The sequence below is a fragment of the Telmatherina bonti genome (assembly GCF_933228915.1).
Source record: "Telmatherina bonti genome assembly, chromosome: 7".
Lineage (NCBI taxonomy): Eukaryota > Metazoa > Chordata > Actinopteri > Atheriniformes > Telmatherinidae > Telmatherina > Telmatherina bonti.
In genome coordinates, this window is record NC_136625.1 from 32,757,268 (window position 1) to 32,887,894 (window position 130,627).

General features: G+C 41.3%; 3 protein-coding genes across 3 annotated transcripts; all 3 read right to left on the reverse strand.

Moving 5' to 3' along the window:
- Positions 1-12,708: 12,708 nt before the first annotated feature.
- On the reverse strand, positions 12,709-72,908 carry LOC306758603 (3',5'-cyclic-AMP phosphodiesterase 4B-like). Its single transcript, XM_079243931.1, has 16 exons — positions 72,793-72,908; positions 63,681-63,928; positions 54,075-54,269; positions 53,959-53,995; positions 48,810-48,880; positions 47,439-47,488; positions 25,839-25,951; positions 18,650-18,743; positions 17,286-17,515; positions 17,101-17,199; positions 15,823-15,987; positions 15,627-15,726; positions 15,380-15,534; positions 15,159-15,281; positions 14,905-15,087; positions 12,709-14,812 (listed from the first exon to the last, which is right to left on the reverse strand). Exons 1-16 carry the CDS (start codon positions 72,832-72,834, stop codon positions 14,456-14,458), a joined length of 2,262 nt encoding a protein of 753 aa, XP_079100057.1. The 5' UTR covers positions 72,835-72,908; the 3' UTR covers positions 12,709-14,455.
- Positions 72,909-103,468: 30,560 nt separating this feature from the next.
- On the reverse strand, positions 103,469-107,584 carry leprot (leptin receptor overlapping transcript). The gene is made up of 4 exons (XM_079244352.1): positions 107,448-107,584; positions 107,027-107,102; positions 104,937-105,120; positions 103,469-104,825 (listed from the first exon to the last, which is right to left on the reverse strand). The coding sequence occupies exons 1-4, from the start codon at positions 107,461-107,463 to the stop codon at positions 104,709-104,711; spliced, it is 393 nt and encodes a 130-aa protein (XP_079100478.1). The 5' UTR covers positions 107,464-107,584; the 3' UTR covers positions 103,469-104,708.
- Positions 107,585-111,840: 4,256 nt separating this feature from the next.
- On the reverse strand, positions 111,841-128,542 carry LOC306758717 (phosphoglucomutase-1-like). The gene is made up of 11 exons (XM_079244091.1): positions 128,228-128,542; positions 125,642-125,804; positions 125,221-125,367; positions 122,149-122,274; positions 119,445-119,635; positions 119,143-119,297; positions 118,909-119,024; positions 118,670-118,805; positions 117,432-117,615; positions 117,163-117,291; positions 111,841-113,083 (listed from the first exon to the last, which is right to left on the reverse strand). The coding sequence occupies exons 1-11, from the start codon at positions 128,483-128,485 to the stop codon at positions 112,994-112,996; spliced, it is 1,695 nt and encodes a 564-aa protein (XP_079100217.1). The 5' UTR covers positions 128,486-128,542; the 3' UTR covers positions 111,841-112,993.
- Between the last annotated feature and the right edge of the window lie 2,085 nt (positions 128,543-130,627).

Genomic DNA, 130,627 nt, shown 5'->3' on the forward strand with positions numbered 1-130,627 from the left:
GGACATTTCTACATTTCTTCTCTACTTCATACGTGCATTTTTACATTTTACTTACTCAAACAAAATCTTTTCCATTCCTTTAAGTATTTTTGGATGTATAGCTTTGTGTAAGGGAAAAATGTCAACTATTATATATTACAGGCATGATTATGCCACTCATACAGGGACACAAAGGGATGTAAACATTACGCGTGCTTTACAAGAAGCTATTCAACCGTCATCACGTCCCACTTTACCACAGCCCAGTCACAACAGCAGCTCTTATCTGCATCCTCCTTCATCTCCACTCAGAGCAACATGCGGCCAGGCCCACGTTTGAGAGGCCTGATGTTGACATGGTGGTGGTGGTGGGGGGCAGCTGTCTGCCTTACTCATGGTGGAGAGGGAAATGCTGCTGCCTTATCATTCTTGTAAAACAGTGCAGCTCAGTGGGCACAGAGGAAGCCGGGTCGGTGCAGGCAGACCGTGACGTTTTCAGATCCTTACTGGAATTCACAACACAGCAACAACAGAGCTGACTAATCTCATCTCTGTTGCGATGACAAGGAAAGCAACAGCTTCAGTATGAGGAAAAAAAAAAAAACAGAAAAAAACAACAAATGTTTTCTTGGTAAGGTTGTAGGTGTTGACAGCAGACTCAGCATTTTCTAGGAAAGCAGTTTTATGGCGGACTTGTTTTGGAAAATGTCTCGCTGGTGCATCTTTGAAGTGTGGAAAACACAGCAGCAGGATTTTACTGCGAAACGACAAGATTATCTAACATCCCAGCAGAAGCTGCATGTTGTTGGACAGGTCAAGTCCTCTGAAGGAGTTAGATTACAGCTGTTTGAGACGCAGTAGACTCATTTCTGAGTTTACATGGTGCCACAGTGAGAAGGCTTTGTTTTTCACACTCCTGTGGATGTGGTGCGTTTGATACGTTCGTATTGCGTAGGATCCTCTCGGTTTTTTTTCACCCCACCACAGATTTTGTCAGTGCGACGCATGTTCTGCATGTCCTCCCACGATCTCTCTCTCACACTCTGACACACTAGAGAGCTGCAGCCTCTCTGAGTCAAATAAGGTCAACTATTGACCCAGGTGCTGAAAAAATAAAAAAGAAACGGATTAAATGGAAGATTCTGTGGAATATAATATAAACACATTTTACACAGAAAAGATTATTGCTTGCAGTGTAAGACCAACAACCACAGCAGCTGAAATGCCATAAATATATGGATACATACACACAGATGCAGGGGTGTAGTGGTCCCTCAAGATGTGGGAATACTCTTAATCTTTTTGCCTTTGTTTTCAAAATATAAAAAAATTAGTCTAGAAAAATGCTGTTTCAGAAAAAGTGACAAGACTGCTATTTAGTTTACCCCACAAAAAATCAGTATATTTACTTATTGTCACATTCTGCTCTTTGGTTTGAGTTATGAAATGACTAAACCAACACTGGCACACAGCTGAGAGACAGGCTAGATATAATTCAATTCAACTTTATTTGTATAGCGCCACTTAACAACAATGTTGTCACAGGGCACTTTACACACACAAATCAACATACTCATAATTTTAAGCCAATTTATACATATCCTATAATAGAAACCAACTGATTGCATCGAGTCATGACTTTGATCCAATCCCCCATCCTGAGCTGCACACGGCGACAGTGGGAAGGAAAAAAACTCCCCTTTAACAGGAAGAAAACCTCCGGCAGAACCCGGCTCAGGGAGGGCAGCCATCTGCCTCGACTGGTTGGGGTGGAGAGGACAGGAAAGACAGATCAACATGTACAACTGCACTTATTCAGGAAGACCTGCAGAAAAAAGGAGAAATAAGTTAGAGACGGCAATATTGGCATATATTTATACATTAATTTATTAGAGAAATAGAACGAGGTACTTCTCAGTGCATCAGGTAACATCCCCATTGCTACATAAGTAATGGATGGCTAGACTACCCATAACTATAAGAGCAATGGTATATATATATATATATATATATATATATATATATATATATATATATATATATATATATATATATATATATATATATATATATGTATATATATTTACAATTATAATGCCATCTGATGTGATATACACTACACGTGCAGCTGGATTCCCATTGGGGGTGTTGTCTTCCATGTTTTTGGCTTCTTGCTGTATAATCAGCCCGGAGGAGTAAACAAAAAGTTAGACTGTCAGACTGTTGTGTCCTTAAATGCATCATAATAAAGTGAAATTGGATGCTTTACACACAAGTTCGGTGTGTGTGTGTGTGTGTGGGGGGGGGGGGGGGGGGGGGGGGGGGGGGGCTGGGGGCTAATTCCTTCCAGGTAGACTTAACATAAACATGTTTAGTTCCGCTCATCTAGCTGCACTTTTCACTCCTGCTTCTACTTTTTGGATGTGTTTTGACATTTTTCCAGCCCATCTCTGGCCCGGGTCTATTATATAACGACTGCCATTTACATTCTAGGAAGATATCTGAGACATTTGCATGCAATGGCAAAGTCACTCTCAGGGAAACAATGGCATATCTATGGTGACTGCCACCATGTTTGATAACTTGATGATTTGTGGCGTTTTCTGGGAAGGACACATCCTGTTATTGTCCTAATCCTGGATTTCAGAATTTTAGAGTGCGTGAAACACACACACACACACACACACACACACACACACACACACACACACACACACACACACACACACACACACACACACACACACACATGCAGATGTAAAAGGCCCCGAGAGGAAGCTGCCTCATCTGATCTCTTTCAGATTCATCATATTCTTCAGAGCGGGGAAGAACTGTCTTTTTCAGCTCATTTCCTAAGCCATCTGTCTCAGCCACTCAGAGCTGATCCCTGCCATCCACACACACACACACACACACACACACACACACACACACACACACAGACTCGCACACACGCTTGCGACATTATTGAATTATCCTGGAATGCCCCATATGACGCTGTATTCCTACCGCTGGCGGCCCAGTTGACTTCAGCTTTTACTGACAACCCAACTAAAAACAAACAGCAGCTGGTGAGGAGAAACTCCAGGAAGACATTTGTTTTTATAAAGTGGATGTGGAAAGAGCAGGTTTGTTTTGCTGGAAGTTGTTCCTTTCCTCTCTGCGTTGGCCTCCGCAGCCTGGCTGGTAGAGCGGCTGTCGACTGGATCCACTGGCAGAAAGAGCGTCCGGTCCAGGCCTGGTCCCAGACGCTGCTCAGACATTGCTGTCAGGACTGGTGCACGCCACCTTCGCCCTGCTGACATCATCCACCCTAAAAGAATTCCCACATGAGTTGTGTTACAGTTTCAAACAAACTGGCTGCTCGTTGTTACAACAGGCAGGACCACCACCATGGAAAACTCTGTGTCTGAGGAGTGTTGACCGTAAACAACTTCCTCATCTTTGATGAATCTCAAGCCTTGCTTACACAACATTTCCATGCAAAATGCAAAACTTTTTCCTTTGTGTCTTTGAAAGAAAAAAAACCAAAAAAGCAACACAACAGCGAAATGAAAACAATGTCTGTATCATAGACTGTATATAAAAAGATGGATGTAGCCTCCGTGACGTCACCCATAGGTTTCTGAAGAACTGAAATGAAGCTCGGTGGGTGGTTCCTACCATCGCCATCTTGGCAGAGGCATGCGTGCCGTCTTGCCCGGAAAATACATATATGGACAAAGAGGTGGAGCTGAAAGCGCAGCTGTGAGCCTCATGGTGAGCAAACTCCTTTCTTAGCTTTCTGTAGCTAAGAGCAAACCAAGCTAACCCGGAGATAACAGGAGCTAACCGGCTAATGGAAGTAAGCAGGCTAAAGCTAAGTCACGTTGTTAACCTGCTAAAAAACGCAGTTGTTCTATATTCTTACTTGAAGCGGGAGATCGGGTACCTGTCAATCAAAAGGACACGCCCCTAAATATGCCGAACTTCGAGATTAAATTACTTTTAAACAGGAGAGTTAGAAAAAAATTCACTCCCCCCACAGTTGTCATGAAGGTAAACATGACCTATAAACTTAAATGGATTTTTGAACCAGGCTGTAAACATATTTATTTCTGCTATAAACATGTTTATTTCTGCTGTGAAGTTGGTCTTTTTAACCTGGGAGTCTATGGGGATTCGCTCTGTTTTGCAGCCCCTAGAGGATGAGGGGGGAACTGCAGTTTGTATGCACTTCCACATATGCTTTACGTTTAACCGCCGGAGGCTCCGTCCATCTTATATACATGATCTGTGGTCTGTGCACAAAAAAATAGGCCCAGAGACGATGCAGTGCACATGCCAGGCCTTTAGTAGGCAGTGAACCTTAGCAACAACCCAGCCAGGCTGCATCCAGGAAACACAACAGAAGCCTTGCATGCAAACCTCCATGCTGGCTCATCAACAACGCCATCTGAAAAGTGTCCCAGGATCCCAGTTCTTATCCAGAGGCTTCAGAAACCCTTCGCTTTAAAAAAAAAGAAAAAAGAAAAAAGAGCTTAAAAATGACTTAAAATCAAGCAAACCTATCAACATAGATAAGGTTTAGTATGTGCAGTATACTATATGTGGATTGATTTTTGTGTGTGTGTGTGTGTGTGTGTATATAGTAATTTAATATATGTTTTTATATGTCTTGTCTATAAATGTCTGAGAACTACAGATGGAAAGTAGCTTCTAGCTAAATCTGGCATATTTACACACTGTATTGTATTTGTGCAAAGTATTCATCAATGTGCATTGTCCTAAATTAAATAAACAAATAAAGAAATTGTTGTTGTACTTTTTGTGGGTTTAGCAGGGTCTAAATGTCCAAGATGATGTGAAACGTGTCATTTGTGAAGTGCTTTGTGATTTTCATCTTGAAAGGCATCATATAAATTCACCTTTACTTACTTACCGACTTATTATCACTCAAAGATTCCAGTCCCATTTTATACTGGTAGGACTTGTGTTTAAGGTTCAGCAATAGTGCACATTTTGATATCAACCTGATACTAAGTCCAGAGGAAACGTCACCAATATCATACTTTTGGCTCACATTCGCCTCCTTTGGCTTTTAGACCCCAAAGCCACCTGCAGGCAAAATGTCTCATGCTGTTATTAAACAACACAGATACTACCCTTGATATTAATATTTGTATTGATCCGTCAAGCCCTACTCACTTTAAGTTGAAATAAAATTTCACTGTAGAGGTCGTTGTCAAATCGTCATGGTTTTATCCACCCAAAACTCTGTTACCATGTCAACACGCGGCCCGAACCCAACAAAACTTCTGTATTTCACTGTCTCAGCATTGTGGTGTATTTAGGACCTAAATTAGGATGAGGATGGTTCAGGTTTCCTGTTGTCATGGAGATTTCGACCAACACCAACTCAAAGGAGGAGCATAAAACTCCTCACAGTGAATTTATTTTCTTTGCCTTTTTTTTCAAAGCTTGGGTAACCAGAGGAAAGCAATAAGATAGGAGAGAAACAGATGTGAAGACATGAGCAAAGATCAAATTACAGAAGTTTATTAACTTTAGACATTAAAACTGACAAACTTTCTCCAAACTTAGAATCATGGCAAGGTGTTTATTTAATTTTTATTTGGATCTCCATCAGCCGCAGCCACCAACTGGTTTCCCTTTGTCTATGACTCAGTCTGACACCACCTTGTGTCGTCTGTTCTCCAGCTCGCCCACAATACCAGTCCCACTAGGTCAAGTAAGACAAGGTCACCTTCCTAACAGCTCGAATGGTTATGACTGCAAATCTTGCAGCAGATAGCTGGAAAATTTACTAAATATTTACAAACTCACAGTCTGGGACTCTTTTTACCACTTCCAAGTTAAAACCAGAGGTGTAGAAAGTAGAAGTAAAAATAAAGTACAAGTCCTGCCATGTCTTTGTACCTACCTGTGCATTTAGTGTTTTCATTAACAGGCTCATCTACCTTGCAGAGGCGCTGAGCTGATTACATTCAGCGGGTTTAGTGACTGGTTGGAAAAGGACTTATACTTTGTGGCACCAGGTTATACACCTCTGGTTTAAACTACAACAGATTATAAGTGATTATTGCTGATTAATGCTCATGTATATTTACATCATTCTAAACATTTATCTTGTTGCTAACCCTATATATCTATATATCATCTCAAAATTCAGCGTAAGGCATGTCCTTTTGTTTGACAGATACCGATATTCTATTATGAGAAGGCAGAATGTAGCACAACTTTGGTTTTTAGCCGATTAACAGTGTGATTGCTGCCTGTATCTGTTAGCTGGTTAGCTCCTGTTAGCTCCTGTTAGCTCAAATACCTATTAGCTACAGGCAGTTCGAGTTTGATATGTGTCAATCACCCACCCCCACACCTATAGCCTCCCTCTCAGCTCCCCTCATTGCCAATTTTTGTTTTTTGACGGCACGTGTGATGCTGCCAAGATGGTGACGGTGGGAACCGCCCTATGAGCTTTAGTTAAGCTCTTCTAAAAACATTTACCAGATCTAATTGTTTTTTAAAACAGCTTCTTACTTGTTTTACCACTTCTAAGCCTTTCTCTTCCACCTGCGTAATATTGCAAAAATTAGGGGCATCTTGTCTCAGAAAGAGACAGAAAAATTAGTCCATGCCTTTGTTACTTCCAGACTGGATTACTGCAATTCCTTATTTATGGGTTGTCCCAAATATGCCCTAAAAAGTCTCCAGCTGATCCAAAATGCTGCAGCGAGGGTTCTGATGAGGACTAGCAGGAGAGATCATATTTCACCAGTTTTAGCCTCTCTACACTGGCTCCCTGTTAAATCCAAGATAAAGTTTAAAAGCTCTCCACGACCAAGCTCCATTGTACATAAAAGATCTTTTAGTTCCATATATTCCAAATAGAGCACTTTGTTCTCAGACTGCAGGTTTACTGGTGGTTCCCAGAGTCTCAAAGTGTACTATGGGAGGAAGGGCCTTTAGCTATCAGGCTCCTCTCTTATGGAACCAGCTCCCACTGTGGGTTCGGGAAGCAGACTCCCTCCACACCTTTAAGATTGAGCTGAAAACCTTCCTTTTCATGATTCTTATAGTTAGGATATGAACATCTCCTGAGTTGGAGTCTGCATGTACGGGACCCAACTGTCCAGGTTATGCTCATTGCTCTTATAGTTATGGGTAGTCTAGCCAACCATTACTTATGTAGCAATGGGGATGTTACCTGATGCACTGAGAAGTACCTCGCTCTATTTCTCTAATATATTAATGTATAAATATATGCCAATATTGCCATCTCTAACTTATTTCTCCTTTTTTCCGCAGGTCTTCCTGAGTAAATGCAGCAGTACATGTTGATCTGTCTTTCCTGTCCTCTCCATCCCAACCAGTCGAGGCAGATGGCTGCCCTCCCTGAGCCGGGTTCTGCCGGAGGTTTTCTTCCTGTTAAAGGGGAGTTTTTTCCTTCCCACTGTCGCCGCATGCAGCTCAGGATTGGGGATTGGATCGAAGTCATGATTCGATGCAATCAGTTGGTTTCTTTTGTAGGCTATGTATGAATTGGCTTAAAATGATGTGGATGTAAAGTGCCCTGTCACAACATTGTTGTGAAGTGGCGCTATACATATAAAGCTGAATTGAACTGAATTGAAAGCTGTTGTCATGCTAATCCTGATTTTAACACAGAAAGGTTTGTATTCCGTCTGATCTGAAATGACTTCTTCGCCACCTGGAGACGACAACCTGGAATTCACAAACTCTAACAAGCAGATCAACAACATCAGCTTCCTGATTAAAGGTTTAAAAAAGCAGATTATAGTCTAGTTTTTAGCTAGGCTTTTAAAACAATTTTAATTTATTTCATTTTATTGATTCCTTTATGTTTTGTTCTTTTTGTCACTTTTATCTGTTCTTATTGATTTTACATCCATTTTACCTTGTTTTGACTTTTTTTTTTAGCAGTGTTTTCCTTGTGGGGACTCATCACATCGGTAGCTTTGCCTTCTCGGTCTGCAGGATTGTTGCCACGGTGATTGCTTGTCGCTGGGTAGCTATGGGGGCCCCAGCCTGCCCCGATCGGGTTGGTTCCTGTGGTGGTGCTCTGTGAGCTGGATTCTGGTGTGAATGGATGCAGGAGACGATGGCGAGTTGTGTTTTTTAAAAATAGCTGTTAGAAGGCTTATCATGCAGACATTGTTTTTATTTTGTGAAACACCTGTGTTTCTTTTTGCATGAAAAATGCTTCGTAGATTAAATTTGCTTTGTTATGATGAGGCGCTGCATCAACACAGGTTTCTGTTCAATTTTCCATCCCGTGTTTTGCAAACTGAAATCTGTAAATACCATCTTTTCATGCTAATTTTACTCAACCCGGCTTCCCGTTCATCACGTAATTCTGATGTTTATCTGTTTGGGTCAGGGTGCTTGCAGCCATGGGAGAGTGAATGCCCTGAGGGTCCTGCACATAGCACCACTATCTCTCCTCTTCCTGTTTACATGGCTGGCTCAGTGTCCAGCAGCCCTGAGATCAAATCAGAGCGAAGACAACACCTAGTGACCGAAAACTGGAAAAAGTTGTTGTCCCCCGTCTGTCACTTTAATCTCCTTTTTTCCCACTTTCAGAGAAGTAAAGCCAGAACTACAGCGCAAAAACACAACGTTGATGTTTCATGAACACACAATGTATCTGGAACAGATGGTGCTGTGCTGATAGAGCCCTAATCTAAGCAAACTGGACCTTCCAGATACCAAGTGTTCTGGACAAACTGTTACCACATCAGATATTGATCTGTGTAAGACCTTTTCAAACACATTATTATTTTACTTAGTCTATTTGTAGAATTTAGTTTTTTTCTCTTTTTTTCCCAACACCATTATGAACAGCTTTGTTTTGCCAAGGGGAGCTTAATGGTGGCTAGCCTTTGTGCTCAATTATTGCTCTTTATTTTGGATTTTGCTTCAATCCATTTCCCAAGAGAACTGAGGAGACGGAAGAATTAAAGAAAGACGGGAGAAAAATGAAGAGAAAGGAAACATAGATATGGCAACTACAATAACCAAAACAGAAAAAGCAGCTGCGACATCAGTAGAGAAACTAAAAGAAAGAACAAAGCAGATGATCATTAAGAGCACCAATGAGAAAATAAACGGAGGACCAGTAGCACCAGTTAAATAATAACCAGACCAACACGGAGAACCCCGAACCCCGAAGCCCAGCAGCCACCAGCGCTTCAGGGATGACAACATGCCCTCCCAGAGGATGGCAAAGGAAGTTCCAGTGACTTCTGACCACACGGCTTTCCACTGGCTCAGAAAACGCCAGTTGTCCAGCTCCCACCATGTTTTGACATCTTCCAGTCTCCTTTAAACAAGTAAATAACATCTTTCAGTTCTGGTTGGGGCGGCTGTAGCTCAGGAGGAGGAGCAAATGTCGATCAGTTCCAGGCTTCCCCTGGCTACGTGCCGACGTGTCCTCGGGCAAGACACGGAACCCCAAGTTGCCCCCCCCGATGTGCCTGTCGGGATGTGAGTGTGTGGTGAATGTGAATGTGTAGTGTGAAGCACTGAGTGGTCGGCATGACCTGAAAAGTGCTTTATAAGTAGAAATCCTTTAACAATAACTTTTTAGTGTGTAACATAGCAGGCCAAATATTGCTTCACAAACTGGTATAATCCTTCTGCACAGAACGGAACTGGTCTGCACCTCATTTAACCCTCTGATGCATGAATGATAACAATACAGGATTTTTATTCTCCGGACACGTACAGAGACACTTTCCTTTGTCGTTAATACATTTTTAAAACTTTTTATTTAGTTTGTTTATATATTCTATTGAAATATTTCTAAAACAATATATTGTCATATTTATATAATAGAAACATTGACCTGTTATCACTCAGATAAACCTGGTAAGTATGATTGTCTATATATGAAATTTTATGCTATATTGTTTATTCTTCAGTGAGCGGCAGTGTGCTGGGTGACTCCTAATGTCTACTGAAGTGGCAAAATTGCAAATATAACATCCTCACTTATGAATATACATGAAAACATCCTTTAAGTAGGTGTCCACTGTAGTGGACATGCCCTGTGATGGACTGGCAATGTGTCCAGGTGTTCCTGCCTCTCGCCCAGTGATTGCTGGGATAGGCTCCAGTACGGTGGCCGACAGGTTCAAACACGCTTCTTATAGAAAAACAGCTGCATTTAGGAATAAAATGCTGCAAGTATAGAAGAGCACTGCAAATCCAAAAATATAATGCAAAAGAAGAAACACGCTGCAAATAAAGAAACGAACTGTAAATACAGACTGTATAAACAAAAACATAAGCAACACAAACATGTATAAGCAAAAAGAAAACGCTACATATTCAGTTGGTACATTTAGAATTTATTTCTAACTAAAAAAAGACTTTTAAAAAGAACAAATATTGGTTATAACAAACAGAAGAAGGTTCTAGAGTTCGAAAAAGGGTTTTGAAAGAAACTCAGCACTTATCTAGTCCGAAACCCCCCTTTATCAATGACTCCGTAAAAGTTTAATGGCATGAAAAATATAGAAATACACATTGTAATGGAACTTAAACAGCATACAGTTGTAATACACACAATAAACCATAGAATTCAATTTACATTGCTTTAAAAAAAATAATCCTATTTGCCTCATAACCTCATTAATTATCTCATCTTTTATCATTTGTTTCAATTTTCCTATTGATTGACATGATTTAATTTGTTTACTGCAGCTGTTCCAGAGCTGAACTCTGCTTGTAGAAACACAGTTTAGCATTTCTTCACATAGCTGTTGTTTTTTTTTTTTAAATGGATGTTCCTCTCAGGCCAAATATATTTACTCTTAGAAGCTTTTGGGTGCTGCTGGGTAATTGATCTTTTTTTACTTTGTACATAATTTGAAGTATCTTAAGTTTTAATTGGTCCTTAAATTTCAATACTTTCAATTTAATGAAAAGAGAATTAGTTGGTTCTGTGTAGATGGAATTTGTTACTATTCTTATGGCTTTTTTTTAAAGAAGAAAGGCAGAATTTAAAGTTTGGTTCCCCCAGATTTCAACACATTACGTCATGTACGGTAGTATAAAGGGAAAACACAAAACAAACAAAGATGACTGATTTATAAAATATTTAACTTTATAAAGAATATAAAATATTTTACATATTTTTGACCTAATATAGTTTATATGTTTCTTCCAACTTAGTCTTTCATCTATCAATACACCAAGGAAATTTATTTCTGAGACTCTTTCAAGTTCTATTTCAATTATCACATGTCTTATTAGTGCTGATTGGTTTATTCCCAAATATTATATATTTAGTTTTATTTAAATTTAATATTAATTTATTTACATCACACCAACTCTTCAATTTATTAAATTCAAATTCAACAGTTTCCAAAACCACCTCCAAATTGTATCCACAACAAAAAAGATTAGTATCATCTGCAAAAAGAAAACTCGATACTTCACATACATTATTAATAAACAAAATAAATAATAATGGTCCCAAAAATGCCCCTTGCGGAACTCCAAACTTTATTTTTTATCAATTTTCATTGAACTTGGTTTATTTCAACATATTGTTCTCTGTCATTCAGATAACTTAAGAGCCATCTGAGGGCCACGCCTCTAACCGTATAAATCTGAGGTTTCTGTATCAATAATTCATGATCTACTGAATCAAAAGCTTTTTTAAATCCCAAAAAATCCCAATAGCATTCTGTTTCTTTTCAGTTGCTGTAGTTACCTCTTCCACAAACTCCATGAGGGTTGATGAGGTGGTTTTGTTTTTCCTGAAAACATATTGTTGATCATGTAAAATATTGTGTTTAGTTATGAAATTGTTCTATTATAGAATATTTCTTTCTAAAATTGTAGATAACTGAGGAAGTAAAGAAACTGGCCTGTAATTACAGAGCTTATGCTTTTCACCAATTTTAAATATTGGTACAACCAACAACTTGGATGCTTTCTTGTCTTTCAAGACTGATTACACATATCAGTAAAGGGCTTCACTACACAACCAATTATACTTTTTACAAATCCCAGATTAATGTTATTACAGTCTTTAGATTGTTTGCTTTTGAAACCTTTAACTATATTCAAGATCTGTTGTTCATCAGTTTCTTTTAAACAGATTTGTGTCCATAGTTTCTTCAGTATTATTTAAATATGGTATCAATGCTGTTCTGATATAATAATAATAAATGAACCGTATCTGTTTATAAGCTACAAGGGCTGTGAGAGACCTTTCTTCCGGGACTTTAAAACACACACTCACACAAAAACACTTTTTTGCACAAGACTGTGTCATCTTTGAAACGGTCCAAGAACGGATCCCTACTGGTTTTGTCTGGTGTTGCAGAATCTCCCACTTTTTTCCCCTTCTTTCCCAATTTTATGTCCTCGTTTTCTTTTACTTTCCCCGGTTTTATTGTCATTACTGCATAACACAAGAACATGCAAACTTGGCAAAAACAGTTATAATAAAATAAAAGTCCTCTTCGAGACAGAAAAATACCAGAGATCCTTCCTGCCAGCAGACGCCCCCCCCTCTGGAAATTCTCTCCAACATGTAATTCCCCATGTTTCATTTCATTTGTCTTTATAAAAGCCCATCAGAGTGTTTTTCTTAACTGCACGCTGAAATAAAAAACCCACTTCCAGACTCAACAGACGTGTGTTATACATGCCCATTTTAATAATCAAATAGAAAACATTTGTTGAGCACAACATACACCATTTTATCAACAAACCAGGAGGAAAACAATGAAAAAATACATTTGAAACAATGCTATATACTGAAGCAAATATCCCTACAGCCGTACAATGACCTGTCACTGCACACGAGCCGCCGCAGAGACGTCTAGCCTTCACAGCGTCATCTGGAAGCAGCTCCAAACACGTCTGGCTGGAATATCAAAGCAAACGTAGTTCTCATCCGGTTGATAATAAAATACCTTTACTAAATACAGACGAACCACCAGACGAGTTCAGTCAAACTGGGATCTGACTTGTGGTAGTGCATATAAATAATAATAATAATAACAATTATACAGTGAATATTAGCAATCATTATTATCATATACAAGGAAAAAGGGTAATAAATACACGTTTACTGTCAGCACAACAAAACAGCTGGGTGTGACTAGATTGTGCGGCTGTGACCAGTTGGACACACTCATACACACTGGGAGGAGACGGACGTCGCGTCTCCGCTCATCATTCATCGCGGTACCTTTAAGGAAGCGTTGGACGGATCTGCGACCAGCTGCAGAAGCGTCCACGTGTTCAAGGTGCTGTGATTTAAAAACTACCAGATACAAATATTCTGTGGCTGACACGCTGAAAGCTGCGCACACACTCCTCCTGTCACCCGGAGCTCAGGAGTTGTCGCCGTGGAAAGCATGCTGATGGAGGACGGGATGCTCAGGAAGAGACGAGACTGGGAGTCGAATCTTTACCTCAGACGATATTAATGAGAATTTAGTCAGGTAACTGGTTCAGCAGGAAGCATTAATGGGAGGAACTTTTCACTTCGGAGGGTTGGCAGTGAAGTTCAGAAAAAGTTCTTACAGATATCAGTCCATACATCCAACTGCTGGTTCTAATTAAGGGTCAAGCTGGAGTCACCCTGGACAGGTCACCAGTCCAACACAGAGACAAACCATTCACACACACACACTCATCAGGAGAATTTGGAATAACCAGTTAACCTAACATGCACGTCTTTGGAAGTCTCATTAAGTTATTTAACTGCTTATGAAAAGAGATATTTGGATGAATTCAGATGAAATATTTGGTCTTAGGTGTCCTCTGTCAGTTCCAGATGCTTTCCACGCTCGCTTTGTGCGACAAAGTGCAAAATGTGCCGGGAAGTCGACTGATTTCTGACCTACATCCACCGATTGCTTTAGTGAGAAGAAGCTTATACTATTGCCAGAACAATAGGAAGACTGTGAGACAATTATGTCTTTTATGTAGAAACTTTACAGCTACATGAACGTGTTCAATAAATTATAAAAACATTTACAAAATGACACGGTTGTAAAAAAACAAAAAAACAAAACGAAACCAAAAACAAAAAAAAGGCACAATTTTTTTTTTTTTTTTTTTTTTTTAAAGACAAGTGTTAAAAAAAATCTACTTAGTTACGACTTGGTCACCAGCAGTTCGGTGTTTTCCAGTCTGGAGACGATACAAATGTCCTGAAGTGCAAGTATGGAAGTTTTACTTTCCCCACAGCTTCACGCCGTCTCGTCGGACTCTCCGTCCGTCCACGTCCAGCCGCGCCTCGGCGCTCCGTCGCCACAAACCTCCACATCCGTTCTCAGGGCGATTCATACACAAACTGCCACAGGGTTTCCCAGCCTCCTTTGCAGGGGTGCCCCTCCAAGCCAGGCGGCTCTCAGAAAGCCGGATTTAGCAGGATTTCTCCACTGCGATAAAAAACCAACTCATCTGAAAACAGCGGCTGCGGCTATGTTTCCGCCGGCGAGACGTCGCGAGTCGTCTCTTCCACCTCGTCGTGATCAGACTTGACGTCTCTGATCGCGTCGTCACGTTCCACGGCTGTGTCCCTGCTGTCCCTGTGTCCGTCCTGGTTGTCCAGCGCCAGGTCGAACTGAAATTTACTCTCGACGGGCGTCCCTTCTGCGTCCCCGTGCGGACCTTCTCCGTCGCTGCTGTAGAAAGGAGGAGAGGGGCTCTGAGGGATCATGCTTTGGTACCAGTTCCTGTTCTCCTCCAGCGTGTCCAGGATGTCCTGGGCGTCGGGGTGGACCAGGTCGGCCCAGGTCTCCCACAGAGGGTGGACGATGTAATCTATGAAGCCCACCTAGAAAACCACGAGCAGAAATGATGTCAGTAAAAATAAAAAGAGGAATTTTATCCTTATTTTCGGAGCTGGGTGCGTGTTTTTTGTCCCACCTGCGTCCTCTCGACTGAAGCTGTGTGTTTGTCACACATGGGGCTGATCTCCATCCCTCTCTCCCGCTCTCTGTCTCCCTGGTGGAAGAACTCGTCCATGATCCTGTCCGTCCACTGCCGGTACAGATCCAGAGGCTTGGTGGGGTTGCTCAGGTCCGCGCAGTGAACCATGTTACGCAGCACCTGCAGAAGAACCAGAACGTTAGCCGCCACTTCCGTCACACCGGGTCACGGCAAAGCACGCCGCTCTTCACCTGCATCCTGTCCGTGTAGTTGTCCAGCAGCAGGACGCCTGAGCTGGTCACCTTCTTGGTCTCCACCATGGTTTTCAGATTCGCCAGCAGGCTCATGTGTTTGGACATGTCTGTCGCCAGGACCTGCAGGACAGAAACAGATTCAGGACGGGAGACCGCGGAGCAGCCGGAGACGAGCCTGGCGGCTGAAACCGAGGACGGATCAGGAGACGGTCCCTCACCATGTCGATGACCATCCTCCGCAGCGTCTGCCTCTGCTTCTTGCTCAGGTTCTGGAAGATGTCGCAGTTGTCTTCCTGCAGCAGCTTGAAGCCCACGGCCAGGTGGTGATTCTCCAGCACCGACTCGTCGTTGTACATCAGCGCCAACTCCGAGTCTGCACACAAAGCCGGGGGGAGAAATGAGACACAGCTCCGCTTTGCTGCAGGACACTGGTCTCATTAAATGCTGTGGATGTTTTAAACTTACTGGTGTTGATGAGGAACTGGTTGGACACTCCTGGGTGGTCCACGTCATGAATGGCTGCGGCGAAAATGGCTGCCAGGATCTCCAGATCCGTGAAGACGGCCTGCGTTTAGAGAATGACATGAAGCGGTTTAACGAGACGAGTGGGGGGCGAAGTGAAACCAGTCCGCCCAGTAGATCCCAGCAGACGTAGACTTACATCCAGAGCGGGCGTGGACAGGAGGATGTGCGTGGACTGCGCCACGTCAGCGGCGTGCAGGCTGTTGTGGTAGGCCACGTCGGCGTGATAGTGGTCCTCCAGGGTCAGCATGAACGTCACGAAGGTGTCGGTTGGGATCTTGAACGTGCGCATCAGGTCTCGCTCCTGCGTGCGACACAGACGGGGAACATTAGGAAAAAAGAAACCTTCGCAGCGAGAAGCGGCGCGGCCGACGTGTCTGAAACCGCAGCGTTTGGAAGAGAAAAGAGCGAAGCTGCTTCTTCTTCTGCTGTCGGGAAGCTTCGCAGCTCTTCCAGCAGACGGAGCACACGCCGCATCGCGGCTTCCTTTCTTCCTTTTATACCACAAATATGAGACGTAGCTGCAGGAATTAGCCAAGCCGAGAAGTCTCCAGGAGGAATTCTGGCTGCTTTTAGTTCTTTATTTTGTCCAGACGATCCATCCCTACATCAGAGCTGCCTTTCAGTCCAGTACCTGGACTTCTTTTTCTCCCAGTTTCCCTTCCCTAACCCCCCGAGATCCGTGATCAGATTGTTTTTTCTCTTCACGGCTGCTGGAAAGGTGCGGTTTTTGTTGATCCAAATGTTTAAATGTGAGAAATATTGACTGTTTGCGAGTGTGCAAGCGGAAAAGCAGCAGCTAATTCGAGTTTTAGTGTGGAAAAAATGGGCAGAATCAGCTGATTTACTGTGAATTTTTTGAGTCAAACGTGTTCATAAAGCAGGTTAAAGTGGACAAAATCGACCATAAAGGGGAAATCATGTTGAAGAAAAGATACAAACACAGTTAAACATAAATGTCTGCGGTAGATTAAAGCACATTTAAAAGAGCGTGCAGACCGTTTCTGATGAGGCTCATGGATCATCTAAAGGACCTGCAGCAGCTCTATGAAGGGTTTTTATTTAGTTAAAAGGGTTCTAATCATCTATTGCAGATTTTTTAGGTCGAAAACTTCTCTGCTTCTTCTATCCTCAGATTTTTCCAAACATCCCATCGACATGCAGGGTTTTCAGCAATTCTCTATCTGGAAATGACTTCATATGAAAACACTGTTATGCCTGTAAAGAAACTGGAAGAAACGAGGCTGATTATAACAAACGGCTTTCTGCTACATGTAGCCGAGCTGCTTTTCTCTGCTTGAACGTCCAAAAATCACAAGAACGTTTGACTTGAAACAAAGAAAAAAAACCATAGGGATGCTTCAAACTTGTGTGTTTTGACGCTTTCCAGCCGATGAAGACGGAGGGCGGGACTCACCTGGAAGATGGTGTACATGATGCACGTGAGCGGTCGGTTGTGGGAATGCTCCGCCACCTTGAAGATGTTCAGTCCCCATTTGTTGATGTCCTCCAGGTCCTGTTAGGAGAAGCCAGAATTTAAGCAGCCGAACTCATCGAGACGCCGAGCTCCATCGCAGACTTTCACGTCTTTTCTTCACCGACCTTGGAGAGCAGCTCCTCCTGGTCCGTCTTGACCCCAAAGCAGTTCCCGCTGCCTGCAGAGATGCTGGAGGTATGGCTGACCTTCCTCACCCCACTGATCTGCGTCATCATCCCCGCCTTCTGCTGCGGCGGCTGCTGCTGCTGCAGCGGTGGCGGGGGCTGGCCCTGCCTCCTCTTCCTGTCCCTGGACTTTGGAACGGGACACGGAAGCTCCAACTCATTCTGCTTGTCTGTAAAAAACCAAATAAAAGACGTGATTAAACCGAGTCGCAGGGGGGTTGTTGGATCATCCCTCCAGGCCTTGTTGCCACGCCGACATCTCACACCTACCTGACAACACATTCAACTCGCTGTGACAGTTATTTTAATTAGAGCCATTCTTCACTTTCTGTCTCCGCCACTAAAACTACACCCACACCGAGCGACGTGACGTCACGTTTTCATCCAAACGTGGCGAGAATAACACAAAGAGAAGAAGAAAAAGGTCAGCTGATGAGATGTTATGACCAGCAGAGACAATGCCGGTGGTGTGTGTGTGTGTGTGTGTTCTGTGAAAGCGGCGTGACGACAGTTCTGTGAGCCGTGGCGAGACGGCTCGGTGGACGCAGGAATGTCTTCCTGCGCTGCGTGAGATTCAGTCCAGACGTTTCTCACCCGCTGCAGGGATGTGAGTGAAACTCCCACAGTCTGTAACCGCGCACAGGAATGAAAAGGTGGGGGAGAAAAGAGGCATATCAGCTGCATCCGCCACAGAGCAGAGGGGAATGACCGCCCCCCCCCCCCCCCCCCCCGCCTCACCTGACAGGTGTTTGATAAGTGCACATCAGAAAACCGCTGAGAAACGAGCCGAGCTGTGAGGAAAAAACGTCCCGTCTGTCCCCCCCCATGCATCCCTCTCCTGGGACACCAAACATAGACGTGTGTTTTGAGAACATTTCTGAGAAGCTGTCTGTCTGTCTGTATGCTGGTGGGGGGGGGGGACCGGCGGGGTTGTGTGAGTCACAAAATGCCGCGGGGCTTTTAAAGGCGAGGGAACGCTGCTGATGAATAATGCAGCTTCTATCTGGAACTGACGGCACTGTATGCACATATACCTTCTAAACCCCCCCCCCCCCCCCCCCCCCCCTCTCCCCACCTCCTTACTGCTCCCGTTCTCCCCACTGGGAAGTGTTCCCCCAGTGTGAAGCCCTCCCTCCTCCCTCCACCTATCTCTGCAGTCGGAGTGAGGGGATTCTGTCTCCTCCTCCAGACCAGATCAGACTGGATTCAGACGAGCTTTTGGTGAGCTGAAGTCTGACGCTGCCGTCGTTCTGTGTGTGTGTGTGTGTGTGTGTGTGTGGAGGGATACGAGCTGCACTGCTTACCTAAGAAGGTGTTGGAGATGTACTCTGACACTTGGTTTCCGGAGCGACTCATCTCAGACAAGTGGCTCAGCTCCCGGTTCAGCATCCTCTTGAACTGGAAGAGAAAAGATAAAATAAAATTATTTTACTGCTGTTTCTAAAAACGGAGCATTTCCTGTTGTTAACAGGATGCACGTCCCCACGAGGACACGGGCGCTGCTCGTGTCTTCACAGCTCAATCTTTGGGCATGTTTTTTTTTCCAGCTGCGGCGTTTTGGACAGAGATTTGACGCAATCCAACGTCTGCAGCCAGAATATCACCGAAACGCGCTTCAGCAACACCGGCATTAACGTAAAGCTCCATATATGCTGGATCTGGTCCGGGACACACCTTAATGTATCCCCAGGACACGGAGAACAGGTAGTTGGCCTCAGGCATGGTGCTGAGCGGTTCTGAGCCCCTGGTGCTCCCCAGCAGAAGCAGCGCTCCTCTCTGAGTGGATCCCCAAGGCTGAGCTCAGCCCTGCAGCCTGAAACGCAGCCTCTGTGGCGGAGCCCTACATCCTCAGCCCGCCGCGCCTCCTCCTCCTAACCCGCTCCATTTGCTTTCCAAGGAGTGGACGCCCGCTTGCCGGAGTGATGGAATCCCCCTAGATCCGATCAAGGTTTCCTCCCTTTAGCTCCTCTTCAAGCTTCTACACCTCCGTCTGATCCCGACAACATCCACACGTTATCCAGCGACACGCAGGGATGGAGAGACGGGAGGGGGGGGATCCAGCCTTTCCAAGTCCAGATGGAACGAGGCAGGCTAGTCGACAGAGGGAGAAAATGAAGAGAGGGATGGTAGACGACGAAGAGGAGAAGGAGGAAGGAGGAGGGGGGGGGCGAGCTGAAGCTGTAGAGTCCCGTATGGCAGACACGCTGGTGGAGTCTCTCTCACTTTGCCTCCCACCCCCTCTAAACACCGAGCCGTGCAAAGCACTGCAGAAAACCAGAGATCAGAGAATCCCCCCCCCCACACACACATCTCTCTCTCCCCACACATCTCTCTCTCCCCACCTTCCCTTTTTCACACGCTCCCCCTGCTCAGTAATGCAGAACAGATGCAGCGCACACAACTGCACAACGTGACGCTCCAGAGCATCGGCCTGTCGATGCGAACTGATCAAACCGACCAATCAGACTGCTTTTATTCCAACCCCCCCCCACACACACACACACACACACACACACACACACACACACACCGCAGCATCCATCAGGCCACGAAGCCTCCCGCTCCCAGAGAACAGCTGCTAGCTGCGTTTGAATCTGAGACAAGAACATCCCAGGGTTTCAGGTCTGCAGCATCACTGCTGCCTGAACGCCATAGCAACAGAGTCACATGCCCCCCCCCCATCATTCCCCTGGTGGTCCCCTCTCTGTAAACACCGCATCGCATCCAAGCCAGCGACAGCCGCAGAAAGCCAGAGCCGTTTGCAGCAGACTGGTTCTGGATGCGACAGATGGTTAAACTAAAAGATATTTAGAATAAATTCTGTCGTTTCCTGCAAAAGTAAGACGACTTTCACGCATTTAAAGAGTAAAAATACATAAATATGATGAGTTTAGGCTGCTATTAAAACCCAGACTCTGCTGCCTCTCCAGCTGCCGATCAGCATCAAGCAGAGAGCCGACTTCTTCTGGACTGGGAAACCTGAACACACTGAGCTGGCTGCTCTCTCACACACACACTGCCAGAAGCCGTCCACCAAGAAGAAGGACAATTCAAAGTTCATGGGACAAAAAGAAGCGAGTCAGTTCTGCTCCTTTCAGAGGAAATAGTAGCTGATTCTTTAAAGCGGAGAGAGATGGTGCTGTTTTCAGCGAACTGTGGACGATGAATTAAACACACAGCTGAATGCCGGTTGCTCCGGGTCAGGAAGTTCAGCTAAAACACACAGTCTGGGTTTGCTAAGAGCTCTGTGAGCGTGTGCAGGATTACTCAACGCGTGGGGTTAACTCATGTAACCTTAAGCGTTAGAAAAGAGCTCAACATAGGAAGTTACACCAAGCAGCGACAAAAAAAAAAAAAAAAAAAAAATGTGGTTAGTTCTCAGAAATATGAGAATAGATTGACTGTAAGGTGGCGTCACAGAAAGTCCAGTTAAACCCCCATCCGCTGAAAAATATTAATTAACCTGAATCCCAGCAGAAAGTCTCCGTGTAAAATAAGATGGAAAAACTTTATTATACAGCTCTTTTCACACAGCAGCAGTGAAACAAAGCAAAACATGGAAGCAAGTTTTCATCATTCTCACCTTTTTCCAGCTTGTAAGCATCCTCAGGTTTTTCCTCTGCTTTTCACCGCAGCATAGTCCCATTGTCACTTCCAACCAAAAAAAGCCCCACAGTGCAGAAGAAAGCCTTCAGAGGTCTGAGAGCAAACAACTGTTGAGCCTGCCAGCGACTCAGCCTGCATCCTCTGTTCTCCTCTGTGATGTGGCGTCAGACAGGAAACGTAAAGCGATAAAGCTGACTTTGACTAACTGGGTCCCAGCTCCTCCTCCCAGCACAGGCCCCAGCATGCGTCTCCACCCACTTCCCCTTCTACTTAATGGAGTAATTCACTGAGGTGGTTTCCATCCTGCCTCCCAGCATGGCCTCGGGCCTCGGTCCTACTCACATACCTTCCTGCTGCAGAAAAAAAACCCCCAGACTGGACCAGTTTAACTCCCTGCCAGGATGACTGGCTGAGCTGGAAAGCAGGAAGTTTGGGACGAGTCCAGCTGAACTTAGTTTCATTTTGAGCTCAGCGGTAGAAGAGTGATTGCACAGGAACAGTTTGGCGTTATGACGCAACGCCGCGGCAGTCCAGAGTGAGCCAACGCGGCCTGCGTCGCAGGTGTTTAGTGTTGACACATGCTGGAAGACGCCAAGCAACTTTTCACGGTGAAGCAACGCCGAACAGACGTTTCCTAGAAGGTGTTGCCTTTAAAAAGGACAAGAAGAAGAAGACATGTTGTACCATTACATCTGTCACTGGGGTTTTTTTCTCTCTGATGAAATGACAGAATCAAGACTTGGTGATGATATTAGCTGCTCCAGTCGGGACGAATCGCAGCGCCGCTACATCTGTTTCAGTCATTTTGTCATTCTTTCCTCTCTGACGATGGCGGTGCTTCAAAGTTTCAGTGACCACACGTGAGTTAGCGAGCCCCCCGGCTTTTGCTCGGGGGGCTCGCTTGCACGCAAAGCACTAAGCTCCTCTAACTGGATGCAGATGGCGGTGTTTGTCCAAGGCCGTCGCCGCATCGGTAGGGAAGTGTGGCCGGGCTAATGATAGTGAGAGGCAGGGAGGCGGCTCCCCCCCTTCGCCTTAGGTCACTGCGACCAGGCGGGCGGTCAGCAGGGTGTGTGGTCCCGCACCCCCGGATGCACCTGTAGCCTTGGACGGGGAAAATGGAGACACTTTGGGTCTGATTGTGGGTTTGAAAAGAAAGAAGCATCTGCAGAAAGCAAAGACCAACGATCCAGCTGATCTGCAACGCTGTAAACCGCCGACCTCAGCGCTTCTGTAACCAACAACAACGGCTGCAGAGCCTCGCCGTCATCTGAATCTGTTGTTATTGTCTGGTAACCAGGGAGCTGAGGAGAGGAGGGTCCGGGAAATAAAGAGACAGGAAACCAGTGTCACGGTCACAGTCACCCATCATGGTCTGACAGCATCCCTCCTGATCCCAGTCCTCCCCCAGACCACAATGTGGACTACAGACGGAAATGGACACCACCACCCCGGGTGTTTCTGATCAGACGCCGCCATGCAGTCTCCTCCGTCAGGAGGGAGGTTCGCCGATAACCTGCAGAATATTTTCATCTGTTTGAGCTTTGTGCAACTCACACACACACACACACACACACACACACACACACACACACACACACACCATCGTGTGGTAGATTTAAACAGTTCAAAGAAAAAAAATCTATTTTCCAGGATTATTTTGGCTTATGAGGCCAGACAGACAGTTACTGGATAGAAGAGGCAGAGCAGGCAAAGGGCTCCAGGTCGGGATTCGAACCTGTGACAGCAGCATGGGGGAGCCGTACGAGCCAGCTGCTCAACAACTAGCTGAACTTTCTTGTGATTCATCTCTACGTCTAAGACCACGCAGCCTCTCCTGAAAGTAGTTTTGTGAACTCGTCCTTTTTTTTAACGGATCTCCTTCTGGAGCGCCTCCAGTTGAAGCACCAACACTCCGGGGAGGGGAGGGGGATTTTGATGGACAGCTCAAGTTTTCTACTAACGCTCCTGCACGTTAATAATACTTTACCAAAATTAGAGACAATTTTTTCTTCATTTCTCAGACAATCTTTAATGTTGCTGTTGGTTGTTCAGACGTCGCTAACTTTTCGGAGACGACGCGAGTCCTTCCAGCTCAGATGACGTCACAGCAGCGGTCAGAACACGCTCAACTCTCGTCTTATTTTTCTCTGAAGACTTTTAGATCAGCAGAGAAAGAAGATTACGTCCCTTCTAATGGTTTTAAATTTTTTATCCATTTAGCCGTGCTAGCAGCAATGTTTTGCAGACAAACTGTGACTTTAATAGTTTTTAAGTCCATATTGACATTTATTAGACAGAAAGACGCCCGTCCTTATACGACAAAGTATTTCTGAAGGACAGATGCACCGTAAGTATTGATAAGACGACGTTGACAGGTTTATGCTGAGTATTATGCTCAAACATACTTATTCAGCGCTTGAGGCTGTGTTAGCGAAGCTTACAGTTAGCATTTAGCATTAAAGAAAATCAAATGCCGCAGGTTCACCAAGCGCTTAGATCACGAATAAGGCAAACAGATTCAGGTCAGCTGGGAAATTTCTTCGAGAGGTTTTGCACAGAGAAAAACTGATGTGTCGGACTTTATTATGGTCATGCAGATGTTTGCTAGTAAAAGTGATTCATCAGGTTTCAGTTATTAGCGTAGCAGTGACGTCATGTTTGTCCTCTTGTCTCTTTTACGACTATTTAAGTCACATGACCAGACACATTTTGGGGGTTTTGATTCAACGGACTGAAGTCATGAACATGGTTACGGGTTAAAATACTAATATGCAGTCTTGAACAACAGAAAATGTCATAACCAAGACCTTCTGAGACATTAGAGAAACAAAGAAAAGTGTAAAAATAGTTAAATTCGATTTAGTTTATCACACAGTGCTTTAGAGGAAAGATTAAAAGACAGCCGCTGCTCATTTGAAGCTTTCGCTACCAAACAAAATAAAAAACTAAATAAGTTTAACATATCTGCCTTACATTATACGACTGTTATGATATTGAAATGTTCTGTGCCAGATTGTTTGGAGAAGGGACACTTTCTTTTTTTTCTTTTAAACATTTCGACAGTCGTAATGCTCCATAAACCATAATTCTTTCGATGTCTTACAGTATATATATAAATATATACATATACAGTATATATATATATATATATATATATATTTATATATATGTGTGTGTGTGTGTGTGTGTGTGTGTGTGTGTGTGTGTGTGTGTGTGTAAAGCATCCAGTTTCACTTTACTATGATGCATTTAAGGACACAACAGTCTAACTTTTTGTTTACTCCTCTGGGCTGATTATACAGCAAGAAGCCAAGAACATGGAAGAGAACACCCCCAATGGGAATGCAGCTGCACGTGTAGAATGCCATCTGATGTGATTTTATATCACATCAGATGGCATTATAATTGTATATATATATATATATATATATATATATATATATATATATATATATATATATATATATATATATATATATATGTATTAATGTATAAATACATATACATATATATGTATGTATATATATATATATATATATATATATATATATATATATATATATATATATATATATTACTGTGTGTGTGTGTGTGTGTGTGTGCGTGCAACAAGTATCATTTTAAATTGTGATTAATTGCATGAAGTTTTGGTTTTACTACTATGTTATGTGCAACTTGTCCTTTTCCTTTATAAGTACTATTATCAGTACCATGTAAAGAAAATATATTCCCATTTGGTTTGCAAACAGTAAACAAATAAGCAGCTTTTAATTTTAAGATTTTCTTCACACAGTAACATTTTTATTAAATCTCATCTGAAATAATAATGTAATAAAATCAAACGTTCACGACAGAAGAATAAAAATTTCTGGATTTACTAAATAAAAGGTAACAGGTCAGCAGTGAAGCTCTTGTCCTTCTACTACACGCTAATGTGAATAAAATCTGATAAATTTTCCCTTAATTACTGGATAAACCTTGAGGCACTGCACAAGTCCTCAAACAGATGCCTGCAGGTTAAAGTCTGACATGTAGTGATGATAGAACTGGTAAATGTGCACCAGTTTACAACAACTGATCAGATACTGACACATCTGAGCACAGTTACAGTCGTGGTGTGTGTACTGGCCTTACACCATGACTTTTCTAATGAAACAGGACAATCATTTCCGGAGAACAGAAGCAACTATATCACTCAAACACAACCAAAATTGCAATCCTGCATGTAAAACGCAATTCACGCTTCCCCCTTTTTTTCTTTCATTATAAGAGATCCTTAAAAAGATTTGCCTGCTCATATGTTACCACAGAACAGCTGTTGCTTTGCAAGTGCGTCAATGCGGCAATAATCATTTACATTTCACATACACTTTGCAAATAGACAACCGCAGAGGAACATGGCAATTATACCGAAATGTGCAGGCCTGGTAATACCTCACAAGTCCCACAATCACATCTTTTAACAGCATGTTTCAGATTATCAACAGAAATAATTTAGGAAAATTTAGGATTAAATCTGTAATTTGACTAATTTTTAGTCAGTGTCAACGCTGGTTGAAAAACTGCGTGCAGTAGCGGTGGGAGGTTTTGTAGAGATCGTTGTACTTTAGTAGTGGAGTGAACACTGACACAGTTAAACACACTAAGAGCTCATAAGCATCATTTGTTAGGAGCAACCTAAACGTTTCTAAACTAACTAGTCAGACCAGAGAAGAACTCTCATCAAGTCTGTTCTCATCTTCTTAAAAACACTTAAAAATCTGATTTTTCCACATGAAAAATAAAAAGTTTTGTCGCTCGTGAGGATGTAAAAACTCCAGGGTCTCTTCACAAACACATAGTTGTCACATTTACTTTAAATATGAAAATCTTCGGGGGTCCTACCTTATTTGAGGCCATGTCGCTGACGGACCGGTAGGTCTGGATGGTCTCCAGCTGATCCAGACACCAGTCCAGCTCCTCCATGGTCTCCATAGCGAGCTTCTGGTAGGACTCATCTGCCAACAGACACATGGACACGTAATCAGGCCTGAGTGAGTCCATGTCCACGGCGGAGCCCCCAGACAGCATGAGTGGCGGCCCGAGAGTCCCAGAATGGCCTGATCGTAACGGAGACCGGCTGGCGGGACATCCGGGAGACGCAGAGGAAGAGGGGGAGGTGTGCACACAGACCTCCTTCATCTCTGACACCTCCCAAAATTTTGGGGAGTTGTATTCTCAGAAGAAAAAAAAAAAAAAAAAAAGACGGACGTCAGAGTTACTGTTTGCCGGCTGCCCCCCCCCCCCCCCCCCCCCCCCCCTCCTCTCCCCTCTCTCTTGCAAAGCCCCTCCCTCTATGTCTGACTCCCTCTCCGACACTCTCTCATTAACTTATCCCTCTCTAAGATGCGTTCTGCTGAAGGAGTAGCGTGCAGACAAGGCCGTCTGCTGTCTCCTGCTGTTGATGCGACCATGACCCCCCCACACCCCATTTAGTGACATTTACTTGAAGAGTGTCAGGTTTAAGATCCCGTTGGCACTTTTGCAACGACAAAACGCTCCGACTTCTTCCTCTCCTGATACTTCCTCTCTAAAACATGCCGACCACTTCAAGGCTGTAGCCTGCAATGCCCCACACACTGTTTCTACCCTTTCTAAACCTCTCTGAGGAGGAGGAGGAGGGGGGGGATTATATCAAACACTAAACTTTGGATTTGCACAAGCAACACGAGAGGCAAATTTTGACTCCCCTGAACTGGAGGAAGGCCAGACCAGGGCTTCGCCCTGTGCCAAAGAAACCAAGGCACTTCCTCTTTGGCCCTGAAGTCACGCAAAACATGGAGCGGAATTGCTGGAAGATGGAGCGACTGCTGGCGAAAATCCCACTTCTTGTTGGACGAACTAACTCTGCGACAGCAGGCAGATGAGGCGGTAAAAAAGCAGAACAATATATTATTCTGATGGGAGTAAACATGAGAAAAATAAAGAAGCAAGGTTGTAGTTTTACATAGAAATGAGGCGATTCAACAAATTTATGCCTGGAGGGAGGGAAAGCTGAGCGCATTTGGATCTCCCCACCTCTTTTTTTCAATGGAAAAGGCTGATCTCTACTTCATAGGGCTTCACACATGGAAGAAATTTACCCCATATGCTTAACACAACAAGACAGCCAGCGTGCTACTCCCCAATTTACGTCAATATAGTGGATCAAAGCGCTTCAAAGAGCAGGGATGGCATACAGATCTTGAATCATCGAAGTTTAACAAAGACCTGAAAGGAAACCTCAGACTTGTAAAGGAAACGTCCCACCTCTGACGGTTATCTGAACGCGACAACGGCTCCTCTTAAAGCAGAAAGTGAAATCTCACCCACAGTTTTTAGAAAATCAAACCACCAATTCTCACATTTCAACAGTGTGACTGCGAACGCCGGCCTCATTTTTCAAGTCAGACCAAATTCTTTTCTCTCTACTTCAGCTCCAGGCTGGAGACTTCAAAGGCATCGTTTGGCTTTAACGTCAAACTGGATGCCAAGTTATGTGGTCCAAACTGTTCACTGGATCGACTGGCAGCTAAGAGTCACAGACTGGGAGCGAAAAAAGTAGAAAATCAGAGGTGAGCTGCTGTTGACTTGGTCCATAGGGGCTGGAGACACTGCCAAGAAAATGTGACCACATCCTGTATCGGTCTCTCCAATGCAAGTATATAGAGACATTAGGAGTTTTAACAGGGAAGTAGGGAAACATCAAAGGCTTGGATCGTCCACATAGCATGTACCAACGGGTCTAAGGTCATTGTGAAGCTTCACAAAATCCACTGAACAAAAACCTACTGGTTTTATTTTCTGGCTTCAAACCATTTTCTTCATTAAACAATCTCTTAGATTTTTCTTTTTTTTAAAGTAAAAGAAAGAGTTGTGCTTCTATGAAGTCTTGTTGCCATCAGCAGGTGCAGGATGGGATGTTTAGGGCAAAGGATGGAGCGATTAACAGCCCACGGTAACCAAGCGGCAACCTCTGGCAGTAAAAAGTGAAGCCTATGCTGAAGTGCATAAAACTGCAGTTCCCCCTTCATCCACTAGGGGCTGCAAAACAGAGCAAATCTCTTTACACTCCTATTTTAAAAAGACCAACTTCACGGCAGAAATAAACATGTTTACAGCCTGGTACAAAAATCCATTTTCGGTTTAATAGGTCAGGTTTACCTTCATGACAACTGTGGGGGGAGTGAATTTTTTTCTAACTTGCCCGTTTAAAAGTAATTTAATCTCTGAGTTCGGCATTTTTAGGAGCGTGTCCTTTTGATTGACAGGTACCAATCTCTGGCTTCAAGTAAGAAGAACGTAGAACAACTGCGGTTTTTAGCCGGTTAACAACGTGACTTAGCTTTAGCCCGCTTACCTCCGTTAGCTGGTTAGCTCCCGTTATCTTGGGGTTAGCTCGGTTAGCTCTTAGCTACAGGCAGCTCGGAGTTTGCTTGATGTCAATCATCCGCCATGACGCTCACGGCTCCCCTCTCAGCTCCACTTCTTTGTCCATATTTGTATTTTCCGGGCGAGACGACACGCATGACGCTACCAACATGGCGACGGTAGGAACCGCCCACCGAGCTTCAATTCAGCTCTTCAGAAACCTATGGGTGACGTCACGGAGGCTACGTCCATTTTTTTATATACAGTTTATGACTGTAACTTTATCTGAGAGGCGGAGTATCAGCCGGATGGCGATGGATGCCTCAGCTACGTAATAGTGTGACAGCATCGCAGCTAAACACCTTCCTTAAAGTACAACCAAGACACATTCAAAACAAAAGAGCAGAGTGGCGGTGATCGAACAGTTTGAGCTCTTTTTCCTCGGTTGTTCACGCTTTGAAACGCCATTTTAAATTAAATTTTAATTACAAACAAACAAAAGGCCTCTAAGAAAGGAGGCATTTCTGCTTTATTTTTTATTCCATGTCACACAGGAAAGGGCTGTTTTCCAACTAATCTAAGGATTGCAGTGTGTCAAGGTCAACCCTTTTGACTTGGATCGGTTAGATTTAGAGATGTCTGATATTATCTACATACGGTTATTATCAGCCGATATCAAAATTAAAATGCAAAATCAGAAATTAGAGGTATTGGTTTTTACTTTTTTAATGACTTTTACACAACATGCAAATACACCAAACTCTGCAGCTATGTCTCCTCTAACTCATTCATTCATTCATTTTCCAACCGCTTAATCCGATGAAGGGTCGCGGGAAAGCTGGAGCCTATCCCAGCAGCCTTCAGGGGAGAGGCAGGGTACAACCTGGACAGCTCGCCAGTCCATCGAAGGGCCCTCCTCTAACTCAAAATGACAAAATATAAGATATATTTTTGTTTGTTTGGCACAACTTGCTCCAAAAATATCAGTTTTGGAAATTAAGAGTTGAACAAAATTGGTCTATTTGATACTAGTAAAAAAAAAAAGGCAATATCATAGATCCGTAGTTAGATTGAGACCTACTATGGTTCAGGTACTATAGTACCCTTCACAGTGTTCATATGGAAAACCCGACAAATGAAATGAAACTTAACTTTTAAACTGTGAGTAGGGATGTCACAATGGCTTATTTTCACTATTAGTCATGCCATTAAATTATTCTTAAAGGTTTATAAAAAAGATTACGTCTGAACCATGTGGGCAGATCACTGCAATTTACACACAGCTAAATAAAAGTTACACAACACCTACATGTCGCTGCCTGTGATGCTTTTTCACCCCAAAAGAGTCGGAAAATAGACGTGTAATAGGAAGTTATTCCCTCCAAACAAAAACGATTAAGTCATTCATGTCAGATTCTTTCGGTTTTTGATTGATCCACATCCAGATCCAAAATTGATTGATTTTGTGGTTGAGCAATCGTTCAGCATCAGCATTACTGCAGTGGTGAATCCCAATCCCCTCGTATCTGCTTACATGTGCAGCAGCGTGGATATCTGGACTGAAAGTGGTCCACAGTTACCAAAAGGGATATTTTTTCGTTCTCTTTTATTTTTTTCACAAATAATCTGACAGAAACCCTTTTAATAATGTAAAATAAACACAAGTCTTGTAATAATAAATTACCAAAAGTTGATGAAGAAATGGCTTAAAACTTGTGCATATATTGTATTTTATCAGCTCTATGACATAATTTTGTTATTTCTATTCTTTAGGCCGCAGGGCACTACTGTACGTGATCGGTTCATGTTACTGATCATATGTTTTTATTTCTTTTAGTCAGAATGTTGAACTAATAAGAGCCAATAATGTTACGTTTTACAATATCTCCAAAAGTGGAAACTTAATCTCTGTAACACCACAGCTCCTCGTCTCTTAGACCATTAACATTAACTTCAAACATAAAGGACTCAGCGTGAGCTCGCCACCTTTTTATTTTACCGTCAGCATGCAATGTAGGGCTGTGACGATATGCTTTAGCCCCGATTCAATTCTGACTTTTTTAAATTCGATATTGCAGATTTTTGTAGTTTAAAAACAAAAAAAAATTATAAAACTTTTCTTTGCAAGTAATTTTTTCTTGATTTCAGTTAGAAAAAAAACCAATACAGCTAGACCCTCATTCTGTTGCTATAAAACCCAAGAAGACAAGTAAAAAGATCAATAAAATCAATAAAAATGACAAAAATTTTATAGTAGATTAATTTTATTTAATTTAAAAAAATTGATTATTTTAAACAAAAAAACCCCCCAAAAATTCCCGATTTTTTATTCGATTTTCCCACCCCAAGTGCAATAGTCAGCAGAACAAACCATTTTTAGTCTTAGACACTGTACATGGCCGTGTTTCACCATTTTCTCTGTTCCAGTATTATTCAGGTTTCAGACAGGATGAAGAAAGATAAGAACTGGCTAAATGTTTTATTAAACCTGTCATTAAATTCTCTACTCGGGTTTAAAAATGATATTTTTATTTTCAGAAATAAGCCTCAAAAGTCCAGGTAGAGGCTTATTTCTTGTTTTCTCTGAGAGAAATCCAGACTCAACATGTAGTTTGTATTTATTTATCGTCTCCGGAGCAGACAGTTGAAATTAGACTGTTTGGTTACTTTTTGTTGCCGTCTAAAAACAGAAATGATTTAAACTTAAGGTGCGTTTACACTGGTTGTGTCTGCCACACTCAATCTCGGTCTCGGTTCAGTTGTAGGAGTGTCACGCTGCACTTCTTAAATAAATCTGACTATTTAATTCGCCACCAGCAGAAACACCGAACAAAGAATTACTTGAGAAGAAGAAAAGACTTGAAACGAGGGAAAAAAAGTTATTCATCTGTTGGTTAACGGAGAACCTCATCAGCTGTTAGCACGTGACGGCTAAACACGAAGCTCAATCAGATCCTAGCAGGTTTCAGTTGTTCAGAATTCTATCCGAACTTTTGCCAAATTCTTGCACATCTGACCGCAATCCCTTTCTCTCGTCCGGAGCCATCTATTACAACACAATGTTTACCCACAATGCCATGCCCGAAACCACAGTGCGCTTTGTTTTGTAGTCCATTTCCTGTGTTTTGTGGGGGGACTGAGTCCACTTCTTTGATTCAAATCTGAATTTAATTGTAAATTCAGGATAAACAAAGTGGACTTTCCCAGAAAATGGACTGGAATTCGAATAAAAAAAGAATGTACTCTTAAAGACGTTTAAGTCAGGGGTGTCCAAAGTCGGTCCTAAAGGCCCGCTGTCCTGCAGGTTTTCAATGTATCTGTTGGAGAAAAATCTCCCAATGAACAACAGACACTCAGATCAGTGAGAAGGTACAAAAGTTTTACTTGCAAGGAGTTCACACAACCAACAGACAAAGTGGCCAAAGCCGGTGGACTAGGTGAACTAACAATCAAATTAGGATTACACTCTTATATACCGATACTCTTTCCATCAACCCCCCTATGGGAACATCATCAACGGCTACAGTTACATGATGTTTTTTAATTCGGAATTAATAATTCCAAATTAACGTATTCTCCTACGAGTTTACACGTCCTCACTTAATTCCTCTTTATAGCGTCCAAAGTTGGGAAGGGTTCTGATTGGACAGAGGGTGCTCATGACATATGACGTATACCGGAAATAAAAAAAGTTGTTTCCCTGCTTCTCGTCTTTTCAGTAACTTGTTAAAATTACATAATAAGTACCAGTTTGCTGCTATTTTGATTATAATTTTGAAGTACCGAACACGAGAGGCAAAACAACACACGTCATCGGGACAGGACAAGGTAACGAGCATGTGCAGACAACAGGAATTAACTTAGAGCGGAATGAAGGTTTACATGACAGAGGAATTAAATAGTTCGGAATTAAAATGCGAATAAATCAGCCACTTACATCGGAATAAAATTTAATTTCAAATAGAAATCTGCATAAGGGATTAAGTGTTTACATGGTCATTTTTCATCAGTTAAAAGCGGAATTAACTTTTATTCAGGATTAAACAGGAATTAAAACTCCCACGTAAACGTAGCAATCACAATTTCTGGTGTAGGACCCCTAGAGTGAAGTTTACGACGCCAATCTCCAGCAGGGGGTTCATGTCCTTTGTAGATGCTTGCATTCCAGCGACACTTTGAAGTAGGAGATAAGAACTTCTCTACAAACATTATTCTGACCCTCTGTCCTCTACAGAGGCTCACAATATCATAATTACAAGATTTTCCCACAGTATCCCTGCTCCAACACACCTGGCATCCATTAAATAGATCAAACAGCCAATGAAGTTCTGCAATGACTGATTAGTTTAAGTCAAGTGTGTTGGAGCAGGGACACATGGAAAACCTGCTGGATTGTGGTCATTGAGGATCAGACCTGGGGACTCCTGCTTTAAAAAGTGTTCATGTGATTTCACACATTTACAGAGTTGTGAAATTAACACATAATAACGGTGATATTCATAATATTGTGATTATTTCTCTGAAGTGGAACAGAATAAATGTGTAACTGTGACACCCGGAGTTGTATGAGAGGAAGTTTCTGAAACAAATACAGCAGACGTTGAAAAGTAAAGTTTTAGTCAGTCAGTAGCCGGCATGCTGAACCCATCATCACCTCTGGTTGATCATAAATGCGGAGCTAAATGAGCTGACATTTTACAGAGTCACCAGTCTAAGGTGGCGTGACGCACAGTCAGTCTGACAAACCTGCTCCCAGACGGCGTGAGGTACTTTTCCAGCCTGAGTTTTTTTTTTTTTTCTCTCTCAGCTGAGGTCCTTTTCCTGTGAGCGTTAATGCTTTGACCATATGCTGAAAGCTGGAAAGAGGACAACAGACCCCAGTGTGCAGACGGACCCCGTCTCCCTCTTTCCCCTCTATCACTCTCCTCTGAGCCACAAACCAGCTTCTGTGAGAGCCATCAGCTGCCCTAACGAGCAGAAACCTCCAACCCCCACGCCTGCCGAGACACCTTCCACTTACATCCACCTCACACTACCCCTCTCTGTGTTCTCAACCAACCCTAAACCTGTTTTCCCTCCTCAAGCGCAGTTTGCAGAACTGCACTGTCTCATCACACAAACAGCCAGAGTTGGATGAATAACAGAATAATGTACAAGAAAAGTCTGAAACTGATCCAAAACACAGACCTGTTTGACAGGAGAATGAATCCAGCACTGAAAGTTAAACACTGGACAGGCTTTGTTCAGAGTGCTACATCTCAGCATACAGCACTGGTTTAATATCCTGTCCTAACAAGCGAGAAGCGTCTCCGTTTGACTGTGCAGCTGCAGCATTAAGCTGCATATAAAATGGACGTTTATGGCACTTCACCGTGAGTAAATGGCCTAGCAGCAGTTTTTTAAAAAGCTGTGATCCAGCCCTCATTTCTTTTTATTTTGCTTCCAAACAGCCGGAGTTTCTGGAAAGATTTCAAAGTGTTTTCCCCCCCTCAGGCTTTCTGAGGGTCATTTACATCTTTTCTCTGGAGATTTTCGGCCCAGTCCTCGTCTCTGACCATTTTCAGGCTGATGTTTTTTTGTTAAACAGACCTATGAAGCAGAAAAAAAAGCTCTGAACTCTCAGGAATAAACACACAATCTAGCAAATAAACCATTTAAAATTTAATCTTGAGGCATTTTGCTGCGACAAGCCATAATTTGTTCCTTTTTTTTTTTGTTAAATCTATGAAAATGACCAAAAATATTCCGTTTGTTAGCAACCAGGAATATCGCATCATGGTGCATGAAAGAGTCAGGTCTACAAACACTATTACAGAAGATTAACAACATCAGAAGTCAAAGGTTTAAAAGTATCTGATCCAGGACGTGAGTGACGCATCACTAGAGCCGGATCAAAAATGGTCTCCATGGAAACGTGGCTGTCAGGAAGCCATTCTCAGTGAAGGGAAACAGGGAGAAGGACTAAGTTATACCACACGACACAAGAACTGGGCAGAAAATCAGTGACATCAGGGCTGATAGCGTGATAATCATCCCCAGAGACCAGAACTCGTCATTACTGAAGCAGCAGCGGATAATCTGGACAGTCAACACAATAAAATGTAGAGCTTTACGAAGTAATGCAAGAAGCCTGGAGAACTTTTCCTAAAGACTGCTTAAAGGTAGAGTATGTAATATTTTCAATATTTAAAAAAAATCAACTAAAAAATAACTACAATCATAATTAGAGTTTTTTTTAACATGTAGGTTTCAATCTGTCCATATTTGGTGTTATTAAATTACAAGTTTAATTAATGACAAAGACTCTTCTTAAATGTTTGCCTGCCAGTAAAAAAAAGTGCTTTTTGTCATTTGTCGTTAATTAAACTTGTAATTTAATAACGCATCAAATATGGACAGACTGGAACCTACATGTTCAAAAAAACAATCTAATTATGATTGTAGTTATTTTATTAGTTAATTTATTTTGAAAATATTGTAAATCTTACGTACTCCACCTTTAAAGAAATGACAAGAAATCCCTCTGATAGGGTTCAGAGCGTGATGAAGAATAAAGCCGATCAGATCAAATATCAGCTTGAAGGCTCATTGTAACTTTGCATTTGCCTTGTTATCGTTCATGTCTGCACATGCCTTCATTGCTGCGCACACGGTCCGTTTTCCTGCTCATGTTTAAACAAACGACAGCTTGGCTCAAGACTTCTGCACAGGCCTGGAGCCGACTTCAACAATAGGTTTCTATTCGTAAGCAGCTTTAAAGGTTTGATGCAGAACTTGACTTGGTGACTTACATGTGACTAATATGTTAAGTTGTGTTTGGTCAAAAGGTATTAAGTGACTGTTTTATGTCCGTTGACCCACTTGTGAGGTTACATTAAACTTAGAAAAGCTGTTTGGGCAGGACAGAAAAGGATCACATGTCGATTGAATGTAAATACCTCTAAGCTGCTCACATGACCTCGCTGCATCATGAAAGATAAAGCTTACAGTGACAATGAGACGTGCATGTTGTCACTGTTGTTAGTTTGATTTCACAGAAATGGAGCTGAGATGTGGGATGTTTGTGTGTGTGTGTGTGTGTGTGTGTGTGTGTGCACTGCAGAGAGGGCAGGAGGTAATGATTCACCTTTGTATAATGATTCACCCTTATATCACACCCCCCCCAATGTACGTCAGCTTATTCACACGTGCAGAAAGGAGAAAAAAAGAAATAAGGGTAGAAAAAAAAACAAGGCGGGTCCTAATCTTGAACAAGCATCTGAAAAGAGCTGCTGGCAGCATTCAGCACCGGTGAAGCAGAAAGTCAAAACACACAAGGCAGGAAAACACCGACATGTAAACATGTTGAGCATGAGCTCTTTATTTGCCAACAGCAAATTTAATGCTCTCATTCAGCAAACTTTGTTCTTCAAGCCATTTACTTGTTCTTTGTAAACGGCTTTAAATGCAGACGTTTTTATTGATAAAGCTGGATGCTCCCTCTCCTCTTTAGTCTGCAGGACACGCCGTCCATGCTGTCCACAAACAATTCCACGTCTTCATCCAGGCTTCCACTTTGTCTCAGACCATTCTAAAGGAGCTTTGGTCCAGAGAAGACGACGTTGCTTCTTCTTTGCATGATGGAACTTTTACCTGCATTTGTGAATTTCAGGATGAACTGTGTCTTACAGAGATTTCAGGAAGTGTTCACGTCTGTTTTTATTGAAGTGCAGCTTGAGAGTCCAGATAGCACAAGCATCGTTTTAACCTTTGGCCTTGTCCCATGCGCAAAGAGATTCCTTCTAATTCTAGATTTTTTGATGATACACTGCAGATGCTGGGATCTTCAAAGTTGATTTCACATTAACAAACATTTTCTCAAATTGCTCCAGTCAGTTTTGTTGAACCTCTGTCCATCTCTATATCTGAGAGACTCTGCCTCTCTGAAATGCTCATTTATACAGTCATGTTACTGATCTGTTACCGATTAACTCAGTTAGTTGTCAATTTCTTCTTCGGGTCAGCCTTTTGTTGCCATGAAATGGTAAAATGTCTCATTTTAGTTGTTTATTTTCTGTTGGAAATGAAATATAGGTCGATGATTTTGTAAATGATAATTAAATTACATTATACATAATTTAGCTGTTTTTAAAGTTTAATACAACATCCAAGCTTGTTAGAATGGGGTATTTCTAAAGGGTAAATTTATTAGTTTTACGTTCAATAAATAAATATCTTTGAAAAAATAAAAAGTTCAGACGCAGATGAAGCATGATCAAACCTAAATTAACCCAAACTCTAAGTGAATTACATATGCACTGCTTTTCTAACCTAGAAAAAGAGTTGGGTTGTTGTGTAAAACATAAACAAAAACAAAAAACTTTTGCTTTTCATGGAAATGTTGCCAGCAACACGTTAAAAAAAAAAAAAAAGAAAAGGTCGTAACAGAGCTATGTTTACCATAACTCTTCCTCTAAAGAGTCTAAACTTCTGAGAACTGAGCTGACCAGTTGTTGCAGCTTTGGATCAAGACTGTCGTTCAATCAATGTTTGATATATAAAAGAACCAAACTGCTTAAATGCACCAAATATGTTGTTATGTTTAATGGCTCTAATGCATTTCAGAACCATCAGAAATGAGGAGTATTGAACGTATAGCACTTATAATGAGCCAGGTGGTCCTGCTCATCTTTATGCTAGAAAACATAACTCCCAAAAAGTACAGAACTTAAATGTAATTTTTGCTACAGTTTTCCACATCGCTTCGGTCCATTTCAAACAGACTTTGGACCAGAGGACCACAGAGCCTATGTTGATGACACAATGCAGTGTGTTTACAGACAATAATTACAGGAAAAGCTCCTGAACCCCTGCAATGTCCGAATCCTGACAGCTTCATGCATCGCTGCCGGGCGGCCTGACGATGAAGAGCATCCAACGGATTTTCACACTTCAGGTTACTTTTATTTATTTTGACTGTAGATGATTAGAAAGTTGAAGTTTTAACAAACATACACTGAGAAACATCCTTCTGTAGCTACTCCACATGGTCTAGATGGCAGTTTATTTTAGATGGTTGAACCTTTGTTCACCTTTACTCCCAAAGCCTGTTCCATCCTCCACGAGAAGCCAGAACGTTCTTCTTGTCCTCGAGGCTCCGAGAAGAAAATGACGTCATTTTGTTCTCGCGGACGTGTTTGAAGGCAGTTCTCGACACATCAGGCTGGCAGAACTTTTTTCTTGCGGGGCTCCGAGAAGTATCGTGTGATTGGTCGGACATTGGCGGTGGGCGTGGTTAACACGGAGAAAGCATGAAGCGGAGTTGCTTTTTTTCTGTTGCAGGTAAAACGGATTGTTTTGATAAAACAGCTGATCGAGGTGGTGAGAAAGTACGAACACTTTTACATGTGGCGTTAAAACACTTGTACCCAGCCGCGTGCACAACCCGCCCTGCCGCGGACGAAGCTGTGCGTTAAATATGAAACTAGAAGAGCACTCGGAGAGCGGAAACCTCCGCCAAGCACAATGTTAAAGAATCCTTTTAAACAATTCCTGAATCCAAACGGTGATCTCGATCACCACCAGAATGTAATCAGCTCTTCATTTTTACATTTGCAACAATTTGAATTTTTTATAAAAATCCCTCCGTAACCTTTTCAGTTATCTTGAGCAAAAAGACGTTGGTAAAAACATAACTTGGCGGAGGTACCAACCGGGTTCATCGCACATAAAAGCAGACATCGCCCCCCGCAGTGACCCCTCCCCGCTGCAGACCTGCTTCTCCTGGAGGATGGATGGACCTGATGAACAAGACATTTTTTCTTGTTCTTGCAGCCACGAGAACAAGAACTCAGTTCTTGCTTCTCGTGGAGGATGGAACAAATGCCTAAGAGACTCTACCTCTCTAAGGTGCTCTTGGTAAACCCGAGCATGTTACTTGTTGCGGTCATGATATGACATTTTGTGTTTCTCCTGAGTTCTGGTTTCCTGTTTTGGTTTGTAGTTTTCCTTGTTTAGTTCTCTCATGTCTACGTTTCTGTTCATTAGTTCACCTGGTTTGATTTTCTGATTTGTTTCACCTGTGTCCAGTTTCTTCTTCTGTGTATTTATACCCCTTGGTTTGCGTTGTCAGTGGCTGGTTCATGTTTATGAAAATAAATATGAAAATAAATAAAATAAATATATTTTATATATATAATATATAATATATATATAAATATATAATATATAAATTTATATATAAAAATATATAAATATATAATAAAATAAATATATTTTATATATAAATATAAAATAAATATATATATTTATTTTATATTTATATATAAATATATATATTTATATATATTTTATATTTATATTTATTTTATATTCAAATAAATATATATATTCGCCTCACATATACAGTGGCTGGTTCATTATGTCACGGTTGGTGTGGAGATGAGGTGACGTGAAGCCAGGATGCAGGAAGGGTGAAATTTTAATCCATAAACAAAATGAGAGCAGAACTAACAAAATGAACCAGCAACTACAACGCAAACCAAGGGGTATAAATACACAGAAGAAGAAACTAGACACCGGTGAAACAAATCAGAAAATCAAACCAGGTGAACTAATGAACAGAAACGTAGACATGAGAGAACTAAACGAGGAAAACTACAAACCAAACCAGGAAACCAGAACTCAGAAGAAACACATAATATCATACAATGACAGTTGCCAACTTAACTTAATCATATGTGCCAAGCTCTTCCAGCTGATTCTGCTTATTTTTCTACTCTTCACACATTTTCTTCCAGGAAACACTGAACTGTCACACTTCTGGCATTTTCTCTTTGTTCTGTTGTGAATAAATTGATGGTAAATCATTTTGATTTATTTCTTATTTACATTTCACACAGTTCTTCCAACTTGCTTGGAACTGGGGCTGAATTTCTTAACAACCAGTGACGACAGAGAGGGAGTTTCAGGAAACCAAATGTCATGATGTGAACTGTAAATATAATCTTGATAAAGTCCTTAGTTATCTCGAAACCTTCAGGTTGGAGACAGACTGGATTCTGCAACTATAGTAGATCTTTGTAGTTATTAATGTGGGGGACATTTACAATCAGTCCAACCCTGAAACCACAGCAGCTTCCTTTGTCTTCTGATTATGTTTCTGCATAGTTTATAACTCTGCCACAATCTTGTCACCTATCAAAACAAGACGGCTTCAAACACACACACACACACACACCTCATCAGGACCTGTCTGACAGCTCCTTCACAATGCACCATGGAACTGTCTTGGCACGGCCAAGCAGGAGGGATGGGCCGCAACGAGGTTTATGACTCTGCTGACGTCAATGACATAATTCAAATACTTAAACAGGCTGCACGCTTCCAGCCCGCCGGATCCTGTCCTCTGGCTGCCAGCCTGGAAAACCTGAAATGGATTCCTGCTGTGGAGCAGAGCAGCTGCAGCAGGGAAGCATACTGGCCAGGCCGAAAACAACAGGTCAAATATTTTCCAGCTGTCAGTTTGTCTTCAACTAATCACTTTGTTTCTATAACATTATAAACATCCACTTTATAGGGTCCGTCTGTTAACATAAACAACTAATCAGACAAATGAATGACAGCAGTTTGATAGATTTAGGCTGAAATACTTTTTTAAAATGGTTTGCTGAGGTTTAAAGTGAGCAGCAGCTGCAGCATTCACATGGTAGGATCAGAATGAGATGAATGGAAACGTGAGAAATGGATCCATCCTGCCTGTTATCAACAGTTGTGTGGGTGGGGGATATTTTCCTGGCACGCTTTGGGCCCCTTAGGGCAAACAGTAATAATAATGTAGCATGTAGCATCTTCTGATGGAAACTTCCAGCAGGATGATGCACCATGTCACAAAGCTCCCATCATCTCCACCATGACGATGAGTTCACTGTCCTCCAACGGCTCCACAGTCACCAGATCTCCGTCCAGCAGAGCAGCTTTGGGATGTGGTGGAACGGGAGATTCTCATCATGATGTGCAGAAACTGTGTGATGCTTCATGTCAACATGGAGAAAAATGTCTGAGGAATGTTTCCAACAACTTGTTGAATCTGCATCACTAATGAAGAAGGCATTCCTGGGACTAAAAGTGTCCCAAGCTGTTAGAAGAGTTGTGCATCTAATAAACTGGCCAGAGTGGTGAGAATAAAGAGGTAAACATCATTAAAAAGTAAATAATGTAAATATAAACCTTTCTATTGTCATGTTTCTAACTGAACTTTTCCACTTAAACTTCTTCAGATATGAAAACAATGTGAAACAAGGGCAGAAACTCTCAGATGATGCTTGCTTTTCAGCATCTAAGCAGCGATTACTGGTAAATTTCTTCTTCAGTGTGTTGGAATAACCAGGTTTAGATCTGTCAATCATTGCTTCTCTTTCACTAAAAAGAAACAAAGGATGAATGAGTAATGCTGTTTGTGTGTGGCTCCACGCCCTGCGCCGTTTACGCACAAAGTCACATGGCACGTTGCGGTCTCTGTGCACACAATGTGTACACTGTATGTAAATGTCTGATGTACCTGAGTCATTTCTTACAGTCTGAAATGCATCAGATGTTTTTTTTTTGACAATTGCTTCACTGAGCAGCTGATCAAGCTTGTAGTGAAAAGCCAGCAGGTTTTTCTTTTCCTTTTTATGGTCAACAACCACTTCAGGCTGGAGACGGTGAAGCAATCTGATCCAACACATTTTAAAAACACTAGGTTTTTTTAAAATAAGCATCAGAATTTTAATCATTTATTGAAAGCAATATGATTATATATAGTTGAATATTCTTACATGATGAAGCAAAGAAAAGTAATAATAGTCTGAATATGAGAATTAGATGCATAGCACCTCATTCCAGTGGTGATGCATGGCAAACAGCATCATGGTTTGGGTCTCCTTCCTGCAGCCTGGATGACTGGCAATAATGGAATTTAATACGTTTTAAGAGGAAACAACCAGCACGGAAGTATATATGGAATGGTGCGGGATGATACGCCAGGAGTGTGAACCAAATGCATGAATCAACAACAAACTGGTTGTAATGAGGAAATTATTGTTCAGACGTAAACAAAAGCATGACTGGACATCCGAGAAACAGGGATGGTCTGGAATTCCTCATCGTTGTTATGCAGGAAACGTTAGCAGGTTACTGAATTCAAACGTTTTCTACTTTATTAAACGTGCACTGTGAATGATTACTCTGCTCTTTTCCTTTTTTCTAATTCAGTGGATTCTTTCTTTGCTTTTTGAAGGTTACAACAGCTGGTTTGGCCAAAAAGCAGAAAAACCCATTTTAAGCGTCTTTCTTTCTCCTTCTGGGATAAATAAATTATCTTTCATTTAGTTTATCTAGTTAATTTCCACTAGTCTAGCCTATAAAAGAAGAAATAAAGAAAAAATGTAATAAAAAATGATCAAATATTATTTGCTCGGACTTTTTAAAGCTAAAACTAGTTCACGTTCTTTTAGTCTGTCTTCCCGCAGGTGCTCCCTATGATTGTTTGCTGTGTTTTCTTGCAGAAGGCCAAATTATGCTCGATGCAGAAGACGGATGGACGGACAGTTTGTTTAGTCATCTATGTCTGTTATGAGCGCAATGCGGTCCGTTTTTAAAGGAGCTTAGCTATCCTTCACCGGACGCAGAGGCAGAGCTATAACATCGATTTTCCAGCTCAATCTGTTGGTTTCCTAATATTGGCTATTATGAATTGGCTTTTATTTTGTTTTTTTTCTCTGTCTGTAAAGTATCTTGAGATTGCCATGATTTGACGCTACATTAATAAAGTTGAATTGAATTGAATCGGAAGTTGTGGGGCAGTGTCGAGTTGAACAGCTGACACGACGAGTCAAAGGCACAAAGCAGAGAAGAAACAGGAAGGAGAGGAGGTAGAAAAAACCCTTAGAAGAATAAGAAGAAGTGGACCACATCCACAACGGTAGACGTGGTGATGTGAAATGTGGAACTCCGTACTGCCCCCTAGTGGACAAACAGACTGTGACGGGCTCTGTGCGGTACAAGAACGATGGCGACGTCGCTACTCTGTTGAAGTGGTTTTTATTCCCAAGTGCAGCAGTATATCCAGAGCTCCCGTCCAAATATGTACAATATTTACACTATTTACACGGGTTTTCCACACTAATTTCTTCAAAGCCAGCTTGCCAATGATCATCCAACCTCCTCTCCACGCTTTCCTGCTCTGAATGAGTCCCTTAAAAACTTCATGCTCCTCCCCTAACAGGAAGCTTCTCAATTCACGTTTTTTTCTGCTATTCTTTCTATTCTACACAAGTATTTAAACAAATACTTTTCACAGCGAATATACATTTAAACATTGTTGAAATCACAATAATTAACCCTTTATAACAAGATTAAACCCCACAATACGCCGTGATGCGGCGTTTCAGGGCGTCACGTGACGTTGCGGCATCTATCCGCATCTTAAGCGCAGCCGCACGTTTCTTCGGGTTTTCCCAGCAAGCAGTGAACAAGGCAACACGCGGTAAGTTAACAACCCCTTAGTGTGTGTGTGTGTGTGTGTGTGTGTGTGTGTGGCTGGACGTGGAGACGTCTGTCGGCATCCAATGTGACGTCACACAGACTTAAAAACCATGGTAACGTAAAAGAGCAGAGCCGTATGACAACATGTCAAACACACATTTCCATTCATGTACATAAGTGAGGAATTGTTTTTCTTTTTTTGGATCCTTGCCCTCGTTTTCTTCATTCCTCCTGTCAGGTCCAACATTAAAATGCAATTCAGCCATAAAAATAATTCGAACGTGTGCAAAGCTTCCCTTTATACATAAAAACTCCTGCTTGGTAAAGCTCAACTCTGTACAACAATAAATTATAAAAAAAAAAAAACTTATTTCATTCTGCTGGGTGTGAAAAACTTTAACCAGGTCAAATTCAAGTCGGAAAATCTTGGTAAATGGACTTGTACTTCTATAGTGCTTTTCTAGTCATACAGACCACTCAAAGCGCTTTACACTACTTGTCACATTCACCCATTCACACACACACTCACTCAACACACTCATACCCCGATAGGCACATCAGGGGGCAGTTTGGGGTTCAGTGTCTTGCCCTAGGGCACTTCGGCATTTCAGGGGAAGCCTGGAATCGATCCCCCAACTTACCAGTTGAAGGACAACTGCTCTTCCTCCTGAGCTACAGCCTTCATCTGTATGTGACAGAAGTGACCTTTGGCCCACATCTCTTCAACAATGATTTCTGCTGGAGCTGACTAAACATTAATCTACATTAAACATTTGCTCTTCAAACCGTCCCTTCTTTCAGAAATTGCATGAAGAGACCTTTCAGCGTCCTGTGACGATGTACAGCTGATGCAAGTGATAACCACGACGGATTAATCAACCAAACTGGCTTTTCATGACGTCACGATCTTACATTTTCCGTAAAAGTCCTCTTCATCGAGCTTAATACAGAGCAAAGCTTATAAGCTGAGTGAGGCAGGGAAGAGAGAACCCCTTGTTGGTTTCCAGCTCACGAGACCGTGTGTGATGGAGCCAGTTTGGTTTGGGAAGCACAAACAGCAATCTCATACGAGGACCGCTACAATCCCCTCACGTTACCGTAGCAAGACGTTTAAACAGCCTGCAGTGACGCGTTTGCTGCCGATTCTGGAGCATACGCCCCGTTTCTTGCACTTTCACCCACTAACCGAGGTTGTTTGAAGCTTATTTGAAAATTGTAAAATGTGTAAGAATGGACATAGGATGATTATGAAATTAAGGGGCAGGCATCGTAAGATTGATCTTCTTTCTGCTCCTTTTCATTCAAGCCATATTTAATTGCCAGTCTTATTTTGTATTTACTTTTATGTTGTTTTGAATGAAATAAATGAAAATTTCATCCAAGTTCATCCCTCAAACTGCATCAGATTATCAGGTTACAGATTACAAAATCCCCCTCCACCCCTTTTTCTTTGCTTTTAAGTCACATTTTTTGATTTAGCTCCAGTCGACATTTCTAAAAGCTCCTCCGCCTGCGCTGAGCTCATGCACAGAAAGACGCAGGTACTGTATCATTTCCACTAGTGGGAATATCAGGGATGCAAAACAGGAAAAATCTGTTCCCCTTTTCCGGTCAAAGAGTTGAGGGAAAGGAGACAGAAAGGAGGACACGACGGCCTCTTTCATTGTCACATTGTTAAGGAATAACTTCAATAACAACCATTCTTTAGCAGCAGGTGCACTGTACGTTCTTTGTCCGCGCAGAGACGACGTCTTTGAGGGACATCTTATGCAGTGAAATGCGCTGTAACATCAGTGTGTCAAAGTTAATCGTATTTGTTTTCCTTATTCTATCTCCTCAATGCGTCACGATGGAGGCCAATGAGACGGTTTCACTCGTCAGCGATTGCTTGGAGAAGGTCAAGGTTTGTGAGAAGTGTGGAGGAGGAAGGACAATAAGAGACGCGCTCACAGTTTTCTTGTGTTTTTTCCTGCTGTGGGACAGCGCTCGCAGCCCATCTGTGCTGATAGGAAGCGGAGAGCACCCATGAGCAGGCAACACTGACGTCAATCGGGCTTGAAGAACCAGCAAAGCCGGAATTAATATCTCCACCTCCTTTCCTTTTTTGCACTCATTCTCTTCTACATTTACCTGCTCTGAATCTGAAACTATTTCATATTCCTGTGCTTCTTCCTCCTCTTCTGCCCGGGTACAAAGTCTGTGCGTGGGAAAGTTTTGGTTTTTCATATCAGGCCACATCTTCTTGTCTCAAAACTCAAAGATTGCATCTTCATGTGAAAACGCTGAGATATGACAAGAGGCTGGTGCACCGAGCCAACGTGGAAAATCACACCGCCAATAACATTTCTTAGCAAAGTCTAATGGAGCATTTGCATGCAGACAACATAAATGAAGTGTAACTGTCTGATGTATTTCAGACAAAGGTGCAGATTGTCGCTACATAAAACAAGTTTCAGCTTGAAATGAGATCAAGTTATCGTGACAACGAGCGTGGGGGATTTTTAGATTGCAGTCATAAAACCATAACGCAGAAGCAGTGTGTAAATCCCAAATACACCCCTGCAGCTTTCAGTCAGCAGCAGCTACACTGCAAAAACTCTGCCTTAAAAAAACAAGAAAAAAATATACAAAAATTAGGTAAATGTTGCTTAAAATAAGATAAATTATCTGCCAACAGAACAAGAAAACTTGGCTTGTTAAGACTTCCCAAAACAAGTAAAAATACTCTTAAAACAAGAGGAATTTTCTGGCATAAAAACTAAGAATTATCTTACCTTTAAAGAAATAAGCATATGTGTACTCAGTTTAATATTTTTAATCTGACTTAGATTTCAATTTTTTTGCAGTGCTGCTAATTAAATGCATTAATGCGAACCCGCCTGTAAAAGCTGCCATCTTCTAATCTATTCTATTCTCCAGTCATTTAGCAGACGCTTTTATCCAAAGTGACTTACATGTGTCAGGTGTGTTCATACGACGCCGAGGAGGAAAGACATCAGCAGGGATCTCAGACAAGCAGCTGTTGATGCTCATTACTCTGTGAGGAGTTATCAGACAGCTAATCGGAGAGAGGAGGAATATTGTCTGCATGTGGAAAATCTAACTTTATTTATAAAGCACTTTTCATGCAGAACAAAGTGCTTCTCATTAAAAGTTCTTTCATCTTAAAAATAAACAAGAAATCAGACTCCCAAGTTTATGCCAATCAAATTAAAGCACGAGCACACACACACACACACACAACTCTCATGAATACACACAAACTAAATGTACAGGACCCCACCCCTCGACACTCTAAAACAGCTGTGCCCAAGTCCAGTCCTGGAGATCTACCATCCTGCAACCTTTAGATGCAACCCCTGTCCAATTCCTCTCTGCATGTCATTCAGCTCTGCAGAGGCCTGGAGAAGGGTTGCACCTAAAAACAGCAGGATGGTAGATCTCAAATCAATCAAATCAAATCAGATCAGAGATACTTTATTCATCCCCGAGGGGAAATTGAAATCTCGAGGAACGGACTTGGGCACCCCTGCTCTAAAACAAGAAAAACAACACTACAAACAGACACGTCTCGGCACTGATGAACCGGAGGAATCAATAAACATAGGGGTCCATCCACCCGTTACAAAAAAAAAGTCGTCACCATGGTAACCACGCAGATCAGAGCAGACTGGGTCCACACACAACCGTAGGGCTGTAGGTGCGGGGCCAGGACTACCCACACAAGGAGAACCAGTGTGGCCGTGGTTCTCGTTACAAAGACACCCCACCAGGAAAGATCTGGAGTGGCAAAAAGTAAATAATTACACTCAATACAGCCAACAGTCTTTCTAGGAATGGATGTCCCGTCAAGTTCAGAGCCTGTCACGTCAGACAGACTGAAAAAGTGTGTCGCATTCTACAGGCCTCAGCTCGCATGTTGAACATGCTAGTTTGACACTTTGGCTTCATTGTTGCAGCAGAAAGTCTCCTCTGACGTTGCGCTGCTGCATGTGAACAAACTGCAACTTTTGGAACTATTTCTTTTAGACAGACAAGCTAAGAGTGATGTCTGACAATAATACGCAGCAGCATCATCATAAAAGCCTCATCGCAGCTGCTGAGCCCTCCCCTGGACATGGACGCCGTGGAGTCATTGTGTTGACTCTGCACACGAGGCCGTCTGTCTGGCAGCTAACCCTGGGCTCAGATTGCTTCCAGCAGTGATCTCAAACACAGCAGCAAATCTTAAAACAGAGAGACTGAAGAGACTCGAAGTGTTGCAACGATCCTGGTTAAATCCAGACCTCAGGCTGACTGAAAAGCTGCGCATAACGCAAAGCTTACAAGCCTCAGAGATCTGAAGCAACGTTTGAAACAAGACGAAGACAAATTCCTGCACAGTGATGCGGGTTGGATAACGTCATGCAAAATTACTTCAACTTATTCCAGCTGAAGGTGGTTCTGCAAGTTACTTCATCATGAATGCACCCAGTTTGTCTTCAGTTTAGCTTCAACATTATTAAATAAATAAAGCACCATCTGCACGAGGATGTACAGAGCTCCTCTTTTCATATTTTGATGCAACATTTGGCTCTTATGCATACTCACCAGAAAGGCAAACTTTAGTAACACAGGGTTGATTTGCAGCAGGAGACCTTCTGCAAGAGAGAAAGACGACAGAATCAACGGAGGACTGAGCAGCTGGATCTGAATGAGCACTAAAAGAGTTTTTATTAGATTAGGGAAGTAGCTGCGTAACCTCTGGAAGAAAACATGACTGCAGGGCCGCTGCTAGCCAACAGCTAACAACTCAGCGGTACCTGCTGACCTTTATTTGTTACATTTCTTATAGTTCACATTTTGCACTTACATTTGATGAACTGTTACGTCAGTAAAGATGGGTTAAGTTAATTTGTTTACTTTTAGAATAAATGATCTATAAAGCATAAGCATTGCAGGAAATAACTAATACTTATTGATGGAGAAAATGACTTTTCTGTGCAGATTTCAGACAAACAGAACATGTTTGTCTGTGAGAAGCTGTTCTTGTTCCTGTGAGCTTTATCTGTTCTAGTCTTTAAACATGATACGTGTGTCCGTATCGGTTTTAATCTTCATAAACAAATTTTAAAAGAGAAAAAAAAGGGAACCCTGATGTGAAACAAATGGGTTTTGTTTGGTTTTTTTTTTTTTAAGTCTGATTTGCTTTAAACAAACGAACAGATGCTCTCTCAGCTCTGCAGACTGGTCGCAGGCGTTCACTGATCCTTCTCTCTGGCGTTGGACTGACTCAGCATCCAGACTGACGATGAACCCAAAGACCCGGAAACGGGATCAGAGGAAGCCTCCATCAGAAACCATCTCTTCCAGTTAAAACAAACATGGCTGCTTTGTTCATTCATGGTAAATCTGCTGCTTGGTGGCAAAAAAACACTTTGGGTAGTTGAATCTATACATCAGAGCTGCTGTCCTGCAGGTTTTAGATGTTTCCCTGCTGCAAAACCGGAATCAAATGAAAGCTGTCTAACAGCTTGGGGTGTTAATAACAACCTGTCTCAGCGCCCAGGGCCTGTGTTTGCCGTGTGCATGTTGTATCAGACTACAGGAAGACATATTTATTCTGCATCAGCCAGTGATCCATTCATCTGAATTATGCACGTTGCAGCAGAAAAACATCTGAAACCAGCAGCCGTACACATCTGGAGTTGGTAGTCTGTGTTATACGTGGTTTCCTTGTCATGAGGTCACGGCTCTAAAACATATTCGATGAGTTGGCGCCCCCTAGTGAGATATGTTGGAACATGATTACTTGCACCTGAATAACCAGATTTTCCAATAAAAGTCGATTTAAATAAACACAGAAATTAAAAATGATGGAAATAAAACTCTTAAAGAAATAAATAAATAAACACTTTGAAATAAAACAAAACAAGTTTTAGGATATATTGTTATTATTATTGTTATTATAATCTGACTTACTTATTAGACGCACACTGTACATTTGTCAAGGTGGTGAAATTGTTCCTGACAGTCCGGAGGCTCACCAAAACCTTAAAAACATGAAAATAAGATGAGTAAATAAAGTACACACAACATTTAAAATGTTCAAGTAAATCACTGTGCTTAAGGGTGGCTGTCCTGCAGGTTTTTCATGTATCCCTGCTCCAACACACCTGGCTCACATTAAATGCATCCAATGAAGTTCTGCAAAGACTGATTAGTTTGAATCAGGTGTGTTGGAGCAGGGATACACGGAAAACCTGCAGGCTCCCAAGGACCGGAGCTGGGCGCCCTTTACTCCATCCATCCATCCATCCATCTTCTGCCGCTTATCCGGGGTCGGGTCGCGGGGGCAGCAGCCTAAGCAGGGAAGCCCAGACTTCCCTCTCCCCAGCCACATTTGCCAACTCTGCGGGGGGGATCCCGAGGCGTTCCCAGGCCAGCCGAGAGATGTAATCCCTCCAGCGTGTCCTGGGTCTTCCCCGGGGTCTCCTCCCAGAGGGACGTGCCTGGAACACCTCACCAGGGAGGCGTCCAGGAGGCATCCTGACCAGATGCCTGAGCCACCTCAACTGGTTCCTCTCGATGCGAAGGAGCAGCGGCTCTACTCTGAGCCCCTCCCGGATGACTGAGCTCCTCACCTTATCTCTAAGGGAGAGCCCGGCCACCCTGCGGAGGAAACTCATTTCAGCCGCCTGTATACGAGATCTCGTTCTTTCGGTCACGACCCACAGCTCATGACCATAGGTGAGGGTAGGAACGTAGATCGACTGGTAAATCGAGAGCTTCACCTTCTGGCTCAGCTCCTTCTTCACCACGACAGACCGGCGCAGAGTCCGCATTACTGCAGACGCCGCACCGATCCGTCTGTCGATCTCGCGCTCCATCCTTCCCTCACTCGTGAACAAGACCCCGAGATATTTAAACTCCTCCACTTGAGGCAGGACCTGACCCCCGACCCGGAGAGGGCAAACCACCCTATTCCGGCTGAGGACCATGGTCTCAGATTTTGAGGTGCTGATTCTCATCCCAGCCGCTTCACACTCGGCCGCGAATCGCTCAAGCGAGAGCTGGAGATCACGACCAGATGAAGCCAACAGGACCACGTCATCCGCAAAAAGCAGGGACCCAATCCTGAGGCCACCAAGTCGGATCCCCTCAACACCTCGGCTGCGCCTAGAAATTCTGTCCATATAAGTTATGAACAGAATCGGTGATAAAGGGCAGCCTTGGCGGAGTACAACCCTCACCGGAAACGAATCCGACTTACTACCGGCAATGCGGACCAAGCTCTGACACCTGTCGTACAGGGACCGGACAGCTCGTACAAGGGGGTCCGGTACCCCATACTCCTGGAGTACCCCCCACAGGAGCCCCCGGGGGACACGGTCGAATGCCTTCTCCAGGTCCACAAAGCACATGTAGACTGGTTGGGCAAACTCCCATGCCCCCCCCAGGACCCCAGAGAGGGTATAGAGCTGGTCCACTGTTCCGCGACCAGGACGAAAACCACACTGCTCCTCCTCAATCCGGGATTTGACTATCCGGCGGACCCTCCTCTCCAGGACCCCTGAATAGACCTTACCAGGGAGGCTGAGGAGTGTGATTCCCCTGTAATTGGAACACACCCTCCAGTCCCCCTTCTTAAAAAGGGGGACCACCACCCCAGTCTGCCAATCCAGCGGTACTGCCCCCGATGTCCACGCGATGCTGCAGAGGCGTGTCAGCCAGGACAGCCCCACAGCATCCAGAGCCTTAAGGAACTCCGGGCGGATCTCATCCACCCCCGGGGCCTTGCCGCCAAGGAGCTTTTTGACCACCTCAGCGACTTCAGCCCCAGAGATAGGAGAGTCCACCCCTGAGTCCACCAGCTCTGCTCCCTCATGGGAAGACGTGTTGGTAGGATTGAGGAGGTCTTCGAAGTATTCCCTCCACCGACCCACTACGTCCCGAGTTGAGGTCAGCAGCTCCCCACCTCCACTGTACACAGTATTGATGGAGCACTGCTTCCCCCCCCTGAGCCGCCGGATGGTGGACCAGAATCTCCTCGAAGCCGTCCGGAAGTCTTTCTCCATGGCCTCGCCGAACTCCTCCCATGCCCGAATTTTTGCCTCGGCAACAGCCGAAGCCGCATGCCGCTTAGCCCGCCGGTACCCATCAGCTGCCTCCAGAGTCCCACAGGCCAAGAAGGCCCGATAGGACTCCTTCTTCAGCTTGACGGCATCCCTCACTGCTGGTGTCCAGCAACGAGTCCTGGGATTACCGCCACGACAGGCACCAACGACCTTGCAGCCACAGCTCCGGCTGGCCGCCTCAGCAATAGAGGCACGGAACACAGCCCATTCGGACTCAATGTCCCCCGCCTCACTCGGGACATGTTCGAAGCTCTGCTGAAGGTGGGAGTTGAAGCTCGCTCTGACAGGGGACTCAGCCAGACGTTCCCAGCAGACCCTCACAACACGTTTGGGCCTGCCAGCTCTGACCGGCTTCCTCCCCCACCATCTGAGCCAACTCACCACCAGGTGGTGATCAGTTGACAGCTCCGCCCCCCTCTTCACCCGAGTGTCCAAGGCATGTGGCTGCAGGTCCGACGATATGACTACAAAGTCGATCATTGAACTGCGGCCCAGGGAATCCTGATGCCAGGTGTACATATGGACACTCTTATGCTGGAACATGGTGTTCGTTATAGACAATCCATGACGAGCACAGAAGTCCAATAACAAAATACCATTTGGGTTCAGAGGGGGGGGACCATGCCTCCCAATCACTCCCCTCCAGGTCTCACTGTCATTGCCCACGTGAGCATTGAAGTCCCCCAGCAGAACAATGGAGTCCCCAGAAGGAGCACCCTCCAGCACTCCCTCCAATGACTCCAGAAAGGGTGGGTACTCTGAACTGCTGTTCGGTGCATAAGCACAGACAACAGTCAGGACCCGTCCCCCCACCCGGAGGCGGAGGGAAACTACCCTTTCATCCACCGGGGTAAACCCCAACGTGCAGGCACCAAGCTGGGGGCTGATGAGAATGCCCACATCTGCTCGGCGCCTCTCACCATGAGCAACTCCAGAGTGGAAGAAGGTCCAGCCCCTCTCGAGGGTACTGGTTCCAGAGCCCAGGCCATGCGTCGAGGTGAGTCCAACTATATCTAGTCGGAACCGCTCAACCTCGCGCACAAGCTCAGGCTCCTTCCCCACCAGAGAGGTGACGTTCCACGTCCCTAGAGCCAGCTTCTGCAACCGGGGATCGGACCGCCAGGGTCCCCGCCCCTTGCTGCCGCCCAGCTCACATTGCACCCGACCCCTACGGCTCCTCCCGCAGATGGTGAGCCCACGGGAGGTGGGGCCCATGTAACCCTTTCGGGCTGAGCCCGACTGGGCCCCATGGGCGAAGGCCCGGCCACCAGACGCTCGCTCTCGTACCCCGCCTCCAGGCCTGGCTCCAGAGGGGGGTCCCGGTAACCCGCGTCCGGGCAAGGGAACATTCATGCCCAGGTTAGTCGTCATCATAGGGGTCTATGATGACGACTTTTACTTAAGATATTTTATACACTTCATAGCAGCTTGTTTGAGACATGCAAAGTGCAGCAGTGAAGGCTGCATCAGTTAAAGCAGTTTAATCATTCAGACATTGATCACTTTTCTCTTAATGTCTCCTTCAGTTTCATTTGGGTCTGAATGTAGGTGATGGAGGGAACTGAGGTGTGTTATTTTTTATGCACACAATACTCTAGATAATCATTACTCCACCAAACCCAACAGCAACAACCGTGCAGTGTCATTAACATTACACAACGTCAAAATGACTGCTACAAACTATCCAGTTTGGCCCACTGCTTCCACTGATCTGATGCAGATGCTGCAACAGTGCACAGCAAATTCTACTCTGATTCAAAGTAATTCACACTGGTCCTTTATTATAGTACAAATTACTTTATAAATTGCAAGTACTTTAGGAATATTGTTGTAAAAACAAAGAAAGGCACCTTAAATCTTATTAGGATTTAGAGTTAGAGTCCCAAAAATATCTTATCTGCATGCAATAAAGCTCATTTTTACTTAAGCAGAATTATCATTATTATTATTGTTTTATTTACTGTTATTATCATCATAATCCGTATCATCATCATCATTTCTACTGTTATATCAGTCATGGAAACAAAGTGAGTATTTTAAAAATATTATGCATGCGAACATAACTTGTGTTTAGATAAAGATATCCACTAATAATGCGTTTTAAAGTCTGTTCTTATTGTATATTCATGGTAGTCTTACATAAACTCATCTGAATCTGATAACTTTGTTTGTCTGTACCGTAGTGATGGAAATCTCTAACTTTACCTTAAAAAAACACCTGTATAACATCCCTCTATGGTTGCAGTTTGCTCATTACAAGTTGCTGTGCCATTAAAAGTTCATATGAAGCCATAAAAGCAGCTGCATGATGTTGAATAAAATGTTGTTGGTAGCAGTTAAACATTAACACTATATAACCAGAGACAGCAGAGGCTCCAGCCGCTGTTAAGTAATGGTTTCCTCTCCCTTGACTCAAACGAAGGGGGGAAATCAAAGTTATTGCAGGTAAAATCATGCAGGAGGAACTCTTGGACAACTGACTCCACAGCTGGTGTGATGTGGCTGCATTACTGGTGTTTCCTACTAGTGAAAAAATAAGTAAAACTTGTGAGAAATACAGCAAATCGTTTTAAAAAACGAGAACTGGATTAAGATGTTTGCACAGTTCTGTATAGTATCAGGTCCAACTGGGTCAGACTGGCAAAGCAAACCTGTGAGAGAAGCTCCAGGATGATCTAGAGACTGAACACACCGGATTAACGGGTCTGAAAAGGACCTTAGGGAGGAGGAACCCAGTTTGTTCTGTTTTCTCCTCATGTCTGAGCTCCATGTTTACACAAACTGGTTGTAGAGGGAACACTGAGATACTTCTGGATGTTTTTCTCAACTTATCTAGGTGGAATATGAACCATGTCGTACAGGCTGGTGGCCAGCAGGGGGCAGCAAGGTAAATCCTAAAACTTTCACTCTGCCCGGAGCTTTCCATTAATAAAACTCCTGAGACAAATGGGTTTTATTTATCCACCAGCCTGGTGTGTGCGATGAGCTCTCACCTGGGCAAATGGAGTCACAATCAAGTCCTCTCCATGCCTGACAGGGGACACAATGCAAACAGTTAGACACAGACAGGCGTCTGACGGGTGAACGTGCTGAAAAACCGATAACTCACAACTCTCCGACGATGGAGGAATTACGAGACAAGGACTTTGGCGATAGCTCATAGTCGCTGTCGGAGCGGTACAGGAAAGACTCTCTGCGCTGGCCGTGGCCCATTAGGTTGGGGTGTAGGACCAGACCTGAACCCGGAGACACCTGCGGGTCTGAGGGACTGCAGCAAAGCGATGGACCGTTCTCCACCTCGAAGCTGAAAAGGAAAACAGAGATCAATTATTATCGATTTAAAAATTTCATTTTCACACTAAGATGCTACAGATTGTGTAATATGTCCACAAATCCTGTTCAGGGCTGTGTAATCCCTGAACTGATGAGGCATAAGAACACAAATATCATCCTTATTAAACACATTTGCTTTGCTGCTCAGTGAGAAAAGACATTAAATGGCAGATCTAGTTATGAATTTTCAGCATGAACATAGCTCACGGAGCGCGATGAGCTCCTCGGGGCAGGATGTTTGTGTTTTATGAAGCTGACAGATGCACTCCGCCATCCCATCAACCGCTCAAGCAGCGGCTAAATCTGGAACAACCATCGTCTCCAATTGCTTTCAACCAATCTTTTTTTTTTTTTTTTTGTATTAATTTGTCTTTTGACTAATTTAATTTAAGGGTAAGCTCATTCCAAAAGGGAAAAACCAGCTGAATCTGTCCCGTATGAACACCCAATGCTTCTTTCAGGGCTTTCATCCTTATTGCAACATGAAAAACAAAGAAAATGGAGCCATAAGAGTGAAAGGTAAAAGTATGAAGCTTAAAATTGGACCCAGAGTTCATCTTACATGTACACAGATCGCAGCGTTTGCTGTCTGGCCTTGTGACCCCGGAGAAGAAAAGCTTTTGCGTTACCAGATGGGTTCAGAAGGTGAGACGTCAGCGAGTGGGAGGACCAACCGAAGCAACAAACCATTAAATAAAAACAAAACAAAGAAACCAGCTTGTAGCAGAAACAGGAACAAACACCCCCGTTTGCCCTTCTTTTAACCCCACCGCTGCAATTTCTGCCGCATGTGGGATTATCTGTGCACACGTCCCACTGAGACACCACTAAGTCCCACACCTCTGCCAGACACGCTGAGATTAATGTGATTTTTTTTTCCAAGTCGAATCCCAAACATTCAGGCTGGTGGGCGACGTCTGTGTCGGGGTTTGCGTCATCCAAATCCCTGCTTTCCACAACATTAACATGCTTTACTCTTAGAAATCTAATCTCTTAATCTGAGACGGGCAGGGAAGCAGTGATACATTTACACTAGTCCAAATTAGGGTCAAATTATTATATAATCTACAAACAAAGCTGTTTTTAAAGAGAGCAAGAAAGAAAACAACTCAGCAGAATGCAGTGTGAAAGTCACCTGGGAGCTTTGAGGTGGACTCTGTTGACCACTTCCTCACTGAAGTCAAAATGCCCAGCTCTGATCCGGGGGGACCGCCGAAACATTCTGCCCCTTTCACGCCTTCGCCCGTCCTCATCAAGCAACAGATTAAGACGGCGTTGCTGTGGTGGCTCACGCGGACAGACCTCCCCTCCCTCACGTAGGACGCAGCATACTGGAATAACGTCCACTTGGCAGAAGCCAACGCGCAGATCTGGGCTGGGACACTGGGAGTGGAACAGCAGCCGCTCTGTTTATCTGACCGCCTGTCCCTTCACTCCCACTATATTAAAACTCTCCAGATTAGTCCGTGTGTTCATCCCACCCGCCCCTCTCCCAGCCACCTAGGATGTTCTACAAAAGCAGAGGGGGTTTACAGTCAACCAAGGCGGGTAAATGGATGAAAAATCCAGATTTTTATACATTTGTAGATGGAGATATTATCACTAATGTAGTTTAAAACGGACAAGAATCTTGGGATGAGCTGTGTCTGCAGAGCATCTTTCCTTCTGCCAGATGCTGTCAGGTCACATCACATCTCCCGAAAACAGCATTCACCACGTCGTTCAGACAAATAACTCTTTGTTTACCATCACAGTTAAAATAACACAAGACAGAGAAGGTAAAGCCAAATACATCTAACTGTGAAGTGATACAGAGAACTGATGAGCTGGTTGGACGTAGGGCTGGGCGATATGACGATATATATAATTTCATATGAGGCTCTATCGTTCACGCCACGATAAGATGCTTTACAGCAGTATTAGACTAAGAAATAAGAAACACTTTACGTTTAACGCTGCAATATATTAACAAACATGGAGAAAGAAGGTAGCAGACGTGTTTCAGAGCAGGATAATTCACTAAAAGATGACCTGCCAACCCAAAATGGTGAGTTTGTTCCTAAAAGAGGGAAATTTCTGTTGCATGGATGCGGTTTGGATATAAAAAGACCGACGTGGAACTGACAACAGACTAGCTCACAGTACCAACAATGGACTTTGACACAACTAACTCATTTTATCACCTGTGCAGGAATCAGGATAAAGCATACAGAATAAAGAATAGAGTAAAGGAGCAAAATCTGCAAAAGCAGCGTCAAGTGGAGGCGAAAGCTCTTATAAAAACTCCAGACGCAAACAATGCAAAAAGTATTTACCCGTGGAACGTCATACGGCCATAGTTCCTGTATATGGAAGGAGATCACTGCTGCCGTTGCCAAGCACATCTGACATATAACTGATGCCTGACACAACATTACACAATTTTATATCGTTATGTATATCGGCATGGGGATAGAAAATGAGCTATATCAGGATATGAGATTTTGGTCATATCCTCCAGCCCTAGTTGGAGGAAAGAAAGCAGGATAAATGAAACTGAGACCAGTTCAGATGATGTAAGGAACCATTAACAGAATATTATTCTGAACATAAAACAATATCCATGTGCTGTTTCTGACAGAGACGTAAATATTGATGAAAAAGACTCCAAACAAGGTTAAAACTAGTTAGCCTGGGAGGTATCTGTAAGACTGAGGAAAACCAGAGTCTTAAGCTAATCGGAACAAATAAAATTCTTACATTTATGAACAATTATCATTTCAAACAAGTGAAAGCCAGTCAGGCAAACAAAATGTCAGAATGTAAACAAAAAGTACTGAAGTAGATTTCTTCGTGTTCTTTCCAGAAGACAATCTGTAATGCTCAGCTTGGACCTTTCACTCTTTCAGAGTTGGAAACATTTGTATGACGAAAATCTGTTTCAACACAGAAAAAAGGCATCACTGTTACAGAAAAGAGCCCGTCTAATTCACCATAAATAACACTGGAAGAGTGAAGATAAAGAAACTGGAAAAGCCGGCGCAGCCACACAGCTGGAAACCAGAAAACACACATTGGTTTAAACTTTGTTTAAACCGATGTGTGTTTAACTTTGTTATGTACATTTCAGTCTAATTTCTTTTAATATGCAACTCCAGGACAAGAAATAATCAAGCATTTTTCACAAAACCCTTCATTTATTTTGTATTGATCCTCTCAGATCAGCCTCTGCCAAAAATAGAGAAAGCTCCGCCCCATGTCCGGCCTCTTGTGTCTGATTGGTCAACTGCTAGGAAGCGTTATATTGAGCAGTGAAGGTGGGCGTGGCTTTCTTCTCATCAACGTGCACAACTTAGAGAAGATGACCAATCACTGAGTCAGTGAAGTAGAAAAAAACTCTCTAAAACCAATCATTTTCATCGTCATGGAAACTGAACAAAGAGAGTGCTGGAAAACTCAAACATGCGTTTAGGTGATAAAAGATTAAAAAAAAAAAAATGGCGCCACTCATGTCTGATGACACTATAAGGCTGTAGAAAGCTCAGAAAACTATAAGTAGCATCATAGAGACCCTTTAAACTGTATTTGTTAAAACACATATTTAGGTGCAATTGTATTTTCAACTTAGTTCAATATTATTTATTATTTGTTTAACTTTGTACGGGTAAGCCCCATGATGAAAAGGCTCTGGCAGACACACGGACAGGAAGTACCATGGGCCTGTACCAACGCAGCTCCCTCGGCGGGAAATCATTATTCCCGTTTCCTTAAATGTTTTCTTTTGATGTACAAGCTGGTTGTTTGCTTAGTCCTCCTGTTAGATCTTTGTTTTAATCATTTGTAGGTCCGTTTAGTTTCTGCGATGTTTCTTGAAGTTAGCGTGAATTGTGAGAGGTATGACTTTAGCGAGGTTTTGTTGGTTTGACTTCCTTAAAGTGTCATGATGTTTTCTCTGGGTGAAAGAAACCTGTTTATTCTGGGTTGTTAACATTTGACCAACTCGGTCAGAAATATCGTATATTTGAAATCATACATGGTTTCTTCTGCAGGTCATTGAACGGTGACGACTGATAATGATAGTGTGAGGTTGCTGCTTTTTGGTTTTAGTTATCGTCACTGAGTCGATCGTATCTGAACGACAAAACCTATCCATCAAAATGAGCTTGAGGCTAGGTCCTGTGATGGACTGGCGACCTGTCTGGGGTGTACGCTGCCTCTCACCCAAAGACTGTTGGGATAGGCTCCAGCTCCCTGGCGACCCTTCATTGGACTAAGCGGTTCGGATAATGAATGAATGAATGAATAAGCTCAAGACTTGTTTGGGATGTCTGGGATTTTATGTGCAATAAATGTACCGACCGAGAAGCTTCGGCAGGGCAGGTTGTGTAGGTGACTGGGTCTGGGTCCTTAAATGCCACGTATTGTAAACATTTTGGTACTTTCTCACTACCTTGACCAGCCATTTAACAAAACTATCCTCACATCGGCAACAATTCAGTAGTAGCAGCTGTCCGCTTCATGCGTTTCTGTGTCAACCACACCAATGTCAAATGTCCGACCAATCACATAAAATCTCTAGGGGCAACACGAGAAGATGAAAAGTTCTGCTTAGCTGTTGCGTCAACACCAAGCCACAAGTTGTCCAAAATCATGTCCGCGAGAACAAAATGTCACCTTGAAAATAGAGCTGGGCGATTAATCAGATTTTTATCTTGATTACGATCTGGGTTTCCAACGATCATGAAAATAAAAGGGTGTGATTATTTTTCTCTCTGCAGTTTCCTCTCCTGCTGTCTTCAGCTGCTAATCGAGCGTCTCTGGCGTTGCAGCGCTGTGCTGTAAACTCCTCCCACAGCCGCTTTGCTTTCATTCAGACACTGTTGCCAACTTGGCGACTTTCTCACTAAATCTGGCGACTTTTTTGTTAAAAGCGACTAGTGACAAATCTAACGACTTTTACTGGAGTTATTGGAGACTTTTCTGGTGTTTTGGCGACTGACTTGAAGACACATATAGTTCTGCAGTTACTGTAAGGAAGGAGCAGCGGGAGCCTCTCCCGTCCTAAAGCACTCCCAGGCGGCCAGTCTCAGTCGGCTCCGCCTGCAGGTCCATGTAGAATAACTGCAGTAGGTTGTGGAAGTTCACCTAAACATAGTTTATACCATTGTCACTGACAACTGGCTGCATTATTTTCCTATACATAGTTCGGAGTTAAATCACTATAATATCCCTCTGTTACGGGGCGTTACCATAGAAACGCGTTAACCAGCTGGTTCAGATCAGCCGTCTTTTAACAGATGAATGAGAGAAACGCGCTGCAGCCTGGGATAAACGTAAATCCAGGCCAACACGAAATAGTTCCTATATTTCAGTAAATGTTGTAGAAAAGAAATACAAATTTGTTATAAAATATTTACTGTATGGGACCATGGCATAAGCGGATTAAACAACTCATAACTGTGTGTTAGACGGCTATAAAGCCCGATGCCAGTCGAGAACACCACGACGTGTTGTTTAATCTTCACTTATATTTATCTATTCAGTTTACATCAGTATTTGCACTTTGTCAAGACAAAGCTTCATGTTATTTTTTTGTTTTCTAAAATATGTGGAAACCTGAAGACATTTTTTTAAAAGTCACGGTTTAATGTTTAAAAAAAAAAAAATCATGCTGTTAATGATAAAAGGATAATCGTGTTAAATAATTGAGATCTCAATTTCAGTAATAAATAATTGTGATTATAATTTTTGCCATAATCGAGCAGCCCTACTTGAAAAGAGAAGAAAGTTCTTGCTTCTGGTGGGTCATGTAACTGGTTCAACTCCAGCCAGTCGGTGGATGAGTTTCATACAGAGCATGATGGAGAATTCAGGAACACCACCAACACCCACCTTATTAATCACCCGCTTCTTTTATAATCTCCTACCAGAGATCTGCGACAGCCTGACCGAGTCTCCTGCTGGAAGGTGACTTAAATATTTAACATCTGCAGGCAGTGATTGAAGATTTCATCCAGAAACATTATTTCTGCTTTACTCAGAATTCACATTTTCTGATTGGGTGTTGTGGTGCACAGCTCCCACCGGCAAAACTGTTACTTTGGGTTAAAAAAAATGTCACCTTGCTTAAATGAGTATATCCAGGCGTTGATTTACTGTGTTTTCTATTCCACTGAATTACTTTGATACATTACTATTCTGGGCTGTAAGTCAGCCTTGAGCAGGAACATGTCTGACAACTTGAAATAAACTCCAGTGATATAAAGTTCTATTTGAATCCCTACACGCCTGCTGTGGGCTGGTAAGAACACAACAAATAAATACAGTAGACAAACAAAACAAGCTTTGAACGTACCAGAGTTTCCTGTCTGGTTATCCTTCCAGCTTTGAGAGAAAACACCAAAACAAACCCAAGTCATGTTTTGACTTAAGGGATCATCTTTGAAACAAACATCAGAGCTGCTGCTTCCACACCTGCCTGAGGAGGAAACTGCTGGAGGTGAGCCGTCAGGCGAGTTTCTGACCTGGATTTGGAACAGTCCTACACTGAACTCTCTCAAGAACAAGCATATTAAACATCTACACGAACTCCGTCACAGAGTTCTCTTTATGCCTTGTTTTTGTCCAGCAGACGGTGATAAACATCTAAAACAATCCAGGACAAAGATTAAAATCTTAAACTTCAAATAAAAGCATGATTATCTCTGATAAATCAAAAGTCCAATTGTTAAAAGGGTGGTCTGATTTACTATTTAATCAATTCAACGTTCCAATTCAATATCGATTCATAAATGTTTAAAAAACAACGATTTTTCAAAATAATTACATGACATGAGCTCAGCTGCAAAGTGTGAACACTTAAGGCTGCAACGATTTGTCGACAACGTCAACAATGAAAATTCATCGACTGGAAATTACATTGTCGACATGTTGCGTTATTAACGACTTTGCCAATAAAATGCTGCGCCAGGCAACTTAACGCCGTTTATGACGCAAAGCACCACAGGAATTGCTGGGGGCAGTTTTGTCATTTTGTAAAGCGTCTTTGTTTAAACAATAAAGAAGAAACTGACGGCGGCGCAACCTATTTCCAAAGTTTGGAGATATTTCACGCTAAACAAAGTGTCAAACAGGTGAAATGTGTCGTCTGCCACGCAGAGTTGGCGTAACCACGGCAGCACGACAGTCATGCATGAGCATCTGAAAGGAAGTCATGGTTTCCAGCATGCCGCATGGCAAAGTTAGCATTAGCGAGTAGCGATGAGCTGTTGTTATCTCTGCCAAAGAGGTTATGTTGTTACCGGCGTTTATCTGTTTGTGTTCAAGATAACTAAAAAAGATATGGAAAGATTTTCATGACATTTTCAGGAGTTGTTGGAAAGGTGAAAAAGAAGAAGTGATTTAATTTTGGTGGTGATCAGGATCACCGTTTGGATTCAGGAATTTTTTAAAGGATTCTTCCCTTGTTTACCTACAAAACAGCTTTTTTCAAGATGTAAATAATCATTTCAATGCAATTCTACGAAGATAAAGACGTTAAAATATTTTATTTATTTTGTTTTCCTTTTGAGGTAAATTCTGTACAGCTTGGATATGACACTATAGCTAAGTCTGAATGTTTCTAAATAAATTAGTAGTAAGTTGTTGAGCTTAAATTTAATATTCAACTGGTTCAGGAGTCTTTCCTTTAACTTACTAAAGGACATTATGTTGTGACTGACTGAGAATCAGGGTGACATTCCTATGATGCAAATGAAGAGAGTTTGGTAAAACATACTGGAACCTGTAAAAAAAAGAGTTGCGTCAACTGGAAGCACAGATGGTGGGCGGGACAAAAATAACTGTGACTAATCGAAAAATTAGTCAGATTAGTCGGCTATTAAAATAATCGTTAGTTGCAGCCCTACAGCCACTGTTACTGAACGTTTGGAAACATTTTGTTTTTTATGTACACGAGAACAGACAAGATCTGGACCAGACTTAGTAAATATGAAGTTTATAAAATGTATGTCAAACCCACACAACACCTGCTGTTGCTCAAAAGTAGTACTCACATTTTTCCTGTTCAGCTTGTTGTCAAGTTGTGCACAAGCCTGTTAATGACCCCATTTATTTTAATGAGGTGTGTTGCTGCAGGGACACATCCAATGCCTGTAGGATACCTGCCCCCAAGGACCAGATTTGGAGATCGTAACGTAGAATGGGCATGGAAGTACAAAGGCGGCAGCATAAGACAACATTTGAAGGAGACGTCCGATTAGGGACGTACGTAAGGGAGCAAAAAAACGGGTCTTTATAATCTCAGTTCTGCTACATTGTACAGGAAAGTCTATTTAATTTCTTTTTACAACCTTGAAATAACATGAAACACTGTAAGCGCATGATTTTTCCTGGTTCCACTTTCCTTCTAGAGTAGAGCAAAACTCTTTACACATAAATGTCACACCATTTTCAAGATCTTTAAACCCCCAAAACACTTCATGACGTCTCTAAAAGCTACAAAATCACACAATCTGGAATCCTATCGGACACTTTTAATGCATAGGAATAATGTCATCATAAAATTTAAACATTTCTATGATACTTCAACACTCAAAAGGAACATAACTGAGCTTATAACTAGTATATATAATCTTAAACTAAGCTTAAAATGGACAGCAGCGGACACATTGATATTAAAGTAGTAGAGAATCCAGTGTGGTGCAACAAAGCCCACAGCTCCTGCAGCTCCTGACCTTTGTAACACTCAAACAATGTCCCACAGCTTGCATGGGCTGCTGCATGAAGAGGAGAGATAAAAGCAACAGGCGAGAGTCACTGGGCAATGAGCAGCCATCAGCATATGGAGTCTGCAGGGGGGAAACATTGTGCTTCAAAAGAAAGAAGAATGCATGTGGTTCAACAAAGGGAAGTGGTAGCAATCATAAAAATGTCCTCATATGCACAGAACAGAGGAGCTTTCAGTACTGTGCATCAGAGATAGTCACTTCAATCAGTGTTTACCACTCAGTACCTTGGAAAAGAGCAAACTCTGATCTCTTTCCTCAGCACAGGATTGTTTATAAGGATAAAAAAATAAATCTATAAAATAAGTGCACTGAAGAAGAGAAGGTGGTAAACAAAAGGAAGCTGGTGTGAGCTGAAATAAAAATACAAATGCCAACTTTGCAGCTGATTTACAAGTCTAATGTCGGAGCTGGAGGGAGAAAAAACAACTGCGACTGATTCGAAAGCTGCTCGGCTTTATTAAAAATGTTTAAGAAAGAAGAAAAACTACACGGAAAGAGTCAAAGCTTGTGAAGAAGCTACAGAGAAGTGTGGATGCTAACCTCGGTGTCAGCTCTGCACAGCGTTTGCACTCGTTTCACATTTCTGGGATGCGTTTCGTTTCCTCGAGCCTCACCTGTCGGGGTCGGCCTGGGTGATGTCGATGCGAGGCAGAGAGGCGATGGGCAGGCTCGTGGGTCTGGTCCGGGTCACGGGGTCTTCCTCCGGAGTCAGCGGCCTGCCTCGGTCCCTCTCCTTCTCTGCCTGTCGCCATGACAACGGAGGCAGCTGCAGGTTGCCGGAAAAGCGTCGGTGGACTTTGCACACCTCCACCCCGAGGGTGCTGCCTGTGGAGAACTGCCCCGAGGGAGCCTCGGCGTGCTCCTGAAAGACCAGATAAAAACATTCACGACTTCAAGCTTTCGATACGAAACCTGCTGAATCTCAGACGAGGATTTACTTGAAGAAAAATAGGGATAAAAATGTTTACTTTTTTCAGGTTCTTCAAGTTTAAAAAGTAAAAAATAAAGAATAAAAATAAGTTCAAAATGTTAGAAAAATTAAAAAAGAGAATTAAAGATACAGATTTAGTCTTCGTAACAACCGACGAACTCCGGTTACGTTTAACTTTCCTCACAACAATCGACTGTTGTGGCCGTTTGACACCTGAGCTGCCGACTGACGTCTTTATGAAGTCGTTCTGAATATAAATTGTTGTTTAATGTGTGATGGCTCAAGCAGGGAGCCCAGAGAGGCGAAACGAGGGACAGTAAATAAGCCAAGCTCTGGGGAAGACGTAGGCTCATCCACTTCCACTTTATGTTCGCTGCACGCAGGAGGAAATGAAAAGCCAAAAGGTTTCAAATGAAGGCAGCAGATGCTTGATGAGGAGGAAGCGGAGGAGGAGAGGGTCCTTCAGGGGGCCGTGGCAGGCTGGAAATTATTGTAATTATTTTCTGTTAGTGTATGTGTGTGTGTGTGTGTGTGTGTGTGTGTGTGTGTGTGTGAGAGTGTGTGTGAGAGTGTGTGTGTATGTAAGCTACAATCTGATGATGATTATTGCTGACAATTAATAATAACAATGGATTAGATTCATATATCAGGTACTTTCCTTTACACTGCATCCATTATTCATTCGTTCATACTTTCTGATGGAAAGTTGCGTGTGTCGCCACGGCTACCATCCTGAGGCCGGCTGGTGGAAACATGGCAACCAGTCGGCACCAACGACCTCTCTGACCACCACCAAACATTCATACACCAGCAATGCCAACACTGGATTATTACTAATAACCACCACCGTCGCATTATTCAATCTGATTGGGCTTCATTGTTAACTTAGCAAGGTTTGATTCAACCCATTTTGAAATTTTAAGGTAACTTTAATAAAATTTGTAATGCTGAGTGTTTTTGGTATTTCCAGCAGTCCAGACCTCAGTATGAACCCAGTCTGACAACACTGGTGAACCAGTCTGAGTCCCTGAGCAAAGACCTAATTCTCCTAATTAGTATAAGCGAAACATTTAGAATATAATGTCAGGATCTGGTCTTTTTTTTTTTTTTTAGCATGTTTGATGATGATTTCCAATTTCATTCATTCATTCATTCATTTTCTGAACCGCTTAATCCAATTCAGGGTCGTGGGGAAGCTGGAGTCTATCCCAGCTGGCTTTGGGCGACAGGGTACACCCTGGACAGCTCGCCAGTCCATCGCAGGGCCACACACAGACGAACAACCACTCACTTACACACACACTCCTAGGGGCAATTTAGAGTAACCAATTAACCTAACATGCATGTCTTTGGACGGTGGGAGGAAGCCGGAGTAGCCGGAGAGAACCCACGCATGCACGGGGAGAACATGCACACTGACTGAACCCCTCCCCAGCCAAGGATCAAACCAGTGAGGCCACAGTGCTAACCACTGTGACACCGTGCAATTCATTCCTTCATTATCCTAACAACGTAGTGTGGTGAAGGGTCGCGGAGAAGCTGGAGCCTATCCCAGCAGTCTTTGGGCAAAAGGCAGGGTACACTCTAGACAGCTCGCCAGTCCATCGCAGGACGATTTCCAATTTCATCCAGTAATATTTGTCTGCATGAATGTGGTCGACAAGTTCCAGATCAAAGCTGTTTAATATCAACGAATAAAGGAAAAACAAGAGACTAAAGACATTAAGGTCGGTAACAAACATCAATAACTCGACCGTGGCTACACATCCACCAGCAGTGACGACCCTCATCAGCTCCACTTTCATCTCTTCATTTGCATTAGAAAATCCTAAGTCTGAAGTGATCAGCAGGAAAAATTATTGATCAATTGATGGAAACCATAAAGTGATGTATATTATTATAAAACACGAAGCAACAGGAAGCAGAAAGCTTCTGTCTTGTGAACGTGACTCATAATAAAAATGCAAGGAGACAGAAAAGTGAGAGAAAAAATAAAGATCAAACTAGGATTTCTTTCTGCCGTAATAAAAGCAAGATGGCCGACCGATTGGCACTCGTTGCTCGTACTGAATGGAAGTGAAAACAGCCTGGCTGACTCCCTCATGCTCTGTCTAGGGAACGTTATACGTCTGATTTATTGTTCCCGTCTTTCTCAGAGACAATCTTCCTCATCCAGGGACCGGAGTGAAAAAGAAGTCTGACAGAACATGACTCCTGAGACGGCCGATCTGCTTCTACATGCCGAGTCACTCGCCAAACTAATGTCGTAAACAGAGATCTAAACGGCGTCTTGTCAATAATCCAGTGACTTTGTTGTCTCTCCACCAGCTAATTTATCTGTTATTTATTAACTGCATGTGACGTCTGGGCCGGTTCTGTATTGATCTCTGTCTGAATTGCATTGGGAGGAGGAAATATGGCGTGGATGTCTGCATGTGAGCTCCAAACCCAATAAAGATGCTGATTGTTTTAAAACTCAAAACACAGGAACATATATATAACACAGCGGGGTCCAAAAGGCAAAGGAAAGGGAGTTGAAAGAGGGAACAGTGATTCTCAAAGGGAGGTAGAGGCGCTGCAGAGTCAGAGAGAGGTGGAGTGGGCGTATGCTTGATGATGATGATGAAAGGCCTTTCTGGCTGCTCTGTTTTCTGGGGCACTTCCAAAAAAAAAGTCTTTTTGAAGACGGTAATTGTAAATGAGACGGTATAGCAGGAAACTTTTCACAGCAGGACTTCAGTCGGCGACTTAATAATTGAAACTTGCAGGCAAAAAGTGAGGAAAATATATCGGGATTAATTATTTACAGCAAGTCCTACAGAACAGGGAGAAAAAATGGCAAATGAAGACCTGAGGATATATGGCCTGATGCGGTAGATGAAGATATCTGTGGAACATCTGGTTCATGCAATCAGAAAAACTGATAAAAATGACCAATTAAAGATTATTAATCAAATGTTTTTACAGCTTGTACCAGAAGAGATTAAGGACATTTAAAAACTGTGTCAACACATGGTCTGCATCAAGATTCACATGCCCTTCATTATTATTATATTATATTACATTATTATAGTTATTGTTGTAACAATTATTATTAAGGTTGGATCACTTTGACCTTCAAAACCGCCTTAAATCTGTATGTCAGAGATCCAACAGGGTGTTGGAAACATTCCTCAGAGGTTTTTCTCCATGTTGATGTGAAGCATCACACAGTTTCTGCACATCATGATGAGAATCTCCCGTTCCACCACATCCCAAAGCTGCTCTGCTGGACGTAGATCTGGTGACTGTGGAGCCGTTGGAGGACAGTGAACTCATCGTCATGGTGGAGATGATGTGAGCTTTGTGACATGGTGCATCATCATGCTGGAAGTTTCCATCAGAAGATGCTACACTGTGCTCAGAAAGGGATGGACATGGTCAGCAGCAGGACTCTGTGATAGGCTGTGGAAGCTAAACCATGTCATGGTGGTACTAAGGGGCCATAAGTTTGCCAAGAAAGCATCCCCCACACCAAGACAGGATGGATCCATGTTGTCATGATGTTTCCAGCAGATTCTGATCCTACCATGTGAATGTGGAGCTAAACTGGAGACTCATCAGACCAGCAACATTTCTCCATCTTCTATTGTCCAGTTCTGGTGAGTCTGTGTGAATTGTAGCCTCAGTTTCCTGTTCTTACTGACAGGAGGGAACCCGCTGTGGTCTTCTGCTGCTGGAGACCATCTGCTTCCAGGCTGGACCTGTTGTGTGTTCAGACATGATGTTCTTGGTTGGAACCAGTGGTTGTTTGACTTCCTGTTGTCTTTCTATCATCTCCAACCAGTCTGACCAGTCTCCTCTGACATCAACAAGACATTCTGGTCCAGACAAACTGCAGCTCGCTGGATATTTTCTCCTTTTCAGAGCTTCTCCTTAAACCCTGGAGATGGTTGTGTGTGAAAATCCCAGTAACTCAGCAGTTTCTGAAACCCTCAACATGCCGCATTCAAAGTCTCTTAAATCCTTTTTTTTCTTTGTTCTGATGCTAAGTTTGACTATCAGTAAATCATCCTGACTGTGTCTACATGACTAAACGTGTCGAGTTGCTGCCATGTGATTGAGTGATTAAACATTTGTGTTCAGTAAGTAAACGTGTGTACCTAACAAACTGGCCAGTGAGTGTGTGCACCATGCTGAAACAGATTGTGGTGTGAAGCCGGGTGTATTGTACTCGTCATAAGTTCTGGTTCAGATCTGGTCAGGTTTTTGTTGTGTTTGTAAAAAAATCAATGTATCAAGTTTCATTTCTATTCCAGTCAGTCTTCCTTCCTGTTTAATTTCATGTATTTACTTGGTTTCTTCCCAGTTACCACACCGGCTGCTTTTCGTTGTTTCCCTCCAGCTTTTCTTTATTCGGAAGTCTGTGATTAGTTTTGGTTCCAGTTCTCGTTTATCCTGCAACTCCAGCAACTTTAGCTCCATGTTCTGCTTTCTAAACAGGATTTTACTTCCTGGATCTGTTCCCTTTGTTTCCTCGTTCATTCCAGTTAGTTGTGTTTTCTGTCGTCTCCAGTTGGCTTAGAGCCGAAAACTGGACACACATGTCGAAGAAAAAACTGATAATCCAAACAATAAGTAAGAGTAAAAAGGTTTGGTGAAACGCCATATGAGTTAAAGTAAAGTATGTTGACCATTCAGTCTGCAGTGGTTGGTAACTGAAGCCGTTTCATTCCTTCACAGAAGATTTTTTTTGGTTCAATTAACTGTGAATATGCAATATTTAGGGAAATGCTTTTTCTGTGGCTCCCACACACACAGCTCAGAAGATATCGGCTCCTCCAGGTATGACTGACTTTCAAAATAAAGTAGAAGAGACTTTTTTTCATCAGGCACATGTCAGATGGACACAGGTTAGTTCTAAATAAAATATTTGTTGTAGTGTTGGCAGCGGCATCATAAATGTAGCTTATCACCCGATAAGCGTTTAAACTTTCTCCCAAATTCTGAATAAATTCCTGCAGAAATGACAATCTCTTCTTCATCCTAAATCATCTTCTAACTAGGGATGCACCGATACTAGGGCTGCTCGATTATGACAAAAATTATAATCACGATTATTTTGACTGAAATTGAGATCTCGATTACTTAACACAATTATCCAGTATTTTTAAACAATGCTGCGCGTTGTGGTGTTAAAATTTGCAAAATAATGCAAACTTTCTGCCCCTTAAAGGACACCAGAAAGCAGAGGATGACACTATAAACCTTTTGACACATCACATCATAATAAATAGTAAATATCCCAAAAAAGATTTACTGTATTATTTTACATTTTTATAAAGAGATACATGACCTTACATTAAAAAATTGACCTATTTCAACATTTTTTCCTGGGTCGGTTCTTTTATGGGTTAAACTTGAGCACTTGCTGATACAGAGTACCGATACAAGTACTAACAAACCACATTACAGTTTACTGAAGCTCAGAAACGATGACTGAGTGATTAACTGTGTCATATATATCACAGTCAGCCATACTGCTGGAAAACTGGCAGAATCTCCATAATTAAAGGAGGATAAAGTGTTTTTTAGTGGATCATGTTCATCGTGGTGACAAACCACCTACCTGCCCACCATCATCTTCTCTCATTGACATATACAGATCTTTAATGTTCCATTTATTACTACTATGTTGTTTATGCATTTTTTTAAAAATGAGCATGTTCATTTCAAGATTAATTTCTTTGCAGGAACACATTAAGTTTGAAAGTTCATGTTTTTAGTATGTGTACATTCACATTGTATCAGTAAGATACCCCATGTTGGTATCTGTATCGATGCATCCCAACTTTTATACAATACGGAATTATATCGTACATATATAAATATAATATAATGTCATTGGAAAACGTAAATTTCTTGATTTTAAGATGCATCAGCTGCAGTTCTGTGGTTAAATTAAGTTCAACAACTACAACGGGGCAAAGGAAAAAGAAGCTGGACAACAATGCTTCAGTCTTATGCTAACATTACTGCGTCGACGTGAAGGGAGGCAGAAATCAGGAGAAAGTGGACAAACATGCAGTGCTTTCAGTGTTTTAAGTGGGGACACTTCAGATATCATAAACATGAAAACATTAGAAAAAAAATAACAGTAGATGTGGAGTAGATGTATGCAGTGTGGAAAACTTTCCTAATTTGAGCCAGTCTAACTACTCAGACAAGATTTCAGTCACAGGGAATCTCAGGAAATCACCAACCTCAGACAAACTCCAGAGTCTCCCCATCAGCCTGGAGGAGACGTGTCAGTCATACAGGTGAGGCTCCTGGATGAGCCTCGACTCTTCACACTCCTGTCTTATCCTGAGCATATTAAAAAGCAACCACCCCGCCCATCTCCTCCCTTATGAACAACAGTAACAGTCACAGCAAGCCTCTCCTCTCACTGCCTGACAGAAACATCCACTTTATACCTGTAAGAAACTGGCTACTTCCTGGATATGTTACTGACCAACAACAGACCTGGATACGTTTGCACAAAGCGGCAACCTCCTGTGGTTAAAAGTGAAGCCTATGTGGAAGTGCATAAAACTGCAGTTCCCCCTTCATCCACTAGGGGCTGCAAAACAGAGCAAATCCCCAAAGACTCCCATGTTAAAAAGGGCAACTTCACAGCAGAAATAAAAATGTTTACAGCCTGGTACAAAAATCCATTTTAGCTTTAATAGGTCAGGTTTACCTTCATGACAACTGTGGGGGAGTGAAATTTTTTTCAAACTCTTCCATTTAGGAGGGATTTAATCTTGAAGTTCGGCATATTTAGGGGCGTGTCCTTTTGATTGACAGGTACCAATGTCCGACTTCAAGTAAGAAGAACGTAGAACAACCGCGGTTTTTAGCCGGTTAACAACGTGACTTAGCTTTAGCCCGCTTATCTCCGTTAGCTGGTTAGGTCCTGTTATGTCTGGGTTAGCTTGGTTAGCTTTTAGCTACATGCAGCTCAGAGTTCGCTCGATGTCAATCATCCACCATGACGCTCACAGCCCCCCTCTCAGCTCCACCTCTTTGCCCTTTTTTGTATTTTCCAGGCGAGACGACGTCACGGAGGCTACGTCCATCTTTTTATATTTAGTCTATGGTTTGCACCCTCCTCTGCTCTGCAGTCTGCACATAGCTACATGAACATAGCTCACAGTTAGTCTGATAGACATGAAAGAAAACAGGAAGTTTTGTTCATTAAAGGAGAGTTGTTGGAATTTCCTGTAAAAGCAGAAAATAAAAGCAGATTGATCAGACTGTATCTGCAATGTTGTTTAGCCAATTCGGCTAGACATATAAAATATAAAACTAATTCTAATCAACCATTCCATCTCTGAGGAATGTCTCCAACACTTTGTTGAATCGATCACAGTAAGGATTAAGACAGCTCTGAAGGGAAATTAGGTTGGCGCCACTAACATGTACCTAATAAAGTGGCCACACACACACAGAGGCGTACGACAGCATGAAGCATTATACTAGATTATACCGTAAATTTCTTTTAATGAACATAGTAAATAATGTGAATCTTAACAACTACAAACGGTTCAATCCGATTCCGATTTTTTTTTTTTTTTTTTTTTTTCGGTTCAATCCGATTCCGATTTTTGAGGTGACTATTTGATTCAGAATTGATTCTCGATTCAAACAGATTTTTAATTCATAGTCATTACATTCAAGCAACAAAAGGTGCTAATTTCCCAAGTAACTTTAGTCTTCTATAAGCTAGAAAAAACTGAGAAGTTATTCGGACTGATTCGATTTAAATTGCGACATTTTGCTCGTCATTTATTTTCATTTCAATGAGGAAAAAACAACACAGTAGCTAGACCATCATTCTGCTGCTACAACGCCCAAGAAGAGTAAAAAGATCAATAAAAACAATTAAAATGACAAAAACTTTATCATGGATTATTTTATAAATTTGAGGAAAAAAAATTAATTTTATAACAAAAATATTGAATTTTAAAATTGTGAAGAAAAAAAATATCCCGATTTTCAATTTTTTCGATTTGATTCTGCACCCCCAGTAAATCCATTAATTAAAATCCATAAATTATTTTTTAATGAGCCGAGTCCAACATGTGGGATTGGTATATTTTACAGTAACAGCCCAGTTATGAACTGGTAAAGGGACTGGGGTGGCCGTAGGTGGAGGACAGTCACAGCAGGGAAACTTTCATCATCCAGGATTCGTCTTGGCCTCTGAGCTCCAGTTGGAATATGTCAGAGTAAATGATTTGGCCTGTATGCCCAGTCATAAACACAGTGGCGTAGAGGAGAAGCAGATGGGCCTCTCTGTCAGATCCGTATCCTTCCTGCTCTCCTCCATGTTTCCACTCACTCTACGGCCTAAATGTTTCCTGCGGTGAGCTGTCTTAACTCCCGTCTTCCTGTTTGCCTTCTTCTAAAGTTACTTCTCAGCTCTCAGTTTCCATCTTCCTGGATGTCTCATATGCACACATAACACTCCATCCTGAGCCCTGGATGCTCATCCACACACATACACCTCCCTCTCTGCAGTGTGTCCTGCCAGATAGCGGTCTGTTGTGTACAGTACAGTCATCTGTTCATGAGTCACAAACTGCCACATGGACACACTGCTCCTCCGCCTGTGTGTTTTTCCTGCTACAGCTCAACGTGCCTTTACCCAACATTCACAGATTGTGTGCCAACAGTGGAGCGGTGAACTTTAGAAGGTGACATGCAGAGTTTCAAATGACAGGATGTGATGCGCTGCCGTGTCATGAATGTATGGATGGATTGGCACTTACGTCACTCGGCGTAACTCCCTGAGCGCTCCTGCTTTTCTTCATTGTGAGCGATGCTCAGCCAGACTCTCCTTCCTCTTTCTGTTGAGATCTTCTTTGTGGAAAAAGCAGTAATTTCCTGCTCTGGGCAGCTTCAGCGGTCGGACTGCAGATGGGAGGTGTGGAGGGGGAGGATGGAGAGGGGAGTCAGTGTTAAACTAACAAAATCCAATTGTTCTTCATTACAAATCTCTCTTCAGTTCTTTCCCAACTTCATTTTTAACCTACTATACTCTGCAAATGAGCCAAATGTACAAGTCTAGAAACATAAACAACCATTACACAAATCACTGCAACTCCTCAGCCAGTTGGCACAATGTGTAAAATGTAAACAACAGAATATAAGGGTTTACTAATCTCATAAACCCATATTTCACTCTTCACAGAAAATTACATTTTACTAATCAAATCAAATCAAACTTTATTTGTATAGCACCTTTCATACAAAAGCATATCAAAGTGCTTAACATTAAAGACAGTTTCACATTTGAGCTCAGTGTTGATTTGATGGCAGCAAAATATCTTTAGAGTTTCAACAGCGACAAAATCTGGCTGGAAAAGCAATTTCTGCAAATCAATAACAATTGGCAATTTGACGCCTTGTTAGGTTAACTCTCAACTGGTCAGTAATGTGAGGTAATGAAAAGGAGCATTTCAAAGAGGTGGAGTCTCTCACATGGAAATATGGGCATGGATTTCTCAATCTGAGACAAAGTGCATTTAAAGATTCTGGGACAATTTAAGAATAATGGTCATCGACAGCATGTAATGTCAAAAGATTAATAGAATCAGGAGGAATCTCTGTGCGCATGGGACAAGTTGAAGGTTAAAACTAGATGCTCATGATCTTTCAACCCTCAGGCTCCTAAACAGACATGAATCCACAAAACGCAGGTTAAAGCTCCACCATGCAAACACATGTGAACTTTCTGGACCAAAACCTCTTTAACCCTTTATAGGGCACTCAATAAAATACCTTAAAATTAGACATTTTAACCTAAAATTGTCCTTCTGGTATGTACCAAGACCTCCATTCTGTTGTTACATTAACAAAAAAAAAAAAAAAAAAAAAAGTTTTATGCTGAATATGAAAGAAAACAAAGTGATCAAAAACAGTCACTTGCCCCATCAAGGGTTAAAATTCTCTAAATGAAAAGAATCAAAACCTGAAATTATTTTTGGAAAGCTAAATAAACTGAAAATGGTATGGCTTTGTGTCGAGTGAATCAAAGTGAAACATGGAGGCAGAAATTGTGATGACGCAAACATCATTTGTCATTGATTAACCGTATATATCGTATCATAATTCACACCCAGACTTTCTTTTTTCCTCCTTATTCCTGCTTTAATCGACTCATCTATGACAGCTAATGAAATGACCTCGATACAGCTCAGACATTCATGTCTCAACTAGCCTGACCCATTTAGGGACAATATTCAGCTGAAATGTAAAATGTATGAACCTCCTCTTTTAAATCAAATACTTCCTAAGTTAATGATGTTCTCTTCAAGGTTAGGTTAAAGACTAATTAGCAAAGGCTACAATGGCAACACCCCGGCGGCGACATTTAACCCCACTGGATCAAATTAAATCTAGCAGACCTCTAAGCACGAAGGAAATTCCTTTCTTCCTTCTTTCCTTACGAACATTAAAATCTAACAAAACCTTCAACTATAAACATCGGGAATGAATCCCCATTGAATTGTATAAACTTTATATAGTTTTATTAGAATAAGCAGAATATTGGAAAGTACCCCGAGAAGGACGTTCATCTCCCAAGTGGCTCCGAACGCAGTGAGGATACTCGTCAATTATATAATGACCACAGCTGGCGGAAAATGCCCATGAGGCAGACGTGACTGCCTAATCTATGTGACAGAGATGCATCAATATTTCCCATGTCAGGATTGATCCCCACTCTGTTCCACCCACGTCACCCCCGTCAGCTGATGTGAGTGGAACGATTGGTGTTTGTGCTCCTCAACCGCATAAAATCCTGCAAAGCAGCATCACTCTGCTTCTAGCATCGCAACAAGCATCAACCTAAATCAGAGAAATACCACCAAAGCTCAGATTTAATTTCGTTACGGCCAGAAAGAACCAAAGATGATTTGTTTAATAATTATTTCAGGTCAAAAACATTATTAAAATAAATCATGTTGTTAATAAACAGGTGATGTAAACATGTTTATTTTAGACTCAAATGCCTCTATTTGTCTTTTTTTTTCTTTTTGGACACAAAATTCAAAGCAGCAGTCAAACAGGTGTCATAGAAAAATAGAAGTAAATATTTTAATAGCTAGGAGACACCGCCCACACTCACACAAGCATCTACACATGCACTATGGACCTATAAAATACCTAAAAAATTCACTGAAAGACGTGTAAATCAGGTTATTACACAGTGATCTAGTAATAACAACCTTGTATTTAAAGCTGCTAAAGCTCTGGGAATGAAGCTTTCCGATGACCGAGAGCTTTTAGTTTTGATTTATTGATATCTCCTGCGTGAGGGTTCAACAGTTCACAGAGATGGTGAGCAGGATGGGACGGGTCCTTGATGTTCGTTGCCGTCTGTAGGCAGCAAGATGTATAAATGTCTTCGAGAGCAGGAAGGACTGAATTTATTATTTGCTACGCAGTTTTTAATCACGCTCCGCAGAGCCTTTTTGTTGGCTGCTGAACTGCTGCCGTGCCAAACTGGGATACCATTGATTAAATTACGTTAATTTACAATGGTAAAAAGACAGTAAAGGCCAATTTCCACAGCTTCCACATGCACCACGTTCCACGTGCCCATCGTTGCAGTTCTCCACCAAACATACGTGCTGAGTTTTTTGTGGAGCACTGTTCCAGGATGCATCAATCTCAGGAGTTTAGATCGAACCAGACAACAAAATCAGACAAAGGAGCAGTGTACAGCGTCTGACAAATTTCAAAATAAAAGCCCCCACACAGATTTGCAATGGCAGAACTATTCAGAGACACCGTGTTACAAGTCAATTGATCAGTGGGGTCTCAGTGTTTTTTTTTTTTTTGTTATTATTTGTCTGGGAGTAGAGAATCACTATATTTTATGACATCGAAGATCCTGTATACAAGGACAACAGAAGTAAGGAGAAGGTATGGTACTGCACCGTCGACCGCCTTGCGTCTGCCACACTGCAACGAAACCAACTGGCCATAACAAATGTTACAATATGTTGAGATTCTGAAATGAAGAAATAAAGTTGCTGCTGTGCTTTTTTTGACAAGGTGGTTTGAGTTACGAGTCCATGTCAACTCCTCTTCAAATTGGACACCCTCTATGACTCTTGTGGGGAAAAGTGTCCACGTACAGAAACCACTATAAAACAATCGCCCCCCATGAATCACTCGCCAAACTAATGTCATAAACCCTTTAGTATTTTAGCCCTTTGAATGCCAATTTAAATATATGAATTACTGCTTCATTCATCACAAAAACTGAATTATTTTTCATATCATAAATATTAGAGGGATTAATCTTTAGTGGTGATTAGACACCTGGAAATGTCAAAGATTGTCAACAAAATTGATTTGATTATTCAATGTTAATAATAGGAGAAAAAAGTGTCTTAAAGAGGGCACATAGGCCCACTTACGCTCGATACAGAAGACCGATGAAGCGTTTTGTCTGTCTCAGTTATGTACATATTTCAGCCTGTCTTTAGGGGCTTAGTAACCAGTCTTTTGATGCAGAAAACTAAGCAACACCACCAGAAACTGCAGGGAGCAGTATTGAGTTGTATAGCTGGCGTGCAGGAACAAACCAGAGAAGAAGAAGAGGGACTGGAAGAAGATGATGCAGAAACTATCTGATAAAAAAGCACCTGAAGAATACACACAAGTTAAAGAGAACAGCACAGGTTTTATTCTTTTTTTTTTATTATTTAAAACTGGTGTCAAAATGCAGAGGTGAACTCTGAACTCAGCACTGCCCACTTGTGGACAAACTGACTTAACCATGGCAACATTACAGACGCATAGGGACAGCGACGGATAACAACATGGATGTGCAGTTAATCACTGTGCAATTATTTATAACCACTAACAAAAAGGTCAATCAGGGTTCAGCATATCCTTATTCCCTTTTTTGTTTTCATTCATTCATTCTTTTGGCATTCAGTTTGTCATTTTTTCCTCATTTGTTTCATGTCTGTCTGTGTTCGTTTGAATCTTAGACTGTATATAAAAGATGGACGGAGCCTTTGTGACGTCACTTGTAGGTTTCTGAAGAGCTCAATTAAAGCTCATTGGGCGATTCCTACCATCGCCATATTGGCATTGTCATGTGAACGTCGGGATGGATGACTGACTGTAGTTAAGAGCTAGCCAGGCTAACTCGAAGCTATCAGGAACTAACCAGCTAAATAAAGTACGGGGGCTAAAGCTAAATCACGCTATAAGCTAGCGTAAAAACATGGTTGTTCTACATTCGGCCTTCTTGCAGCAGGATATCACGTACCTGTCAATCAAAAGGAAACACCCCAAATTATTGTGAGTTTTATGATGAAATTTGTTATAAACAGAGGAGTTATAAAACAAAAATTGCTCCCCCCACAGTTGTCATGAATGTAAACCTGACCTATTAAACCTAAAATGGATTTTTGAACCAGGCTGTAAACATGTTTATTTCTGCTGTGAAGTTGGTCTTTTTAACATGGGAGTCTATGGAGATTTGCTCTGTTTTAGAGCCCCTAGTGGATGGCGGTGAAACTGCATATATTTGCGTATAGACTTCACTTTTAACAACCGGAGGTTCCTGCTTAGTTTGAACACAGCCTGTAAGTCTGGGTTTTTTATGGGCATTTTCTGGGTGTTATTTCTGCAAAGTATGACCAGTTGTTCTATTCTGTCAACATACAACAAATAACTTTCACCATCCTGAAATTCTTTTTCAAGAGCAATGGGCGAAATATTCAGCATCACTGTAGTATTTCTAATAGGGAACGTTATAAAATGGTGCAAACTTCCTCCTTCAACTCATTATGAAACATGTAACACTGTAGGTTTATAAAATTGATGTCATTAGTTTGTTGACAAAAACAATTACCTTGGGTTCAAACTGAAAAAAAAATGCAACTCTAAATGTGAGAATTACAGCATGTTTTTTAAAACCAGAACCTTCCCTGCTGCTGCATCTTTTGTTTTTTTATTTGAGGTTATAGATGTGACAGCTGCTTTCTGCTGTCTGAAGTTTCTGAGGGGAAAAAATCACATAAAAAGTAGCAACAGATCAGACATGGATTCAGTTCTTTGAGCATCTGTTTAGTTTGGACTTGATAACCAGAAGCTGGTTCAAATCTCAGCAGGCGAAAAAGTTCTCAATATTGTATAAATCCACATAGTTCAGGCTAGAATAATTACTCCCAACTCAGCAGTAGGGAACTCCTGATTAAACAATGTCAGTTTTAAAAGCACAAAAACACTGACGATAAATCACATCACACTGACAGTTCACGTTAATCCATTTAAAATGTAAAAGCATTTCATCACATCTTTAGTTATTTATAAAAGCATGATAAAAAGAAAATCTCCCACCAGCATCACATTAATATTACAGCATGGTGGAGTATCAATTTCTCCACCATGCCCTGGAAAACCTGAAGTGAAAGTTGGAGTGAAGCGAAACGTTGTCCCAATACCATGTGAGACAACAGAGAGCACCTGCTCAGTTTACATGAAGCGCAGAGCAGCTTGACACAGCAGCGCCTCAGAGCTGGATTATGTTTTATAATGAGCAGCTCAGGGATTTCTCCATCACCAAGAGACCACTTATTGATATTCAAGTGGCATATACCATTTAATTATTTGTTTCGGAGCTTCAAAAGTTACTTTTTGACAGCTGTGGCATCTCTGAGAACTTGACCAGAAAGATGAAAAACAGCGAAGCTGCAGACGACAGGAATCGCTACTCAACAACAGCGACTAATGATTTTTATCCTCCATAAATTTGTCGATATTTTGAGTCCAACACCAGCTGTGAGAGGCTGCACTTCCATATGATTCAACAAAGGGGCACAAAAAACAGTTCTGGAGCATTTATCCTACAAAAAATAAACACTTGCTGTACAATAAGGAAGATCTTATACCTAACATCTCCACGTGGGGTGGGAATCTTAAACCAGATCTCAATTAGATTACGATTCTGATAGACTATTTAAGAAAAAAAAAAAGATAATTGATGTTGTCATCTTAAGAAAACAAAATAGTCTTTCTTTAAAAAAAATGATAAAATACAAATAAGAGTTGATTAAATCCATTTCCCGAAAGCAGACAGAACTGTGACCATCGTCAATGAAATGTGCTAATCGCTCAGTTACAAGCTTAATTTGAAGATTTTGTTACTCTGCAAAAAGACAAACTTTATCTCACCACAGCTAGTTACAGTCAGCGGATCTTCTTAAAGATAAATTACGTAACTTTCTGACATTAAAACTTTGCATCCCGGACTTGTTTGATGACACAGTGACATTTATCATGTGCATTTCTAGAGCTGCAGCGTCCCGATGCTTAGAAACCAACCCTATAAAACTTTTACATCCAGAATGTGATGTGACATTTTGCTTTGCAGTATTATAAGGAACTGGCTGTTTTGAACAAGCAACATTGATGATTCAGCAAAGAAACGCAAGAAGATTAAAAAAAAGAGCATGACACAAAACAAGAGTCATCGTAAGATCGTCTTTTGCTGGCTGGAGAGAGCTAACAGGTCAGGAAGGATGCAATGGCGAATTAGTCGACGATAGGGGGCGGTGGCGGGGAAAATGGCAAAAGTTCTGAGGTGTATTTTTAAAACACCAGACCTTTTTTAGACAATGAGGAAACTGATGTCCATGTACTTGCTGATGAGGTGATGGGATAAAATTGGCCACTTTTTGCTTCTAAAAAAATATAAATCTTTAAGTAACCGATAAAATGACCTCTTTATCTTAGTGAAGTAAGGCTTACGACCTGCCATCAACTTCCAAATGCCATCATAAAAAGGATGGGTCTCTGTCAGTACATAGGATGGAAAGAGCCTTTGAAACTGAGTATTATGACTGTAAGCCCAGGAGAGCACTCAAACCTCCGCAGAGAGAAAAGAAGAACTCTCTCCTAAAAGGTTAAGGGGCTTCAGTAAGCTCTCCTTTGCGGCCCCAGGAATATGCCATCTCCATGTTGGCTGCTTCTGCTACAAATAATTGGCTGTTGTTGAGAAGCGGGGAACAGTATTCATGGTCATGAGGCAGCACTCGAGAGGGCAATTGTAAGGATTGGGTTTGGATTTTGAAGAGAACACCAGGGATCATTGTGCTAGGAATGCACTAGCGAAGAAAACAAACCAGAGCGGCTTTTCTTAATCTACATCTCAAGGACAACGCGAAGAGGACAGACAGACCTGGCTTTCAGCTTATTATTTCTTCCATTTAACAGCGGCGCTTAAGAGAACTATAAAGCCTTTCTTAAGTGCATTGTAAAGTAAATTAACAAGATCACAACAGTCATTTAGTCATGCTACATGTTCACGAGTTGCAGCTTATAAGATGTAAGGATTTATATCATTTTAAATTGCAAGCTTCAGACTCTGGACCATTGGACTGATGAAACAGGATAGTCAAAAGAGGCCCGAGGACTCAGAAAATGCACTATAGTTCTTTTATAGATGTATAAACTGTCATAATCTAAATAGTAGAGATCTTCCACAAACAATTTTCTGATAGCATGCACTGTAAAATGGAAACTTATAATAACAGATAAGCATCTGTACATATTTTACAAAAGAAATTAACAGCTGTAAGCAAATGTATGACCAGTAAATCTGTCCACACAATGGAGAGCTGTGCAGGGTGAGTCAGTCGTTGTCGTACATTTAAAAACCGCTGGACACCCACACAAAAGTACCTTTTGTGGTCCCAAAACAAAGGGAGCGAAAGAAATGACGAGTGGAACTGCCTTAATATTGTGTTAAATTACTGTGAAGGCCAGAAATGAAGCCTCTGAAAAAGCCAAGAACAATTACACAGCAACTTCAGGCTCATTTATTGACACCCGTCAAGTCAGTTGCTGTTAAAAGACTGGCAATTAAACAAACAGGTGAGAAAATAACAGCAGAATATTTAGTGCAGTGAACACACTTACTTAACTTACCAAACCCTGAGTCGGACATTAATTCTTTGTGAGCCTTTGAATACTTCAGATTTTCAGTTTAGATGATAAAAAGGAGAAGTAGGACTCATTGGTCACAAGACACAGCAGCTTCTGTCAGAACAACTGACTGTTCCAGCTGACATTTATATTATCTAAATATAACTATACTCACTTTTTTCATACCTAAAGAACATCAATGTCATACTTCTGGCCCAGAGTTGGAACCAATCCAATACTAGCTTTTTAATAAAAAATTTTTAAAAAAGTTTCAAAATTGTGAAGCAAAAAATCCCAATTTTAGATTTCTTTCAATTGGATTTCCCACCTCTAATACTTAGTGTTGGTATGGAGTTTGAAGTTTCAGTATCATGGGAACTGATTTCCTACTAGGAACAGTCATTTGAGAGTAAAGCACCCAACAGATCATCAATCACCCTGCACAGCTCTCCATTGTGTGGACAGATTTATCAACAGATTAAGTTTTATGTTGGATGAAAAATATTTGATTTTAAGGTTTTTAAAGTTTAATGGAATTTGCTAAGCCTGGAGAAAAAGCATTAGCAGTTGACCTGGGTCTGAAGAACAGGTGTAAAAATAAATAAATAAATGAAAATAAAAAAAAAAAAAACTATCCTTGGTTTCCAATTATTCTGCTGAACATAACTGGCAGACATTCATTTCAGATCCACTAAAAGATAAAACATGTTTTCTTCACAAATCTTTCAGGAAATGGGATTTCTACATTGATGTTCTGTCCCATTTTCCATACTTCTATTCTTTCTCTCTTACTGCTACTTTATCTGGGAGGAAGGCGTGGTGGGGAAACTGTAAGGAAGAGGTTTGAGCTACGGGGAGAGCTCGGATCCCCTGAAAGCATATGAGCTCCTTAAAAATACTCAGCCCATCTTCAGGTTATATTTCATTTTTCATAGCGTTCATTAGGTTTCTTAGGTTAAATTAAAGGCATTAGTTTGTCAGTGTTGTGCGTTTATTTATTTACTATTTTAAAATTTTCTTTGTTTTTACCATTTGACATGATACCATGCGTGAAGGCATTGCTTTCAGCAACCACCATTTTTTATTTACAGTGTGTTGATTAGGGTCAGTAACAAGACTGTAACTGTGAAAAACTAATAAAATCTACTACAGACCATTGTGGCCACAACCAGCTTGGGGTTGGCTTATAAACTGGGCGGACAATAGTCCTATTTAATTGGTGTATTTTATGATCTGGATTATGTGTGTTTCTGAGCCACCTCTCAGATGATCCTTTTCATATCAGTAAAACATTATTACCCACAAAACTGGCATGTATCCTATATGTTGGCAGTCATTAGTGAGAACATCCACTAGAGGGCAGTGTGGAACTCCCGTCAGAAATCAGACGCCTTCTTTGCGCCTTTAGCTGGTCACACAGACATCAAAATTTTATGAAATATTTTCCAGTTTCTCTGTAATTTCGTTATGCATTCAGAGGCTACATGCTCATCCCCAACAACAAACTGATTTGTAATCAGATTTTTATTTCATTTAAAATTGTGTATCTAAGTCAAGAAAACTTTCAGACGCACTTGTAGACTAGTTACATATAATTAGGACTGTCTGATTTGAGTCATACAGTAATAAGCTTACTTGCATGACTTAACATTGCAAGTTGTGTGGTGGGACATCGTATCATTAATGCTGAACTGAAATAGGAAGTTACCAACTTATTTAACTTACTACTCATATATCGTCCATGTCTCACACTTCATCCTGCAGATTTCACCATCCAGCACATTTTTTCATGGGAATCCTCCACGCTGAGGGCTATGTCTACTCAATCTGCCATGGCTATTGACAAGGTGGCCCTTGCATTGCAGCCTTTTGGCTGTAGAGTGGATCAGGGCCTATCTGAGTTGTAGCCATGCCAGTGGTGATGGCTATTGACAGGGTGGTCCTTGCATTGCAATCTTTTGGCTGTAGAGTGGATCAGGGCCTATCTGAGTTGTAGCCATGCCAGTGGTGATGGCTATTGACAGGGTGGCCCTTGCATTGCAACCTTTTGGCTGTAGAGTGGATCAGGGCCTATCTGAGTTGTAGCCATGCCAGTGGTGATGGCTATTGACAGGGTGGCCCTTGCATTGCAACCTTTTGGCTGTAGAGTGGATCAGGGCCTATCTGAGTTGTAGCCATGCCAGTGGTGATGGCTATTGACAGGGTGGCCCTTGCATTGCAGCCTTTTGGCTGTAGAGTGGATCAGGGCCTATCTGAGTTGTAGCCATGCCAGTGGTGATGGCTATTGACAGGGTGGTCCTTGCATTGCAATCTTTTGGCTGTAGAGTGGATCAGGGCCTATCTGAGTTGTAGCCATGCCAGTGGTGGTGGCTATTGACAGGGTGGCCCTTGCATTGCAACCTTTTGGCTGTAGAGTGGATCAGGGCCTATCTGAGTTGTAGCCATGCCAGTGGTGATGGCTATTGACAGGGTGGCCCTTGCATTGCAATCTTTTGGCTGTAGAGTGGATCAGGGCCTATCTGAGTTGTAGCCATGCCAGTGGTGATGGCTATTGACAGGGTGGCCCTTGCATTGCAACCTTTTGGCTGTAGAGTGGATCAGGGCCTATCTGAGTTGTAGCCATGCCAGTGGTGATGGCTATTGACAGGGTGGCCCTTGCATTGCAACCTTTTGGCTGTAGAGTGGATCAGGGCCTATCTGAGTTGTAGCCATGCCAGTGGTGATGGCTATTGACAGGGTGGCCCTTGCATTGCAACCTTTTGGCTGTAGAGTGGATCAGGGCCTACCTGAGTTGTAGCCATGCCAGTGATGATGCACTCTGAGGTTACGGGTGGGCTGACCCCTGGTGTGAAAGGATTCCCAGGATATTGTTTCCTCTTAGTGCGCCAAATCAGATGTTCATTTATTTAATTATTTATGTATTTGTTGGGTAAGGAGACTAACCAACAAATCGTTTGGGTGATGAGATGTTGAGGAATTTGTGGCGTATGCAAGTTAGCCACGTAGCGTAATTTTGGGGTTCTCGACTTGCAGAGAATTTGCTACAGCTTTTTGAAGCTTTTCTCTCTCATTTTCTTTTCTATGCATCATGGGATTTGGGGGGGGGGGGGGGGGGGGGGGTCTGTATGTGTGTGAATGATTACGTGTTTGTATTTTTTGTTTTAATATATTCCAAATACTTTGCGTTGCTTCATGTATGAAAGGTGGGATACAAATAAATTTGATTTTATTTCATTTCTAGTTGCTTTTTATTCAATGTATCTCCAAGCACCAAGTTTTAACTAGTGAATAGAACATTTAGGAAAAGCTGACACAGACTTCAATAGATGTTTAATTGAGAAAGGGTTCATTATTTAGTAAATGTGTGCATGGGCCATTTTCTCTCTAAGAAAATGGCCCTCCTTAATTACTGGTCTTTTTAGCTACAGCAGTCTGACAGCAACTCACCAACAATTACAGCTGCTATCTCTCCGGACCCCACAAGTTATTTTTATAAGTTCTTATTGTGTAAAGACTTTGATCAGCCTCTATTATGTCACAGTAGCATGACACTAAAAGCGCTTGATGAAATTAGCATTTATTCATCTTTGCAGTCTCAACACAAAGCAGTAAAAACTGCATTGATATAGTTCAATTTTAAGATTGTTTTCCAAGCAGCAAAGTATAAAACGAGCGCGCCTCTTCTGTGTTTCAGTCCGACTCACAAGGTCAATTTTCTCATGACATGACTAATGATGATGCGCAGTGCCAACATGACAGGCACACGGCGTGACAAACAGAACAATCCTGGGACATTTGGCTCGGAAAGCCTGGCCCGTCCATTCTCTCTTCTCTCTGTGTCTTTGTCTCTCTGAGCCTGTACAGTAGGGCAGTGGGTTCCCTGCATGCGGCCTCCACAGTGACGTCATCTTGCCACAAATCTGTGTTGTTTCTCTCCCTCCTCAACAAACTCCTCTCAGTCTTCACCCATCTGAAAAGCGCATTTCTGCTGGAATCTGCTTTTGCATTGTATGCAAACACCACCAGAAGGATTTCCACTGGGACACAGTTTGGCACCATTTGGCTGCTGTTATGTTTTCCTATAAAGAAATATTGCCTCACAGCTACAATGTGGTGTTTTTATAAACCACATAGATTATAAATGTGTACTACTTTCGTCCTCAACTTTAGGTTTTTGCACACCAACAACAAAAGACACGTGATTTAATACATCAAGGGCACCCTCCTATGATAGCAGCTTCCCCTGAAGCAGAGACAGAGGTTTGATTTTGACATTGGTTGGGAAGTAAAAGTGCCTCACAGAGGAAGACAAGTTATTTTTTTAACATTTTTGTACTTTTTGTTTCCCCCGCTTACATTGGATGTTTATTTGCAATGTCATGCAATAAAGTGGATAAAAGTAACATTATAATATTTATAATGTAAAATATTCTATCTAAAGATTGACATCGAGTTTGTTTTTTTTGCCAAACTGAATGCAGGGTTATTTTACTTTAATATCATTTATATAGTATAGTGGAATTTTGTTGGCGTGTTTGCTATGCATCAATACAGTCCCAACATACAAGCAGTTTGTAATGGGATGTTCAATGTTAAAAATCACACAGTATAAGGAATCCGCAAGTTCAATTCATCAGGTTGATAAAACCTTGAAGTGAAATGTGTCCATTAACAGAATTACAAACATGCTGATGATGCATATTTATAAAATCCATCATCCTTGTAGTTGCAAATATGTGATGACTTTGATTGAAGCTGCATATAATTTGTGATGTTAAAGGGAAACTTTATTTTACATCTTTTATTTCCAATTTAAAGTAAAACCGTAATACAATTACAATAGTCTCTTTTTTTTTTTTTTTTTGCAAGGATCTCCAGTTAGTATCTAGAAGTGTCCGCTCTTTCAACAGAGTGAGCGACATCAGGGTCATCCACTCACACGACCAGAAGACAAAAAAACAGTGCCAGTTATATCAGTTATAATGGGCATTCGAACATTGATGCCAATCAAGAGGACTGATACTGGTCTCTGCAACAGAAAATAACAGGTGAGAAGTTGCTAAACAATGGTCCCTGCGCCAATTCTATACTCATGTCGAGATGGATGGAAACCTGCTTATAAAAGGCTCGAAGGGAACCTAGACAGCACCTCACAACTCACAGTCCACAACATCTATTGTTACAACAAGACTCTAAGATGCACTCAGATGGTCTGGAGGTGATGAGATGCAGGTCTCCTCAACATCAGGCATGTGCTCATAAAGTTGTTGCTAATTAATATATAACGGGCTGAACAAATAAAAGCACTTACATCCTGACCTGATGCACATTTTTACCACAGTTTTTTATGTTAGACATGAATGAAGAAATCTCTTTATGTAGATTTCCAGCATCCATATTAGTCCGATTAAGGGTGGTGGGGGAGTTGGAGCATATCCCAGCAGTCTTTGGTCGAGAGGCAGGGTACACCCTTGACAGGTCGCCAGTCCATCATGGATGGATGGATAGATGGATGGATGGATGGATGGATAAAAACAGCAGCGAAATAGAGATTATACCATTTAAAACCAGGAAAACAACATCTTTGCTTGGGAAAAAAACCCCAAAACATTGCAGGTTTCTCTTCCATCAGCTTTTACTGTGCATGGTCACCAACTATAACACAGTTTTGCCATCATGGCTTTTCATAGGTCTGGTTTGGTCACTTCAACAAGCTCTAAGACAATGTTTTATTTTCTTTTGTTTTAATTGTGAGTTCAGCTCAGCCAGTGTGAGGACAGCTGCATGAAGTGCAACCACTGCTGTGTGTGTGGGCATGCCCCCCACACACAGTGTGGGAAGGATGGATAAGATTAGAAAGATTACAGTGTATGTGCTCAAAATTTATTCCAGCCCTGCAGCAACGATTCTCCTGCCGTGCTGTTCCCCGCTGTATTTATACAGAAATTAAACAGCAAGCTCTCCTGTATATTGAACGTGTCTGGTAAATATTGATTGGCATCATATTCGCTGCTGTATAATTGTGTTAAGATGGATTCACGTGAACTGGCTCTGGGTCAGATTGGATTATTTCTTACAGGCTTATAAATGGCACTGAACCTACTTTCCTCATTACAGCAGTGTTTCATTGTTATTTACTAAATGTGAGCTTATAAATGCTGTCAACACATTTGTTCAGATTCCCATGTGGATATTCCATAGATGTAGAAATACAGATGTTGGGGGGGGGGGGGGGGGGGGGGGGGCTCTTTAAGCTGGCTGCTGTAAATCAGTCTGGTTGCATTAGTGGCTTGCACTCAGCTGTCAGAAATTAATGGTCGTAACAGTTCTTTTGTTATTGTCTGCATGTGTTACATCTAAAAAAAAAACTTTGTTTCATAACATGCTGCAAAATAACAACAGTGAGTATTGGTGTAAAGGTTAAATGTGGGTTATACTGGAAGCAGTATTATTGCAATATAATTTGAAAATGAGTTAGAAATGAATGCCTTGCTATTTTCTTTGTATTTTTTTCCTCCTTAAATAATATTTCTGGGAAATAAATTCCATGAATATCATTAAACTCAAATGGAATATTTATACACTTTGGAAATGTAGCATATAACCACAAAGATAATTTGAATGTGAATGATTTAAAATGAAATATTAATGTTTTTGAACAAAAACTTATTTGTTATGATGACTTTGGCTTCTATTCTAGTCTATTATTTATATTATCTTGAGAGGGAAAGATAATACTGGCGATACTAGAGATCGGCTTTTCCAACACTTTTTCCACTAATGAAAATTGCAGAGAATTTTTCAACCATGCAATCCTCCATACAGACCAAGCGGAAACCTCTGTTAGTTAAAAGTGAAGCCTATGCGAAAGTGCAGAAAACTGCAGCTCCCCCTTCATCCACTAGGGGCTCCAAAACAGAGCGAATCCCCATAGACTCCCATGTTAAAAAGACCAACTTCACAGCAGACATGTACGTTTACAGCCTGGTACAAAAATCCATTTTAGGTTTAATAGGTCAGGTTTACCTTCATGACAACTGTGGAGGGAGGGAATTTTTTCCTAACTCCCCCGTTTAAAAGTAATTTAATCTCAAAATTCGGCATATTTAGGGGCGTGTCCTTTTGACTGAAAGGTACCCAATCTCCCTCTTCAAGTAAGAAGAACAGAGAACAACTGCATTTTTTAGCCAGTTAACAACATCACTTAGCTTTAGCCCGCTTACCTCCGTTAGCTGGTTAGCTCCTGTTATCTGCGGGTTAGCTCGATAAGCTCTTAGCTACAGAAAACTTGAAGTTCGCTCTATGTCAATCATCCATCATGACGCTCACAGCCCCCCTCTCAGCTCCACCTCTATGCCCATATATGTATTTTCCTGGTGAGACGACACGCATGCCCCCGCCAAGATGGTGGAGGTAGGAACCGCCCACCGAGCTTCAATTCAGCTCTTCAAAAACCTATGGATGCAAACGCAGGCTCCGTCCATCTTTTTATATACAGTCTATGACACAGACAAACAGACCACTAAAACAGTATTCAGCTCTTAAACAGGATATAGTTTCTCGTGCTGATGGTTTTAACTGATCAGACTATTAACTCAACAAACAAAAAATGAAAACCTTAATCTTTCACAAAACTAAGGAAAAACTGTACTTCTGTTATGATGTGGTACTGTTATGATGTGGTGGTTTGCTTTTTCCTTGGTTCTGGGTTCCTGTTTTATTTTGGTAGTATTTCCTGTTTGGTTCCCTTGTTTGTTTGTTTAGCTTTATTGATTTCCTGGTCATTGAGTTCACCTGCGTTCACTTAGTTAATTTGCTTCACCTGTTTCTTGTTTGGTTTTTCTGTGTATTTATACCCCTCGGTTTCAGTTGTGTTGGTTGGTTCATTGTCATTCTGTCAGTTGTCATTTTGTTGCTCTGCCCTGGGAATAAACCTGAGTTCTGTAGACTGGCGCCCCGACTCCTGCATTTGGGTCCACCTCCCTCCAGCCACTGTAACAACTTCAGTTCCTTTGAGATAAAGTATCTTATCTATCTAAACTAACAACAATGTTTCTTGTGACAAAGCTACTGATTTCTGGATGCTGTGTGGATGGACCTCCTGTTGGAAACTTGGCTCTGAAATAATCATAAGAAATGAGGATTTACTGTGGGGTCCTGAGCGATAGCAGCTATTATTGTGGGCAAGTTATGCCAGACTGCTATAGCTAAAGAGATGGATAATGAGGAGTGCCAGTTTGAGGGGGAAAAAAGGCATTTAAAATAGCAAATCGTATTCAAGCTGCTGTGTTAAAAACATCTACTTAAGTCAGTGTCAGCTCCTCGCAAAACCTCCAGCTAAAACTTGATGTTCTCAGATACAGATTACAAGAACAACAAGTGACTTGATTTGTTTTGCTGGCTAAAATGTTTGGCTGAAAAAGAAACAGCAGACTGGAGAGGTCTGTTTACAGCTGAACCATCTGTTTAATTGGACCAGTTTCTGTTGGGCATGTGATATGAAGCAGCTGCCTGGATCCTCGCTGCTCTGCAGGGTCCACCTGTTCCTCCCCACCTGCCATGAAAAGACTAGACCATTCAGCCTGTCCTCATCCACTTCTTTAACTTAACTATTGTTGTTTCTCTTAAAGTAAGCTGCTAAACAACGGCGTTGCTCTTCATCTCACCTCTATGTAGCAGTTCAGATGTTAACATGATTGGTTACAACCTAGAGTTTGCCATTTCAGCCATCTTTTCCTCACATATACCAATATATATATAAATCTAAAAAGTGTATACAATTTTGTCGCAAGGCTCATCCAAGCGGCAGAAAGTAGAAATAAACATGTTTATAGTCTGGTACAAAAAAACCTTTTCGGTTTAATAGGTCAGGTTCACCTTCATGACAACTGTGGGGGGAGTGAAATTTTTTTTACCAATTCTTCCATTTAAAAGTAATTTAATCTCAAAATTTGGCATATACCTGTCAATTTTGATTGAAAGGTACCTGATCTCCCGTTTCAAGTAAGAAGATTGTGGAACAACTGCAGTTTTTAGCCAATTAATGACGTGACTTAGCTTTAGCCTGCTTACCTGCGTTAGCTGGTTAGCTCCTGTTAGCTCTGAGTTAGCATGTTTAGCTCTTAGATGTCAGTCATCCACCTCCATGCTCACAGCCTCCCTCTCAGCTCCACCTCTTTGCACATTTTTGCATTTTCTGGGAGAAATGACACTCGTGACGCTGTTAAAATGGCGATGGTAGGAACCACCCAATGAGGTTCAATTGAGCTCTTCAGAAACCTACACGTGACGTCACGATGGCTTCGCTCATACAGTCTATGGGCTCACCACCCTTTACGTTCCTTATGAAAACACATTGGAAAAATCCTTCAAAAAACAAACATCAAAGCAGAAATTTCATTTCTGAAAAGACCACATCAGTTGGTCAAAAATCAGCTTCTGTTGACAGAATGCAGCAGCGTGTCTGGAAATCAGGGATCAGCGTTTTAAGCTAAAGTACAACTTATGTGACAAAATTTCTAATCACGATTATTTTGACTGAAATTGATATCTCGATTATTTAACACGATTATCCAGTATTTTTAAACAAAGCTGTGGTGTTCTAGACTCCGTGTCACACATTATAACCGTCTAATGCACGGTTCCGTGTTGTTTAATCCGCTTTTATCGCTTATATAGGCATTATTTTACTTTGGCCTCGATGCACGTTTCATGCCAAACAACCGCTGTCAGGCTGCAGCGCGTTTCTCTCATTCAACTGTTAAAAGACGGCTGATCTGAACCAGCTGATTAACGCGTTGCTATGGTAACGCCCCGCAACGGAGGGATATTACAGTGTTTAACTCGCCGAACTACCTGTAAGTTTATACGAAAATAATGCAGCTAGCTCACACTGACAAATGTGTAAACTATGTTTAGGTGAACTTCCACAACCTACTGCAGTTATTCTACATCGACCTGCAGCCGGAGCCGACTGAGACTGGCCGCCTGGGAGTGCTTTAGGACGGGAGAGGCTCCCGCTGCTCCTTCCTTACAGTAACTACAGAACAATATGTGCCTTCAAGTCAGTCGCCAAAACACCAGAAAAGTCTCTAATAACTCCAGTAAAAGTTACTACATTTGTCGCTAGTCGCTTTTAACAAAAAAAGTCACCAGATTTAGCGAGAACAGTGTCTGAATGTGGGAGGAGTTTACAGCACAGCGCTGCAATGCCAGAGACGCTTGATTAGCAACTGAAGACAGCAGGAGAGGAAACTGCAGAGAGAAAAATAATCGCACCCTTTTATTTTTATGACTGTTGAAAACCCAGATTGTAATTGAGATTAAAATCCGATTAATCGCCCAGCCCTAATAACTATCTATTCAAAAGTCAAATTATTTAACAATTCTTTAAATCTAGTCCACCTAAATTTCCATAATCACACAGTTTCATCAGTCTTGTGCTGATGCTTTGTCTAGATTTGACTAAACTCATCACAACAGATGGAAACATATCTTTAGCCATTAGCTTTGTGATTATGTCCATTATTTGCTCTTCACATTTAACATAAAACTTCATCATCTGGTGACAAAACTAGCCATTACTGCCGATTTGGAGATAGACCTTAAGTTGGATGCTTTTCTATTCAAATATCTGAATAGTCATAGTAGATTTATGATTCGCTAGCTGTACACGGCAAAGGTTGAACTGGAACTCATTTTTATTTATGTTATTGTGGTGAATTAAAAAATGCGCTGTAATATGATAGAAATGTAATACTTCCTTGTACGCATGCAGCCGAGGTCCAGTGGTTGGAACACGCATGCATTTTGTGTTTAAAAAGCCACCCCTGACGGGAGAGCGGCGGCGATCCGACTGACCCCTGCTCGGTACCGGCAATCTGTAATCTGTATCTCATAACCTACGTATGATAAATTGGTCATCCTTAAAGAACGTTGTTGTATGCCTTGACCAGACCGAAGGTATGCACTCTTCTGACCCCCTGGTATGTAATGCTTGGCATTATTTAACTGACATTATATAAGTGATTGCCCACAGAACTATTTGCCAATCTTCATATTTATTTCTGTATTTAAAATCCATTAGCATCACATCCCACAGAGACACTTGCTTTGCACCAGACCCCAGTACTAATGAAGCATTTAATCTTTTGTTTGTTTGTTTAACTGGAGGTTGGGCGGCAGACTGGCAAATTGGCGCCGCTTTGTAGTGGACACAGCACATTACTACCAGATGCTGGTTTAAACACCACGTTCAAACACAGAGATCACTGTTTAGTGACAAAATGATTAAATTATTCCTCCATGCTGGATACTTGATATATTACTTCTAGCTTGTGCAATACATTTCCTGGGAGCAGCAGACCACGCTGAGTGAAAATGGTTTTCCAAAGTCCTCCTAAGTATATGTAGCTGCACAGTCCACAGCTGCATGATGGATTTTCCATGTGGTGCTGCCAAAAGAGGAGGAAAGGTCGCACGCATCCAACATTTGTTTCCATCCTTGGATTAATACACTGGATTTCCCATTATCCCATAATCTTTTCACCAAATCATGCACTGTGGCTACTAAAAGACTTAAATTCTTTTACAGCCTTCTGTGAAGAAAACATAAATTTTAATTATTCTCTTCATACAAGGTTGTGAGACACAACCCAATTCGTATTCAGAAAAATTCATTCTTTGTTTGAAGTCCCTGTTATACCCAATCCTGACACCCTAACCAGTCCCTGGCGTATTCTATACATCTTTTTATTCTTTTGTATTTGAGTGTGTTATTGGCACCAGTTTCTTTTTCAAGAAACTTGATCAATTTTGAACTTGTGTCCGTTTCTTTAAGGTTAAAACATAGTATATTAAATTATTTAAGTTTCATAGCAGCAAACGGCAATCAAAACTATGATCAACTGTGTAATTTTAATGTGACAAAATGATGATGGCAAAGGCAGATTTTTTTACACCAATATTTTTACATACTACCTAATGCAGGCTTTTCCACACCATGTCAATACTTAGGCAGCCTGCCCAAGCATAGTAATGGCTGCCATAGCAAAACTCGCTACCAACTACAAACAGTAATTTACTCTATGAACACACACACACAGATGGGACACTAACCCTAATCCTTAACCTAGATTTAGCAACTTTTAAATATTTCCCAAGCACTTTTAATAGCGCCCTCCCCCCATTTCTCCTTTCATCTTCCAAAAGAAAAAACATCTTTTTAAACAAACTTTAATTATTCTACATGCCACAAGTTGTCCCACTTTGTGTCAAGCACAGAGGAAGAGCTCATATCAGAACGTTTATGTGATTATATTGCAGCTGTGCTCCAAAAACAGCAGCACCTAATTTGAGGAAGTAAGTGTAGCAGCTGACTAGTCAACCCAAAAATTTCCTGAGTAAAAAGCAGAATGATTAAATAACAGCCTGAAAGCTCACTGGGACATAAATGATAGGAAAAATTCAAGAATGTGTCACTTCCAATATAATATAAATAAGAATATGTGAAAATATTAATAAAAGGAAACAACTATCTGGTCTATCTTGTGTTCATATCACCCCACCCCCGTCGCGCTGATTACCACGGATATAATCTGGTTCTGTGTTAAACATGAATGTAAAATGAAATCCCCAGAAGACAGCTGGTACTAACTCCCACCGCTGCACAGTTTTGATCCTTGGAAATACTCTACGAGCTGAAACAAAGTAGTAATCAATCTTATCAGCCGATGTGAGATACGATGCAGGAAAACTAAAAGGAGAATTTCACCATTTTTAAGGTAGAACTTTTAACACATTCTCATAACATAACTGTGTCATTAATAACAGTAATGAATCTTTCTGAGATGATCTGAAGGTGAGAGTTGTTACTTTAAAATAAGTATAATTTATACTACATTCTGCTTCCTGGTAGATCCTACTGCATGCAATACTCTTATTTTTATTAATGCTAAAAAATGTATTTTTAAAAAAAAACATAATTAAAGAACTAGGAGCACTTAATGTTTTTGCTTTCTTCTTATTTAAATGCTCTTTCATAAAGTTAACAAAGATTAAGCTGTTAAATGCTTCTGTGTGCAACATCACTATCTCACTTTTCTACCTCTTTTCACTATGATGAGGTTTGTTTTAAAGTTGAATAAATGTTTCTTTTTAAAGCGACACTTTTGTCCTTGTGTAATTTTTATTATGTAAATTGAGGAAACAAAAGCAGCATCGGCTCAAATAAAGTCAGCAGTGTGTATCAGTCATCAGCTTAAGCTGGATTTATAGTCAGGTAAAGGTGCGAGTCCAACCTCTGCTGATCTACGCGGAGAATACGGCAGCAACCAACCTCACGCAGATGTCAGGTGGGTAAAAACTCAGATTAAGATTTAAAGGAAAAAATAAGTCAATAATAATAAAAATAATAACAATTAAAACAATTAAAACGTAAAAAAAAAAACCATCTGAGTGGATCTGATTTACTGCAGTGATGAAGCACTTACATACTTACATACCAAAAAAAAAATCAGCTTCTCTTCCTGAAATGATGCCAAATTCAGATTTTTAACGTGGCAAAAGTAACAGACCCCCGTTGGGGTAGGAACCTCTAGTTTGGTGCTTCCTAACTTATTCATAGATCTTCTTTGCTGCACACATCTTATGCTGCACCCCTGTACCCGGGATTCCCATCAGACAGAAGTTAAGGAAACGTGATTCCAACACTAATTTTGTCAGACGTCATCACCACTTTGCTCCATTAGAGTAGTGGTCGCCAACCGCGGTCCTCGAGATCTGCAGGAGTTGTAGCAGGGAAACACCAAAACATGCAGGATGGCAGTCAGATCTCAAGGAGCGGAGTTGGTGACCGATGCATTAGAATATTCACATTTTGCTACAAACCCAAACACTTTCCAGGCTGTGACACATTTATCTCGGCACACAACTAGATTATAGCCAGTCAGGAATAAAAAAAAAATTGGGATTATAACTCAGGAAATGTGTCATGTTTCCAACGGAAACAGGTACAATATTCATGTTATCAGTAATGACCAAATTAACAGATGATTACATGGTGTAACCAATCAGCCAATTCCCTTCAGATAAGCTAAATTTAAAATAAAAGTAAGGTCAAATAAAAGTATCTAAAAAGTATCTGATGTCTCTGCATTGATTATTCAGCACAGTTGGTATGGTCAAAATGCAGGACTTCCATGAAGTCACTGTTTAGCTGTACGTTCCACACAATCAGCTGCACACAGAAAATGCTCTCTGTGTCCAAAGCCTTCCAGATTTTCATCACTGCTCAGCGTCACATGCCATCTGAAAACACAAAAAAGCCTTGCACCGACTAGCATGTACTCATCTCCTGGGAAGCAAACATCAGCATTAGGCGACAAAGTCAGGATAGTGTCCACAGCAGTGGTAATGCCACCAAGCAGCCAGAAACTGAGTCATCAGCCTGGCATCCCTTTCAAAAAAGCAGCTGGATGAGCGTTGTTGTTTCAGCACAGACGGAGAATAAAAGCTCTGTGGCCGGTTCATGCCGCATGTCTGGGCACAGAGCACACAAACGCTTTGAATCAGGCTTAGAGAGCTGCTACTCAATGTCAGAAGTGTAGCATAATGGTGCAAAATGTCCGTAAAACATTAACTGCATGTGACTGAATGAAATTCATTAGGATGCTGCGGTTGAAACTAATTAGAAAAAGTGTAAAAACCCAATTTTCTAGCCACAAATTGAAATTAAACTTATGTGAAATGGCAGCTTAAGACTTTTTACCTTTTTAAAAGACAAAAAAAAAAAAAAAAGATTTTTTTTTTTAATGTTATTAAAAAGAATCAAATACCAGGCAAAGATCAGATTTATATGCTCCAATGAAATTACAGCATATTTGCTGCTCCCCTTTTATTTAAAACAGCATAACTCAATAAAAATAAAGGCAGAGCTCCAAAACCCAATCGAGATTCCTTCATTTTAACATGATTTTCCCATTTTCTCTCTCTCTGCAAACAATGACCTCTGTTAAAGCTTATACACACACACACACACACACACACACACACACACACACACACACACACACATACACAGTGTTGTAGCAAGGAAAACACTTCAGGTTTCTCTGCACATCATGCTGCAGAGATGTCAAATGACCTATTATGAGACCACGGTAGCTTAAAACAAAACTAGAAAGGTTTAAAAACATTTTTTAAAAAGTGAGACACATTAAATAGCTAAAGATTAATCATCTTGATTTAACCACCAGGACGAAATGAGCCTAGTTAGTTAGTTATATTTAATATCTTGGCATCTGAACTGAAACTCATTTGACTGGAACTTCATTGTAAAATGGACTGATTCTGAATCAGCTTATGACACTGTTTATAGACACTCCCTTACTGTGACTTCACGCCACTTAACCAAAACAGTCCTTTTCCTGACTTCCTACATCTCTATTGTCTCCCAATTTCAAGCTCTTTTCTAACTTCTCAAACAAATGCAAATAAATGAGTCTGACTGTCTTATTAGAGCTCATCCCAAACATTTGTCTACTTTAGATTTTCTCAATTGTTTTTTTTTTTTTTTTTTTAAAGTCCTTCAAACTGCAGACATTGAAGTGGAACAGCCAAGAAGGAGAACAGATGCAAACATCTCAGTCTAGAGGGGGAAAAATGAAACCTGCGTGATTATCTGAATGAAAAGAGCTTTCGGTTCAACTCGAGATGTTTGTCCGTGAATGTTTCCTTTAAAATCGCCTCCGCTCGGCTCAAATGACGGAAATCTGTCATTATTATGAGACATTATTCTGCAGCAAAACTTATAAACAAACAGGAAAACAGTGTCGCGCGGGCTGCGGGCAATGGAACCAAACCAACATTTGGCTAAAAGGCATTGTAAACAGGATAAATACGGTTTAAATATATTATTTCCTCTATATCTGAGGAATATGAATGTAACATCTGCCAGTCTTACCATCAGTGAGCTGCTTCCGCTGCGGTCCAACTCTCGTCGCTGCCTTACAGGCACGCGCCCCCCCCTTTTATCAGCTTCTATTTGTGCCATTCGCGCTCGTTCCCCTTCACGATTCCGCGAGCACATCGATTGGCTTTAACTGCGACGACGTAAATCCTCACGTTTACCAATGACTTGTCAGCTCGCACGCACCTCTACCGTCCCTCTCAACCAACAGCCCGGCGGCATCCATTAGCCCCCTTTCCACACGGATTTCCACCCAGAGTGGACGTGTGTCCGTGTAAAGGCCACCACCCTCCGGCTCTCTGCCTTTCAATGACTCCTTCTGTGTTTAAGATGATTGTTTCTATAAATAGCGGTTGTGTTCTCAACTCAATAGGCTACAAAAAGTCATTTCTGTTTTATTAACAATATTAAATTACATGTAATGTAATTACATTAAATAACAATAGTTCAAGCTGCAACTTTGGGTGTATTCTCCCATGGCCGGCCCGAGCCTTTATAGGGCTCAGAGCAAAATTTAATTTTGCCCCCCCTCCCCAATCGTTACAAATAATGCCGTTGTGGCTTACGTCACTCTTTTTAGTTGGCTTACATCATCCCTGTGTCACTCTGTGGTTTTAAACCTTTATAGGGGTGTCAAATTCAGAGAAATGCTTTTGTAATTTGCACTTCCTGTCAAGTGATGTGTAGATATGGCATGCTGACACATTTAGACACATTTACAGTAGAGAAATTAACCAGTTATAATATTTTATTTAGCAGTTTTCCTTGTTTAGTTCTCTTTTGTCTTGTTTCCTGTTTTGCCTGCTGTTAATTAAGTTCACATAGACTCTGTTAGTTGATTCATAACACATATCTCTTGTTCTGTTTCTGTCTTTTGGTTGCAGTTCTAGTTTGCTGGTTATGTATACATACATATATATATATATATATATATATATATATATATATATATATATATATATATATATATATATATATATATATATATACATACATATATATATATAGGTGTCCAAGAACCACAAAGTCTCTTTACAAAAAATGTTAAAAATACAATTGAAGGTATAAATTAAACAGATTTCCTCCATGTACTTGAAGCTTTAAATAACATTTCAGCGGTATATTACCATTTAGAATTTAAAAAAAAAAAAGAGCTTCTGTATAGCAGCTATAAATATATTAATATATGTAATTAATTATTTATGTACAAATATATTATATGTAATTAATCATTAATGTACATTAATTATATATTATTTTTTAAATAAATAATATAAAATTAACCATGAATATTAACTTCATATTAACATATTAAATTTCATCAATATAAATATTTATTTTTTATCTTAATTTATTTATTTATTTATTTATTTTTACTTCTTCCATCTATAACTGATTGTAGAACGTGTTGCCTTTGACCCAGCAGATGCCCAGATTACAGCATCTCATAACTATAAACTACGTTGTGCCGTGCCCAAGGCCAGACTCAGAAGTGTTTTTACAGTCAGTTTGATGCCTCCGGTTGTTGCCAAGGCAACAGCTGTCCAGCGCAGTTCAGCAGAGATGAATGAATGTCCCTGGGCTTCTTTTTTCCTTGGTTTTCATCTTCTATTCTCTCTTTTATATCTTTCAGACAAATTATATTGAGTATATATGCAGTCAGTCATTTTCATTCAGACTTTTTCTCATCATGAATTTGAAGCCTTTCAAAGTGTCATATTGTCAGTTTATATATAGTTTACGTGGTATCACTTTCACTTATATTATCTGGAAGAGTGTGTGAATGCTATATAACATCAGCCTTACCAAGGTAAGACGTTGGCAGAGAAAATGAGTGGGAACAATTCTAACATCTTCTGTTCCATATACAGCTGTGTTCATCCACACTATGTCTCTCATCATCAGAATGTCTATTTTAGAGGTACAATAGCATTATCCAGTACAATGTCAGGGATTTGCAGATCTCTACACTTTTCCGTCTTTCCTTGATCTGTGATAGGCTGACTGATTATTAAATGTTACTCTACATGCATTATATACACTCACCGATTACTGTATAAAGTCTATTGCTAGTACCAGGTTGAACCCCTCTTTTATCTTCAGAACTGCCTTGGTTCTTGGAGTCATGGATTCAACAAGGTGTTGGAAACATTCATGGGAGACTTTATTCCATATTAACATAACAGTATCACACATTCCATTGTTATCATTGGTGAAAAGAAGAATAGGACCCTGCAGAAAAAGTTTGAGAACCACTGCATGGACATGTTGTGTGTGCAGAGATGCTGTTCTTCACACCTTGATTGGAATCAGTATTTATTTGACTTCCTGTTGCTTTTCTATGATCTCCAACCAGTCTGCCCATTCTCCTCCGACCTTAAAGAATAAATGGATTTTAACTGTGGGACTGGGGGATAAAAAATATGTACTTGTAATGGAAGTCAACACAACATTTCTGCCCACAAAGGTCATAGGAAAGAATATCTTATTCTCATTAAAATGATTAAAATGGTAAAGATGACTGAATGTTTGGTAGTCTGAAGTTGTTTAAGTGATTTATGGAAAACAAAGCTGCAAAAAAATGTATGTGACAATTTGAGCCATAAAGCAGAACTCTCGATTTACCAGTCAATCTACATTCCTACCCTCACCTATGGTCATGAGCTGTGGGTCGTGACCGAAAGAACAAGATCTTATATACAGGCGGCTGAAATGAGTTTCCTCCGCAGGGTGGCCGGGCTCTCCCTTAGAGATAGGGTGAGGAGCTCGGTCATCCGGGAGGGGATCAGAGTAGAGCCGCTGCTCCTCCGCATCAAGAGGAGCCAGTTGAGGTGGCTCGGGCATCTGGTTAGGATGCCTCCTGGACGCCTCTCTGGTGAGGTGTTTCAGGCACGTCCCTGTGGGAGGAGACCCCGGGGTAGACTCAGGACACGCTGGAGGGATTATATCTCTCGGGTCGGCCTGGGAACGCCGCAGAGTTGGCAAATGTGGCTGGGGAGAGGGAAGTCTGGGGTACCCTGATTAGGCTCCTGCCCCCGCAACCCAACCCCGGATAAGTGGTAGATGATGGATGGTTGGACGGACGGATGGATGGATGGATGGTGACAATTTTATAGCAGTTTTTGTGCGTGGACATTTTCAAACTCAAAGGTCACCAAAGGGTGAAAAATTCATCCACAAAGCATGAAGGCTCATTGACGCAGAAGACGGATACGCCTGAGGGTGAAATCCTCTTTCTTCCTCATTCTGATGCTCAGTTTCAACCTCAGCAAGTGACCATCTCTACATGATTAAATGCATCCATTTTCTGCTATGTGACTGATTGATTAGATATTTGGGTTCAAAAATAATTGAAAAGGCGTATTGAATAAAGTGAACCAATAATGTATTTTTCACATTTTAACTGCATTATTCTTCTTGAAAGTTGTTTTTTTTTCCTCACACATAAATACTGAAGCAGACTTTGACTCATTAGTGAGATGTTATACCACGCATGCTGAGCCCTCCCCATTGTGAAATGTAAACACTGGAGGCAGGCGGCACAGATGTTATGCATATGAATAATAATTCATCTGCAGAGTGCTGGTACTTTTTTGTTTGTGGAGGAAAAGCACTCTGCTTCATAAGCAAATTGGTGAGGCAGCCCCATTGTGTTCCTGCCACACATGAACAGATAGAAATAAAACCACTCAATTTGCACGCAGCTGCATGGTTGATTACTATCACTCCCCATTTAACCCTGAATAGATAATGCTAGCTTTTATCAATTCTTTGTCATGCAGCTTGCTCGGATGTCATCAGTCTGCTCAGTATTAATAACAGTGTTTGTAAATAACGCACACAGGAACGGTGTTTTTCCACAAAAAATTGTAGACTTAATGCGAAAAACAAAACAGTTTAAAAGTTTTCTGCATATTGCAAAGTAAAAAGTCCAAATTGTTTAGCTTTGGTTCACACGTGTGCTTCTGTCAGTCACAGAGGACTTGCGTCCTCTTTGTCTCCAGGGTGGTTGTTACTGAGGTCTGCAACTTCCTTGCAGTCTTGATAAACCACATGCAGTTTGCATATGTCAAGTCAAACTTTCAGGGGATACAGTTCTATTAAAATGTTCTGTTATAAGTGAATTAAATTAATCTCTGAATAGATGTAACCACGACAACAGGAAGACACGTTTGTTTTGTACGTATAAGCATCTAACCAAAATGTCCACAGACTGCAGATCCAGACAACTCCAAGAGGAGACATAAAGGATGTGGGGCAGGAGTCAAAAGGAGACTAAAGAAAATGAAGCTGAACTTGTCTGTTCCCTTGATCATCAGCAGGGTTCCCCGGTAAATAATGAGGCCAGAGCAGGAACAACGCCAATGCAGCGTTGCCTTTCCAGACACGCCTCTGAAGGAGCTTGTTGCAGACTCAAAGGGACAGAAGTTGTTTCCTTTTTGAAAAAATATTTCAAACTGTCGCTAAACAAGACAATGACTGGTTTAAAGTGTGGCATCAAACGCTGCAAACATTGATTTGAGTCAGGTGTGTTGCAGCAGGGAAACTCTTAACAGTTGCTGGACTGCGGCCTGCAAGGACCGGAGTTGTTCACACAGGGCAAGGATCTCCAGCTCGCAGGTTTTATATCAAGGATGTCCAGCTCTGGTCTTCGGGGACACCAATCCTGCTGGTTTTCCATGTGCCCCTGCTCCAACACACCCGAGTCAAATAAATGAATAATTGTGCCGAACTTCAAAGGTTGTTCGTTCCATTTAAGTTGAGTGAGGTGTGTTGCAACAGGGATACCCTGACAACCTGCAGAACTGTGGGGAGGATGGACTTTGGACACCCCTAATTTAGATTCTTCCCTGCTGCAACACACTTGACTCAAATCAGTGGGTCATTAAAAGACTTATACAGAACTTTTCTTCTGAGTGAGATGTGTCGTTGTTGGGAAAAACCCAAAACCAACTGGACAGTCCCCCTGGATTAGGTGAGTAAAGGCCTGCATGGAGGATCACCACATCAAGAGCCTGTCATGGCCAGCCCAATCTCCATATGTTCATATTTATCCTTTTAAAAAACTCTGAAATGACTTTAAAATGTGGATGGTTGGCCTGAAACCACTAAGTAACGCTGAGCTGTTTGAGGTTTTTCAGAAACAGTAACAGAAAGGTGGCAAAATGGCAAAAAAAAAAACCATTAAAGACCCATTATGTAACTTTCTGACCTTAAAACTCTGCGTTCCAGACATGTTTGATGACACAGTGACATCTATCATGTCTAGAGCTGCCCAGCAGAGAGAAATACACAAAACAAGAGTCATCATAAGATCATCTTCTACTGCTGGAGAGGGCCAACAGGTTAGGCAGGATGCAAGATGGGACGGGGAAAATGGCAAAAGTTGCATAAAGCTGTAGTTGTAAATCAGTGTTTGTCCATCAGATATCTAGTTGGTTACCAAACAGAAAGTTGGTGGATTAATTCCAGGCTTGCCAGACTACATGCCGAAGAGTCCTTGGGCAAAACATCGAACTCCACATTACCTCTGAATGTCTCTTTTGGGGTATGGATGTGTGTGATGTGAAGAAAAAAAAAAAATCACTGTTTTACTAGTCAAAACAATGTTACCTTGTGTTTAAAAGTGAAATGGGGGATTTGTTGCTTTTTTATTTATCATGTCCACAAACACTCATCATTCTGCTATGTTGAGAATTTAGTCTTCTTTAAAGTTATACTATAAAACTCTTGTTCCTGACCCTTCAATTTTTTTAAGCTGGGTCCCGAAGAAATTACATGGGGTCATGAAAATCTGCAATACAGCAATATTTTCAAGGAAGTTTGGAACCACTGCTCTAAAGAACAAGTTTTATTTCTAAATTTAGAGATTTACTGTCAGCCGTTATCAGGCAAAGCTGTTCAGCTCACCAATAACTCATGTATAAAAGAGAAAACCTGAGAAACTGAACATTTGGAAGTGGTTTCTCAGATTTTCCCAGAACCATATATTTGGACGGACTTCGGTCAACCATTAAGTTTATTGTTTCCCAGTTCAGATCAGAAAAGCTTGACAGTGATTTTATTTTAATCCATGCCAAACCAGAAACAACTTGAATAGTTGCCTCCATTCCACCTAATTTGTGTTTCCTTAAAGCCTTATTTAATGTTTTTTCTACATAGTTTTTACTCATCTTTACAATAAGAATCAGAACCAGTGGACCCACGGAGGACGAGGAGGAGGGATGGCAGTGCTTTTTGACAACAGATTGTGTAATACTGGAAAGAAACAGAGTTTACATCCATGTTGTCTCTTCTACAGTTACCTGCCAATGCTGTATGTGTTGCGATCAGTTGTTGCCAGGCTACAAACACAACAACTCACTGCATTCATGGTGTTCCCCGGAGGGGTCAACCACACCTTTCTCTACTGCACGTCTAACATTTCAGCTGTTTGCCAGCTGATATTTAATTAATTTCCCTTTTCTCATCAAGTCCATTTCTTTAATAATAAATAAATAAATGCAGCCAGCAGGTTTGCTACATAGAAAGATTTAATCAATATTAGAAAACAAAATGCAGTCAGAAGCTTATAAAATAACTTCAGAGCTCTTAAAGCCTCTTTAGTGTGAATAGAGGAGTCACAATAGAGAAAACAGACATTCGTCCTTGAGAACACGTTCAAGATGTCAGTTACATACACAAGATTTATTTTCTTAGAAACGCAGACACGAGGCAGACAGAAAAGTAATCCTAAACTGTTTGGTAGCAAACATATTTTCTACAAAGGTTGTGTGACCAAAAACTACAGGACTTCACTATTAGTCGGTTACAGCGATGATGAAACACAGCAAGAGGCTGAAATGTTCATTTACAGTTAGATTTCAAAGACCCTGGAATTAAATAAAAAGAGATTTTTCTGCTAATAAAACATGTGTTATGTAGATCAAGCATGTGTGAATAAGCAAGAGATGCACTTCACATGTTCAGAGTTGGACTTGCAGAAACAGGATGTATAATCTGATCTGCAGTCAGTTTTACATTTCTTTGTTATGAACAGGAATAGAAAATACAAAGCTGACACTCAGACTGGCTTTTGAGGATGTAGAGCACAAATCAAAACCTACAGTTCAGCGGCGAAAAAGCTCCTTAATCGCAGTCTAAAAGGATCTTTGGTGGAAATATAAACAATTGCACTCGAACCAAAAGGAAGGCATCTTAAAGTTTTGAGGCAAGATAAAAAGAAAAACACATGAACACATTTTTTTTTTTATCTTAACTGTGAAAAGGCACAGATTTACAGCTACTTGCTGTAATTGTTTTTTCTTTTTACCCTTTAGAAAAATCTGTACAGCCCCTCCTTCCTTGAAAAGTGAAGACAGATAATGCAGTAAGCTTTGCAGTGTACGTTTCAACAAGAGTTAGTTGTTTGTATCCCTTTATATTGATTAACTGAGGCATAATGATGTAGAGGACAGCTGCAGTGAAAAGGGTGCTTTGGGGGTAAAACAAGCTAATATACAGTAGATATGATGGATGGTGACAGTACATAAGAGAGGTGTAAGGCATCAGTGTCCTCTGATCCCACATATAAGGCACATTAATAAGGTATGTAATGCCGTCTACTAAACCAAATCTCACGCGGTATTAAAATTGGCACAATGACGATCAGGTTTAGTTACATGAGCATCGTCCTGCCGTGACTGCAGGACAACATGTGCCCTTCTGTCTGGTGTCGGACCATCAAACTAACCACCTACCCATCCATCTCTGTCCAAAAGTCCTCTACCACTGCTCCCAGCTGAAGTCGTCCCCACTGCCAAATACCACAAAAAAGCCAAGGATGGTGAGAAAGATGACTGCGTTTCCTGTCATCACCAGGGCGCATGCACCCCACTCGATCTGTAGGAGAATAAAACTTCATTTAAAATGGCTGAAAATCTCTTTTCTTTAATGGCTGTTCCAATACATGTTGCTCAGCTTTTAGCTGTAACGTAAGGAAAGGGAACAAACCGTGCTAGTACGGGCTAAGACGATCGGGAGCCCAAAGGCTGATACCACGATGCCGGTTGTTAGGAAGTAGGCCAGCTCTCTGCATGCGTTGCTGGATTCTGTGTCGTCACTGAAGCGTCTGGATATGAAGGTGGGGATGGGGCTCAATACGTAGAAAATCAGGACAAACAGCGGCCAGTAAACCCTGCAAAAAAACAAAAAAAAAATCCCAGTTACTTGCTTACAGTGAAGCAAACATACCCGCAGAAAAGCTACACAGTACAGTCATGAATCTAAAAGGTGCAACGTCTTGCTGCACTCAGGGGGTTTTCACTTGTTATAATATCATTCTATTATATCATTTGTCTCCGTTCTGAGGGCCCGAGGTTAAAACTACCCTTCAGAAAGCTTTCATCATAAACTGTGCATTCATTCAAAAGAAGGGGTCATTCAAAGGGCAGGATAGTGAATGACTTGGATCAGAGCGATTGCAGATTTCAACCGTTAACCAGTGTGAGCAACTAGATGAACGTCTCTGCTACACTGGTTTCTCCTTAACGTTTTCAATTTCATTCGTTACATCCCTCAGATATGTGGACAAGAGCACTTTGGAGAAAGGAGTGCTGCTTTTAGTTCTCAGGTTCATCTTTCTGAAACAGTGCCAGCTACAGTTAAAGCGTAAAAAGTGGCACCTGGTGGTTTTCTGCTGCATTTGCACTGACTGGAAGAAGAAATAATGAAAAGCTGCAGGTGTGGGACACTACCAGATGTTTACTGGGGCTGGACGACGTCACTTTCCTACCAGATCCAGTTTAATTAATAAAACCACTTTAAACACTACAATGTTGACTATTAATAATAAATACACTACGGACAAAGAAACATGTGCACACATATTCAGCATGCATATAAATTTGTTGCCCTTTTTATGTCCTTTCCTTTATATTTTTTTTCTTATTATTTGGTTGCACTTAAAAAGGAGATGCTCCCCAATCACAGCATAAGGACGAATAAACGGCATTCTGATTCAACTGCTTCTCTGTACACACCTCAATCATTGCTAAAAGAAAGAAAAGAACAGAAGAGGGATTTAAGAAAAGCTTTAAAAACAGATAACTAGGAGGCCTCTTTAATATTCGAAGGAAGCTGGTTGCACAGCAAAAGCCCGGTTCCCTCGTTTCAGTCTCATATTAAGAACAAACTGCTGCTCAGCAAACCTTCAAAGTCTTGAAGGAGCGCAGGACTGCAGCAATCCCAGAGCAAATGGTACTCATCCTTTCAGGCAAAATAAAAAATTAAGAATGAACACAGCACGACAGCAAGCCTGTAAAGTGTGTGCCTACAACAGATAGGATGTGCTGTAAGTTACTGTAGTCGTCTGCAAGCCAGCAACTTCCAGCGACAGAAGCGGTTTGTTGTTATGAAATATAGATGCTTTGGAAATGACACATGACTTCCTGTCAATCAATGGCCCTATTTCCTGATGTGCTTTGGTTTTATATCAATTTTCTTTACCTGCAAACAATACCACACCTTGTAAGGTTCATCTTCTATTTTGTTCCTTATTGTATTAGTAGGTTGTTCTCGTGTACAAAGTTACAGCAACGATACTGAGAGATATCTATTATTCATTTATCTTATTCTATTATTCTATTCTACAGTCATTTAGCAGACTTACATATGAGTGAGAACAACACAAGCACGAAATCAAAACAGTAGAGGACATCGTAGGAAGGTGCTAGTGGACTGTCCAGTTGGACGCAGGTCCTCACATGAAGTGCTACAGGCTTTTTTTTTTTTTGTTTACTCCCTTCCCACCCCATAATATCACCTATATCATAATACAAATAATTAATACCTTAAAGTTTATTGCAAAGAACTGGGTTAACTTCGCCAACTTTGCAATAAATGTAGCTATACTAAGTGTTGAAGTGCTCCTTGCAGAGCTGAATCTTCAGCTTGCACACACTCGCAGTACACGATCAATCTCCAATAGACTGCTGTATTGTCAAGATTTTGATATGTAGTCACTAAAAAGGTCCAGTCAACTTTGCACAGCCTAATTTATGTGCATGTTTCCTGCATGTCTTCACAATGTTGGTTGAACACACCCGTACTGTTCCAGTCCACAGCCCAGCAGGAGAAACGTCAGTCCAATGGCACCGCTAAATGACAAACCAACCAATGCTGAAAAATGACACAATATCAGATAATTTAGTATATATCACACGGTATAAACAAAGACGACACAATAAAATGCTACAGTGAAAAAAGCTATGCTGTCAGGCTATAATGTTGCTATAGTTACAGGCTAACAGCTAAGCTAAAAGTAGCAACAACAAAGTAGTTTAAAACCTAAAATGTGGGATTAAATGTCTTCAAATAGTTCCGACTATCGTCTGTTAACGACGTAATAAGTTTAGTTATGATTCAGCAAAGTGTTTCAACATGTTAAAAAGAAAGCTAGGAAACTTTTTTAAAGCAGAGAAAGTGTGAAACTTTAACATTTAACGCTTAGCTCTAATGTTATACCTTTAATCCCTGCCATGGTGAGAAAAACGCGTGAAACTCTTCTCTTTGGAGCTTCGCTTTATTCTTTGGGTTTTGTTTATGTGCTCGGGTTTCTCGTCTTGGTAGGTGAACTTCCTGCTTCCTCCATCGACTTTTCCTTCGTTTTCGTCAGATGTCGGTCTTAAAGCTACAGTACAGCCTCATCCTGCTGCCAGCAGGCTGCTGGGGCTTTACAAGCTGAAATCGGTGCGGTGAAAGGTTGAGATAGAGCCTCCACCCTCCCCGCCTGGCTGCCGACAGATTACTTCTACTTTATTATCAGTGAGATTTACGACGCTCCCAGTTGTAAGCCCTCGTGACGCACGAGAGGATGTTGTGTGTGAGACCCCAAGGGGCCATTTGACCACGATGTGATGTGCAAAGCGGCAACCTAAAAGTGAAGTGCCAAACACTGCAGTCCCCCCCCTCATCCACTAGGGGCTCCAAAACAGAGCAAATGCCCATAGACTCCCATGTTAAAAAGACCAACTTCACAGCAGAAATAAACCATAGACTGGATATAAATAGATGGACGTAGCCTCCGTGACGTCACCCATAGGTTTCTGAAGAGCTGACTTGAATATCGGTGGGCGGTTCCTACCATTGCCATGCTGGCAGGGGCACGCGTGTCGTCTTGCCTGGAAAATAGAAAAATGGGCAAAGAGGTCGAGCTGAGAAAGGGGCTGTGAGTGTCATGGTGGATGATTGACATCAAGCGAACTCCAAGCTTTCTGTAGCTGAAAGCTAACTGAGCTAACCCCGAGATAACGGGAGCTAACCAGCTAATGGAGGTAAGCAGGCTGAAGCTAAGACACGTTAACAGGTTAAAATCTGCGGTTGTTCTACGTTCTTCTTACTTGAAGACAGAGATCGGTACCTGTCAATCAAAAGGACACACCCCTAAATTTGCCGAACTTCGAGATTAAATTACTCATAAACGGGCAAGTTAGAAAAAGATTCACTCCCCCCACAGTTGTCATGAAGGTAAACCTGACCTATAAACTGAAAATGGATTTTTGAACCAGGCTGTAAACGTTTATGTCTGCTGTGAAGTTGGCCTTTTTAACATGGGAGTCTATGGGGATTTGCTATGTTTTGGAGCCAGCCCCTAGTGGATGAAGGGGGAACTGCAGTTTTATGCACTTCCGCATAGGTTTCACTTTTAACCGCCGGAGGTTGCCGCTTCCCAGGAACTAACGAGCTAACGGAGGTAATCAGGCTAAAGCCAAGTCACGTTTTTAACCGGCTAAAAACTGTGGTTGTTCTACGTTCTTCTGACTTGAAGCGGGAGATCGGGTACCTGTCAATCAAAAGGACACGCCCGTAAATATGCCGAACTTTGAGATAACGGAGCATGGTTAGCTCTTATCTACAAGCAGTTCAGAGTTTGCTAGATGTATATCATTCATCAATATTTGTATTTTCTGGGAGAGATGATCAGCTTGACGCTGCCAAGATGGTGATGGCAGGAACTGCCCAATGAGCTCATTTCAGCTCTTCAGAAACCAACAGGTGACGTCACGGAGGCTCTGTCCATCTTTTTATGTACTGTCTATGGCTGCAACCTTATCTATCTGTCTGTCTGTCTGTCTGTCTATCTATCTATCAAGGAGAGTAAACAAGTACTTTCACGTCAGTCACCAAAAATTGCCAATAAAACCACAAAAAGTCCCTCGATTTGTCGCTAGTTAGTTAGTTATTTTAATAGACTCACTAGAGGGGTCTGACAACTTGCTAAAATTAGTGGCAAAGTTATTCGTCAGGCTTTACCAGTGTAATCGGTGTCCCAAAAAATTGTGCACTAACAAATGTTTTGTGTTGTTTGGAACAAAAAATGTAATTAAATGTGTTAACTTTTAAAAGTGCAGTAGTTTTTCTGTTACTAATTAATCATAATTAACACTTGAAAGTGCGAGCCGTTGTAAAATTTATAGCAGAATATGTAAAAGCAGACAGCTAATGGTCTTCTTTGTTAGTAGTTGTTTATATTTGCACCATGACAGTCTGGGGAGTCCAGTTTGAGTATGTAGGGTATTGTGAGAAATTTCCGACCATGGTTTGGTTTGTTTTCACACTGAACTTCCAGGGCTACATCACACAGTTACAACAACTGAGGGATGTGTTTCTCCAAACTGACCAAGAAAGAAGAAAATCCAGCTCACTGATTGGCTAGTCTTGGTGTATCTGTTTTTACTTTGGTGTTCAGATGTAAAATGGTTTTTTTGGCAGAATCAGTTCAGTATAAGCAGTGGCAGAGTCATCCAGCATGCTGTGCTGTGATGCGCTTTACACCACCTCTCATTGCTTCACTGAATGGTCCACTTGCTTTCAAACTGGGGTTCACTTTGAAGTAAACCGAGACGCCCGGTTTAGCAGACCAGAGTTCTCAAAATACAGCTGCCATGTAATGCAGTGGTTGTCAAACTTTTTGAGCCAAGACCACCAAGATAATTATGCTGGCGTTTATGACCCTCACCTCCCATGTCACGACTTAGTAACCAATTATGTAATATATCCAATGGCTCATCTAGCAGCATCCTTTAAATGTAAAGCTGGAAAACTGTCAGAATCTTCAAAAATATGGAGGATAAAGTGTTTTTTTGTAGATTTGATTCACTGCTGTGATGAAGCACCAACATGCCCCAAAATTAGCTTCTTGAGCTGAGAAAAAGGCAAATTCAGAGAGTACTAACCTTGTTGTTTATGTGTTAATGTATTGAAAAAATCAAGGTGCTAATTTTACAGATTTCTCTGCATTAATGGTTTAATTTCAACAGCCCAAATAAAAATCCAAAATTCATTTGCTAAATGTATGCTATATGTTGTTTTTTTTTAATTTTTTTTACAAGTATCTTGCAACCAGTTTGAGAACTACTGATGTAATGCACCAACTTGAAAAAAATAAAACCTTTTTCTCAGTTATGAAAGCTAGACTGACATCATTAAATAAACCCTGAAAGATTTTCATAAAACCTGAAGACCACCTTAATAGATGTTAAGATAGTCTGGCTGCTCAGAGGCAGACGTAGAGGAAATAAAAGAAAATACAAGATTTGTAGTGTATTAACTACTGTATTATTATTACTTTTATATATGTTACTTGCATATTGCCATTGTATTTTACTTTAAAATTCCTTTCAAATTTCTCAAATAGAAGCTGGTATTTTTTACTCAGCTGGTTTTATTCTTCTTTTAGTTGGTTTTGCAAATGTCGGTGTTGAAAAAAACTCCTGAACTTGCCTGAAAATACCAATAAGGAATGACGCCTGAATGATGTATGAATCCATACATACAGAACAAAATAACATACTATTAATACAAACAGTCTGTTTGAATTCACCTTGTTCACTGGTTTACTGCTTTGGGATCACTGGTTTACTGCTTTGGGATTACTGGTTTACGGCTTCGGGATCTGGTCTTGCGTTAAACGTAAAGCACGTTTCTGTCACTGAACAGCATCAGTGATTTTCCTGCAGGAAAGTGATGCCAACTGGATTAAGCCAGCGGGTTTCCCTCCTGACAGGCTTCAGGTTCACTTTGGAGGTGAGAACAGGATAAAGCTACTGTACAAGACTTCAAAGAGCATGAGTGATCACAGAACTGGGACAGATGTTGGTGGACTCGCGCTGTTAATGTCCAGATGGTTTTAGCCACTGGAGCTGGATGATCTCCTTCCATAAAGTTTCCCTTTACAGCCTAAATGTTTCCTGCTATTATCTCTTTAGCTAAACAGAAAAATATGAGGCTCCTCATGATGAGAGTTCGAGGAAATCACTTTATCTGGTAAACAAAACTCTGACTTCGCTTCTTTTTCTGGACTGGAGATGTTATCATTCACCCTCAAACAGCAGCATGCACATCTCCAGTTCCGGGTTTATTAGCTGTAACGAGCTTTAATTCCCTTAAATTAAAGGAGTTGGAATGATCTAAATAATAATTTGAAGCTTAACAGCAGGAAACACCCAGAAATTTTTCTGTAAAGATACAGACTGGCTGCATAAGAAATGGCACGCTGCTTCACTGATCATAAATTCACCTCAGTCAACATCTTTAGCCTGTTTAAGCCACAATTTTTTAAACAACGCTACAGTGGACAATACTACAAAAGATTTTCAAAGAGGATATGAAATCACTGCAATGTTGTTGTGATTAGTTCTCATTATCACCGAGGGTGCTGATAGGTTGGAAATCCCTGAGGTTATTCCTGGCAACTCATTTCTGCACATTACAGATAACAAAGAAAATTACAGACATAAAGAGGCACAGATTAAAACAGATGAACCAAAAATAAAAGATTGTTTAATCAGTTACAGCTTTGTGTCAGCAAGTAAAAATTCACACCATTACATGAAATGCAACACTTGGATTTGCTGTTTCTACAAAAAAAGGGCAAAACAACAAAAAGATATTATGTATAAACCTCAATTCCGATGAAGTTAAGATGTTGTGTATAAAGTAAATAAAAACAGAATACAATACTGTGTACATAAATTTTACTGTGCATTCAACTGAATACAGAACAATGACAATATTTAATGTTCAAACTAATAAACTTTTATTTTTTTTTGTTGCAAATATTCACTCATTTTGAATTTGATGCCATGCCTTCAATACCTTCCAAAATGCGGGAATAGTGGCAAGGAAAGACTGAGAAAGCTGAGGAATGCCAATACAAAATCTGTTGGATCTTTCCACAGGTGAACAGGTTAATTGGAAACAGGTGGGTGTCATAATTGGGTATAAAAGGAACACCCCTGACAGGCTCAGCTGTTCACAAGCAAAGATGGGGCAAGGTGAACAACTCGTCTAACAATTCAAGAGCAACATCTGGACTTTCTGGACTGTTATCCATGGAAAGCTGAAAAGCCAGCATCTGTGGTGGTATGGGAGTGTGTTATAGTGCATGGCATGGGCAACTTGCACATCTGTGAAGACACCGTTAATGCTGAAAGATACATGCAGGTTCTGGAATAACATGTGCTGCATCAAAGCAAAGTCTTTTTAAGGGATGTTCGTACTTATTTCAGCAAGACAATGCCGAGCCACATTCTGCAGTGTTACAGCAGCGTAGCTTCGTAGTGAAACAGTGCAGGTACTAGACTGGTCTGCCTGCAGTCCAGACCTGTCTCCTATTGAAAATGAGTGGTGCATCATGAAGCACCAAATATCCAGGACTGTTGGGCAACTGAAGATGGGAAATAATCCCACATACAAAGCTTCAACAATTAGTGTCTTCATTTCCCAAAAGTTTAAGTGTTGGTAAAAGAAAAGGTAATATAACTAAGTAGTAAACATGCTTCTGTTGCGGCTTTTTTAAAAAGTGTCACAGGCATCAGTTTCAACTTATTTGCAAACAAACAAAGTTTATCAGTTCAAATATTAAATATCTTATCTTTGTACTCTTTGTACGTGGTTGAATATACTTCATTAAAATGACTTGCGTGTCATTGTATTCTGTTTTTACACAACGTCCCAGCTTCTGTGGAAATGGAGCTGGAAGAGGTGAGGGAGTAAGTATGAAGGAGGAATCATGTGATGACAGAAGGGCCGCTCCGACCCGTCCGGTGATGAAGCTGAGAAATCTTCAGAGCGATCGTTGCAAGCGGTGCCAGCATCACCTGCCCAAAACAAGGACATTTAATGTAGTGCAAAGCTATCCAACATATTTAATGTGCATAAAAAAGAAACTTCTTGTAGTTTTACATGGGTTTTAAATGTGTCTTACAAGGGTTTTACATGTGTTTTACATGTGTCCGACATGTGTCCGACATGTGTCCGACATGTGTCTTACATGTGTCTTACATGTGTCTTACATGTGTCTTACATGTGTCCGACATGTGTCTTACATGTGTTTTACATGTGTTTTACATGTGTCTTACATGTGTCTTACATGTGTCTTACATGTGTCTTACATGTGTCTTACATGTATCTTACATGTGTTTTACATGTGTCTTACATGTATCTTACATGTGTTTTACATGTCTTACATGTGTCCGACATGTGTCCGACATGTGTCTTACATGTATCTTATGTGTCTTACATGTGTCTTACATGTGTTTTACATGTGTCTTACATGTGTTTTACATGTGTCTTACATGTGTTTTACATGTGTCTTACATATGTCTGACATGTGTTTTACATATGTCTGACATGTGTCTTACAGTTGTCTTACATGTATTTTACATGTGTCTTACATGTGTCTTACAGTTGTCTTACATGTGCTTTACATGTGTCTGACATGTGTTTTACAGGTGTCTTATATGTGTTTCTACATGCGTCTGACATGTGTTTCTACATGCGTCTGACATGTGTTTTACATGTATCTTACGTGTGTTTTACATGTGTCTTACGTGTGTTTTACAGGTGTCTTACGTGTGTTTTACAGGTGTCTTACGTGTGTTTTACAGGTGTCTTACGTGTGTTTTACAGGTGTCTTACGTGTGTTTTACAGGTGTCTTACGTGCGTTTTACAAGTGTCTTACGTGCGTTTTACAAGTGTCTTACATGTGTTTTACATGTATCTTACATGTGTTTTACATGTGTCTTACATGTGTTTTACATGTGTCTTACATATGTCTGACATGTGTTTTACATATGTCTGACATGTGTCTTACAGTTGTCTTACATGTATTTTACATGTGTCTTACATGTGTCTTACAGTTGTCTTACATGTGCTTTACATGTGTCTGACATGTGTTTTACAGGTGTCTTATATGTGTTTCTACATGCGTCTGACATGTGTTTTACATGTATCTTACGTGTGTTTTACATGTGTCTTACGTGTGTTTTACAGGTGTCTTACGTGTGTTTTACAGGTGTCTTACGTGTGTTTTACAGGTGTCTTACGTGTGTTTTACAGGTGTCTTACGTGCGTTTTACAGGTGTCTTACGTGTGTTTTACAGGTGTCTTACGTGCGTTTTACAAGTGTCTTACGTGCGTTTTACAAGTGTCTTACATGTGTTTTACATGTATCTTACGTGTGTTTTACATGTGTCTTACGTGTGTTTTACATGCGTCTGACGTGTTTTACATGCGTCTGACGTGTTTTACATGCGTCTGACATGTTTTACATGTGTCTGACATGTTTTACATGTGTCTGACATGTTTTACATGCGTCTGACAAGTGTTTTACATGTGTCTTACATGTGTCTTACATGTGTCTTACATGTGTTTTACATGTGTCTTACATGTGTTTTACATGTGTCTTACATGTGTCTTACATGTGTCTTACATGTGTCTGACATGTGTCTGACATGTGTTTTACAGGTGTCTTATATGTGTTTTACAGGTGTCTTATATGTGTTTTACAGGTGTCTGACATGTGTTTTACATGTGTCTTACGTGTGTTTTACATGTGTCTGACATGTGTTTTACATGTGTCTTACGTGTGTTTTACATGTGTCTTACGTGTGTTTTACATGTGTCTTACGTGTGTTTTACATGTGTCTTACGTGTGTTTTACATGTGTCTTACATGTGTATTACATGTGTCTTACATGTGTTTTACAGGTGTCTGACATGTGTTTTACATGTGTCTGACATGTGTCTGACATGTGTTTTACAGGTGTCTTACACATGTTTTACATGTCTTACATGTGTCTTACAGTTGTCTTGCATGTATTTTACATGTGTCTTACATGTGTCTTACAGTTGTCTTACATGTGCTTTACATGTGTCTTACATGTGTCTGACATGTGTTTTACAGGTGTCTTATATGTGTTTTACATGCGTCTGACATGTGTTTTACATGTGTCTTACATGTGTTTTACATGTGTCTTACGTGTGTTTTACATGTGTCTTACGTGTGTTTTACAGGTGTCTTACGTGTGTTTTACAGGTGTCTTACGTGTGTTTTACAGGTGTCTTACGTGTGTTTTACAGGTGTCTTACGTGTGTTTTACAGGTGTCTTACGTGCGTTTTACAAGTGTCTTACGTGCGTTTTACAAGTGTCTTACATGTGTTTTACATGTATCTTACGTGTGTTTTACATGTGTCTTACGTGTGTTTTACATGCGTCTGACGTGTTTTACATGCGTCTGACGTGTTTTACATGTGTCTGACATGTTTTACATGCGTCTGACAAGTGTTTTACATGTGTTTTACATGTGTCTTACGTGTGTTTTACATATGTCTTACATGTGTCTGACAGGTATCTGACGTGTTTTACTAGACCTAAAAGATGTATCCATCTCCAGTAGACTGGGCCGGTATAACAGTCTTTTACCAGGACTTTCTGAAAAGATGAATAAACATCTGCAGCTCATCCAGATGTTGCTGCAACAGCTTTAACAAGGACTAAGAGGTCTGAACACATCACACCAGTTTAAACATCTTTACACTGGTTTCTAGTCAGTCACAGTATAACTTTTAAAACTCTGCTGATTGTTTACAGAATCCCAGAATGGTTTAGGACCAGAATCCATCTGTGATATGTTCAGAAGATATAAACCTGCAGATCTTGGATCCAAAGACTCAGGTCAGCTAGTCCAGACCAGAGTCCAGACCAGAGACCAGACAGGAGTCTAGACTAAACATGGAGAAGCAGCATTTAGCTGTTATGTTGCAAACAAGTGGATCGAACTTGAACCAACTACTGAAACTTTTAAACTTTTTTTTCATGCTCCGGCGCCTGAAACCTGCAGAGTAACTTTTAACTGCTATAAATCATTTTAATTTAGTTCTTGATTTTAAATATTTTTATGTTTTTATAACCTTTTAATACATCTTAACATGATTGTTCCTGCACTGTTTATCTCATTATATCTTCTCTATATTATAAAATAAATGTTTACTGTTATGAGCTGCACTGTAAAATGACCCTGCCTTGCCTGAGATGTGCCACCGCGTCCTTATTGGATAGAAAAGTCTGTTTCCAGTAACCCCTCCAACCAAGCCACACCTGTTAACCCTTTTCCTAACTGTTCTATCATAAACTTTAACATTTAACAGTTTTAGGTGCCAAAGTTGCAAAACTGCATCCAACACCAGGACATTTCTCCAGAAAAGACAATTGAATGACTGGGGGTCATGTCTCCCATGCTGGGGAAGCGGTTCTAACAGATTCCTAAGGTTCCCAGGACTCCGATAGAGCACCCAACCTTGAGATGAACACCCCTTCCCCCGATCCAAACTAGATGGGAGGGTGAAAGTCACAGTTCATAATAAAGTTGAGCTTTTATGCCACAATATGAAACTGGATGAGTAATTTTACATCATAATCTATATTTTTCCCCATTTACAGCATGCCTTAAAACTTTAAGGATTAACATGCTGGCTAAGGTCTGTAGAGGCTGAGATGTAGCTCCTGGGTATTTAGTGGTTTTCCTGAGCTTTGGTCTGAACTTGCCGGGACATCCACTCCCATCGTTCATGTCTTCTACTCAGTCTTTTACTTGTTTGAATAATGAACTCATAGTTTGTAAATGACCATATAACCCTTCCCAGATTGATGGACAGATACAGTTGTTGTGCGAAAATCATTTCTGATAACTTTCCTCCTTTGCATTGTTGTACAAACTGCAAAAAACCACTACTGACCTCCAGTGGAAGCAGTAAAGTTTTTTTTTTTACTTCACTTATTTATTATCATTAAATGTGTGATTTGTTACCTGTTGTTCATCTGAGGTTGTTTTCAGGACCAGATTAATCATTTTGTTGCAAGTGGAAGGTGTGGGCTTTCTTCATCTGGTACTCTACCTGCGTGTCCTCGAAAATAAGTTCCTTCTCGTAGCTGTCGATGTAGATCCGAACCGTTGCTCCGTCACTACTCGTCCCGCTGAGTCTGTAGATGATTCGAGAGCCATCAGAGAAGATAATCCTCAACCCCTGCAGTGACAACAGGCCCAGTCAGACACAGCTGAGTGGCACAAAGATGCACAAAGAGTCCACATACCCACTGATAACCTCTGTCTGAACACATTACAAGCTGGTTATCAAAGAAATGCAGCACATTGTGTGCCGTGTACCTGGTTTCTGGTGATGGTGCTGTCGACAGGGTCTGTGTACTCAAAGATGTCAGACTTTTCCACTTGGTAGATTTTGTCCTCCACAGCAAATCTCTGCTTCACAAAGGACTTGTCTGAGATCATTATCTCCAAATCCTCCATCATGTCACATGCTGCATCTATATCAACCTTCGCATAGTCATATCTGGACAAAATTAGGGAAAAAGAGGTAAAAAAAAAAATATAAAAAAATCCACATTTATCTGAAATGTCTATTTAGACCAGGGATGCTCGAGTTCGGACCTCGAGATCTACCATCCTTCAGCTTTTAGATGCAAACTTGTCCAGCACACCTGGACCAGGTCTCTGCAGAGCTGGATGACATGCAGAAGAAGGAATTCAGGTCCAGGACGGTTGATCTCGAGGACTGAACTCAGGCACCCCTGATTTTACTTTAACTGGATATTTATTTGTAGCAGTTTCTGTTCACTGTAAGCGACTTAAATAAAGCAAATGAAAAACAGCTCCCACAGATTTTTAGGAGAGCTTTTTTTTTTTTTTGGCTAAAGCTTTTATTTATTTGCATTTCAGATATCATTTTAGCACTTTGTGTACATTAGAGGACAGGTGTCAAACTCCAGTCCCCCAGGGCCAGTATCCTGCAGGTTGTTGTTGTCTCCATTCTCCAACACATCTGAGTGAAATTAACAGGGTAACAAGAGGCTGCTGGATATATTTGATTAGAATCAGATGTGTTAGTGGAGGGAAACAACACAAACCTGCAGGATACTGACCATCGAGGAATGGAGTTTGACACCCCTGCAAAGCAAAACTCTAAAATAGTAACAAACTGGCCACTAGAGGGCAGTTTTGTCCTGCATGTGTGTTCTTATTTAGTCCATCAAATTCATCTACATCACAGGTGTCAAACTCCAGTCCTCGAGGGCCAGTATCCTGCAGGTTTTTGTTGTCTCCATGCTCCAACACACCTCACAAGTTCATAATTAGGTTGACAAGAAGCTGTTGGGTCCATTTGATTTGAATCAGCTGTGTTGAAAGAGGGAAACAACAAAAACCTGCAGGAGACTGGCCCTCGAGGACTGGAGTTTGACACCCCTGATCTACATGCACATTTTCTATACTATTTGCAATCATTCATCCACTTCCTGTGGCTAGTTCTTTAACTTCAGCTGTCATTTTGGTTGAAAAAAATAGCAAAACCAGACTAGTTAATGCTGGTTTTAAGTGTCATCTCTCACCGAGTGAAGTAGTTTCTTCCATATTTTAGCCAGTGATCCTTTACTATTTCTTCCACACTCTGCTTTCTGGTGGCAAGAATGGACAGCCATGCCAGCACGGCCCAGAGCGCATCCTTTTCACGAATGTGGTCTCCCCCTGAAAGAATGCATGTGTGGAAGCTTGCATGACATGGAAAACCCAAAACATTGGAGCAGTTAAATCCAAAGTCTGTCGCTCTAATGCAGAATAGAGATGGTACCTGTACCAAAGCTTTCTTCTCCACACAAAGACAGCATGCCTGCATCCATGAGGTTCCCAAAAAACTTCCAGCCAGCAGGAGTTTCATACAGCTCTATTTTTGTTGCTTTGGCTACTCTGCAGGAAATTCAATGAAAGAGTATTCTGGGAAGCCACCGTACTTATTTTAAAGTGCAGACATGTAACAGGTCTTGAGTCAGTGTGCTTGTTTTGGGAACAAGGTTGAGGTTTTTACCTGTCTATAGCCGTGCTTGTGGGCATGCTGCGAGCAAAACCTCTCACTCCTGTATGCTGAAAGTATGGGATGCAGAAGATGTTGTCAGCGATCACAGCCAAGGAGTCAGAGGGGGTGACAAAGAAGCCTTGTTTTCCCAGGATCATGTTGCGGTCCTAAAAAGCACACAGATGGAGCGTGGAAATAAGTCCATTCTGGATGTGAAAGAGAATCCTTTAAAACAGCATTTCATAGAAAAGAAAATAGGTTTACTTTCATAAAATATTGTAAAACTAAAAGGAGATTAGAGCAAGTGCACAAACCCCATCAGCATCAAATGCTGCACCAAAATCATAATGTCCGTCTCTCATGCTGTCAACCAGATCTGTAGCGTACATGAGGCTAGGATCTGGGTGCAGACCCCCGAAATCCTCCATAGGAACACAGTTGATGGCAGAATTGGCAGGGCAACCCAACTCCTCACACAGTATTCGCTTCACATACGGTCCAACCACTGGAGCAGACAGAAAGGAGAGGAAACTGGCTGAGGACAGCGGTGATCTGGTGTTGCACCATCAGATGATGAGATGTGTTAACAGAATTAACATTGTAGTGAGTCATTATAAAAAAATTCATGTGCAGACATGTCACTTTCTCTCAGACACACACATTAACCCTACAAATATCTGAATACATAAGAGACACAGATTCAGAGTGAAAACTGACAAACTGGAGAAACACGATGTCTCTGCTCCAAAATTGTATTTATGTATTTATCATATTTATTATTGTATTGTTAAAGCTGTGTTGATCCCTCTTTCCTGTCCTCTCCCCACCCCAACCAGTCCTGGCAGATGGCTGCCCTCCCTGAGCCGGATTCTGCTGGAGGTTTTGTCTTCCTGTTAAAAGGGATTTTTCCTTCCCACTGTCGCCTCATGCATGTTCAGGACAGTAGATTGAATCCAAGTCTAGCTTTAATGCATTCTGCTGGTTTCTCTCAACCAAGCTATTTATTCTGAATTGGCTTGAACTGACGTGTCTGTAAAGTTCCCTGAGTTGACATTGTTGTAGAGTGTTGCTAGACAAAGTTGAATTGAATTGAATGAAAGTGTCGCCAAAGTGGCATTTAAAATCTGTAACATTTTCAGAAGGAAGTTGTGGACAGAAGCAGTGCAGACCATCATGTCAAAGAACCAAGTTCTGGATTAGGACTTTATGTTTACAATTTAAAGCACAATTCACATGATTTGTTTAAATTTACTAAACAAAGTTCAATTTCCGCTGACATTCATGACTTATCATTTAGGAATGTGATCACAGCAAATTTCTTGTCAATAAAATGTAGAATCTAAATCAAATTGGCCTGATTTCAGATTACTGCTACAGATTACTGGTCATTGTATCTGGCACCCAATCCAAAACCATTTTATGGCAGTATTAGAACTCAGAATAGTTATTTTTACTGATTAAAACCTGATCATGGCCTTTATAATACCAATAAAAACAACAAACACACTTTTTGATGGTTACAGTTAATTCAAGAGAGAAATGTACCTTCAGGAAACTGGCCAACTAGTTACTTACATCCACTCTCAAACCCTTTCAAGGTAGAATCAAGCCGCAGAATTTTAGTTTTTGTCTGCCAAAAGGTAATTAGAGATGTGGGATTGTCTATTAAAAAACTAAAGTAGCTTACCAGTAAATGGCTGCAATTAATTTGAGAGTCATGCAGATTACTAGCCGACTAGTTACCGTACTTACATCCATTCCCATCCCTGTTTAAGGTGGAAATAAACCTCAGAACAGTAGCTTTTACCTGCCAAAATGTGGTTAGGGAACAGCGGCAGACCAAAGACGAAGAGAGACACTGAGTGACACGGCATAAACAGACTCTCACGGCCATCTGATCAATGCCTGGCAGACAATCACTTTTTGGTACAACATCTGTCACAGCTGTACAACATAGGTGTCAAACTCTGGTCCGCGGACCAGTTTTGGTCTGCAGTGTATCTATATTTGGCCCACGATACCAAATGACAACTAGAGCTGGCCTGCTGATATTATACAACATATTTACTACCAATATTACAAACGCCAGACTGCTCGGTGGTGGTTTGGCGCGTCAATCAGGACAGGATCTCCTCCTCTGTTGACAGTTGTCATAGCAACTTCTAGCTACTGCAGCAGAGATGGCAAAATAAGGCCGGCTCTGCAATGAGGGGGTTTATGTGATGATGTAAGTCTGGGAACTCGCAACACCCTGAGCAGAAACACAGGAGCTGAACACAACTGTGATTTTGCCACCAAACTATGAAGTTCGTTGTCGTATCTGGAAGATTTATTCAGTAAATATAAATGTTGGCGCACAAGTTTGCCCAATTTTAAATTTTGTCCCTCTGTATATTTGAGTTTGCAGGGATCCCCAACTCTGGTCCTCGAGGACCGGTGTCCTGTAGGTTTTACAAGTGTCCCAGCTGCAACACACCTGATTCAAATCAAAGTGTGTTTAGCAGACATATGCAGAGCTTGTCTGAGTCTGAGTCAGGTGTGTTGCAGCAGGGACGCTAGGAAAACCTGCAGGACACCGGTCCTCAAGGACCAGGGTTGGGGATCCCTGCACTGTAGGACTGATATGTAAATATGTAAGAGTAAATCAGCCTGTCTGGCATTTTTCTATCAGGTGTGTGTGTGTGTGTGTGTGTGTGAGTTGTGACCTCTCAGGCTATTTACTGAATGTTTCCTCATACCATAATAACATGCTCTGTGGTTTATAAAGTACCACATATCTCTAAAGAGGAAAACCCTGATGAGGGGAGGGGTGAAGTGGACTCAAGTGGGTCGTCAATGCCTTTAAAACAATCTGCTGGATTGAAGGTGTCATTGAACGGGAAAAAAAAGGGTTATCACAGTGCCTTCAAACGTTACAGGTTTGCACCATGTCATCTCATCACTTCTTGGTACAAAACTAACCATGCAAATGGCCGCATCATGTTATTTCTGCATTTTCATCTGTAAACGTTTGCTCACCTCCATGCATGGCGTCGAGTCTTATCCTGATGTGGTTCTCACCAGACAGAAACTCCTTCAGAGCAGCAAAGTCAAAGATGTTCCTCAGCAGGTTAGCGTAAGACTCCACAGAGTCCACAATTTCCACTGGACACAAGCAGGAAAGGAGAAACAAAACTGCGTTATTAAGCTTTTTTATTGGCAGCGCTGTCTTCATATGATGCCACATGCAGGCTAAATTAAAAGATGATCGTGTCAGGGAGCATGTCGCTGAGCTTCATTTCGCCTGCTGCAGCAGACATTTCAGCTCCCACCCACACACTCGTGTTGCTTTTTGTAACCCGAGCAGTCATTTCTCCAGTTTACGAGGCCGAACCTCAACACGTCGGTGTGACAGCACGCTGTTTGTTAGGACACATTCAGAGGGGTCAGTGTTTCATTTTTATAGTATCCTATAAAATGTTGTGTTCATACGGAGGGAGCTGGCAGGAGGAACTGGGTACATACACTTTATTACGTACACCTGTTAACTCTTTGCTAACACAAATATCTAATCAGCCAATCACATGGAAGCAACGCAGTGTGTTTAGTCATGCTTTATGTAGACGACTTGCTGAAGTTCACAGTGAGCATCAGAATGAGGAAGAAAGGAGATTTAAAGTGGCTTTGAACGTGTCATGGTAGTTGGTGTTTCAGAAACTGGTGATCTACTGGGATTTTTCACACACAACCATCGCTAGAGTTTACAGAGAAAATATCCAGCCAGCAGCAGTTTGTCTGGACCAGAACGTCCTGTTGATGTTAGAGGAGAATGGACAGTCTGGTTGGAGGTATAGGAGCCAATTTGTTTAACTGCGTTCTAAATGGTGCTGTTAGAGGGCGCTGTATTGTTACCTGGGCAGGTGATGCATATAGGGGGAGCGGGTCACTTGTGGAGTAGATGTTTGGCCCGGAAGGGCCAAAGGTTTTTGACCGCAGGGCGCGATTAGACACGTATATGCCACAAGACTATTGAAAAAGGAATAAAGATGCATAAATATGAAATTAAGTGATCTGAGTGGAAGTCAATTATGGCGAAGCGGCGCCTCAAATTAACTCTCGGGCCAAGCTATTTCAGCAGCTTAGTTTTGACTTAGCTCCTTCAGGAGGTGATAGAAAGACAACAGAAAGTCCAGTAAACACTGGTTCCAACCAAGATATGCAGAATAGTCGGATGAGTCTCCATTTCAGCTCCTCATTAAGATGTTATGCTCAGAATCCTGCCTTGCATCAACAGACCAGTCGGCTGGTGGTGTAATAGTCTGGGGGATATTTTCTCAGCACACTTTGACCTTCTGAGTACCACCATCACATGATTTAACCACCACAGAGTCCTGCTGCTGACCATGTCCGTCCCTTTCTGAGCACAGTGTAGCACAGGGGTGTCCAAAGTTGGTCCTCGAGGGCCGCTGTCCTGCAGGTTTCCCATGTATTCCTGTTCCAACACAGCTCTAGCTTTCACTAAATGGATCAAACAGCCAATGATGTGCACAACTGATTAAGCTCTACTACTAATTAATTTGAATCAGGTGTGTCTGAGCAGGGATACATAGAAAACCTGCAGGATTCTGGCCCTCGAGGACCGGAGCTGGACACCTCTGGTGTAGCATCTTCTGATGGAAACTTCCAGCAGGATGATGCACCATGTCACAAAGCTCACATCATCTCCACCATGACGATGAGTTCACTGTCCTCCAACGGCCTCCACAGTCACCAGATCTCAGTCCAGCAGAGCAGCTTTGGGATGTGGTGGAACGGGAGATTCTCATCATGATGTCCAACAACTGTGTGATGCTTCATGTCAACATGGAGAAAATCTCTGAGGAATGTTTCCAACAGCTTGTTTAATCTTTGACATCAAGAATTAAAGCAGTCCTTAAGGTCAAAGAGGGTCAGACCTCATAAAGACACCAGCGAGTGTAGATACAGCAGGGGTCTCGATCTCCATCCAGGTGCATCACCAGTTCATGCAGAGTCAATGTTTACAGACTTTTTGGGGACTTATGTTTCAGGACTCTCTGCGTTTCCATTACAGTTTTTTTTTAAATTTATTGCATAATAAAAGCGATATTAGTAGTTTTGACAAACAAAAATTGCCATTTTCAGCGTTTAGAGCGTAAGCCTCAGTTCTCGTAAAATCTCATCCGACTCATGAGATTTTACGAGAATTGCAGCTTATAAGTAGGCACGTAGTGTCATTTTGGGGTTTTCTATTTGCTGCAGGAAATGTGCTTTTTAAAGCTTTTCTCTGACATTTTATTTACTAAAACTCTGAAATTTGCTGTTGTTTGTTCTATATTACGTTTACTGGAAATGAACTGGTCATGATCATCCATTTCATGTCCAGGGACTCGTAAATGTGAAAAAAGTGTTTCCATCACACATTAGCATTATATTTCTATATTGAAAACCATCTCATGGGAGTGTAAACATTTTTTAGTGGTATTTGAGACCTTTTTCTAAATGTAGGTGTTTACACATTAGCATGTTCTTATTGTGATTGTTAGTTTTTGCGCAATTCTGGGTGTGATAGAAATGACAAAACTGTCCACTTCCAAAGACTTGCTGTAAATATATGAAAACAGTTTTTCCCTGCATAAACTCCATTAAAAACCTTCAACCCGGCTCTGCTTGAAAGTTCTGATCAGGGTGGAAGTTAATCAAAATATTTATCCCAAAAAACAGAAAAATATATGAATCTGTTAAGTTCTCCTAGCAGCTTTCGAAAGTGAACTTTTGTACTGAATAAGTCAGAAGAGGAATGAAATAATTATATTATATCATGTTATATTACATTATATTACATTATATTATATTATATTATATTATATTATATTATATTATATTATATTATATCATGTTATGTTATGTTATGTTGTTTTATATTATGTTATATTATGTTATATTATATCTTATCATATTATATTATACTATATCTTATCATATTATATTATATTATATTATATATTATATTTTTCACGTTCCCTTTATCCTTTGAAAGCTTTTCCTTCTTGCTTTCATTCATCCTGACTCATAAGCAAAGCGGTGCATCACCTGTGAAGGGTTTGAACTTGTTCTCCAGATCAAACGTCTGTTTTCCCAGCGTTTTCAGGTCCACACGCAGCTCTGGACAGATGGCAAAGTCGCTGATGGTTCTGCTGAGCTGGAAAATCTTGTCTGTGATGGCTTCGTTGGCTGGACCTGAAGGTGGCACAAACTCACTCTGATATTCACATATGCTGCTGCGTGCACAGAGCTCCAACCCTCTGCAGGTTGGATTATATTACATCTAATATTTATTTGTGCTACTGTTTCTGTGTCTGAACTTTCCTCCAGATTTCTCAAAACCTTCCCTGTGTTTAAGTCACACATGTGAAAGCAGTTCTGTTGCTGTTTAATCCCTGCCTCCTCCCAGTAACACCATTTTGCACTTGGCTGATGCCACTGCATGCTTCCTCCTCTCGAGTTACCATACCTCCGTTAGCGATATTAAACTTAATGCCAAAGTCTCCGTCAGGTCCACCGGGGTTGTGGCTGGCAGTGAGGATGAAACCACCGATGGCTTTGTGTTTCCTGATCACGCAGGAGATGGCCGGCGTGGACATCATGCCGTGGTGTCCGATGATCAGGCGACCAACCTGCAGAAATGTCACACAGGTGTGTTTGAGTTGGCTGACATGAGTGTGTCTCAATATATCTGAGAGTGGGAGGTGTGAGAATGTCCCAGACTATCAGGTTTGGTGTGTCGTGGTTATTAAAACGATATCTGAAGCGCTTTAACATCAGGCATGTGCAACTGCTTTTTAAGGATCTATAATTAAATAATTGAAGCTAGATGGGATCAGATTCAGAGTTTATGTCATTTAAACCTGGAGAGTACGGAGACCTGATTACTGCTGCTGGCAGCTGGGTGGAAAACAGAACACTGATGCCTTTCTGGTTGAATACAACTGAGCTGAGAGCTTTGAAACTTCTCCTGAGTTATGTTTTGTTGCTCACACTTTATACATGCCTCTGTTTTTTCCTGTTACAATGCTCTGCTTGCTCACTTTCAGTTGAAATTTTTATTTATCTGAATTATCTCTGCTAGTAAAAGCACACTGGATGCTCATCTGGACTAAAAACTGGACTACATGCATAACACTGAAAGGGCAGAAAAATCTGCGCTTCATAAGAAAGTTTTACATCATTTCATAACCTTTGTAGCAAGATGCTGCATGTCTTCTCTCAGCAGCATCAACACCAGACTCAATGACACAGAAGCCAAGAAGTTAGCGAGCTACGGTTGGATTCTGGAGCTCCTGGAGCTGATTATGCAAATAATAAAAGCTGCTTAGTACATCTACACCAATGTTTTTCAACCTTTTTTGAGCCAAGGCTCACTTTTTTCACTAAAAGCACGAGGCACACCACAAACCAAAATGTTTTTGCTTTTTTTTTAAAGTCCATATTATTAATATAAAGTCCATTTCGTCAAAGCCTAGTGAATAGAAATCAGATAGACACAAGAAGAAGGACCAATTAGGTGAAATTGGATATTTCCCAGGGCACACCTGATCTCCCACGGCACAGTGTTTGAAAAACACCGCATCTACGCAACACACTGATCAGAGAGTGTGTTCAGACAGAGGTTCCTTCAGCTCTGCTGCTTTACAACAGCACAGGAAATGACTCTTCTCCTAATCTCTAACAACACATAATGACTTCTACATTATGGCTAAAGGCCAGTACGCTACATCATATGTTTTAAAATTCACAACTATTATTATTATTACTATAAAATGTTATTATAATGCTAAATTTATTATCAAGATATTTATATTAATATTGTGAACATTATTATTTATTATAGTTATTATCCGGTGAGCAATACTGATTAATAATAGTAACATGAAATGTAGCAAATACTGCAAGAAATCAATAAATCATAATATTACATTTATTATCAACCAATTTTTATGATAATTTTCGCATCATTCAGAACCACGACAGAAAATACTAATAATGACAAGACAGAAAAAAGATAATAAGAATGATAAATATTGTATAAATTGTAGTTTAAATTAAAATAATCAGAATAAAAAAAACAGTTCAAGTAAGAATTTGAAAAAATAATTATATAACATCAGCAGTTCTAATAATACTGAATATTAATAAAGAATAACTTCTGATTATTATAATAATAATGATAGTAACTACTCTTATTCACTTTTTTCCCCCTTACTTTATAGTTTCATTCACCGTTTCTCAGACTGGGGATCAGGACCCCCATGGTGGTCGCGAGATCCTTTCAGGGGGTCTGCAGACGTTTGGGAAAACTTTACTATCTACATTTAATGAATAAATTTAGGCTATAAATCAATGCTGTCAAAATGAAACTATTAATGCAGAGGTAAATCTGTGAAATTACCACCTTAAATCAGAACATTTTACCAGATAAACAGCAAAGTTAGTCCACATGTCGCATTAAAAATCCGTATTTGTCATCGTCTTGGTGCGGGAAGCTGATTTTGACCATGCAGATGCTTTGTTAGAGTATTAAACTGGTAATCTGACAGTTTTCCAGCCTTACATTCAGAGGACGCTGCGAGATGAGCCTTCTGATGAAACATCACACATTTAGTCACTCGAGTGACGTAAACACCAGTGTGTGTAAAAGTTAGTAGCGATGGTGTAATGTACAAATACTGGTAAAAATGTACTTTTTTTCCACCATTGACCTTTGTTGTTGGAACATGTTAATGGTTTTAAATCATGCCAAACACACAACTATTAAGTTTGTATTTTCAGACTTTTTGTTACTGAAACACAAACAAACAAACATCCAGTTGTGTTGAGGATTTGCTGCGATGACGTAATGAACATGTCGCTGTTCAACATCTGAAGCCTGCAGCCGTGTGTGACCCTCTGCAGCTGAGTCATGTCCAGCCGGCGACAACACAAAGCCAACAGGTGACGGTGCAGGTGACTCTGCCATGCATGCAGTCCTCCCAGTGCTTTGCGCACAGTCGCCCACTCACACAGAAAACGTGAGCAGCTCCACACCAGCAGTGACACTAACCCCGTTGGCAGCAGCCATCTGTACAATAACCTCAATAGCAGCTCTGTTGAAGAAGCGTCCGTCCCCTCCTACCACCATGGTGGAACCCTGGCGGTCCCGCAGGTCGATGGAGGAGAAGATACTCTGGATGAAGTTGTGCAGATAGTTCCTCTTAGACTGGAACACATAGACCTTTTTCCTCAGGCCGCTGATGCTGGGTCTCTGGTCGGGATAGGGGGCTGTGGGCACGGTCAGGACCTGCAGAGGACTGTTCTCCATTGTTCCAAGCCAAGATCCAACCTGACGTGTAGCTTGGAGCGCAGAGGGAAGCTTGCATTTAAAGGAAACCCCCTGTCAGAGAATGGGAAGGCAACAGCTTGAATCCTATTATTTGACTGGAGGCGCAGGGGTACTTCTGCAGCTCAAAATAACCTTCCAAGCTAATGTGCAGGGGGCACGGGTGGGGGGGTAACTGAAGACGCTTCTTCACACATGTGCAGGGAGATCACTGTCAAGGCTGCAGGCCCAGTCACAAAGAAGCATGTGTGTGTGTGTTTGGGTGTGTCTTAGTGGAAGTACTGGAGTGTTATGAGGGAAATGTATCCCTGTAGCTGCGCCCAGAAAGAAGGGTCAAAGTTTATCAGCTTTATTTATTCAGACTCTACTCTGTATGCAGACTGTGAAAGCAGACAGAGGAGCATTAAGAGTGCAACCAGAAACAAACAGGTCTTTAGAGAAAATGTCTGTTTACAAAACAAACACCATTTGTCTGATCAAATTATATACACACACATATATCACGCCACAGCTCGAGCTTCCTACATAAAGCAGAGAAACACTGCCCCCTAGTGTTTAGTCAGCGTTCCTATCAGCACAACACAAACATTTGGTTTCAGCATGAACTTAAACTTCAGCATCGAAACAAAACTATTAGTTAAAAGTTCAAGGATGTCAAAACTTCAGTATCCCAGAAAAAGACTTCAGCGTAGCAGCAAAGTTTACTACAAACCTTTTAAACTTATGATTTTATTGTGATTTTTGCTATTTGTTGGTGCATTTTACTACTTCTTAGCCCTTTCTTTGCCCCGTCTGTGATACTTACAATGTTTTATGTAAAGCCCTCTGGATTGTCTTGTACATAAAATGTGCTGTACAGAAAAACACACCTTGTCTAACCTGTGCTGTATGCACAGGTGAGGTAGTCAACTTTGTCCTTTCTTAAATAAAAAATGTTGTCCAATCACATCATTTCTGGTAGTTTTTCCATCTCACTTACAGAATTAGTGTGCACTGCGCCTACACTTGGAATAAGGTCCAAAATGGTTTGAATCTGAAATAGTTTGCAAGATAAATTTGAACTTTAAAGTACATTTGGTGCAGAAACATCTGGGTACAAATTGTGACTAATCTGTTACTGATGAACTTCTTTAGTTCAACATATTTATGGTAAATTGACTTGTACTTCTATAGCGCTTTTCTAGTCATACAGACCACTCAAAGTGCTTTACACTACTTGTCACGTTCACCCATACTCATCCAACACATAGGCACATTGGGGGGGCAGCCCTAGGACACTTTGGCTTGTTGGGGGAAGCCTGGAAACAACTGCTCTTCCTCCTGAGCTACAGCCACCCTAATATTTATAGTTTTCTGACAATTTAGCTTGTTTCATGTGACTGGCACATGAACATCGAGTATGTTTTTTGTTTTTGTAGCTGTTGTTGTTGTTTTCAGCCAGGACACAAGATTCATTCCTCATGCTTAAAAAAAGATTTAATACTAACAGTAATAATAATGAGTTAGATAATTTATTTGACAAATTAGTGTTGAATTATTTTTTGTATCTTTACTAACCAAAGTTTGAAGAAAATGTAGGTAAAGAGGAAGACTCTTGTCGGACGATGCTCAGTGGCTGGTATGGGTGCCAGTACTGGGTATAAAAGGAGCAGTCACCAAATGTTTAGTGTGTTCTGGGTGAAGATCTTGAATCAGCACTTTGTGCTAAATGCTATGTGATTTAAATCATTTATGTCTTTTCAACCAAACATGAAGCGAAGTGAAGACTCTAAAAATAATTTCTTTGAATGTGTTAGCTAGATAAACGTTTGATTGAATGAGAAAACAGAAGATTTAGGCTTTTATAGTTTGTCCCTCTTCTTTTATAATGACATTTCCAAGATGTTACAAATGTATTTACAGGAATTCAACAACTAACACTGTTTGAACCCATACAAGAAGATGGAAAAATGTTTGGGATGCCTCCCCAATATCTTTTCAGATTGAGACAGTTTAATAACCTAATTTGTTTGCTACTTGGGTAAAATTATCCAGTAAATGTGCAATAAAATAAAGCTGCTGGCAGTGTTTTTCTGGGGAAAATGCCAAGACAGTCCACACAACTGTGAGATAGTTTAAATGTAA

Coding starts and splice junctions, on each gene's coding strand:
- LOC306758603 (XM_079243931.1), bottom strand. CDS start 72,834: ATGAAGAAAAGCAGGAGCGCTCAGGGAGTTACGCCGAGTGAC. Junction 47,489..48,809: donor GTACAGTGTGCGTCTAATAA/GTAAGTCAGATT, acceptor TCTCTCTTGCAG/AAGGTCTCCTGCTGCAAATC. Junction 15,727..15,822: donor TGTCCACGCCCGCTCTGGAT/GTAAGTCTACGT, acceptor CTCTAAACGCAG/GCCGTCTTCACGGATCTGGA.
- leprot (XM_079244352.1), bottom strand. Junction 105,121..107,026: donor TGTGGACTGGAACAGTACGG/GTGTGTTCAACC, acceptor GTTTTTTTGCAG/GGTTTACTGGCCGCTGTTTG. Junction 104,826..104,936: donor TCTTAGCCCGTACTAGCACG/GTTTGTTCCCTT, acceptor ATTCTCCTACAG/ATCGAGTGGGGTGCATGCGC.
- LOC306758717 (XM_079244091.1), bottom strand. CDS start 128,485: ATGGAGAACAGTCCTCTGCAGGTCCTGACCGTGCCCACAGCCCCCTAT. Junction 118,806..118,908: donor AGAAGAAAGCTTTGGTACAG/GTACCATCTCTA, acceptor GCATTCTTTCAG/GGGGAGACCACATTCGTGAA. Junction 117,292..117,431: donor GCACCATCACCAGAAACCAG/GTACACGGCACA, acceptor TTGTCACTGCAG/GGGTTGAGGATTATCTTCTC.